Here is a 131,445-nt window from a genome sequence, read left to right on the forward strand (position 1 = left end):
AATACAAAAAGAGAAAAAAAAAAAACAGTAATTTTATCAAGTATTGATTGATTTGAGTTGGCCCTTATTGTATTTCTATCCAAACACTACTCACTCAGCACTTACTTGAGTACGGGGGCCTTTATTTTCAGCTTGTTGTATCCTCTTGTGTATTGGCTTTCATTATCTGACCACAGTCCTCAAATAAATATGGCAATTTCAACATTTTGTAACTTAAAACAAACAAAAGCTGCAACTATTTTTAAAACTGTTTTACCTTGATTTAGGCCTCTACCAATTCAGTACTACTTAGCAGATACACTGTAGATAAATAATTCGGTTATCTTAGAAGCACTGTGATATTTACTATAAGTGAATGATTTAATTACAATTCGCAAGAGTTAGATAAACACAGCATAACATAATCAAAACAGCAGCTATGGTATGATGATATAAGATATTATTAGTCATGCATGATTCAGACTGGAGTGTTGTCCTATAATGATATCATAGGCACGAGACAGAATCTATGCTATCGCTTCTGTTGTGCAAACTATGATTTTAAAATAGTATGCCTTGTGAACAATAAAAAAAGTCATTTTATGACATGCCAGTCAGAATTTAGAATCTTGCTTTTATTTTTGTTTTTAAATGCACATCTGCAGTACCTGGATAATATGTTCTGTTGTCTTTCTATGGAGTAAGAAAGAACAATTGAAATATAAACTAGTTTATTAGCTGTTCACAGAACACTTGCTTCCCTCTGCACAGAAGACTCTGTGATGTAAAATAGGTTTAATTAAACCACAGGGTGCTATTCAACTGCTTCTCAATGTGGTTTTATGAAACCTGAATCCTTGAGATGGAGTTAATTACAAGTGTTTACATAATGGGTAGCTACCACAACAAAGACCTGATTACTGGATAACCATCACTCTTCAGAAAACAATTCCACTTGAATAAACACTGATCATGTTCATTAGTTGCTTGCTAATGTTTTCCAAATACTGTATGTGTTCTTAAAGTATTTCTAAATAAGTAAAAAAAACAAAAAAAAACAGGGATTTAAGTTATGAGGATATATTTAATAATCTTTAAATAATTCCTGGTAACACTTTACATTGTGTCTCTAATTACTGTATGTTTACATATTAGTTACTTAGTAAAGACAGGTGTACTTACACATAATTACAATGCTATTATACATAGTTTCAGTGTGCGTAATGTGTAAAAACATTTCTACGTTAAGTAACCATGTATAAGTGCACGTCTAATAACTACTATGTACATGCACAGTAATTAGAGACACTTGATGTCAAGTTTTACAGAATTTCCTAACTAAAGCTAAGTGTAACATGTGTGTATCTTAGATTGTATCATACTATGGGGGTGTGTACTACAGTGTATTGGTTCAGGCGAGACAGAAGAAATAACTGTCTTCCTCATCTACTTGCATTGAGCTTTTCTAGTCTTGAGCGCAGGGCTGCGCTCTCATTTCTAATAGAGGAATGTGTGCAATGTCATTGCTGAAACTTTGTGCTGCAAGAGGACTCTTTTTCAATGCATTGTGACAGACGTTTACTCTCAGGATCCATTCTCATCTGTCATCAGGGCTGAGTGGAATGTGATTCAATATGCCTCTTTTCCACTTGATTCCCATTCGTTATTTACCTGATAGGAATCATTTAAGAATTGAGTATATATTGTTATTAGTTTATTAGGTTATTGGTAATTGGATCAGGGGGGAAAAAAAAAAGCTTTTTAGTGGTGCTGTGTAAATCGTGTGCTGCACCCTGTAAAACCTGACTACTTACCAATTCCTTTTACTAATTGCCTTTCAGTTCCTAAGTAAGAAAATGTTGCCCATATGTTTTTTTTGTTTTTTGTTTAATTAAAATTCCTATCCAGCTTAACATTCATAGCACTTAAATTAAATGCTGCTTAGAGTCCCTTTAAAAAGTTCTATTTTTAGTCTATGTACCATAGCAACCACCACAGTTCTCAAGCAGACATTCAGTGAAATGTTATAGGGGCTACAATAAGTATCTTATCTCCCCAGGAGAGAAAACAGAAATGCATCTATAGCCCTGATCTCTTCAAGTCTTGGAACACAGGTTACTTTAATTCTTATTAATTACTTTAAAAAACTTAGTTAATAAAATATTTAGTAATTACTGTACGTGGCTGCATATTAAAACAGATGAATATCAATTGGGTATCATCCATTCTCTGGATCAGCAATATATTGCATGGGAGGTTGAAATGCATTGAGGGGCTGATTTTGAAAAATGAGGACCACTAAGGACCCCCTTGATGAAATGCCAGTTTTGTTTTACAGTACATTCTCCCTGCAGCCTTAGAGATGGCTTATTTAGTGAGTCTATCTTTTTTTTTTTTTTTTTTGCCGTATTTGCTGCCTTAACAACCATATTAACAAAGGCTTGGACCCTTGATAATTTGTCTGTATGTCTCAATCAGAATTCCTTTATGAAATATGAATACATTATTGACCTGAGAAGTGTAGTGAAAGTCATTAGAGAGAAGCCCCTTGTAGTTCGGAATGTGGTGCTGCTCTTTCTGCATGGCGCTACATTCTCAATACACAAAATATTTTGTTCATTCTTATTCAAAGCATTATTTTTCTGCTGACAGTTTTAGACTATGTTTTAGCCAACAATGATTACAATTCCTAACTGACACGTACTCACTTCATTAGCAATGAACTACTGGGTAACATTTGATTAAAACGGCAGTGTTAAAATGTCATCCCAAGTCTAATTGAAAAACTGAAATGCCAGGTGCGCTGTGTTCACTGATGTAACTGCTTTTTATTCTTGTTGAAATATTGAAAGATTATATTGTGTTGCTGAATATATGGCACGTGTGTATTTATCTCTATATTATTATGCACATACAGTAATATATCACACCCTTGGAGTCAGACTTTCTTTGGGTGCAACATTAAAGGTGCCAGTGCCTTCATGGAGGTTTTTGAGTCCGCTGATGGCTCATGAGGTATGGCTGTTTTTTTTTTCTGTCAACAGGGCTCATTGTTTTAAGTAGCTTCACTGACCTAGAATTAGGTTACCAGATTTCTTTTCATGGTTTTTTTCACTAGCATTTTTTTTTAACATTTTTTTACACTACAATACAAAATATAATGTGCATTAGGAGGTATGATTCCATATGCATACTAAAAAACTAAACATCCTTTCAACGGTGGTAATCAATGAGGTGATCAATATGGCATGTGATTTTCCAGCTGTTATTAAACTTTTTAATACCTCGTGGGAATTGTAGAGGGAGCTTTCAGTTTTGACATGGCCCGTCATTTGTCTTTTTTAGCTGACCATAGCACTTGAAGGTTTTCTTATTACTATATTCATTCGGTAACTAGCAGCTATACTTTGTCATTGCTTTGAAAATCAATTGTGTCGTATTATGATGCCACTGAAAATACCATATGATGTTTCAGTGTTGACCTGTGTCGCTTGATTTATAACCCAAGGCTATTTATCTGTCAGCCTAGCATTGTTCTTGTGTCCTCGACCATCTTACTGCTATTGTTCAGCACTGAAATCAAGCCTTTCCCTGTCTGCCTAGGTCACTCACATTGTTATCAGTGAGACAAGATCCCTCATGTCCTTTGTATCTGACTTGCAAGGGCAGTGAGCAAAAGCGATACAGCGCTGCAGTTTAATTACTGAAATATATTGACTTGTAACGTTTGAACAAATATGACCCTCATAATACACCTTTGAATTATAGTGCAACACATTTATAACAGAGTGGCTACAATGTATTTCCAGATGTGTAACAAAAAAGATGTACACATTGAGTACATTGTAACTGTGCATAAAAACATTGTAATTATGTGTAAGTGCTCATGTATTTACTAAGTAACTACTATGTAAATACATAGTAATTACAGATACTTAATGTAAAATGTGATTGAAATTGTTTAAGGTTGGTATCTGTGAGATTAATGTGATTGATTTTCTGCCAGTTTTTTTGGAATGTCCAGTTATTATTCAACCTGGCTCACTGATGCAACTAACTCGGGGGAGACAAAGACGAGCACTTGCGTCCTCCGAAACATGCGCCATCAGCAGTCCAATTTTTTTTACTCTGCAAGTCTGCCATCCAGCCATATCCAGAACTTACAGCGTTGGAGCATTACGCAGTTCTGAATTGCAGGCACCCGGCCAGCCACAGGGGTGACTGTTACTCAATGAGTCGATAGTGTTACTCAATGATCTGCACGAAGTACATTAGTGAGATGAGAGGAGACATCATGAAAGAGCTCTCAGCTCTCGAATCTGCTGCGTTCTCCCGAAGTAGACAAATTATTTGTGGCATTTGATTAACACACTCTCTGGACTCTTTCTCTCTGTTGTGCATGGATCACATGAGGAGAGATGTTTCTATTTGTATCACCCTGGAGATCAAGCCTTTGAGAGGCATGCAGGGCCCATGGTACTTTTCATTTCTTCAAAATAAATTCTTATTTATTTTAAAATAATGTAACGCTTCATATCCAAAAATAAAAACACAGTTAATTTTTTCAATACCTCTAAAGTCTATTCATATCTATCTCCCTGGCGACCATCTTAGGTATCTTCAAATTAATCTCCAGCTGTGTTAAATGAGCAAAATGAAAGAAAAAAATGATCTTGAGATCATGGAAAAAAACCCACAAATGCCAGCAAATCCCTGAGGTCATACTAAAAACAGGTACACCCTTGTAAGAACGTAACCTGAGTGGTGCATACTGTTATTCCCAGAAATGATTCCAAGAAAAAAAAACCTGAACAACTGACTTTCAAAAGAAAAAAAATGCATAATCCTAACTTCAAGCCCTTCAAACTAGAATAACTCAGGAAAATGCCTTAATCTAAGATTAATAACATTCACTGTTGGGCAACAATTCATTAAAGAAGCAGAGGACAAATGATTCTGTATAGTAACTATCGCAGGATGCTGTGCTTTCTTCATCCTCAGTCAGAGAGGTCCTGACGCTCACAGTGTCCATGCATGACGGTGCACCACAATACATCAGCAGACCTGTGAAGACACTATTAATAGCCGCTTTCCATCTGCAGTTAAAGTCATGAGTTACAGGATGCCATTGCAAAAACTAATTGTGTTCATTTGGCCACCCATTGACATTCTACAACACCTTACTCTCTGCTGTTGCTACTTACTGTACCAAGTTCCTTTGCCTTGTCTTGTGCTTTCTCCCCAGCGTATTTATGAATTGATCTTTTGAACCACCTTATAGCAAGTAAAAACAAATGCAGTTCATTGTCTTTGTGAATCACTGGTCTGTCTTATAACCCCCCTGTGAGATGATTCCCTTCTCCATCGATCTGCTAAGACACATAAACACACAATGCAAGGTCTGGGAGGGTTTAGGTCTCTTAGAGATATACCCCATTGAAAATAGAGCACAAATCTAAATCACAGCATTTGTAACCAACCAGCTGAAGTCTATCATCTCAGCAAATAATACAGACAAGATGTTAAGGCAAGGATCTGTTTTTTTCACTACAAAAATGACTCAACTCAAAACAGCACATTAGAAAATGTATCTATGGATAAATATGGCAGTGTTTATTTATTTTATAGAATAATACAACTATTTAATAAGTTATCCTAGGGCACTCTTCTGTGACTTACTTAGCAGTGAAAGAGTTAACTTGTTTTTGAAGACTACATCAGTCTTCAGTGAATTAATATTTACTTTCCCTGTGACAACAGCTGTTTCAGTCAGATTCATAAACACAGCTTTGCATATTATGTAAGATTTGTTTGCCTTTTCTGCATAATCATCATTAATCTTTGTTTATTATGCAGGGCTGACATGATCACTGTGCATAAGATAAGAACAAACGCTTTGCTAGATATTTAAAGGCTTCTTGACACATACATCCTGAGTCCTGTCCACTGTTATAGCTGTCTGTCAACAGCAAGAGAAATACAGTAGAATGAGCATGAGTGTGCCACAGCAAGCCTGTTAGTGTGCTGTGAGCTATGAAGTCTATTGCAATGTCTCAAAGGCTGCAGCTGGCTGAAGGAAACAGAAATCAAGACACACTGCCTTGAAGTGGAATTGTTGTTGGGTTTATAAAACAATTGTTTTTTTTTTCTTTAATCTGGAAAGAAATAAGAAAAGAAAAAAAAAGCTTTCATTTATAAAGGACTGCTGTTTTTGGAAGCCACGCTATCACGTCACCATAAAAGAAACATGCAAATGCCAGCATTGTCTTTTACAGTGTCTCAAATAGGCTTAACAGAAAAGTCTTTCCTCTGCGTTTGAGCTCAAATATAACATTTACATGAAAATATCATTGTTGAATAACTTATGCCTCTTAAAAACGCTTAAGGCGCAGATTGAAATTACAACACAAACCGATGGATACAATAATTGGGGAAAGCAAATGCTAAGAATTTCAGATTATAAATAATAATATCTTTATTTTTATATAATACTTTTCATAGTGAACCATACTGGATCACACTCCCTCCTTATGGTCTGAAATGCAAACTCAGTAATAGATGGGGAATATTAAATATTACCTGCAGAAAGTGCTGTTTAAGTGGAGAACAATTAAGAAGCAGCAGCAGCAGGCTTGCCAAGGATACACAGTTTGAATGGAGTTAAGATTTCTATATTGCAATGGCATGTCTTCAGATTCAAATACTTTATCTGGAATTCAAAGGAGAGCTGACCTAATTAAAAGCCAGTCCTCAATATGATGCTGCCCTGTGTTTAGTTGCTTAATGAAATGATTTTGTTTGAACTCTTATAAATAAATATAACTAATCTAAAGGGGTGTGCATGCGTTCTCTGTGGAGACATTATGAGCTCCATAGGGAATACTAAGTAAAACAGAAAGCATATTACAAATTTTAAAGCATCCTACACAGATACAATAATCTTATTACGAACATACAGTAGCTGTGAAATTAATTCAGATTCGCAATATTAAAATACAATGTGCTTATCACTTGTTAATTAACATTTCTGTGGCCTTTTTTTATGAAGTTTAGCAATCCAAAAAATGCACTTAATGCATTTTTTTTTAATTAAATGAGGTACACACATGGTATATAAACACCATAGAATACTATTGGACATAAAGATTGAAGATGCATCATACTGCTTAACTAAAGCCCAATAAAGATTGAGTTCCATACTGTAACTACAGAGTCACAGCTGGAATCCTTGAAAGCTCCCATGCAGTTTTATTCACTATGCTTGCCTCAGATTCTTGGGAATGAAAGAATTGCATTTCATGGGAAGTCCCTGTCACCTTTAAGATACCGTAATGTGATTCTGCAATGGCTCAAGCAACAGGAAACCACACTGTCTCATATAGAAATCCTCTTACTGTCATTGCCCCCAAAATATTATTTTCAAAAATCGAACTCACGTTTCCCTTATATATCAAAGTGGGTAATTAATAACTTATTAGCAATCAGTGTTAAGTAGCTTTGTTATTAGTTCAGTAAGAACTGGTACAGTGACTACAATCATCTTAAAACTGTAAAAGGACAAACAGTGCATCGTATGCCACACTTGACAAACAAACTATTAGTTTGTTAATTTAGGAGCTGTCAAGCCCAACTAGAAAGAAATAAGTTCCCAATTCACCACTTATCCTGAATTGCTTTTCTCTGTCCTCTGTGTCACTGTTATTATTACAGAGTGATTGAAAAACCCAGGCATTGTACTGAGATGATCACCATAGCATGAGAGGTGCTGGAGTCGCATGCACACGAATACAATGATCTCTATCACAGAGAGGTAAAAAGCACAAATGTATCTTCTGGCCTTCGACCTGTGCTTGAACAGCATTTAGAAAGGGAGCATGCCAAAATAATATTTCCTAAGTGGTCATGATAGCCATTTTACTGGTTTGCTGCCAGCTTGTGAAGGTATTCTGATCGATGTCATTCTTATTCATTGCACCCTTAGGCATTGGCATCCATTATGCACCCCGTGCGTTGGTTGGCTGTACTGCTAATAGCGTTTTTTTTTTTTTTTCATTTGATTTGGTATTGCTCCTTACCTTCAGAAAGTTCTCAGAATCTGTGCCTTGGCCACAGTGTGTGAATTATGCATTGACTGTCGCAGCCAGTATCTGAGTGACTGGTCTGTAGCTGGAACAGCAGCAGCAGTGTTTGGCCTTGTACAGCCTACTCTGCTGCTGTGAGCACTTCCATGCATCTCCAGTGAGAGCTGACAGCATCAGTGTTAACTGCACCATAGAACCATGGTCTCGAGTTCTCTATTGTCTGTTGACATTGAGAAAGCTTACTGATCTATTCTTTTGTGAAAAACTATCTCAGTCAGGGATTAGATATGCACGCCCTAGGGAAAAGCACTCCTAAGGCAGCAAAAAGGGCTCAGACAGTTCATTACTCTGTCAATGTCATTTTACTGACAATGGTGTTGTGAACAATTATTTTAAGTTTCTTATTTTAATGTGAGCTCATGAAATAAGCTTGAGGTTTTTTTTTTTTTTCAAATATAAATGATGGCAACTTCTTCTTCTCCCTCATGTAACTGTTCAGTCCTTCAGCTGTGAAAGCATTCTCCATGTTCTGACCCGTTCTTTCTGCTTCACTCGCGTCTTCACATGTTCATCGAAGTAGAGTAGCCCTTTTTGATACATTGAAGCATATCACATGGCTTTGTGATGTAAGTGCATGACAGAGCAAGGTGCAGCTGTACAATAGGCAAATGAGGCAGCAAAGGCTGGGTGTGACAAGTGGTTACTCGACCCATAGAATCATGTCAGAAAAACCTTCCCTCCTTTGTTCCAACCCTGTTCTAAGTTGTTTAATTGAACCAATAAAACCTCCATAAAGACCCTGAAGTCATTAAACCTGGGGTGGAATGATTGGCCACCCCTGCATTACATTGCAATGATTGTTTGTGCTTTGTGTTATGACTTTGTTATGAATATCACTATCTTCAGGTGTAAACGTATTAGCACAGGGTGCAATGTACTCCACTGACACAGCTGTAATTCCTCATAAATATGAACTGTTTCTCTCTCATCAATGCAAGGCTTACAAATTTCTTCCTGTGGGTTCGATGAAACCTGAGGAAAGTGATCTCTAGGATGATCTATTGCATGAGTTTAATGGTCCTCTTCTCTGCATTCACAGTCACAGGATGAAGCTGTGTGTTGTGTTTAATTGTGCATGTTTTGTTTTTCATCAATACTATTCAACACTGTGAAAGAACCATCACGACACGACATCCTGGATATAATTATACTTCATTTGCAGTAAACGACTGGCGTCCTGTTCCTTTGCAAAATGTCCTAAAGCACTTTGTCAATGGGTTACCGGGAAAATCAAAACATGAATGGCATATGCCAGTGTAGAGGCAAAATAACGGGTCTTTGGTATACAATGCCTTAAATAATGGTAAACAAACAAGCTGCACATCTGCTGGTTTACACTTAATTATCAAATTCCGCTGATTCCTTCATGTGTGTACACTTCTGCCAATATTTTAAAGAAATACTGGATCCCTTCAAACACTGAGCACTGGTTTTACTGCACAGCTCAGTAAGGGCAAAAAGGGAAGTGAAAATTCCTTTGGGTGATACATCAGCACTGTGTGCTGCTGCTGGTAAGCAATAAATGTAATTGTCCCTGTAGGCCCCCAATTAACACTGCACAGCTGAAACGCTTAATGTCCTATCAACCAAAAATAGGTACTAAAAGGTGGGATGCGTATATTAACCATTGTGCTGAATCACTGGAGGAAAGTTCCAGTGCCTCATTTCTATGATGAAAAAGTCATGCTCTCGTGGTGATAACCACTCATCTAAACTTAACTGCTGCAGCTATCCCATAATTCCTAGCTCTTGTGATGTTTAAGAGGCATTCTATAAATAAAACTGCTTATAGCAGCAATAAACAAGCTTTAAAAAAAAAAGTAATTCTTTATTAATATCTCCTTGTCACAGACACGTGATTCATAAAGGTACTGCAATGAATCCACGATTTATTGGGCAGGGCTTGGTACTTAATGTCATTATCATCATGCTTAGCTTGTGGTGCCATCTTTCTATCCTTTCTGATTGTCCTCTATCCTTGTGTATATATCATGCGCAGTATATAAAAGATATATAGAGTATAATGCAAATAATTGATTTACTAGATAAAAAATGTTTTTTTGGTGCCAAACTCTGACATAATTTTCTCAAGCTACTATTATTTACAGTAGGGTTCAACTAGCACTGCTTTATTGCATACTGTAAACGAACGTTATACTGCCTGCACTGTGTGTGTGTGTGTGTGTGTGTGTGTGTGTGTGTGTGTGTGTGTGTGTGTGTGTGTGTGTATATATATCTTACAAAGTCATCTTTTCTGGCCTCTCCTCCGAAGGGGTTAAATGTGAAATAGGTTCAATGTTGTTGTTGTATTTTATGAGAATACATTTACTCTGAAGATTAATGTTTAAAATCACTTACGGAAGTGCAATATACTTTTCCATGACAAGAATTATTAGTGTCTGTATGACATGCCTTTAAAATTAATTTTTTGTATAAGCCTCTTCTCTTCATACATTCTGCTTTCAGTGACTGTAATCCAATGGGATTGGTGAAAGACCTTTGGCTCAAGATATATTGGCTCAAGGAAGATTGATTATTTTACAGTGTGTGTGCATGTGTCTGTGTGTGCGTGTGTGCTTTTGTGTGTGTGTGTGTGTGCCTGTATATGTGTGTGTGTGTGTGCGCGTGCATGTGTGTGTATGTGTGTGTGCGTGCCTGCGTGTGTGTGTATGTGCGTGCATGCGTGTGTGTGTGTGTGTGTGTGTGTGTGTGTGTGTGTGTGTGTGTGTGTGTGTGTGTGTGTGTGTGTGTGTGTGTGTGTGTGTGTGTGTGTGTGTGTGTGTGTGTGTGATGGGTATAATAAACAATATGGTGCAGTCACACTTTCCATCACTTCTAGTCTGCTAACTATGAAAACACTTTACATTAAGTGTCACCAATTACTGTGTATTTACATTGTAGTTACTTATTAAATACATGTGCACTTACACATAATTACATTATTTTTATGCACAGTCACAATGTAGTAAATTTGTAAATCTTTTTGCACAGTATACGTAAGGGTTAAGGTTTTAGAGTTAGGGGGTTAGACTTTGGGTTAGGTTTAGACTTAAGATTAGGGTTAGGGTTATATCATGAAAAAAGATGTACTCATTAAATACATTGTAACTATGCATAATAACATCGTAATTATACACAAGTACACATGTATTTACTAGCTACTATAAATACACAGTAATTAGAGATACAGTGTAAAGTGCTACGCTAACTACTTACGATGGCTACCCAGGGCACCTTGAAATGTTATGCTGAGCTGGTCAGCATTGCAATGATTCTGCTCTGTCATATATCAGCACAGAGCTCTTCACTTCACTTCATGCATTTTTTGATTGCTATGAACGAGGGATCAAAACTGGGATAAGTACAGGTGACTCATCTGAAGTACTGAGCAGCCATCAGATTGCTTGACTGCAGAAAATGACTTTTTTTAATGACAGTACTGTATGAAAATCATGCACGATAAAATATCAAAAGATGATCTTATTTCAACAAGTTACCAGCTGTTATAGAAGTTTGAACACTTTTGACCTACAGAAATTTAATATTTAAGGATGTTTTTTTTTTTTCTAGTTTTTGTTTGAGGGCACTTACAGGAACATATTTCGTCAACAATAATTCCGTGGGTGATTTTATCACACTTCAGCAGGGTGACTGGTACTCACTGATAACATACAACAAAGAGACATATTTACATATATGTAGGCGTGAAATTTAAATATAAATTTGCTCTCTTAACTACAAAAAAAACCACATCAGTGCATAAAAACAGGGCAAGATTATTGCTGTGCCTCGTTAGACAGATAGCTGTATAATCTCACTGCTACTTCAGATGACAGTAAAATTGCTGCAGTTATATTACATTTATTTCCAGTTAAGTTGTATTCTAGCTGAAGCATAATTAAACTGAACTCAAACAGCACTACACAGCTATTCATATAGGAATGTGCAGTACATGTACATCCTTACAGATACATTTTAATGCATGACAAAAAGCTATTGTTCATATAGGATCCTGAATAAATGCTCATTTCAGTATATACATACCTTGAGTTTATATATACTCTAGCCACACTGCCTGAACACTGCACAATAAAGAGGTGCTGGAAAGAGGATTGTTACATCACGTTTAATATATGTGGAGGGTGTAGCTAGTTAGTGTATATTAAGCTGATAATAAAGGTTTGGAACAGCAGTACAATGCAATGGACTCTTATTGCCATCCTGTATTTGTAATGGATGAGTAAATTGGAGTGCTGGTACGATCCTGTATTTGTAATGGATGAGTAAATTGGAGTGCTGGTACGATGACACCTCTGAAAGGTTTGTGTTCTGGTTTTGAAATGCTATGAGCTGAGAGGGATGCTGGGTTCAAATGATCAGATTTGTTTCAGTGCTGCTCAGCATCACTCTGCTTGATGAGTGTGTGAGCGGTGGTGCACTGGGGAGCTGAGGGGGAGGAGTGACGAACTGATCATAGATCCTGCTTCTCAAAGTGTACCAGTCAGGGGACACTAGCATGGAGCTTATACACACCACCTAGCCTATTTCAGACAGCAGGGCTAGAAGCAGGGTAAGGAGTCAACAAATGGGACAGGGTATTAGAAGAGGAGCTTGCACCTTTGCAAATACATAATTTTGCTTCTAATCAAATCATTGGATGATATCTACAGAATAAAGTATATGTTGACTGTTGTATAAGCATTGTGGTTAAAGCTGTGTGCTGCATTTACAGTAAAAAAAAAGTGATTCAAGTTTTGTATATTCTCATACCATATAGTCTGTGTATCTTTAATAACTTATAGCTTTAATAATACCCATTGGTTGAAATGCATGATTTACCAGTCAATGCTATGAATATTTAATGTAAGTTTATTGGATGTGCTAAAAGCCATGCATATTTAATCAATATTCAGTAGCAGTGTGGCGGGGGTGGGGATAAAACAAAAAACAAATATAATATATATATATATATATATATATATATATATATATATATATATATATATATATATATATATATATATATATATATATATATATAAACACACAAAATAAATATACACACACACAAATATATATATATATATATATATTTTCACACACACAAAATATATATACACACATACTGTATGTGTGAGTGCATGCGTGTGTGCATTCTTGCTTTAACCTCTTGCCAATTTAGAGGCTGATAGCAGCAGCACAGATATAATTGTTGTCTGCTTTTATAACGGTATAAGTTCATATGGGACAGAAGCTTTTTCCTCCTAACGGTTGCCAGTACACTCTTTAACAAAAAAGAAACAGTGTTTTATAATGAGTATAATTGGAGGAACCCTTTTAAAATGTGCATGTTCACCGAGTCACCCACAAAACAATGAGATCACGTGACTGTGAGGGCACCGAGTCACCCACGAAACAATGAGAGCACGTGACTGTGAGGGCACCGAGTCACCCACGAAACAATGAGAGCACGTGACTGTGAGGGCACCCAGTCACGCACGAAACAATGAGAGCACGTGACTGTGAGGGCACCGAGTCACCCACGAAACAATGAGAGCACGTGACTGTGACTGTGAGGGCACCGAGGGTGGCTTTTTAACAAGTGGATGGTAGAGCTTCTTATACAGTCAGTCTGTTACTGGCAGAGGAGTCCTCCTTCACACACTTGACCCTTTTTGTGTATTAGTTTGTTTTTCAAATCTCATCAATAATCTCACAAATCTTCATGAAGGTTTAAGGTGAGAGGGATGATTGCACATCAGTAACACAAAAACAGAGCATGGCACAAATGCTTCAGCTTTAGCGAGTGGAATCTCCTTTGGATCTAATTAGCCTGATGCCCTCCAGCAATGTCATTATTACAACAGAGAACTCCCTCCTCTTACCACCTCAACTCATTCTCATTTCATTCAAGTGTTTACCCTATTGTAGACATACGTTTGTTGTATTACCTTTGGTATTTATACTAAATTGAAAAATAAACTATATTTTAAATACATGTTCTTAGTTTTCTATTCAAAGTACAGGAAACCATTGCAGATGTCCTCCCATTTCATTCATGAGAACAATTATCAGTACCCTATCAATACCCTGGCTAATATATGAATCAATACTATACAGAATAAAGAATAAGGAGAAAAAGAACCATATCCTTGTTTACCAATGCAAAATAGTAGATGTGTCCCTAGATAGTGAAGTACAATACATCACATACTGTTGAATTCAGAATCAAGCATATCAAATATGAATCAATCAATCAACTGATCAATAATAAAAAAAAAAAGTAATGAAATAAAAACTCAATTCCAGAACTCTTTCACCTGCAATTGCCGGCATTTCCTAACACTAATGCCTCGAGCGACTCATATTGCAGAAAGACAGAGCCAGAGTTGCAGCGAGGTAAGGTAACACCACCGGGGTCAACAGCAAGCGGTCTCTTCCACTGTGTGAAGTTGTTCGGCTCTGACTTTGCTCCCTTTCCATCTGTGAAACATCCAATTAATCCGTCCCTGAGGAGAGCAGGTCCCCTGTCGAGCGCAATTGAGATCTGGAAATCTCCTCGTCCCAAACAAACTGGCTCTAGTGGGATGTGAATATTGCACACTGTGTCCCCATATCAATACATCAGGAATATATCATTCCCAACAGTTTTATAGTATGACTGTATAAAGTATGAATAATTATTTTGGCATCTCACATCATCTGCAACAGACACATGTGGTTATACAGTAATTATGGTTCTTACTGTACACAGTACAAATACATTATGTTGTAAACTCTATCTGTGCATTGTGGCCCATTCAAGAATAAATTCTTAATTTATTTATTTTTTTCTCATATTTTATTTCATAAATCACACTGTTTCATTATCTGCTGCAAGGGTGATTGAGAAGCCTGGGCCTCATTAAGTATTATTTGTTATATTTTAAAATCACAGATCACTATCTGGCTCAATAAGAAAAGTGTTTACGACGAGCACACATTGCCCTACTATCCTTCATCCTCATTAAAATCCATAGTCACTTCTTCCTGCCCTAGAGATCATTTATTAGTAATGTTCATTTTTTGTGTTTTTGTTTTAATATTGGCTTGGTAAATAGCGCCTTAAGTGATAGACTTTAAAAAGCCTTGAAGCCAGCTCAAAACACTTAAAAAATCAAAATCTCCTTCCAAACCGGTTTCAAGCATCATAAGAAATTGTCTGTTATCATATCATCTGAAGCTTCCAGTACTTACAGCATTGCTGCTGCGGACTGTAATACACAGGTCATGTTGCTCTGCCCAGTAAGGACCCCTTTCCCCCTTTGATCTCAGTGTCCATTTGTTTATTTCAAAGGCAACATGTAATTTCCAGTGAACCCTCACATGCTGCTTCTCAAGTTTACAGCTGGGTGGGGCTGGGGTCAAGATGTCCTTGCTCTTAGTCCAGTGCTCTAATTAACAGGCCATACTGTCTCCAATGGGATTGCTGTCCTTCAAACAGAAAAGGTCCAGTGACCAAATTGTCTTCAGTTCTCACCCCTGGGTTCTGTATCCTGGTTAAATAAAGCTTTCAAAATATAACAGGGACAGGCATTCAAGTGTTTGCATCCAGATCATTTCAGAGTGAAGGTATATTCAGGAATGACAAGAGTAGATATTGTTGTTACATGGGCAGAATTTATGAGCATAAATGAGCTTTATTACAAATGTGGCTGACTTTGTTTTTCTTTTGTACTTGGAAATGTAAAATGGTCACAAAGTAAATTATACAGAAATACCAGGTTCAGATTAATTAATTGTGATTTGCCAATGAGTAGCATGGTAACAAAGAGAGACAGCCCTTGTAAAGATTTTCACATGTATACATGATTCTTACAATCCATTAGTGCTTCTGAACATCAGAGTATTGTAGAATTTAAATAACACTATCCTCATTATATTTATTAGTGCAACATATTTCATTGAATTGAATACGATTCCTATTGACAACATGGACATCCCAATATTTTCTATTTAATATAGCCACACCAGATTAATTCTATCAAAAACCTCTAGCTAAACTTCAAAAGGCATCAAAATATTTACATATTAATAATGCAATGAATTTGCCCTTTTCAGAGGAGTCGGCACTCATCTTTCAACTGGGATCCTGGTTGCTATGAGATTAGCGAAACAGATTAGGTCACTTGCCTTATTTAGCCAAAAATAATAATGTCTAAATCAGGAGACTGTTTTATTGGGTTGGTAAAATGAATGAACTGTCTCATCACTTTCACTTTTCAGACTGTCTCTAGCAGCCCGGTGTGTGAGCAGCGTCTCCACTCATGTGTGGTAGGTACTGTGTCATTTTCTGACAGTTTTAAAAAAAAATAACAGTTGCTTAGGGTATTGAGTAGGACTGAATTAGGTCTAGGAATTGGCAACCAGGAACAAGCAATTTGAGCATCGCAACCCTGAAACCGAGTGCGTGTCAGTGGGGTTATGTGATTCACTGCAAACCACACTTCCAAAGATGCTTTCAACTACTTCATGCTGGGGGGGCAACATATATTTGTATTTCCCTTAATGCAGAATTCCCTTTTCATACTGTGTAAAGACCTATTACATTTACACAATATAAATGTGTAATGAGGGAAGTAAGGCTTCAGCTCATAAATGCACCCTTGCCTGGTAAATGTGCTGATTTTTAAAGTGATTGAATATGGATGCCCCTTCATGTCATCCAGGGTATACCAGACTGTGAAGCCTGCTAAAAACTTTAATTTTATTTATTGATTTTAAATTTCTACATTATACGCATCCCTTTCTAAAGTTATCAAACCCCTGCAAAAAATGATAACTGTGGTCAGCACTGGTGTCCAAGCGGATCAGAAATGGTTGTGTGGATTTTTATGATGGTTTAAACCCCTTTTCACTGCGACATCTTTGCATTCATTTATTTACCAAAAAAAACTAGTAAAAATAAATCAAGGTCATTGTCAATGTCAGTTAAGAAATCTTGGTACCACTTTAGAGTATGTTTAATGGATAGCCATGTAATTGCATAATTACATTGTAACAACGTATGTTTTTGAACATCTCTAATTACTGTGTATTTGCTTAGTAGTTACTTAGTAAATTCAGGTGTACTGACACATCATTATAATGTTATTATGCATAGTTACAATGCACTTAATGTGTAAATATTTTTGCAGAATATAACCTTAACCTTATCCCTAACCCCATCTCTAACTCTAACCCTATCCCCCCTAACCTTAACCCTAATCCTTTTCTGATACAATTGTGTACTTACATATATCATGCAAAAATATTTACACGTATATTACACTTAAACGCTAAGTAACTACTATGTAAATGCACAGTAATTAGTGACACAATGTAAAGTGTCACTAAACTTTCTGTGCTACCATTGATCTCTGGACTGTGTCTACACTTCCATATATATTTTTTTCCATCTTTAAATAGATGTCTCGGCCCAAGACTCCATTTGAAATGCATCAACTAGAAACTGCAGATTTTTTTATTTTTATTTTTTATTATTATAATTTTTTTCTCAAGAAGAAATATTTGCTCCAAAGCCAGCCTTAGGCAATGCAGTACAACATCTCTCCCTATCACCCTCAATGCACAAACTGAACGGGTTTTCTCTCCTTTATCAGCAAGCACATGTTGTCTCCATTGTCTGAGAAATAGCTTGATTTAATGCAATCAGCACAGTTGTTTTAGGAGGACTGCAACACACAGAAACTGCATTGACTGTGGTAGCCATGAAGGAATAGGGCCAAGAAAGTGTAGGTGAGGTACATGATAGATCATCTTCACAAAGTTACGATACTACAGTTCAGACTGAAAAAAAATCTTGATAGCCCACATCTAGGGAGTATTTATGTGGTTCACAAACTGATAGATGGAGTTTAAGATGTATATATTGTTCTTGTAGGGCCCAATTGAAAGAATGATTAAAGGAACCAGAGAGGCGTTCAGGATATAGGAATCCCCAAACTGTTTTCTGCTTACTTATACGTGTGATTACAGCTACGATGCTGGTACAGTATAGCATCTATTAAAATTAAATAAATAAATAAATAAATATGCTCAAGCAGACACTGTGGTATGAATGTAGTAGCTAGTGCTTGCTGACCAGTCTTAACCACCTTACAAAAGAGTCATTTGCATGAGCCTTGTGAAGTATGGCCTTATGTGCACTACTTCCTTTCCCACACCAGAGCCATGCAGTTTCCATATACCTTCTGACACTTTCATTTACAATACATACAATCTACAGTAGGTTCTGCTTTGCAAAACCGTAATATCACTGAGCTAGTGCTGCAGAATAGCACAATGGGTCCTTGTGATAAACATAGAGCCCAGTAGATAGTTATCAAGGTCAGGCATAGTATAGTATTGCATGACTGAAACGCTCTCTCTCTCTCTCTCTCTCTCTCTCTCTGTCCTCTAAATGAACTTCAAACCCCATTGTGAGCAGCAGAGAGCCACTTAGGGGTAGTTGCTTGCATGTCGACTGTCTAAAACTTGTTAATTTAACCTAACCCTATGGCACATTCATCTGATTGATTGCTCCAGTGCATTTCAGCTTATTGCAGGATTTATACTTGCAATTCAGAGTCTCATAAGCCAACACTTAAAACTACAGTTACTATTTATTTTTAAATTGTTTAGGCTTTCTTTTTTAATTATTGTAACTGTCATATCTGATCGAATTGTATCTGTAGCCCATTGCAGAGCCTCCTGATATATTTACCACACTAAAGCATGTTATACCAGTGAAGGGCATGATTATATTTTAAACAGGACATCCCCACTTCTCACTGAATTAGCTTCCAACCAACGTTCTTTCTGTAAAGCAATTTATTAATAGCTATGTGTCTTGTTAAACTTGCAGACTGTCAGTAATGATTGTCACTTTTGAACTCATGTACCTTTTTGAAGACATTGAGCAGGTCTGACTGCAGCAATGCAGCCCAAACCTTGTTTAATGTTATCTAACGTGGGCACCATCTGCAGTATCATATGGAACAGTCTTGAGGTTCGATGACGTTAATATAATGCTGGGATAACGTTAGGGTGTATAGGCTTGTTACTATGTGGATAGAGATAAGAAAGGATATGGAGACACAGAGACAGAAATAAGTTATACTGTGTGACTCACTTAAGCTTTAAAATGCAATGCAAACTTTTTTGCAGAATATAATTTGCTCTTGAGAAAATGAAGATTTAAAGTGGCTTGACTAACTAACTGGAAAAAGCATCCTGTAAGCCCTGATGTTACTGTAATATTTTGATAAGGTCACTAATTACAGAAGTTGTTAATCCCTCCAGGATTTCTCAAATCAATTAGCCTGTGTTCCGTATTGATGAATTTAATCTATGCACTTTTTCTCACGATCATTAGGCTCTTAAACATCCTTGTTTTGTTCATTTCTTCTGTGGCTTATTCTTCTGAGTGACTTCATAACCTACATGTCTTAAGCATGTGTCAAAAGGGGCATAAATCACCCTCTGAAAAATAGAAAAAAACCCTTTAATAAGAGTCTGAGTTGAAGCTTATTAAAATACTGACCTTCATATCCAGGCCAGAACATGACTTACATTACACCTGAATTGCAAACTATTGTTCCCAAAGGTCAACTCTTGTAGAATGACTCTTTCTTTGTGCCTTTAAATGACCATGTAACATGTATTTCTGTTTGTTTTTAGCCTCTGTTTGAGTTCCAGTTTTAAATGAGCTACAGGTGTAACTTAAAACAAAGAACTGCAATGCATTTAATTTGCTAAGGACCAGGACAATTGAAATCCAGGAGGAAGTCTAGTTTAAAAAGTCTGTTAGTCTGATATTAAATCAAAGCTTAAAACACATCTTCACACAGAGGCCTTTTCTTTTTTTAAATTTTATATTGTATTATTGTATAGTATATTTATTTGTAATGTGAAGTACTTTGGGATGTCTTGGCATGAAGGGCGCCATACAAAATAAATTTGATTGATTGATTGAGTGATGGTGTAAACCATTAGGGAGTTCTGCTGTACATCTGTGTAAGTTATGAGAATACAGCTGCAAGATTATAATAATGAGGCATCATAAAAGCACCTGAAGAGCTATATTTGCGGAATTAACAGTTACATCTAGACTTAACCTTTGCGGTTAACAAAATTAGAGTAAGTTATCATAACAATATAGATAAAGAGAAAATTCAAATATCAGGTAGATACCAGTTAAAAATACTCCATTGCAAAGTAGTCTGTCCTCAAGTGAGGACAATGGAGCTTAATGGGTTAATATTGTACCACGGCTTTAACTAAAACTTTTTTTTTTATCACTGATATTATGTCATTTGTCTATGTTGTGTTTTTTTTTTTTTTTGTTTTGCAACTGCTTGCGAGGAGTTCTGTTTCAATCTTCATAAATGAACATCTGCTGTGTCTGGATCAACCTTGACTAACAGTAACCCGAGAGGCCTTTCCTCACTGCTCCTGGCTGCAGCAGACAGAGTTAAGGTGGGAGAAAACTGTGTCTCTTTCTTCTTCTTCTTCTTCTTCTTCTTCTTCTTCTTCTTCTTGCTTTCGTGTGCAGAAAGGGGATCACTGCAGCAGATGTTTGAGCTTCTGCCAGTTCCAATGAGTCCCTGGGCCCCTGCTGTGTGAAAAACACTATGCAGGCATTTACATAACATCACAAACTCCTTTATTGTGAAAGAAAAGTACAAGAAAGGGATCCGATCTCAATCTAGCTTTATTTTTGAGCAGTAAGTGGGAGAAGAGGTACTGTACAGCAGAGCTAAACAAGAGACTTGGACTGCTTTGAATAAAGTCCTACGAGTGTCTCTGTTTTGAGGGCGGCGCTGCTTATATTTTCCACCTCTGCAAATGAACAAGGACAGCAAAAAAAAAAAAAGTTTGAACACAAACAAGATGGTGTTCAAAGTGCTCTTACACAAATAGGACAGCAACAACAGTCGCAGCTAAGCTATTTCTGGAATTGTGCATTGTGTTTTTTTTGATAATATTTTCAGCATTTGCTCATTTCTCAGTGAGTCATAAGCGGATGTTTAGGCAGCTTTTTTTTCTTTTTCTTTAAAGAGCCAATTGTTGGAATTGATGAACAGGAACTGTAATTACATTGATTAGCAGGGGCTTTAATTATGCCTCTTGATTAAGCTCGGCTGAGCTCTTACCAACTTATTAACCTTTTCTTGTTTGTTTAATCTAAACGTTTGCACAGCAGACAGATACAGCCTTCTTTCTACTAAGAGACAGAAAACACAGATTTGAAATTGTTCCTTCAGACTCAGAACCACATGAATGAGAATCAGATGCAGATGCAGAGGCTAAGACCAGTTTAAAGACAAGCTGGAGGCACACAGACAGAGCACTGCACTGCACTAGCGAGGTGCCAGAGCACTGCACTCCACCAGCGAGGTGACGGAGCACTGCACTCCACCAGCGAGATGACAGAGCACTGCATTCCACCAGCGAGATGACAGAGCACTGCATTCCACTAGCGAGGTCCCAGTTAGCCAGTCGGCACTATGGCTCAGCACTCCTGCACACAACAGTTCTGAGCCTGTGCGTTTGAAGCCTGTTTGTTTGAATCACAAGCAGGGGTGCATATGCGCTTCTCCCAGAGCTACCTTGAGTTTCCAGATGGCAGTCATGCATGGCAGAGGCCAGGCTGGGGGAGGCTTCTCTTAGAGTTATTGATCTCTTGATAGCTGTGTTTGTTTCCTTCTGATAACTTAATGCAAAGGTGCAAGTGGCGCCTTGAAATCTTTAATAGCTGTTGCTACAGAGCAGTGACATAAAAATAGCCACCGCCTTCCTTTCCCCTACTTTCCTTCCAACCTGGAGCTTTCAGTGCCACGGCAACGAACAACAAAGTCACAAAATGCAAAGGTGCCAATGTGATCTCCGTAATACAGTTCATTTCATCTGACTGAACAGAGGGAGGCTCTCCCAAGGAGTAATGTGGTAGTGACCGGAGTAAGACAAATACAAGCTTAGAACAGACATCAAAGCAAACTGTGATTTACTCCGAATGAAATAAAGACTGAGGAACAATGGAAATTGAGTAACGAGCAGTAGGAAGATAAACATGTCATCAGAAAATACTGAAATAAATAAATAAAACAAAGGGCATAAGAGGGTTCAGTTTTAATGGGCAGACTACAGGATGGGACCATTGTTAAGTTCCTGAATCCATCCTACACACATTAACTCCTTCATTATAATCTGTAGTTTAATATAATCTTCAATCATCCCTCTTTGGAATTCCAGCAATGGACAGTACACAGTGTTAAGCTGGTCATAGCTGGTTTTGTGAGTTTTTTAGATGTCACCAGTTTGTTGAGTTAGAAACCAGTAAACATGTAATACAATTCCCAGCTTTTGCTGATCAGCTTTAAACTTTGGTTCTCTTGCAATATACTTACTGCAGCAAACAAAACTACTCTTCAGGTCATCTATTTACAGACGCCATTTAACGTTGACACTAATTGTTGCTTTTTTTGTGATAACCTTCATTATAGGTTGTTACGCCTCCTCATGTCAAAAGCTGAGTTAGTGAGGCATGCAGTACAGTAATCTAAGGGTAATGCCAGCTTTATCATTTAGCTTTGCAATAAGTAGAACCAGCAATTACAAAGCGTCACTGATTTTTTTTAACCTTTTAGTTTAGCTATCTGCTAGTACCGGCATGATCAGTTGAAGATTGATAAACAACAAAATGTTAATCTGCTAATGTGTTTTATTCGAGATATTGCTCCTTGCCAATCACTGATGTTCCTCAGCTGGGGATGTCATTTAGTGTGTGCCACAGCAGGACTGTGCAAGGAAAGACACCTTGGGAATTACCTTCACCAGTGTGGAAAAGCTCAGGCAGCAACACTGATGCAGCTTGCTCTCCAGTTCCTCCACTGTTGTTAAAACTGCAACAGATGGCATGAAGCAAATGTGTTTACTTCCTCACAGTTCCTCACAAAATGAGCAGATGTCTGAATTACAATCTGTGGAATAATGCTTGATCTAATATGGCAACCAGTAAAGGTATGCAAGTCTCTATTAAAATGACATCCTGTAAAGACTTTCTAAAAAAACGCTGAAGAATCGGATTTTGTTAATTACGGTTTTCCTTATTTGTTAATTCAGCATTTTAAAGAAAAATGCAGACTGCAGACAGTCTCTGCTTAGCGTTGCCTTCTAGAAACCACAAAGGAACTATCATTACAATACAGGAGGCCTGATCATTCACTTCTGTGAGCTTTCTTGAGGGTTAAAACATATATTTCAAAACATGAGAATAAATGTTCCAAACAAGACATTTAAAAAAAAGCTAATAAATAAAAGTAGTAACTTGTACCATAAAAAAAAGTGATAAGCATTAGCATGCAACTTCATCTCCCAGCACCTTTTGCTGGAAGATGAAGATTTATCTCTTGACCTCGCTCAAGAGATAAATCAGTCTTGCAGATTTCAATCACAGTAAGGTCACTTACCTCTGTCACAGGTGAGTGATTGCCCTTGGAGGCTGAGGGAAAACAAACTGGGAAATCTGATGAGCATAAGCCTGAATCAATAGTTAAGGCTCTTTGGATATTAAATTCACCTTCTCATAAAGCTAATACCCAGAAAACTGTGTTCTCAAAATAAGCTAGCAGAGTTTCAGCAGAAGGTGCAATGACCTTAAATAAGTGAACACTGGACTCATTATGCGTTTAGCAAATCCTAGATTTCAGTATGTGTATCGTAGCCAGATTGAGATCATTAGAAGCTCATAATATATACAGTGTATATACTGTACTACATACTTCAACCCCAGTTCATTGTAAGACATTTATTTATTTGTCTAAATTAGTGATGCAAAAAAATGGAGTGAGGTTTTAAATACTCCATTGAAATGGACTGTTAAAAAAGAATCTCACACAATATACAGCATGGTGTAATTATCTGTGCTGGCATATTCACATACTGTAGTTCCCTGGTTGTATTAGAAATGCAGTTAAATATTATTATTAACAGACAGAAATGAAATGATTCTGAGTTGCCAGTTTGTAAGCCAAAAAGAAAATCAGTCGATTGTATATCTCGTTTGCAATGACCAGGTGTTGCATTTTTATGAATGATCTGGGAAAAAGGAAGCTTGGAACTTAACAAATCAGAATGTTATGGGAAACATCCCATGGCAGAGATTTGTACACAGAAGTTTTAAAAGTCCTGCCAACTTCACGGAGGCGAATTACACTTCCCATCTGCTGTGTTTCTCTGACAAAATAATTGCAATAGAACTTTGTTTGAAGGAATGTAGTCACTAGCATTTTCGTAATTCAGTGTAGACGTCAAGTGCTTTCCTCTAGAAACTTAGAACAGAGGCAGAGAAGTGGGTAATGCCCTTGCTTTTCACCTTGAGGCATTTTTTTTTTATTATTTTTTGTTGCTTTTCAATATGATGTGTTTAAATAAAATGTACACATTTGTCAGAATGTGTGTTTCTGTTAAACCCAACAATACGAGATCAACACGGCCACCAAACAAAAGCATAGTAGCCTCTTTTTGCTGAAAATAGTCTTCATCTTCTCCTGAGCAGAAGATCTGAGGAACAAGGCAAACCCTCCCCCCTCTACATTGGCCACAATAATGAATGAGCAGCCTGCACCAAATGCGTTCATCTGAGGCTATTGAAAAGACTGAATCCACTATTGGCAACACTTTAGTTGTCATTATGTACACTGTATTACACACGTATCATGTAGTTATAATGTACATGTGATAGTATTTGAAAGCTGAAGTATCAGTATGAATTCACAAGTATTGTACTTGTTTTTTGACAACACGTTATAAAAGGAGCCACTGACATATGTAGAGCAGACTCTTTGCTATGCTCTGTTTTAATAAAAAAAAAAACTCAAAAGAACCAAAGAGAGCAGATATCCTGCAAATTTAAAGAGAGGGCATCGTCGGATTGCTGAGGTTTCCAATCAATGGATTTTCATTGCAGTAGAGTTGATAACCCGAAGATCTACTGCTTTTTTTAGATGCAGTATGGCATGTGTCGCAGTGTCTGTTTTTAAGAGAGACGAAAGTAAATGTTTCAGCACGTGAAAACAGAGGGTCATAATTATATATATCTTTTTGTGGTTGTAAGAGCTTATGACAGAAAAAGGGATTTCTTTCATAAAAGTATCGCTTTCTTTCAGTTCTGAACATTTATGAAGTGTGCAATCCTTTTGATTGGCCTCAAGGGAGCCTGTGTACCATCTGTGCTTCCTGAGTATTGAGGTTAGTCTTACATAACCTCAGATGTTCTTCTCATCTGCCTATTTGTAGTCATTTCTGAACAGTGTTAACCCTTTTATATAGGGTGACAGCCTAAACAAAATATTGCCGAGATCAGGTTACACACTTTTTTGTCATTTAATGGATGCTGAAAAGATTTTTTTTACAGAATTGTCAATATTATGTACAAGAAACTCAACAATTAATGATAAGCAGGTCCCAGTTATTAAATTGTAATTTTGTATATATTGATCTAAACAGTGTATCACATTCAAAGATGTTTCCAATGCAACTTTAGGCAGCACAAAGAAGTGTCTGCAAAGAAACAGCTCAACTACCATTAGTTTTCTGGTAACTAAAAAGAGTCCAGAATTTATTTTAATGGGCTCCAGTGGCCACACCACGCGTTGTTAAAACCAAAAGCACAGTTTTTTAATGAGCCTTGAATAGTACACCACCGGGTGCCCAGCTAAGCTGTAAAAAAAACAAAAATGGGAGCTAGGGTAAAGAAGCAACATATTGGAAGCATATCTGTGAGTGAGGCAAAGATTAAAAATTGATCGATATGTACATTTTTAATAACATTGGTATTGCTTGAGGGTGTGTTGTTCCTAACACTAGTTCTTATCACATGACTTGACAGGTAATCCAGTCAAAAATATGGGACCAAGGTAAAGTAGAATGTAGAATACACACGTCACAGGATCACAGTTACAATGCCGTGAAACAGCACATTATTTCCAACAGGATCAGGTTTAGGAAAGCTGCCATAACCTTTATGTCCTTGCTTCTCATGATGACAGTGGGATACAGGATGTAGATTGACTGTCTTCAGCTTTTTAACACATCATGTTTTTTATTTTGTGTGCAGTGTAGCTGACAAATCTTTTTTTTAACAAATGATCTGTCACTTCATCTAAGATACTGGTACTTGATAAATCTTTGCCTTCTTGAAAGCAGGGAGAACAAATGCTCCATGTGGTCCTGTGTTTATCTATTTGCTTAACAATAGCATGTACGTGTCTACAGTAGAGATCTGATTTTAGTCACAAACATATTTCATGAATAGGCACTTACCCACTTATTAAACTTCAGCTACATAATATCACAAAGTCAATAGATATGGAATAGGAGAATATACAATAGCCATGTGTAAATAACAAGACATCAGGAGTATTCCAAAAATGAATAACCAATGAGTAAATAGATTAGCAATGGCGCACCTCTAATTTCTGTTTGTCAATCCAGAAGCTGTATCTCATGTCCGTATTTCATATCCGCAACCCATACATCTGCTTTGCACACCGAAAAGCAAGCCATATGGCACAATATGAACCAGGCTTTACCAGGATGGTTAATGTAAGTTCTCAAGATACAGAACTGTGCAACAGTACTGAACCAGTATTGCAGAGCAAAGTGTGGTTTATTCTATCCTAGAGCCATGGAGAGCAAGCGCTGTCACATTGCCAAGGGGGTTGCAGTATTCTGAACCGAGCTCTATCCCTTCTATAGCAGGGATCCAGAGCAGTAATGACATTCTTGGATTGGTAAAGGGTATTATTCTGAACCGAGCTCTATCCCTTCTATAGCAGGGATCCAGAGCAGTAATGACATTCTTGGATTGGTAAAGGGTATTATTCTGAACCGAGCTCTATCCCTTCTATAGCAGGGATCCAGAGCAGTAATGACATTCTTGGATTGGTAAAGGGTATTATTCTGAACCGAGCTCTATCCCTTCTATAGCAGGGATCCAGCGCAGTAATGACATTCTTGGATTGATAAAGGGTATTATTCTGCTGAGCTTGCATGGTTGTTAAGTAAGTAAGTTGTGGCCGTGCCTGATCTGCCGTGTTTGTATCAGTAGAAATCCTAGTAAAAACAAAAGTCTAGTTGCTATTATGGTAATACTTCAGTTTAAGGATACGCAATAAACAAGCAATAATGCATAGATGACTCTGTTATAAAATAGGTCATAAACAATATTAGACAGGTTTTTATAATAACAGTCTATAGTGTTATAGGAACATGTAACTAATGCATTTATAAAAAGAAAAATACATACTTAAAAAAACGATGTGGTAATACTTTACATGATTACTGCGTATTCACATAATGGCTACTTATTAAATTCATGTGTACTTACAATGTTATTATGCATAGTTAAAATGTACTTAATGATCTAACCCTAATTCCAACCCTAACCCTAACTCTAAACCTACCCCTAACACTTTTCTGATTCAATTCTGTACTTACATATATCTTCCAAAAATATTTTACACATTAAATATATTGTAACTATGGATAATAACATTATAATCTTGATGACCTCTGTCTTTTAGATAGAAGTTTGTGTATTCTTACAGTAAGTATGCATATCATTATGGCTCCAGAAATGTGCATACAGATTTCAATATTCCTGCTGTTGCAAACTTAATATAGGTGCATTACAGTGCACAAGCATCTGCAGATATAATCTAATATTGCTGGCTGCCACTGCACTATATGCACTGTTATAGAAATGGTTTTATCTTTATTAGGGTTATGACCAGATTTCAAAAAGCAAAAAAAATTGTCATATCGAGAAACAGTGAAACGAAAAGGAGCTGAAAAACTTGAGCTGATATATTCTCACACAATATGCACCACCGCATGCCCTGGGAGATTAGTAACTCTCAAAATAGCCTGAGGTTATTACAGTAAAATGATCTCCAAACAGCTATCTCCAACAAGGGGTGAAAAGCACCTTATAAATTTGCTGTAGTATGTTAAAAGAGAGCTGAGGAAATGCTAAATTGACTGCAGCACCTATTTTTAGGTGAACCGAGCACTTAGTCAGAGAAAATAAAAATCTGTAACCGAGTCATGGGGACCATAGCTCTCAAGCTCTTACAAAATAATTACCCAGAGATCCTGCATGTTCTTTCATTCTTGGGTTCTGGAAATGCAGCGCTGTACTCTACAAACACTCTTTAATTAGGTCAGGCACTGAATACCCATTACTTGAGGCTAAACTTTTCAGAAACAGTTTCTCTGGTTTGGGGAATTATCAGCTGATGTAAATGTGTGATCCTCAGGAGCTGAAAAAAAAACAGTGGCTCATGGTTAAATGACTCATGTAAATTGCAAAACAGACATTTCACAGAATAACTAACATGCACAAGAAATGCCAGGTATATACATATTTATTAAAGTGGGGAAACATGGAACCCACTGGATCAAATCTCTTCCGAATTACAGTTGAGTCAGAACTTTGTAGATGCAATTAGGAACAATAAGGAACAAAGACCAATAGTCTTTTTTCTGAAGCAGTGAAATAGCAGGACTACAGATAGCTGCTCAGCGACAATTCGATATCATTACTCCTCAAGGACATGCATTACTTTGGATTGGACTCCTATTCTTTGCATTTGGTTCTTTAAGCAGAAATCACAGTAAATTAAACAACTGCAAATCTCTCTCTCTCTCTCTCCCCTCTCTCTCTCTCTCTCTCTCTCTCTTTTCCAGATGGGATACTAGTAGCACCTATTAAACAACAGAGGACATCAAGTAAACAATACGAGTGTGGACCCCCACCTTCTCCTCATCCAGCAGTGTATAGAGACAGAACTGTCCTGAAAACACTGCAATCCCCCCCACCCCTCCCCCTCCAGCAGGATCTGGGCCCCTGGTTTGAGAAGCCCTGCCCTTGTCTATCTACTCCCTGCATCGTATAGCACAGCGCCTGTGTGTGGGTAGATAGAGTGCATGTCTGGCTGGTAGAAGGAGCAGCTTCAGCTAAACCTAAGGGAGGAATTGAACCGCTGACCTTCAGGCTCAAGCTGTGTGTGCTTCCTGCTGAGCCCTGAGGTATAAAAAAATAATACATCACATAAATATCTTGTCTGGCTCTTGTCTAAAGAATATGCATGTGTGTGTGTGTATATATATATATATATATATATATATATATATATATATATATATATACACACACACACACACACACACACACACACACACACACTTACTCATTCAATCATGTTTCATCATATGATTTGATCAATCATTACAAAATATATTCAGTGTTTGCAAAATATGATTATTGAAGAGCTGATTAATTGAAAATAGACAGTTTTTTAAGAAGTTGAACTCTGGGATTGTATGTGTTGCAGGGGATCAAAGCATCACGACCTCCACATTGACTCAAACTGTTCCTTGATTAATGGCAGTGTTCAATGTGCAGTACTTCAGATTTGTACACTTTGTACATCTGATGAACAATACGACAGTAAGATTGTAATTTTAAAAGTATTTTTTGTATATAAACAGTGTTCAATGAAAAATGATAAGGCAAGTTAACAAATAATAATATAATAATAATAATAATAATAATAATAATAATAATAATAATAATAATAATAATAATAAAACAATTTTATAAATATTCTGTTATACTGAAATCCCTCTGCATTGGGCAGATAACAAACAGTGAATAAACAGCATCAATTGCAGCATGTGTAAAGTATGTATTAATAATAAGTAAAGCCTATATATCTTTGTACTCCTACCAGGGCTGTAAACATACAGATTGTTTTTAGGTAGTAGGTAACAATGCAGTGTCTTGCTAGAAATGTCCTTTTTCCTTTTGTAATTAAACAGATTGAATTGGGAAAGCAGTGGCCAGATCACAGGAGGCAGATTCGGTCAAAATTAAAAGGTTGTTGCCTGTCAGGCACCCATCTGGACAGTTGTCTGGAAGGAGGTATCTTCCCCTTGTTCATGACAGCCTTGTAACAATTAGTGGCAAGAAAAAGATGACCCAGATGCCGAAGAGCTGCAGAACAAGACGAGCGTTCCTTTCATCAGCAGCTCTTGATTGACAGTAATACAGGGGTCCGGCTCAGTGCAGCTAAACGTGCAACGCGCCAATGATCACGCGAGCTGTGACACCACACTTTTAATCCAATCACTCGTATGTGCAGGAAGGGAGGTGTACGCTACATTAGTCCTTGCAGCCTGCCATCTGTAGTCTAACAGTGTAAGGCTTATCAATTAAAGAGGTCACTTGCATATTCGTTACACTGGAGAGTCACATTGTGGCTCAGGTTATGGTTAGGGTTAGGGTTAGGGTTAGGGTTAGGGTTAGGGTTAAGGTTGAGTTAAGGCTAGGGGTAAGGAAGTAGATGGATATGATTATGGGTTATTTACTGTTTGTAACAAAGCCTTGGTTTGCAGTATGTTGTAGTTTGTTTACATTTCTACAATGATACTGCAACATGTGACTCCCAGATTGACAATTTCTAAAGTGCTAACATTACAATGCCTACAAGCCTTTGTGAAGTGATTGATGAATGATGCCACTTTCTTTGTCTTCTTTTCTAATTGTTTGAGTAATAAAAGCTACATTAGTGTCTGTTTGATGTTTGTGATGTGCCTTAACCTGCTGTCATTCAGGGCCCTCCTGATAATAAGAGATTAGTCTTAGTTCTATCTTGTAAACGTCGTTTCCAAATAACTAGTGGTATACAGTAGCTAGCTGGAGTTCAGGCACGTGCATTATCACACGTAGCGAAGGCCTCTGTGCTCTAATCAACATGATCACAGAGGCTCCTTGTTTCCGAACACTGTAACTGCTTATGTTAGTTCTGCCGTAGCAGAAAAGAGTCTCAAACACTGCTTTACAGACTCAGTGTCCTTATCTTCAGGTCTACCATGAGCATTTTCAGAACTCAAATGGAAATGGCTTTGTTTTTTAAATGACACGGTGCTACTGTGCTAAAAATTATAGAGTTCTGGTTTACTCAGTGACTTTAAGATATCACTCTAATATACCACCGTAGACGAAATACAATATATAATGCATGTGTGTACCCAATGCAATATATAATGCATGTGTGTGCCCAATGCAATATATAATGCATGTGTGTACCTAATACAATATATAATGAATGTGTGTGCCCAATGCAATATATAATGCACGTGTGTGCCCAATGCAATATATAATGCATGTGTGTACCTAATACAATATATAATGAATGTGTGTGCCCAATGCAATATATAATGCATGTGTGTGCCCAATACAATATATAATGCATGTTTGTACCCAACTGTCACAGTATAACGCATAGTCATTATTAAAACCATTAAAACCAGTTTCAAACAATACAATATCAACCCAGTTGCCCTACACACAGCTATAGTCTTATTACTATAGTCTTTTTTTTCTGGAGACAATAACTAGATCTGACTCGCCATTTCATTCTGTTTCTCAATTTAGACCTCAAGGATACAAAAAAAAATGACCATCGTCGCAGACATGTCTGGCTGATTCCTGCTAATAGAGGAAAAAACTAAAGGTTGTTATTAACAGGTTCAGTGTGTAACTATAGACAGCATACAGAAAAAACCCTGTAGAATGATTGTGTTTAAACAGTGTCCATACAGACATCACAAACGCACACAGGTACACAGTAATTCCATGTTGTATTTGATGTGGTAGGTGTAGATCACGCAATTGCCTTTGAAATCCAAACTCTGAGGATTAAAGCCAATCCCCAACCCTGTTGAAATGTGAGACCAAAACCCCTGTACAAACTGATTTTTTTACAATGTGAGACCAAAATCACTGTGCCCTAATTTTTTATATATATATATTATATAAATATATATATATATATAATATATATATATATTATATATATATATCTGTACTTACGTCAGAAGGGCATACTTGTCAAATCTCACAATGTAGGAGTGACAAGCAGCAAGAAAGTTGTACAAATACTTTCTAAAAAAAAAAAAAAAAACTTTTCTTGTCTTCTGGTGCATTGAGAAAGATACTCCCATAATTAGAGCACGCTGTAACAGCTCCTAACATGTATCTCAACCAAAGCTAAGAGAGTTGCACATTAATTAAGTTTAACTCTGAGACAGAGTTACACCATGCTATTTAGTTGTGCTCTGGGTAAGCACATCCTATCATTGTATGTTTATTTTCTGTGACGTTACCAAGGCCTCACTTCTCCTCCCTTCCTACTAGAAGCTGCTGGTTCTCACTCCAGCAGATGCTTTTTACAGCTTAAATATCAGCTTTATTTTCATGTAATTATACCCATCTGCCCAGGGGCGGAGGACTAGCCAGTGCAGCCAGGGGAACTGCTCAACGGCCCACGCACTCAGAAAGTTTGGAGAAAAAAAAACTTAACAGTGATAAGATCCTTCACATTTATAACTGCAGTTTCATATGCATATCACTGTAGCTACAAGTGCCAGTAATTAAGTAGTTATTCTCATTCGTTTCAACAGGTATTGCTATTCTCTTCTGTTTAAAAAAAATACGGTTGAATTAAAATTAGCTTACTAACTTTTTTTCTTCCCTTGTAAGCGTCTTTGCATGGAGGTTGGTGAAAGGGACTGTTTTATGTTTCGCTGGCGTCTCTTTTTTTATCTCAGTGACCAATCGTACTTTAGCCTAGTGGTCCCTCAATATTGCAAAACAGTTTCCTATTGTCTTCATGGGAGGTTTTGGGGTGCAGTTCAGCAGTCTTTTGCAGTTAATAATTCATCCTGCAGTTTAGGTGGAAGCTGTCAACGGGTGCAAAACAAGTTCTGTGAATTTCTGCAGAATCCTTACTGCATGTAGTCATGTACTGTTTCATACATGATAACATTCTGAGAATAAAATATTGTTAAACGTTGAACACATGGCTTGGCATGTTTTGTGTTTATAAAAGAAAGGTCCTGCACCATGGCCCATCTATCACCTCCTCCGCATTGAATCTGCCTACAGATTCCCCTGAGAGACATTCTAGAGCGCAACACTGTAATGTGGCCTGTGTTTGGCAATTACAGAATGTTAATTAAAAAAGCCAATTTACTTTAGACACCTTGTACTGTGAATACAAGCTGCGAGTGGCTTCTTAAATACTCTTGTTTTCCAAGGCACACATGACATTAAGTCACATTCTTTGGTCTTTTGAGGTGCCTGCCCATAAATTAACTTGCTGATAAGTGGAGAGGCTGACGCTGACCAGAGGGAAGCCATGGGCAGGGGAGCAGAATAGTTGCCCTCCCCATTAGATGAAGCCAAACAGCTGTTGGAGACTCTGTAGTCTACTGTTACTATTTGATTGTCACTTTGAGATATGATATAGTGCAGCATTGTACTGGCTCACAATAGATGGAAGTGCTGAATAGATTAAAGGGGTTATCTTTATTCTGTTGGAAAAAAACCCACCAACTGTAGGAAGGTCCTGTTCATTATTAGTTCCAGCCAATTGAGGTTTTTTTCTAATGCGATGGAGACGTTATTAGCAACACCTTTTACTTCTCTTTTAGAACACTGCCCCTGTTTATCTCATTATCATCTGTTCTTTGATTTCATCATTATCTAATTCAGTGACCTCTTGCAAGATAAATTAACGATCACTTCTCAGCAAAGACATCCCCAGCAGCTCTCATTATCGGTCTCTGCTCTGAATTTATAAAACACTCTCTCAAAGGATTGCTATGCACTCTTATGAAAACCCGATAATATAAAAGTTGTGGGAAGCCATTCCCAGTCATGATGGCACATGCAGATCTGACCAGCTTTGCTTGGCTTCCATATGCATGACCAGTGAGTCTTCAGGAGCAGTCTCAAAGGTAAGACTCCAAGGTCCATTCTGGAGAGCAGACAGACCCTGAAATAAGGAGAGAAGGTAATCAGGAATTGGCTGGCCATGTACCCCCCTGCCCCTGGTGTTACGACAGTTTCTCTAATTGAATGTCAAAACCCTGGATGTTAGTTACCTAATCTGCAGATGTCACCAGGGGTTTGATTCATCTTTTAAGATTAAAAATATCTCAAATGAATATCTCAAATCTGACCCCGATCATTAAGACTGATTGTGACTGCCAGCTGCATTAAGCTCAAGTGGTGAACCCCATATAACAAGATGTGTGTCTATAATTAGTGATAAACAGCGCTCAGCCATGTGCACATTGTATGTGGGCAGTGCTGACAATGAGGGAGAGCGTCTTTGCTACTGTGTTGCTAGTTCATGCCCCATGTGCTTCATCTATAACCAATTCTGTTCAGGCAGTACAACAGTCAATACCAATTATTTCTGGATTCTATAGAGTGATTGAGGAAGATAAAATATGGAAGCTAGAATGCTACTAGCAGTGCTGTAGACTGTCAGTTCATAGGGTTAGCACAACACTACCGAAGGCATTAAGAAGCTGGTAAACAGATAGGACAAGTGTGTCGAGCTGCATGGCGCTTGCGTTGAAAGGATCAGCTTGCATGTAACATCAAAGCAATGCTTTCATTTATTTGCAAATCTGATCCTGTGTCAGTGTAGCCAGTGATAATGGAACAGTGCAGTTAACTGCGCCTTGAAGACAGTGTCCAACAAACAATAGAACAGGTGCGTCAATCTCACATATAACATGAATCACAAGCCTCACACAGATCCGCACACTGAAGAAAAGAAAGCGCTCCAATGCCAAAGTCGAGGGAAAACCAACAGGTCACTTTTATTTACCTAACAGGCTAAGACAGTTGACAAACTGTGCAGAAAGAACAAAGTGCAAACGTTTTGGTCAGTGTTTGACCATCATCAGTGCTAGCAGAATCAAAAAACATCCAGATATTTAAGCAATTAGCTTAATTACTTTAATCAATTAATGTGGCATAAACCATGTGCAAAATAAACAATTAAAAAAACATTAAAAATACAGGTGTTAGCTGCATCAACATTTATGCACCATAAATCATTTAAATTTGCTTGAATTTTATAATTAATAGTGACTAGGGACAGATATACAATATGTGTACACATTCAATAATAGGACAATCCCATTGTAATAAAATATATGTCTAGATAATCTGTTATCAAAATAATTTCAACACATTGCCCATTTCAATAAACTGTATAAACATCAGATATATTGCAATACACAAGACAATGTCATAATTGCATCATTATCTACATACACTTAATACATTTTATCTCTCAATACACTACAGAAATATAGAAATAGATTTATCAAATTAAGTTCATCAAAAAACTACAAAGGCATTACATAAATGTTACATGCATATGTCATGCACAGAACAATAGTAACATAATTGAGTGCATTTCTTAAACGGTCTGCTACTAACAGTCATAATCTCAATGCGCTATAATTTATTTTCAGCTCTTATGAAAGGCAAGTACCCTTGCGCATTACATCACAGAAAATAGGATAATCCTAGCTCTTCATTTAATCCCGCGGGTTCTACAGTATGAAGATAGAAGATCCGTTTTGATTCACATTGTAAATGTATTCTGTGTTGTGTTGTATTTTTATAACCAATCCATACAATTCTGGACAAACACCTCTATATTTAACATGCAATACTAAATGTTTTACACCTGGCTAAAGTTGATAGTAAGACATAAAAACACACACACACAGAACAAAACAAAACAAAACAAAGTGTTGCCCAACAAGATGGAAAGCAGCCACACCCTGCTAGATTCACAGGGATAATGATTTCCTTTCTTAGCAATAGCTGGCTGTCATCGTGTCATGTGACCAGACCTCTTAATTAAACATGTCGTTGCTGTTGTGTGTTAATTGTGTCTCTTTGTGGGCCGGCTGGCAGACCCAGCAAAGCATCACAAAATAATGTGCCCAGAGCCTGATTCAAGTCCACTTTGCTCTCAAGGGTTATATATAGTAGGGTGGCCTTTGAGTCTGAGCTTCGAGTCAATGAGAAAATGCAATAGACTTTTTCAGCTGGCTGCACTGCCTCTTGGATTAGGCCTTGCAGTAATCTCAAGGTCTTTAAGCCCCTCTGCATTTTATTATATACCATTTCTGCTCTTTGCTGAAGCCAAGGAAAAAAAAAAAAGTCATGTCTTAGGGAGCAATATCGCTTGCAATGAAATGAAATTTGACACCATTTTAATGGAAGTTAATGGCGTGAAGTGACCCTTTCAGCTGAAACACTATCCATCGTTGCCTTTGCCTCAAAAGCCACATAAAAGCACAACACAATTTCAATTGGCTTTTATTTGTTGAGCTGTTTTTTTAGTTTCTTTGTTTTTTCATTTGGATTTGTATTCATTTTTGCTACCATATCTATGGGAGTCCTTCACAATTCACAATGAAATGCAATGACGGAGATATAGTACAACAGACACTCATCTTGATCGCAGTAGCGGTGAAGGCTATCACCCAAAGCCAAAAGCTAACTTTTGTAATCATTATCAGAAATGTACACAGTATTTCAATACTGCATAGTGAATACGGTATAAATAGTGAATACTGCATATAACACGATGATACTAGAAAAAAAAGGGGGCTATATTAACCTTTTAAAGAATGTCATTAATATCTGTCATATACTGTACTTTCTGTATGTACCAGATTACTCCACTAGGGGGCTGGTTACTCAACTAGGCTTTGCAGGTAATTTGAACACATGTTTAAAAGCTTGATGAGATATGTGTTTAACTAGTACCACCGTAGAAAAGTCAATACTTTTATTCAGTTATAAATCTGCATCTGGTTCCAATGGTCTCTGTAACTTGAAGGTGACAAGGTTGTAAAGAGCTGTGTGGTTATGACAGATGTTTGAATAACCATTTATAGATCATTCCAGCTGACTGATCAGACAGATAAAACAATAGAGCAGCAGAATAGCCAAAAGCATATTGATTTTCATGCTAAGGTGTACATTTTTTTCAATCTGTTTCTTTCATTATTGCAAGACTTCAGGTTAGCAGTTGAGCATTCTCATAAACACACAGTGGTAATGATGGCTTGCAATGCAGAGTAGATCAAAGTGCAGACTTAATTTCAAAGCATCAAAGTGGTTAATAATGCAGAATGTGAAGGATTATGGAAAAGAGCTTGTCTTGTTCCTGGTAATTACGAGAAGAAAAGGGTGCTAGGAGACAGAACCCAGGAGATAGAAATGTACTAAAATACCATCAATAATAATAATAATAATAATAATAATAATAATAATAATAATAATAATAATAACTGCTGTTAGCCAAACACATTATACCCTGTATAAAAAAAAAATACAATAAATGACATGCTTTCAATATGTGACGGTGATGACGATGTTGATTGATGATGATGATATGTATTTAATCTCTAAACATAAACTAGCTGCACTGTTGTAAAACTTGTGTGGGCTTGTAACTGTTGATAAGCACACGTTGGGGTAAGAGTACAATGAAGAGTAATAGGCCAGCCTACTAGGATACAAGGCTGTTTATCAAGCGATTACAGTGTAATGCACATAACAAACTGACAGTCAGGAGAATGAATTGCTTTATAAAGATGTGCGGCAGTCTGCCTGCCCCGTGTGTATTTTATGTTTATATGTTGGTGTATATGTATTGGTGCACGGGATGTAAAGTGATCTAATACAGCACAAGTGTTATAAAATGTATATCCCATGTAGAAATACATATACACCAACATTAACATGCCACACGCAAGAAATAAACATAAAATACACACAGGGGTGGGCACACTGCCACACAGCTGTAATATGTATTTATTCTATATGGTTCCTGATCTATTCACGGTAGCTTTATGACCATAATTTACAGTGAGCATATGAGCTCCACAGATCTATTGTTCCAATCAGTAACAATGCTTGAGTAAGAAAAAGTTGTTTATGTTTATTGTTTATGTAAGACAGAAAAGGATCTCTTGCCTTTAACATCTTGGTGGCAACCTGTGTGCTGGACTTACCTGTGTCTTGCAATGTGATTCTTTTAAACAAAACTAGCAAGGAGTGTTTTTGTGAACCAAACCAAAGCATCCCCAAGGGAATATCAGATCAGATCAGCTTGAGCAGTTTGTAAACATGGATAAGTGAAAAAGATGTGTATCATTGATACTGCAGAGTAGCAATGGCATGACTACTAGACACCACCTGCGATAGAACTGTATTGAGAGAATCACACAATACACACGTGTATATACAGAACCATAAACCCTAATGTCAAGTGTGGTGTGCATCATTTTATAAGTGACAAAGTGTCATTAAAATAGTTATATTTTACTGGACAATACCAGTAAGGAAACTCAACTAAGAAACACAAAGAATACCACAGCATACAGTACAACACATTATGTCAATAACACAAAGTGTACTGTTTCTATGCAGAAGAAACTTTAAAAAGTCCTCACTATGTCATATGGTAAAAAAACTGACATGAATGGGTTATTTTTTTTCTTGTACAATGCTGATGAGACAATCCCAGAATGCAGTGGTGTAGCGAACAGGAATCCAACATCTTGAAGAATTAGGTCTTTTTATCTGGAAATCAAAAAGTGACCTGCCCTCACTGGGCATCCACCTTAGGTCACAGGTCACAAGTGTACGGGTTAGATTTCACCTAGTAAGTTCCCATAACACTGATAATAGTGCATGAAGTCGACATCTGCGATGGGCTGTGATATATCAGCAGTGGAAACAAAAGTGGCTCTGGTGGATTTCCAGTCATACAATCTCCCCTCACGGAATGCTTAATGATTATGAGACCGAGATAAAATAAGAGCCTACAACTAAAAACAAAATTAATGAAGCAGCTGGACTGAATCCAGTGCTGCGCTGGTGTTCATCTTTGTCTTGTGTAACAGTATCTCATCACCCAGGCGTGTGTACAGCCATGTTATGATAGCCTTTTTCTATGTTTATCTGGCATCCCAATCCTATGTTTTACATCATCAAGATGCAAAAGGTCCTGAACTCATCTTGAACTCTTTCCCCATTGGGAGTGATTATTCCAGGACACAAGATTTATTAGCCAGCTCCACAGAGAACACTGTTTCCCAAGTCATTAAGAGCAAGCTTCCTATGTGATGGTATATCCTCTGTCTATATAGTCTTATCTTGCCAGTCTGCACGTATTGTGTCAGGTACCCTTAGTGTAGTGAGAGGATTTCAATGGGCAACAATAGATCCATAGTCTAAAGGCCCATATGCATCTTTATAGAGTGTGGACAAAGGTACAGTAAAGAATTGCAGTACATAAGTGGTTCTAATTACTGTGTATTTACATGGTAGTTACACAGTAAACACAGGTGTACTTAAACATAATTACAATGTTATTATGCATAGTGACAATCTACTGAAAATATAAATCTTTATGCATGATATCTGTAGGTACACAATTGTATCAGAAAAGGTTTAGTGTTAGGTTCACGGTTAGGATTATGGTTCAATCATGCAAAAATAATTACACATTAAGTACATTGTAACTATGCATAATAACTTTGTAATTATGTGTGAGTACACATTTATTTAGTAAGTAACTACTAAGTAAATACACAGTAATTAGAGACACATGTAAAGTGTTCCCAGAATTGCTGAATAATGAAAATAAGTTCAAGACAACCTAGTTGCTATCTGGTAACTATGAAGGCTCATTTTTCACAGCTTGCTAATAAGGGCTCTGACTTCTTTATAAACTTTATAAATCACCAAGACTCAATTTAATTGCATCTTTAGGTGCTCAAGTGGCTTTTTTTCCCATGTAAAATGGAGACATGTTAAAGCTGACTTCCCGACCTGGAAAAGCATCCTTTGTGTGAAGCAGTACGTCCCCACTCTATTTAACCACGGCACATGTGGAGTAGAGATGATTCTGCACAGTCTGAAGAATAACAGGTACCATCATCTGCTGCTGTCTAATCATTTAGTAGAATCAGGGGAACTGATTCACAGCTTGACTTTTTTAATTCCATCTTAAGCAGTGTGTAGCATCCATGATTGCCTCATTAGCACAGGGGTGTCCTTGGGTAGCCATCCTAACAGGAAGGTGCATTTCTGTTACAATGCTTTGCTTGGGGTCCTTCCTCAATAGCAGTGCAACCTGCAGCTGTCAAGTTGAATGCTACCAGACAGTATACAGTACATACATTCAGTGGTATTGTTATATAAGTAGCAGTTTGGAATTACATTTTCTGCTTGGTTGTCAAAAGGAAGAAATACTTAACATGTTCTAGCGGTCAGCATTTGTCATGGCTTTATATTGCCAGAAAATCTTTGGGAGGCAGTACTTCATCACTGCATTAGAAGTCCACTTAAATATTACTAACATACTATGTAGAAACTATTGGCCTCATAGTGATTTTTAGTGGTATTAAGTAGTAACAGAAGCAGTATATTTAGGTTCCCCTGGTAATGTGTGTTTTATATTATTATTTTGATGTGTTTGTGAACAAATGTGATACAGAAGGTGGCAGGCATACGCAGGAGGAAACATATTATATATCTTCAGATCACAACTTGCAACCCTATTGGCAGTACATGGTCATCATGGAACCAAAAATAGCTTGTGCTTTTTCCCCACAAACTGGCCTTTAGTCACTCAGCGGGCAACAGTAAAAAAAAAAATATATATATATATATATATATATATATATATATATATATATATATATATATATATATATATATCTGACATCAAAGCACCCCTGTAAGGGGAATGGTTTGTAAACACGAAGCAAAACAGAAAGGCAAAAAACATCGGCTTCATCCAGAAACCAGAGTCACATGACCCCAATATGGCAGCCATCTTAGGTCGCAGTTCAAAGCTGGTGACATATTGGAAGTAGAAGTGGCAGTGGCACGTGTAAGCTCACCTCACTGAGGTGCTTAATAAAACAGACCGAGACTGCAGCAGTTTCTCTACTCCAGTCACTATCTGTATAGTACTGAGTGTGTTCTTGATGGCTCATTGCTCTCCTGGCCTGCTAAAGAGGCAGGACAGGGAGATGACAGCTATTGCCGGTGCACAGTCTGTTCTACTTCAGCAAATTCCAGCTGATGGAAAGGTGTTTGCTACATCTTTCTGCTCCACCGTACAAGTTCTCAAAAATAAGCAGAGGTATACAAAAACTTCTTCAGATGTTGCTTTGATGCATTACATTTGTACCTGTTGTATTTTGTGTAGTTTATGTGATCACAGAAGAAATCCAGTTACCATAGAGAGACTAGGATGCTTTATTCATACTATTTTGTGTAGCCAAAGATAACTCAAAAGTATTATCAAGCACCCTTACAAAACACATATGTTATCTATCAACAGCTCCAAGTAATGCTTGACTGTAGAAATCAGCCAGGATGGAAACAATCCAACTTGCTCCATTGCTTTAATGCTGAAACAGGTTTTCATGTTTCATGTGAATATGTGTAGGCAGATCTAAGACAGTAACCTTGGCCACTCGCCTCATATAAACTATTCATCCCAAGAGATATAATACAGACACGAACGCTCTGGCCCTTAGTTAAGCATGTCTGCCATGTACTGAACACAATTACTGCGAACCTGCCCTGGGATTATGAGCACGGAAAACCAAGCCATGCCAGGCATTCGTTTAGTAGAATTGGGGCTTAATTGTAAAACGACCAGTGGGCATCTCTATTATGAAGACTGGCTTGTGAATTTAAAGAGGCTATTAACAAAATATACAAGATTCACAATCTGTGTTTGCATGTGTCCCTCCTGTATTATTCAATGCATTTTTAATAATAATGCTGTTTCACGACCGTTTAGTAAAAATGACAAGGGGATCAAACTAAAGTCCCCAGCCGCCCTCCATGCATTCTCATCAACTCAGTAACCTGCTCTCTCATACTCACAAGACACTGTGTTGAGTGGTTAGTGGCTCAGATTGGCTTCAGTGATCAGACAGAGCTCATTTTAAGATTCCAAATGGTAAAATGGTGTGAATTTTCATTTGTTTGGGTGGGGCGATGTAACTTAGCACTGGGAAAAAATGTTTTGTGAATATATACATTTAAAATGTAAACCAAAAGTCTGTAGGTGATCATGTGTAACATATAGATATATATATATATATATATATATATATATATATATATATATATATATATATAATGAGGTAAGAAGGTTTCATCTAAGTATACACAGAAGTATATACAGTAAATTGCTTGTGCTGGTTTGAAAACTAAGCCTCGTGTTTGAGAAGTTCCTCTGTAGTCTTGGAGTCCAGTGAGGCATTAATAACATCACATTGCAAAACATTTGACCTTTTCACATGAGCAATTTGTTCAACCTCTTATTACATATTAACATAAAGCATATCACAGCAGACGATATAAAAAGCGATTACTGGATAGTGTTGAATTCAGAAGGAGCTGGAAGTGTGCAGTTTTATGACTGGCTACTAAAACGAGTGTAATATTATTCTGCGTGTTTTTGCATTGAAGTTGTAAAACTGAATGAAAGAGTTTACTGTTACATGCAAGTGATTTAGACTGCTTCAAAGGATCCATTCCCGTTCAGGTTTGGTTGTGATGCATCCTTATGATAGGAAGTGTTTTTCTTTTTTTACTATTCCATGCACTCAGGCATAAGATGACTAATCAATACTTCAGCTGTACTTAACTCAGTGGTTTGTCTCAATGTATGACATTATTAAAGCATGAAAAGCTTACTCTAAACATGAACCTTTTTAGATTTGTGTTTCTTCTTTGCTTGATGGAATCCCATTATACAAGATGGCCAATTTGCTAATGTGCAAAAAGGGTTTTAGTAAAGCCTGTGTGAAAAACACCTGCAGTAAATTGGTACTAACAGCACCAGAGTCGAGGTAGAATGCAAGTTTAGCTGCACTTTAGCTGCATCGTAACTCCAGATCAAACAGAGACAACATTATTCTTATCTGTGCAAAAAAATATTAGCCAAAACTACATGGATCATTTTCTTATACAGTATATTATTTAGTCCTGAGCCTCTGATGGGTGCAAATGTCTGCTGGTGGCTCGGCTGAAATAAGACATGCATTTCTAGTGTTAAAACCCACTGTTCCATCTATCCCACCTGCAAGAGTAGCTTTTTTTTTTTTTTTTTTTTTAGTGCAGTAAGACTAAGACAAACATCTTATTCACAACGGTTTCCCTGCTGTATTTTCAGCATAAGTTAGTTTCAGTCTTAAACAGCCAAAATACTTCACTGTAAAAGCCATTTATTTAAATTAGTTAAAACATTTTCCACAGTATGTACATTGGGTAACTATACAGATTGTAGTACAGCTTGGTGTTTTCCACTGTTATTTAACTGTATGAATGATGTGTCAACCTTTGGGAATATCACGATTATAAAGAAATAACTATTTTGACACCCCTGTCCATTAGAAATGACAAATGGAAGAAATACATGGAATTTAAATGCTTTTAACATTCCATTATCAGAACGTCAGTGATGCTTCAGTAAAAATGGTCCCACAGGAAAGATAATAATGCAATTTTTTCCTCTCCAGATTATCTATAATGATGTTCTGCTAGGCTGTACATTACATTCTCCATTAGCATTCCTACCTGCTCACTGCCTCACTGCCACCCTCTGAAGTCAACATGATCTGCGGGACATTTGTAATTACGTGTCGGTTTCTATCAAAGATTTAGCATGCAAAGGTTTTTTTTTTTTTTTTACGGTCAAATATAGACACACTTAATTATTTTGACAGCAGCGGTGGAGTAAATTTGATTTTCAAAATGACAACACAGATATTTTGTCAGCTGTTCAGGGAATTTACTTCAGAAATCATCACAGAGCACCCAGTCTATTTGAAGGTGGCACTGGAATCAATAGATTTGCGGATTTTAATTATGCATCAAATGGGAACACGATTTAACTTTTATCCACAGCACACAAATCAAAATCCTCTTGGCAATTGATCTGGATCAAGCTACTCATTGATCAACAGTAACGATGTAAGCAATAACGCTCAATATGGTCTGTGTGTGTGTGTGTGTGTGTGTGTGTAGTACTTTACCTCAGTTGTCCAAGGCAAAGCTGAGCAATGTCTACGTAGGTTACACCTCGATACACAACGTAACTACAGCAGCACCACCCCCCTATGATGCATGCTTCCCCACAACTACTGTAGCTAATGTTTCTGCATGGTGGCTTCTATTCCACATACATACATGTGTATTATGGGCCCTTACCTCTGTGTTATGGTTATTTTTAATTAAAAGTGTGTACCCTGGAAGATTGATTCATTGGTATCCTAGGTATCTAAAGGAGTGCTTACAGATGATTACACTTGAAGCAGCAAGAGCCGAACAAAAATAAGCTGGTTTGTGTTTGCAGTTCAAACTCAGCAGACTGTTGGCAGATCTTTAGCAAGGGTCTTGTGTCTGCAAACTCAAAAGATAATGAACTCTGTAATGTGAGTGTAAGATGAACTAAGCAAATGGGAAGATACAGTCATGATTATATGAAAGATGGGGCAGCCTCTGCCTCTCTGCTCCAAGCCTTAGAGAATGCAATGCACACAACAATAGGTGCCAGTAATGGTGCAGGTGCCACCTACCTACATTACAACAGTTGGCAACTGCAGGATAAAAGCCAAGAGGCGTATCCAAGCTGGTGAAGCATAACCTGCTGCAATAGCAGTAAATCTGTATTAATGGCTCTAATGGTTCTAGTAATGCCAGAAGGATTAGTCTATGTAACACTGCAATTAAAGAATTGATGAGGCTCACCTGGCAGGGACTACTGAAGACGACTAGCTGTATCCCAGGATTTTCATACTGACTCTCTCCAGGGAGAAAACATGATTTATAAAATGGTATATATAAAAGATATATATAATTTTGTATGACTTCTTATTCTCATCGTGTATCCTGGTTGCTCCTGCTGTTATAGCTATTAAGAAAAGGTTCACAAAAAAATATTTTTAGACACCCTTAGCTCTTCTATTGATTCATCCTAATTTTAAATTCAAAATCTTAACGAATGCTTCACCGTTCTCAAGGTGGCTCAGTCATGTATATTATACACTGTATTAAAAAAATAACTGTACAGTAGTTGTCATGAAATATTGATTTGTACTGTAGTACTGAATGTGTTGAAATCCCACATTAAACAAGGGTCTAATATATTTAACAGATTAAACCGGTTCCCAGCTAAAACAAATGATCTTTCTAAAGCAGGACAACCAAGTTGAATTAGTTAATTGTTTTTTATTGCACTAATTGTAGTTGTGCTCTTTTTAATCCTAGTTTAATTCATTGATTTGAAGTGTTCGATAACATATAATAAATAATAATAAAATAACACAATTACAAAATAATATGCCAGGTAGTGTAAGAAACAGTTCACTAAGGTGTCCCACTTTTCTGGGATTTACTCGAGAGAGCACTGCTATACAGAGTTAAACACAGACTTTTACAGATAAATGAAATTGCTACAGCCAAATAGTAATCAGCATTACAAAAAAAAGTAAGTATTGTATTAAAAAAAAAAAAAAAAAAAAAATTAAAAAATTAAAAAAAAATCTGACCCATTTTCTGGGTCCAAGATGACACTTCTTACTTTAGACTACACAATAACAAATCTGATGTGTTAATGTTTTTTACTTTACTTACCTTTATTTAAATTATATATATATATATATATATATATATATATATATATATATATATAAAAACCACACTACACTCCATCCTCATAAAGAGCTTTTCTTTTACTCATCTGATACAAGGCTGTTATATTTCCCAAATAACTAAACAGATGGAACCTTCATTTATAAATCATGTTTCGCTACATCACACAAATAAATTCCCTGCAAAGGCTTAAAATAAAAAAAGGAATTATGCGACATCATTTTAGGGGACAAAAGCTTTTACAGGTAAGACCTGCAGTGCTTGAATGTATTGTTCCTTTCCTTCACTGCAGCTCCTGCAAATAATAAAACCCAGCGCACACTGTGATTCTTCGTCCTTGTGAATCACCAATCCACGTAGCGCTGATCTTTAACTCAGAAAAGTAAAATCCTACATACCACAGACATTTACTCACAGATCATACAATAGGTTTTCAATAACAGGTTTCCAATTACCTCATTCGAACCAAGCTTTTATTTATGGACACTAATTAGGCATGGCTATATTTTGTCCCTATCCTGATTAAACCTGTATGCATACAGGTGGTAAGCTAATGCTTTGATTAGGGTCTTATGCCTGTTTGTACTTTTACTTTAGCAAGATCTCCCCAAGGCACACACTTCCTTTGCATTGGGAACTGTGAGATGTGACATTTAATTCAACATCAGCAAGACAGTTTATTTCAAGTACTACAATGGAACGTTCATATGCAGCCTCAGGGTAATTGTCTTTGCCTTTTAAGTCCCAAGTGATATAATCATAAAATTACCTTAAAAACACAGAAAGGCAATAAATCTATTGTGTTTCACATGAAGGGTCCCATCAGCTTGTCAGTGCTTATTCTTTAAAGGTCAGGATACACCTTTTGACAGGCAGCGGCATATTTTATCAGTCCACGGTAAACTAATAGATGCTAATATCCATCGTCGTCATCCACATCGCAGCCATAATCTGAAAACGAAAACAACAAGCAGTTGATATACGGGTTGAATAAAACTGCAATTACGGCATCATTCTGTTTCTTAAGAGCTGTCAGGAGCTGCCATTCTGGATTGCGACCTTGTCACGTCAACCGAGAGGCTGAGGAAAGCGGTACATTCAAGAAGTCTCTTTTTCTTCACCCATGATCAATCACTCGTGGCACTTCGCTACATTATGAATCAGTGTATTTCTTATTTCTGTTTCTAGAGTAGACAGATTTTTTGTTTACCAAAAAAGAAAAAAAAAGAGATACAGGTTTAATGGCCAAATATGCAAGTGCAATACTGCACAGAACTAGTTGCTCCACAAGTGCAGCAGTCAGATGGTTGGAACTGCTATGCACAAGCTAAGTAGGAGCCATGTGCTTAAAAGGATGAGACTAAGTACATTCAAAACAATTGCAAGCCGGTCAGGCTTTCACAAATGGGACTGTTCTGATTATATTCATCCAGTCCGACACCTACCGTTTCCTCCAATGAGCAGCATGGCACTAACGCAGGGCTCTTCCTCCTCCTCCTCTTCCTCCTCAGCATCATCCTCGTTGTTGTAGAAGACAGGGCCGCTTTCTACCACCACAGGCTTGGAGGAGTCTGAAGGTTCAGATGAAGAAGTGGAGCCAAATCCCTGAAAGCATATCGCATTTGGCGTTGTTTAATTCACACGGACAGTGATTAAATAAAAAGATTATAGAAACAAAAGATAAAAAAGTAGAATCAGACTAATCTTTATTTTTTCGAAAAAGTCCCAACACTAATAGAATGATCTCCTAATTATCAGGAGTACTTCCAGACTGTCACAGCTGGACAAATGAGAGAAGTGTGAATAATAAGCAATCATGAAGCACTGAAAAACAAGCTATCCAACTGTTTTTAAAAAGCAATGGTGTAGTGTATTACGGTTTTGCAGAAGTGCATCTAAAGCCATTTGGAAGAAGCATTTAGAAAATGTAAAGCCTGATGAAACAAGAGCAGCTGCACAGAAACGTACACTACCTAATATTCATATAATTTATATACAATGTCCCATAAGATATCATAGGCATAATTGTTAATATGCCTTGGCTCTCTAGTTTACGCAGGTGTGAAATATCTTTAAACAAAGAGGTTCAAATTCACATCATTTTGATGTACAGTGCAGATGGTCAATGAGGTCTGGCTGTATGATTTAACAGAGAGCATTTGGTTTGGCTATCCACATGGGATATACAACCATTTTCTTTTGAATCAATATCTAAATATAATTAACAAGCAACTATTTATTTTAAATGTTATTATGGAAGTCTCCATCTGTTCAAATTAGTTACCTTTTCTTTTTTAGGATTGAAAATTATCTAAATGTCATGTCAGACGGACGGAAAAAGCAGCCCGATTAATTTGCCAGTAAGGGGCCAGACTGAGTCACATGCCAAAGACTTATAAGTCTTTGTCGGCTCTAGCCAATTATACACCAGCAGGAGATGGTTAGGTGGCCTAGCGACCAACTGCTTGACCTCACAAACGTGTCAAAAATCATAATCTCAAGTCTCTGTTAATAATCAAACACAAATGATTTCAGAAGAATATTTTATTTCCAAAACACCACACCCTTACTCATGGTCCCAGGAAGTAGTGGCTACCTTTTTATTAACTTAAAATCCTGGCAATTAGTTTTTGTAACTGATTTTGGCAAAACAATGAATTAATAAACTTCAAAAAGATGCCAAGATAAAAGTACAATTCAGGGGGGAAAAAAAATCATTTTAACAGCCTACTGCTTAACATCTTACAGCCTACTTTTTCAAGATATATCCAATGTAAAATGTACATCTTAATAATACAGCCTGTCAGATTCAATTGACTGCCAAGAATAAAGCTGGCATTAAAAGCACTGTGCCATGACATTATTGCAAAGCCTTTGTTTTTTAAATAAGCAGAAAATCAAGTAATAAACTCACATCACTGTCTTGCCCAAAATGAACCATAACTTTGGTTCTTACAATTTCAACTCCACTCTGCATGAAGCAGGCACTGAAATGCAGTAGTTTGTAGTAAAATGTATCTTTAGTACAACCTCTGTTACTGTATGTTTAAAACTGGTTTACAGCAGGAGGCTTAGAATTGAAATTTTGAAGCCATAAGTTGTCTAGCCCTATGTTAATAGAGAACAGAGATATCAAACTGCTGTTTCAATTAACTCAATGCTAGAGCAAAATGGCAATTAAGAGCAGGCTGAAGAGTTGGGTTACCTGTTCAGATGCAAGCTTCTTGGCGGGTTGAGTCGAAATTAATGGCCGTAACCTAGAAAAAAAAAAAAAAGGTTTTAAAAAAGACGACCACTTCATTTTAGACTTTTCAGATCCAGAATAGTTTAACCGTCAATAACAAATATTAGGCAAAATACATTTAACCAACTGAAGATTTTGCGTTCTTTCTCTCTCTCTCTCTCTCTCTCTCTCTCTCTCTCTCTCTCTCTCTCTCTCTACCGATCCTGTTTTATCTGCAGATACACTTGATAGAGAAGCGATTTTCAGTTCAAAACGCAGCAGAGTTAAAAACTAATTTAACGGTCAATCAGGCTTAAGCGGAACATTTTCAAATTAAAAACGGCCCAATTTTCAAGAACATTTTCTGTGTTTATTTTTGCAGCGATCATGCTTCATAAATGACTGATGACGCTAATTGTTCTCCGAAGCCAGGCGGTCCAGTTGTGCGTTTTTGCGGGAAAACCAAATAAAAATTTTGAAAAAGGCCAATACCAATAAAGACATATAAAAAAATACTCAAACAGTCAGTGCTTTGAGTAGCATTACAGTGTCAGAGGTTATGAGAATTACTATAGATTTTTTATTTTTTTTTTAATTGAAGGTACACAATATAAATAAGTGCCCTATCATTGTCTTTAGAACTGGGCAGTGCCTCTGGATATTTCAGAATGGCATGAATTAGCTTCCAGCCTCTTGGGTGAATCCTTCTTACAGCTGCAAAACTGGCACTTCCCAGCCAGCAGTCTGACTCCACCGGTGCCCTGCTGCCCCTGCCTCCATTAAGAGAGCAGCTGCTGCCACTGCAGCCATATGGAACATTAACAGCAGCACAACCTCCATGCCCATTCCGCTGTCTGGCTAATGAAAGACAGAACATCTCGCCAAACCATCATTAGGGTCACAGCTGTTGTCCTATGGGCTGGGGTGTGTCTGCGTGTTCATGCACAAGTGAGCAGTGTGACAAAGGGAGGATGTACCAGCCCTCCTTATATCTGTCTTCAACTTTACAGACACATTCTGGTGAATGGAAAAAAAAAAAAAAACAACAAAGACTCCTGGGATAAAAAGCAGCGTGCTACACAGTACTGTGGCCTTAACAAAACTGTGTGCACCCTCTGTGTACAAAATCTTTTTCATGTTAAAACAGATGTTTAATTCTATTAACTGCCTCTCTCATATTAGTGGTACACTTTTTTTATTATTAAACCAGTAAAGAAATGTGTTTCTGATCGTCGTTCTTCATGCAAATGAGTGCTTTTATTTCTTCACTTGCTGTAGAGTCTCTATAGTAGAGCTACATATTCAAATGAGTATCTGCACAGCAAATAAAACAGAAACAGTACAGTTGTGCTAATACATTTTGACACAAAGGAACTAGATTCTCAAAAGCTATTTACTTCAAACCATCATTAGCGCTATTTTATTCTGAAAGGAAAAAAAAATACAATTCTAATAGAGTAGGAAACAGACTCTGATGGCTTACAAGCCCCTGAATGAAATGTCATTTTATTCTGGTTTGGTAACTTTACTGGATGGATTTTCACTTTCTAAAGAACATTTGCCGATGATGATTTGGACTAAATAGCTTTGAAAATCTAGCCCAAAGTCTTAAATCAATGTTACACGTTGATAGAGACTCTCACATTCATTTAATCCACTTATAAAGCAATCCCTGGTTTTTGTTATGAACCCCAAAAACAAACAAAAACATGTGACTGACTTATTAAATCATGATTGCAGAATGTCAAATTACAAGTGTTCTGTATTTAACATTGTCATATAAAACCACCTCTCTACACTATAATTGGTGGAATGTTCCGAAAACGTTTATTTCTATTAAAGTGTTTCAACCTCCAGCAGCGGCATGACAGAGGGTTGCGTATGAGGGATCTTTCAATGCATTTTTTACCAATGCAAAATTCAGTAGAATAATTGATTTACCAGGGCGTATTCTTTTCATTGCACTGATATTTTTTGATAGAAGCAATGCCTTTTAAACATTTTGGAGTTTTTCATAATTTATATATTAGGAGTCAATTTTAAATTATATTTTAAACTTTCTCGTCATGCAGTTGCTCGGCAGCTCTGGTTTTCATGCTGTGTTTCAATGGGTTTATTTTGCAGCCGGCTCCTGTCTCATCGGCAGATGTATTTATGGGATTAATTATGCACTTTAAACCAACGCCTCATCTTTCTCTAACCCCTGCTCAGAATCAAACCAGTGATCTCACCACACTAAAAGCACCTGCAATGACCACCTCCCCCAAGTGGGCTGGTCAGTTTCGGGTTGCACTATACCACACAGCTACACAGTTGCTGCAGGTCTATCTGGTCTTTTCTTCAGTGCTGAAGCTGGGCAATCTGAAAAGAAGGCTGAAGAACGTAATCAATTCAGTTAACAAGGTGGATATCTCGGGAAGTAACATCTTCTTATATAACTTCTGGTTAAACACTTGTATGGGTTGCTCCAAGGGAACATGCCAAAGATTAAAATACCATTATTTATTTATTTAATAATTTATTGTTTACCAGGAAATGTATCAATTGAGACCAAGGCCTCATTCACGGGCAAGGGGGACGACAGTTTGGTTTTAAATGTCCGAGTCATCAATATGAAGAGACTCCTGTTTATAGTAACCTCAACATTATTAGTTGTTAGTCCTCATATTGTATCAAGTTTATACCCAGTTTAAGACAAGGATAATCTATGTTTCAGTCATGCTGTACAGTGCTATAGGATTCTAAATGGAGAAACGGAAAGTAAAAGCAGCAATTGGTGTGTGATCTGACGCTACACTCTGCATTCAAATTAGCCATGTGTTATGCACTGTACATGATTTGAGTTTATCATTGAAACCCTTGATACTTAAAACACAGACGCACACAAAACATATATAACTGCACTGTAGAGGACGGTCAGAAGCCAGCTGTAGTCTGAAACTCTCCTGCTTTGGTTTAACTGTGAAGAGTCTCTTACTCTTAAAAGAGCATGCACTTTAGCTATCTACTATCTCCAAATCAGCACTCGAGGAAAACCTGACAGTAAGCAGAAATTGAATAAACTACATCTGCCAAAGCCAAACACCTGCCAAACACCTTGGCATGATTGCCTGACAAAAAATGTCACAAATAGCCAACATAACAGAAACACCAGTGAGTGTGAAGGTCTAGGGGGCATCCCGCAGACAGATGACAGCTACATGTCATGTGGGAATCCCATCTCCAGGGTCCAGGCATGAATATGCTTGAGCAAACCAAGCCAGCAACAACATATGTAAATTTTACAAGCAGCTACAATGTATTTATATGTATTTTATTTTTTTTTTAAATGGTCAACCTCTATCACAGTAGGTTAAATAGAGATTTTTGCATCCAGGCTAAATGTCTCGTCTGCAAGTAGCTCCTCAACCTCGCTTAATGTCAACCTTCTAATGTGCTCACTTAGCCAGAGTTACACATTTCCACAGCAGTTTGCTTTAACGCGGTGCATCAAGTTGCTCTTGAAATTCACATTTCTGTCCACAAATAAACGCTTTCTTTGGGGGAGTAGATCATTATGAATTGCTGCCATTTCTACTGCCTAAACCCCCACCCCCCAAAGTTTAATAGAAGTGAAAGAACAACACGTCTAGACTAACTAAGTGAAGGGGGTTTTCAAGGTCACAATCAGTCTTCTTGCACTAGTTTTCAATCCAGCCAAGGCAACAGTGTCTTGTTAAAAGCACGGCCTCTTGCAAGGGTGATAAACTTAGACATCGAACATGAACTCTGCCTGTCACTCTTCTTGAGTGAGCTTTGGACTATAAAAATCCAATAAATGACAGCCTCAAACAAAAATTATGGAAGATGTTCAGCAACAGCAACACTGCAAATAAGAAAATAATTCAGGACAAGCACACTGATAAATCAGCACGTGTATGTGCTTCATGTGAAATCATCTGTAAAGACCAGTCTATAGACAACGCATATGGTCATTATAAAGAGGTCTGCCTATATAATAAGTAAAATACAATACTGTAGCTACAGTATTCAGCAACAGCAGCATTGCACATATACAGCACCTTTCAAGACCACGTCCTCTCAAAGCGTGGAACACATTTTAGAAGACAAAATATAATTAAAAACAAATAGTTTGAACTACAGCCTATATCTGTTAATAAACGAACTGCTCAAATCTTACTTTAAGATCTATGGCTGATCTGTTTATATGGACGGAGACATTTAAGCTTAAAACATTTCATGACTAAATCGCATTTGTTTTCTACCTCAAACTGCCATGTCTAGAAAGCAGTTACGTGAATAACTGAAGTGAAGAACGATTCCAGGAGTGATGTCAATAATTTCACAGTACAGTAAACCAGGCAGGGTACTGAAACCAACAATTTTCTGACTCATCTGGGCAGTGGAAAGAAGCCCTAAGAAGTCTTGTAATTCTTTAACGAGTTCCCTGTCCATCTAGCACTGCACGTGTCTGTGCCAGATGGTCGATGGAACTGCTAATGGAAATAGTTCATGCCGAAATAAATCTGCCACTTCCAATCAAAATCACAGGCACTGTTGTCATCAAGAACTTTGGGATCCCTGAGAAACAGAGCATTTTTCTGCTTCCTAAGATTGCTCCTCACAGAAACGAATAAATGCGATAACTATGGATTATTTACTCATTACCCAGATCATTCAGTATTACCATGAAGCAAATTGCAGTTCAAGGAAACTCAGGCTTAAAATCGGGCAGGAAAGCCATGTTAGTGCCACACAAAACAATTCTGTCTTATCCAACAAGCCATCTAAACCACTTTGACATTAAGATCAAACCAACTAAACATGTAAATATGTACAAGCACGGCTGCCTTGTTCAGATGAAACATGCTATATCATTAGATTAATGTTATTCCAGAACACACACACTCCTTGTTTCCTCAGTCACTTGTACTTTCGATACAGGACAATCCCTTTCTTTAGGAACCTCCCTAGGCTATATTTTACAAAACATCTATAAGCTTAACAGCTGACCAGTGGTTGCTTATAGACGAGCCATACTGAAATGTTCTTTCAGAAAGGGGACAGTATGGTGCAAGTGTTTCACTTGCAGAACTCCTTCCATGCTAAGATGCTGCTGTACTCAACAGCTGTAGTTCTGTTGCTAGACAGAGACCATGTGAAACTTGATTAACACACGTAATTGAGAATGCACTAATTGGTTTTGCAACTCATGTTAAGGGTATGTACTGTAACAGTAGTTTAAGACAGCTGAGTTTCCCATTTATGTAACGAATCTCAACTTGGCAGAAAGCCCAAATTCTGTTTCTCCAGTGCCCTGTGAATACTTGTATTAGTGTGCCACCAATACTAGGTTGAGAACAGTTTCAGAAAGGGCCACTCAAAAAGCGCTACTAATTTTAGCTGATTTACCTTAAACTATCTCCGCATATGATGAACACCAACCACTCCTCATATGTTTTTTTTTGTGTAGACTTTCAAGCTTGAAGCGTGATAAGAAATTATGTCATTAATAGGTGCCTAATATTTGATAATGAAGCAATTAAAATGTATTAAAGTGAAATGCTCCTTGTTCAACATCAAAAGATTCTGGCGTCAAGGCTTTGGAGCTTGCTTTTCCATGGACCCCCATAAACCCCAAAAGATTATGAAGACAGAAGCTCTCTGATGTTAATAGGATATCCTCAGTCTGTGACCGATCAGCCAGGTGACAGAAAGAGAAGGCAGCATTGAAATTACGACTATAACGAAGACTACTGCTGGTAATGAAGCCAGCCCTAGCGCATGTTTTAAAGCGTCTCTCTCATTTTTTAGAACAGTGTTATGACCATGCAGAAATATTACACCCAGTCTGTAATGTTTACATTTTGTATTACTTCAGTGAAAATGTAAATCCAAGTCATCAGTATCAGACTACTGTAACCCTGCATCGCCAAGACATGCACCCACCCAATTTCAAAAAGCAGGGAACACTTTACATGAAATGCCTCCAATTACTGTGGATTTGCATAGTAGTTATTGAGTAAATCCATGTGTACTTCAACATAATTACAATGTTAATCTGCATTGCTACAATGCACATAAATGTGTAAATCTTTACAGGATGTATGCAAGCACACATTTCAGAAAAGGGCTAGGTTGTGCAAAAAGAGTTAAACATTATGTACAATGTAACTTAATTACCATGTCATTATGTCCAAGTACATATGCATTTACAAAGAAACTGCTATGTAAACACACAGTAATTGGAGCCGCAATGTAAAAAGTTACCAAAAAGTATCTAAATATTTAAACTAAATTCCAATTAAGATTCCTTCAATGGCATCCCATTCACATATTTCCCACGGTAGATTTTTTTTTTTTTTTTTCTGTAAACAGTAGGGAAGTTGTGCTGATGGTTCAGATGGAAGCACTTTCTGCTCTGTGTGCAAATACAACCAGCAATATTTTAAAAGCCATTTTTTTGTTACAGCAGCAATGCCAGTATTATCACTGGACCCTGTTGCTTTGCAGTACCTAAATGTCATGCACTGTGGTTGTAACTCCCTCGACCTACAGCAAAGGTACCAGGATGCAGTGTTTATCCAATGTGTGTTTGAAATGCTTTCCTACTATATAAAAAGCAGGAGGGTTAAACTGGGCATCCAGACTAAATAAACAAATACAAGCAAAACAGTTATTAACCTTAGGAATAAATCAGTCCACAAGTTAAAAATTGTGGAGCTGCAGTATTTAAGCCTACATTTTCATTTTCATTTCTTGATAAATGGCAACAGTTTTTTCCACATTTCAGTGCCTGTTTTCTCAACAACCTAACTAGAGAAATGAAGCATATTCCTTGATTAATTTCAATCACACAGTGAGGCCAGGGTAAGGGCACTGACTCTGCAGTCAGTCTTTCAAATTGCCCCCCCCCCCCCATTTCCTCTAATGTTACATAGCTGACAGGTTTGGAAAGCTTCACAATTCCAATGCAAATTTAATTTTTTTTAAATTCACATTACTTGGTAGCAACTACCATTCCAGAGCCTGTCTTATCCCAAGCCCCTTCTAGCTCGCTGATGCATAACCAGTTTTATAAAATACAAAACCAAGAAGCAGTAAACCTTTCTAAGCTTCTTTCAAAGCTCGAAGAAATCAGCAAGCACTCACGAAATTAGCCGTTTCCAACAGCCTTGGCTCACAATAGGAAAACTTGGAACAAATTTGCTTTTAATGAAAAGTCTTTTTTAGGATATAAAATAAAAACTTCATATATTGTTCTCTTAAGAAATGCTTTAAATTTTGAATAATAAAAAAAATACATATTTATATTTTGGTGTTCAAAAGAGCTTGTAGAATCTAACATTAAACTGCAAATTTATCATTAAAAAATACAGCCTGGTACTTCATAGCATGCCAGAGCCATGTCCGGGACTCTGCGGTTTTAGCCTGTGTCTTCTTCAAAGTGCTCTCTTCTTAAGTGCTGCAGCCAAGCAGTCTGACCTACATGAGATTACATAGAAGCCCCTGTATTGTTTGCGTCAGCAGGGGCAGGCTCCTGATTAGCCAGACAAGGGTGGTCCTGAAGAGAGGCTGGCAACAGTGACCTGATAAATCACTACAAAACAATAGAGTTTTGGGGGGGGGGGGGGGTTGGCTGTTTCCCTCCCATTTCACTTTCTTAACTCTGTTTAAGGACAGGCTTGAGTAGAATGCTGAAAGGATGCAAAATAAACCACGTTAAAGTCGGGCTATAGCACAAGCCACTGAAAAGCTGTGCTGATTCAGGGATGAACTAGAAGTGCTGCAAAGAAATAGGACACATTCACCGTTCCTGCAAAACCTTTAAAATGAACTTGTGAAGGGCACCCTTTGCTTAGCTCTGGGACACTGCAGCTGTCAGCTACATCTGTAGGACTGCTGGCTCAACAACCCATAGAAGATCAGAGATAACTTCTTTATGCAATAGATGACTGCCCTGTTATAATGTCTTTAAATTACAGCCTAGAACAGAACATTTTCTGTGTAGCACCGCTGGCAAATTCTTAAGCTGTTTAGCAGCTCATACACATACACACACATTACCCAGACACACCTAGATGCCCTTATCACCAGTTTTCAGATACAAAGCGCCTCTCTTCAATGTTACAATTTATCTGAATATCAGTCACAGCCTGCGTTTCTTTCTTTTCTTTTTTTTTTTTTTTTTTAATTCTCTCTAATGCCAAATCAGTCTGTCTTATATTGTACAGTTACACAGCGCTGCCTCCAGTTTCACCTGACGAAAATGCAGCTAAAACAAAGTGAACGAGACAAGCTAGGGTCATGTAACAGTTAATCATTAAACAGTTTGCGATACTGTGATGTATTTTTAATTTTCTTATTTGTGATCTTTTGTTGCTTTTGTGCATTTTCATTTGCAAGTGAACTGTGACATTATCTACTCCTTGCATCCCTTCAGGTGCCCGTACTGATCGGGACCCCGATGCGCCCCCTCCAGTCGCCCCCCCCCCAACAAATCCCCCCCTGCCCCCAGCCTCCGCCGCCAACCCCCCCCGTAATAGGCCCTCCCGCTGTTATCGACGCTTAAAACCCTCCGTTATTACGACCCCTATGATCAGACAAAATTCACCAAGAGGGGCCTTATCGAGCACAATAGTCTGCAATTTTGAATACTGACTTGGGATACTGTTTTAATTCTGGAAAAAGTTTTTTTTTTTTTTTTTTTATCTTTTGGTTTTGCTAAATTGCATTGCATTTTACAGTTATGTGCATGGATAACATTTTGATGTTATTTTATGGTTAGGTTGTTAATGGGAAATTTTACATACAGTTACAATACGTACTAGAGTTAAAAGTATGTACTGCATTAAGGTTAACGTGTTCGCTCTAGTTTTGACAAGTGACATTTTCAGAATCATATCGTTCTGAATTAAAAATACTACTTCTATTGAAAATATAGTACTGTACCAACTGGAAGCCTACTTATTTAAAAAACACAGTCATTTCAGATATGTATTTTTACTGTTGTATTTTTTTTGTGTTCCCTGAAAACGGACATGGGTTGGAACGGGCCAAAATGAAATGATCAGATCTGCATCAGACGCATTTAACTGTCACTGAAGTCAACATTTTATAGGGTTGGAGGGTTTTGTAGGAGTGCTGACTGTATACATGTTTGTTGATGTTTACTAAAATTGACTTTAAAGTACTGTACAAGCTAGTTTCCCAAAGCATGTCCAGTCAAATGTATATATTAACACAAGTATGTGTAAAATGAGAGGAATACCTGTGCTCTCCCTGGAACAAGCTCATCAGATTTTATACTGTCCACAAAGAATACAAGGCCACTGTTCAGAAGCTCATTTGGAGTAAAGTATAAGATCTTCAAGCCCAAAAGCCAGAGCTTTATACAGCAAGGCACCAGCACCCATTGTGTTATACTGCTTATAAGAACCCCAACACGTTCTAAAGCCAAATAACTCACAAAGCCTAATGGAATAGGGATTCAAAGTTAAAACACTCTTGAAAGCCCCTTGTTTCATTTTAAATGGTGAAATGTGATTACATAAGCAACTTATCTGAACCTTGCATGAACAGAAAGGTTTTGAACAGTGCTGTAAAACAAAAGCTTTATCACATCAAAGAAATAAAAAGTGCCAGATCATACTCATGAATATGCAACTGCTCGCCTCCATTCAGTAAGAGCAGTACTTGTATGTATTATTGAGAGCTGTTCAGTAACCTAGCAGGTGCAGCAATGATTTAGATTTATAAATGGATTTCAAAACTTAAAAAAATAAAATTAAAAGCACATCAACCTTCTATGCACCAAGTTCAAAGATGTATTTATATAGGTTAAGAGATCCACATGTCTTGAGACACAAATATGCAGCCATGAATTATACAAAATGTGTGCAGATAGCTTTACAAGGGTTTTTCCAGAAAGGTATTGCAACAGTTCACTGCACAATGAAATTGGTATGTTAAGGAGCTGATATGTACATGTTAAATTCCAGTCATTTATTTTACAATATTCAGGCAGTTTCCCACACTCACACATGCTGATGATTGAGGGTCTGTTGCTATTTTCACTCACTGTAACTAAATATAATGTTTGTTGTCTAATTTGTTCCACATTGTCTCTAATTTCCAACCTAAATTTACTTTAAAAGGTTATTTTAAGTTAGTGCTACAAGGTCAAAGCCGATTGGCCACAGTCAAAAGCGTCACAAGGGGTCACAGCAAATTACAACCAGATGCCCAGCATGCACTGGCAGCCTATTCCCTTTACCAGGGAGCTGCAAGTTAGCTTTAATGTTTAGGAGTCCAGCAAAACATACTATAAAATGACATCACTAAGATGTTGTAAAAAGGTGTTGTCAAAAAATAATATAGTTTTTAGCATAATGTATATATTTATTCTAAGTCTAACTCCTCCCAACCTCTGCTAAATCACATACCAGCATTAAAATATGTGTTGTTATTCCCAGAACAGTTTTTCCTGGAAGGGTGTAACTGTCTAAACTATACAATGTATAAAAAACTTACACATACATCAAAAGTCAATGCTGTCGTGTTACCAGGAGGACAGTCAACCAGGTGATGAAAAGGTGAAATTCAGCTATTAGCTCTAGGATGACCTGCTGAGTGAGATGATAATGTCTTACCATCGCATCCTCCAGCATCCCACACAAAGTGACCCTGGGTTTGAAAATGCAGGGTGTTCTCGGTCTTGCCCTTCTCCTCTGGAGGTTTTCCTGCCTGTCGCCGCATCAGGAAGTGTACCACAGCAGCCATCCTGAGGCTAATCACAGCTCTCTGAAGGTGTGTGGTTTTATACAGCTCTTAATTACCTGCTTCTACAATGGTTTGCACCTTGTAAGAGGAGGTGCAAAGTTTTTGGAGGGTCAGCAATTGCCCAAGTGCAAGGCAAAATCCTTGCATCTCATTAAAATGTTTGCACCCGCTTAGTATTCCAGATCCCCACCCAATTCCATGCTCTTTTCTTCAGCTGAATACATTTCAAAATCATCTAAATGGATTACATGATGGCAAAGTGCTGACTTGATAGCTGGTGCGGAACGGCAGGTGAAAACCATTCCGTACATGCTCCGCATTTTCTGGCATGCAAAATGACGATTTTTCCCGTAGTGTGGGTGTTTTGCTGCAGCAAATCACTTTGCATGTATCCTTACATCAGCCCCAAGTGTGGCTCAATGACATGGCTTCAAAAGTAAAAAGTAAAGACACAGTACTGCCTTATTGCAAATTCTACATGTTGCTTATAAGCTGAAAAGAAACCATAAACCTTAAAAGCACTTTACTCCTTTTCACTGCGTTTAAACTTGACAAAGTAATTCACAAAGCCATCTGGATAGGTCTGCTGTATAAATGCACAGAAGACTGCATCTTAAACTTGGATACACATTGATCTTGCTTACGAAAAATGTTTTTTTTTTTTTTTTTTTTTTTTTATATAAAAGCACAACAAGTGGCTTGCAATCTAAATAAAATAAATTCCACAAATATCGAACACAATACAAATCATGATTTTAAAAATCACACACACAGCAGATGGAAGCTCTGCGTGATTGTTTTTCTGGCAATCATCATCTTTCATATTAAATGGAGATGGTGAAATTAAAAGGGAGATGCACTTGCAGAAAATAACACTTCCAGGAGGAAGCAGTCTGAGATCTTAAAACACAATTGGTGCTAATTGGCGCTGTTGTTAAAAGATGATAATTGGATGTGCGTAAAAACAGAGCTACCCTCAAGTGAAGAGCTTGTCAGCAGTGGTGCTGCATTAAACAAGCCCTCTGATGTGCCACCCCAGTGGAGTATCACAAGCAGTGCATTTAAAAATTGGAACAGCAGGGCTCCTTTTTTCCATTCGGTGTACAATACCTATTTTTCTGTGGTTCCGATTACATGAAAACGACGTATCTAAAATACAATCAAGCACCTACACCAAGAACAGGAGGTCTTGATATGCAGAACATTATTTCAAATAATAGCAGCACAGAATCAACAGTAAAAAACAAAAAAAAAAACATCAGTATCAAAAAAGAAATGTATTGTTTGCATTTTGTGCTTCCACTATATTGATTGCAGCAGCATTGCTGACATTTAGGGTTATGTGCCACTGCTCCTGGGATATCTTTGCAAACTCAATTTGTATTCAACTGCTGAGGTACAGGAAGGTTTGGGGTGGAGGGAGAGGGTGTCATAGCAGGGTTAAGCAGGCAGTATAAGCCCCTTCTCAAATCACAGGGAAGGATGGCTACAGCTTAGAAAAAGATGGACTAAAAAGTAAACTGGCAAGTTATTAACTGGAACCACAACCAAAGATAAGGGAAGTTTCGATGCCACTTTTGTGCAAACACAGGATTACCAAGACATTCTGACAAACAGCCATGTGAACCGAGGCAGTACACAGTAATGGAGGGCTGCTGTACCACGACCAGCAACACCACCAAAACCCATTTATTTTGTAAACGTAAAACCCACAACACTTTTGGCTCCAACACACACAAACACACTGCAATAGTGAGTGTTGGATCTACCTTTATATTATGATTACTGTCACATTTAGTTGATGGTGTGTAAAATTGAAAATCAAGAAATACTACACTTTTTGCATTGTCGTGAATTTACTTAAGATTTCATCAATGAAAGTCTAAGAGGCTTTAGAATACTTTAGTATATTTTATTTCACTACAACATTTCCTAGAAAGAGAAATTGTAGTTCTACAAGGCCAAGCCTTAGATGTAGGAAATACTACATCAAATACAGCAATATCATATTTATTTATTATAATTATTTCTGTGGGGGCGGTGCATTATTACATTACCCTACTAAGCATTTTCTTAAGCAGCTCTGTAATTGCAAGCCACTCAAGAACAGGAGAAGCAATTGGTAGAGTGCCCATTTTTATTTCCAACAGTTTTTGATCATTGGTTCATCTAATCGCTGTCTACTTTCCAATGATAGTTTTGGTAGCGTTAGCTTTTCAAAAAAAGAAAATCATTAAAATGTTTGTACCGTAGGAGATGTTTCCAAAGAATATAACTCTAATAGTTTTTTCTACTTGTTTGTCCATCTTTTGGTCCTTTTCTCCCTGCAGCGTAGCAAAATAATTCTGTTTCTTATAAAAACCTTAAGGGAATCCAATAAAGTCATAGAATTATCAACTGATTTTTCATTTATTTCCAAATATTCCTTAACTTCTTTGTCAATAAATGTTTAAAAATTCAAAATCGTTCAAAAGCATTGGATCAAACCTCCACCTAAGATTCCTATGTGCAGTTATATCGATATTTATTTGGAGTGAGTTTTCGATCATTTTGGTTGCTTGTTTCAGAGTAAAGAGCTCATTTTCTCATTACGGTCTCATTATTTTTACAGTGGTAATTCAGGTCACTTCTGTTTCTGATGCTTAAGTACCAAAAGGAGCCATCACAGAAATGTCATATTATCATAACCCCGCCTAACAACATGTAGAAAACGATGTGAGGTTACAAGTGTCTTATCTTTTGCTCAGACTTACATGGCTTGTGATAAATATTAATGTTGTGAAAACGTGGGCCAGTAATGACAACCTTTCAGAAAAAGAGACTTCAGTAGCCTTATATTTTCAGACTAATGAGTAGAGGTAACAAGTTCAGGGGCATCATCTTAAAATCATAGGGAAAATCGAATGGCCTTCAGGTGGTAAAAACACACAAAAAAAATCTCAGTGTAAATTAGAACCATTTATCTACTGTGTAAGTCAATCATGGTTCAATTATTCAATGTGTATTTACTGCAAAAACAAACTCATCCTGTACTGGAAATGAAAACAAGTAACAATGGCACCCCCATCCCACTCCCCCCTTGTGAAATGTTTCCAGTCTGATCACCAGTACAGTACTGTACCTCTTCCCCATGTTGCTGACAGGAGCAGACAGGCTCCTGCTGTTTGCTGATTTTCTGCTGGTTGACAGTTTCTTCGCACTGCCGCCCTCCTCGCTGCCTTCCTCGTCCTGCGTCGGAGAGCTGCTTCCTTTGCTGTTCAGGTCCCGCAGCACATCATAATTAATCTTACTGGAGATCTTCTTCTGTTCCAGCATCTTCTCAATGGCCTCCCCTGCTGTGCTAGCCCGGATAGGCTCTCGCTTTTTAGACGACTTTTTAGGCTTAAAAAAAGAAAAAAAGAAAAAAGAAAAAAGCAATATGTTTTGTTATTGTATACATATATGATACAATACTGGTATTCCTAAACATTTCTTATGTGAATTTTCTTGCCAGTTGGCTAGATACAGTAGCTTATTGGATTTCCCTAGGGATATCAAGCACAGTATTTCTGGGTTATGGATTTCAGGTCAAGCCTAAAATTGCCAATGGTCTATATGTGATGCCAATATCATTTGGGCTTACACTCTAAATTTACAGCATTGATGGAATAAAGAATCTTTAGGAAAATTAAACCATGGCTTCAGTGTTCATGTATTTATCCAATAGTGCAACAGGCTTGTTGAGGACAAACACATGAGACTGCTGCATCTCACAATGCACAGCCCCCTGCTAGCACACTGCAACAACATATATGCAAGGCGCGCATTTTGTACTTGGGACGTGCGAGGTTCCAATTATGTCATGCACAGCCTATATTGTTGGCTGCCATATGGAACCTAATTGTTAAGTGGAACTTGGACTTTTTGGATAAATATACCTTTTGCTCCTTATAGATCCCAAGTTCTTTTTCTTTTGCTATCCTTTCCTCTTTTTCTGTGAAATGGAGAACACAATTTAGCATTTAAATGCTACCCACAGGGATTCTGCAATAATAATTAGTGCACGCTATACTACTTGATTGGGATTCCCCCACACACAGCTTACCCTTCTGATCCTTCAAGTAATCAGCATTTTCTTTCATCCACATCTGTGTTTTAATTTTGACTTCTTTTTCATTTAAGATATACTAGGGAAGAAAAAGAAAAACAGTAATTATATACAATGCTCCAACTGCTGGATATTCTATAAAAAAAAAAAAAAAGCTACAGTCATAATTCATGTGCCCATAGTCTGAAAGAAACTCTGCCAAAGGAGTGGTAACATTTTAGAGGGCTGGTCTAAAATCGGTGCTTGCAAAAATATGACATGTTCCTTATTGTAGCTGTTACTATTAGAACGGCAGTCTTCTCTCATTCGGAAACTTGATGTTCCTAATATGTTCTAAGCTTTAGAGATGGTGTCTCTTGTTCCTGTGGGTAAATGTACATTCTGACAGTAAAGTGTAAAATCATACTGTAAAATGCACTAGTAAAATAAAATAAAATAAAAATCTTACCCTCTCAATTTCACTGTCATCAATTCCATTCAGATCCAATTCCCCATTTTCAGAATTTTTTTCTTTTGGAAAAAAAAAAATATATATATATATATAGTTTGGCAAGTCAGGTAGTAGATAGTAAAGCTTGCAGTACCCTTGCTTACATTACATATCCACACAAAAGAGAATGCAATAAATAACGCCTTTCATTAAAAAGAAAAGGTATGAAAATAATGTATTTGTAGGATAAAAGCAAGTATTTACAGCCATTACACTTTGAGCAACTGCTTGACGTGGCTTAATTGCATTTTTTGCATATACCTTTACTTAAAAGGCTCTGCAGGCTTAATAAAAGCTCTAAAATGACTTTTCTTCAAGATTTAGACTTGAGGCAATAGCTAATCAATTTTGAGTTAAGTGGCTACGGTTTACAGTGCATAGCAAAATCTAAAGGGGTCTATTCATGAAACATTAATACCGATAAAACCTGAAAATAATGAAAAGTCTTTATGGGAAAGCAGACACTAAATAGCTTGGTGATTAAAGATATTCAGTAATACAACTTTCAATTGATCATTCATGAGCAACTCCAATAACCACAAGCTACAGAGAACGGTGGGGTTAGTTCAGGGTTATGCTTTTAACTGCACTGGGCTATGGTGCTGATTTGATCAACTTAATGTATACCCTGCTGGGATAAACCAGTTTTTTTTTGTTTGTTTTTTATAAAAGCATTTTGTGGTACCGGATTACCAGGCATCTCTCTGCATATAGGTCAAGAAGAGAAATATTTTACTATTTGTATCCCTTTGTGAAAGTGTGGTGCTACAGAATACTCTAGTAAAAGTCCCATCTCATCTGACATGGTTTTATGGGTGAAATGATTTACCAACCAATCAGCGAGTCAATTAATAAATCAAATCACGCAGGAAAACAACATCCCAAAGAACTGTTAAAAGAATTTAGATCGGAAATCTTAATTTAACATTCAGCGCTCAACCCCAAGCGTTCAGCTCTTTAAATTCGAAGTTTGAAACTTCTTTCTAAATCTGAAAATTGCTCTCCCACACTCGATATATCTTGTGTTCAAACCAGGGAACGACGTCAAAGGAAACATCTACATGCTGGGGCAAAGGAGCGTCGCAGGTAATTCATTCTGCACAGCTTCGTCAAAGCTACAACTGGTCATGTTATTGCTTTAGGGGACAGAGATTGCAGTGATGTAATGCAGCTATTCCTGATCGGCCACTAAACAGATGTTTGTTATTGGACTGTTGACATCTAAGCTGTTTGAAAAGGCTCTTCTATTGTCTGACTGTAGTCCTGCCATCATAGCTATAAATGTTTTAGATGGAGGATATACCTTGAGGCATTTAAACAAAAGGATTTATATTTCTTGATGATAATAAATAAATAAATAAACAAACAAACAAACAAACAAACAAACTGATCAACCACTAAGGCTTTCCCCAGGTCAATATATATAAAATAGCATGGATTATGAAGCATGGCTTACGAAGTGCAAGACACTTTATATTTCTCTGCTCTTTGTTTTAATTCCAGGTAACATTTAGTTTAAACTGGTGCAGATTATCACACCCCAGTGTGACTTCTTCATCCACCTATGAAGGTTCTGAATCACCCTCATTCTCAAGCTCAGAAACATCTATCAAATGTAACCTTCTATGAAACGATGCTTTGTATCTTTACCAAGGATGACATCTTTGACAAGTATCTGTCAAAAAGAGGTGTCAGATAAAAATGCCCCCAGGTTGTTTATTTATTTATTTATTTTTTAATTCTATGAATCTAACAATCTAAAAACATACATTCCCTACAAGTATACACATGCGTTAATGTTCCTTTTTTAAATGGTTCTGCAAGTCTGCTCTTTGTAAAGCACCAGAACTTGACAGGTATGGGAAAGACCTCTTGGGACCTGCATGTAAATAAGTCAGAGTTGAAGAATGGTCAACGCAAGAACATACTACTGTAAGTGCTCAATGTCACTGCAACACAGAAGAAGTCACAGTACATGGGCTACAACCAGAGCTTCAAATCATGCTAATCCACAAGCAGTTTGTACAGGCACACTCTGTTGAAGCCAGAAATAATGCACAACACAACACACAATTTCCTGCACAATAGGTCTTTAAGTGTCGTGTCAGACAGGGCCTGAGAAATGGGATTGTAATTCAGAAACAAACAGAGATAAACGTGCGACAAGAAAGTTTAAAGCCTTTCTCAGCTACGGGAAAGTCAAAATCTGTTCCAGCTGGACAGAGCACATACAAATAATTTAAGTATAACATTCTCATGCTAGTTCACATTTTACAGAACTGAAAGGCACGTTACATGATTCCCTTATCACTGTTCGGTTCTCTGTAACTGTTATATACAGCAGGCTGTAACCCGACAAAGCGTGGAGCACTTATTTATATTTATTACCACCGCGTTCAGTTCGCTCCAGTGAAAATGCAGCTTTGTTACTGCACCCGAGGTACTGTATGTAATCCACCCAGTTTGGAATACACAGACGGCTTATACATGAATAGATTGTTCTGCATCCATGTGATCCAGTTCACTACACACAACCTGTGCAGCCAAGCGGATCACTAGGATTTTTGCCAGTACTGGTATAATGCTGGCTTCTACTGGAAAATAAAACAATCATAAATATACAGTATTTCTACATTAACAAGCATCTCTGGTCAAGTACATCTATTTCCTACTGGCTGTTATGTCTCATTAAAGTTTTACCGGTCAGCAGTTTTCGAGTTCTGCCCTGGGCGCTGTGCAGAAGGTTAAGCAGGGGCCGCTGTCATAGACGGGGGGAATTCTTTTAAGGGAATGAATTATCAATGTAGAGTGCGCATTTAGTCAAGGACGTACCTGGCTCTAAAAAGAAGAACTTCATGGAATGGCATAAACCCAGACTTTATTGGCAGAAAAACCCAATACGTCTGTGAGACACTCAGCACAGCTGCCTTAATGGGTTTGGATAAACATCAACAGTAATTCATTGGTGCTGTTCCTGCATTGAGAATGAAATCTAAAATCGCAGAATATTTTTTTGTGGAAGAAATGGCCAGTTCCTTTAGCACTTTCCTCTAACTGACACCCTTCTTCAGATGTCTGAGGTTTGCTTTTCTCACAACCCATATTAGGAGCTGTTGAAATCCTACGACACAACCTGTAAACAAGGCCTACGAGCTAATAACTCAGCCCTCACAGACTGCCTGCTGTGGTGCCTGTGTAACAAAGGGGGACTGAAACACGCTCACAGGGCACGTGAACTGGCAAAAGCCTGAATAATCAATCTGGTGACCTTTGAGCTCTCTTAGCAGAAGATGCATTTCCTGAATGTAAACTCCCGTCAAAAACATGCCGGATGTTATCCCCATATTACACAATCTTCCCAATTCCAATGAAACATCACTTTAAGGGTGTCCGCTTGACTTTTTAAAAGTGCAGTAAAAAATAAATAAATATAATACTATATAGTTAGACTGTACAGCAAATAAATAACACAAATCAGTAACACCCTTTCTATAGGTTTACCTTCTAATCACAATATAGAAAAAGAAGAAGAATCTTCACCTTAAACCTAGTCACAAAACCAATTCATTGTAAGGTTATTATGGACCACGTTCTGACAAGCCTTGTCAACATGAAAGCAAGAGAAACCTGCTCCAGTCACTGCTCCAGTATTTCACACTTTAATACAATTATTATCAAGTTTCACTTCTAAATAAGTGCTTGTCAGTACTACAACACCTCCAACAATTACTGCTTAACAAATTAGCAGAACGGAGCAAACACATACCAATAAAACTAAAATTGCATGATGGCATATGGCTTGTGAGATTTCAGAAGCTCCTGAATAGAAAAGCCTGATCTGTTTTTGATGTGGTCCCCATCAGGTGTTGTGTTTCAAAGCCACAGAAAGATGAAGGAGGAAACTTTTTTTTTTTTTACGCTGCAGGGTGCAGGTGAATCAGTTAAAACTTCAAAACCAAGCGGGCGTCTTTGGTTTAGCGCACTCTTTACATCTCTGTCCAAAAAATTTGCTTTTAAAGCAAACAAAGAGCCTCTACCTTTTCCCCCTCCTAGTCAAGTCTTGTAACTAGGGGGCCTAACCAAAATACCCCAGTAGCCTTCTAATGGTGTTTAGTGTCACTAAAGTCTCGTCACTCAATACCCCCCAACCACTTCAAGAGTTTTAAAGATAAAAAGGGATTTACTGACTTACTTCAGTTCTCGCTGACCTGGCTTTATGTAAGAAGCAGAGTCAAATGATTCAGATCTGGGGCTTTCATTGAGTAAATGTATTACTGATATCTATCCAGATATTAAATTGAGAAGTGCATCTCTTGAAATTCCTCCTTTGCGTTGCATAGTTTCATGGTGAACTAGCTGGAAAGTTATGTGCATTCCAGTGGTTTTCAACTACAATCCTCAGATGCTGCAATTCTTACATGCTGCTTCTGATGCATAAAAATACTTCACTCACAGCCTCTGATCTCCAAGTCGGCTATCAGCAGCAGGTTAGCGCTTTGCTTACTTAGAAAAGCAAAACAGTCACCTTATCTATGCCTCGACGGATGCTCAGCTTTCTTCAGTTCAATCTCAACTCGTCACTCAACTTTCTTAATTGATTTTTCTGTCTCTCTACCACACTGTTAAAAGCTAAACATTCTTCTTCCAAATATCTCTTAAGCAAATCTTGCAGAATCCAATAGCCCTTGCTAAATATACTGCAGGTAGGGTGTTTTAAATCTATTAATATGTGTTGTTTTTTTTTGTTTTTTTTAAACGTTATGGTGTGGATCATTTAAAATTACCCCTGGAGAAAATATGATTTAGTTTAGCTAACCAAGTTTAATTTTAATTTATAAACATTATCTAAATTGTTTTTTCAAACATTTATGATTCCTGGTATTGAAGATGCTGCACATACAGTAATTGCTCTTTACAGGTCCTTGCCTTAAACAATAGAGCCCAATTTAAAAGCAACTAATGTCATTCAGAGCTGCTTCAAATTGGTCCTCAAATGGCTCCACAAGCATTCTTAAGTTTTCTAGTAATGATGCTTTATGCACTGCACTAAAAGACCTACATGGAAAGACATTTCAACTCGTCAGGACGCAGTACGAGTCAGGGATGGAAATAAGACTCCTATTGCACAGCCCAGTTTCACCCATTCCAGGCTTTACTACAAGCTTGATTAGCCATAATGAATAGGCAACAAGCTTGTGTGTGTCTTAAACTCATTGTAAAACCGGGAGTCATGTTTCTATCCTCCTGAGTGCTAATGAAAGTAAGTGTAACCTGAAACTTGCTAGTTGGTTTCCATTGTACTATACTGAAAACAACAGTGTTACATTTATTAAAAACAACTTGTACTTGAATTGCATTCTCATTCTTATTATTACAGAATTCCCACACTAACTGCAAATTCAAGACTTGGATGCAAAAAAGAAACCCTATGTGAACTGGGTGCCAGCGGGCCAAGGGAGTTCCTGGCTTGGTTCTAATAAACAAGAGAGAAAACTGAAAAAAAAAGGCACACAGTTCCTGCAACAAAGGCAAAGCTGGAAAGGCGTTCATGTCAGTTTTTAGTGCAAGTTTAGTACGTACCTCATCTGTTCTGCATAACCACAGAACTGGTTAATCTGTTGCACTGTTTAACTATTTGCCCATGTTCCTCTCTCAGACCCTTTACCTACTAAATATCTTGATATCCCTGAACAGATAATGATCTCCTCTTTTAAAATATGTTGCATATTTTAAATGAGCAAGACCTGGTACTCTGAAAATGTTCTCCTTTTTCTAGGAAAGCAGCACAGCCAGGGACGGGGAGTTTGTTGCTGGATAATTTCACCCGGGCTGCTTGCTCACTAAACATCTTGGCAGTATCCCTGAATAGATAATTGTCTCCTCTTTAAAAATATACTAAAGAGATATTAAAACCGTAAAAATCCATAACATTTACATCATGCCAGAATAACAGGATGGCGATGCCCAGGGTGGGGTTCACAGTGCTCTTAACGAGTCCAAGTGCTCCACATCATCATGCCAAGCTCTGCCCTCTGAAATCTCTACAATAACTGTATACAGCAAATAAAATAACAGTTTGAGGATGTAAACTAGCTAGGAGGCAATCTTCATGACTTATCAAAATGAAACAGAAGAGAGGGCTTCTTCTGTTGCGATAAAACTGCCTGTGCAGATTTCTATTGCTCAGGGTCACAGCGGTACAGCAATAACCGAATCTCTATTTCCATAAAGCTCTCATAAGCACAAAATACACACTGTAGGTCATTTTACTGGAGAAGGACAAATGGTTTTGGTGCAAGCCTGCCTTGTCTCTCTGTGTTCTGTGTGGAGAGGGACGAATAAGATGTCTTAAACATAAATAAAGTCACATTTCATGTGTGCTGAAGAGATAAACAAACATTTCTCTTTTATTTCAGTCACTTGGTACAAGCCTCCAAATGTCACCCTGGTGTTGCCTTGCTGTGAAGACTTTTGTAGAAATGTTGTTATGTTGAGGCTGGACCTCTTTCCTGATATGATTAGGAGCCTATGTTCTCATCCATTATAAAATTAAGCACATGGAAATGAACAATACATGAGAGAAAGATGTCTACTAAATTCGATTTCCAAAATACCCTTGCCTGAAATAAAAAAAAAATAATAATAAAATTGTACTTAAAACATGCTTATAATTTATTATGTCTGCATAATTATAAAGTTTTTCTAATAGATAATTGTATGATTTTTTGAATGATTTGAAGAGATCTACATTTGAAATCAACCCTTGCATGAATAAATCACAACTGACTTGTACAAAACATGTTTAATGTTCCTTTGCTTGGGGATTATTAGTTTGTTTTTTGTTTGTTTGTTTGTTTGTAAATCAAACTAACCCATCCATCTGCAAATGTTTCTATTTCCAACATTTATTTTACATTTCTACTGTTAAACATTTCTCTCTGTAATCAGTAGTTTTTATTACATTTACTGCATCTATAGCAACACAGCTGTTGACATAATTGCTACAGCCAGACTGCGCTGCACACTGTTCATGTATAAACACTGATCTTCTGAGAACAAAGGGTGTAGAAGCAAACTTCAAGAGCTTAAATATTACAATGTGCCATTAAAAAAATGGAGGCACTAAGCAAACAAACAAGCCTTTCTCTTACCATAAACAGCAATTTGGAGCATTGCTATTAACTTAAAAGGGTAACAGAATACTTCTTATTGGTAGTGCACTTTGCAGATACGGTTTTCCGACAAATAAATGTGTTTCTGGCACTGTATACCCATAAACAACATCTTCAGAGCAAAGCTGACATTCCCTGGGCATTCATGACTTGCACTCAGTAACCATCTGACAGCATGAAGTGCCTAGGCAATGCTGTGCATCCACGAGTGTCCTGATCGCCTATAGTCACAAAATTGGTTCTGGCCTAAGACACCTGTTCCTAAAATACTCCTACTTACTAAGCTACTTGAATGTGGTGAAGCCCCTGCTTCATCTCTAGAGCAGGCTTGGCTGTAGGGCACAAACTGCAGGGCACAATAATTTCTCTAGCTTTTTTTTTTTTTTTTTTTTTTTTTTAATTGCTCTACTGCTCCAGGTGTTCAAGAGTTCAGGAAGCACTTGGCACGTCTTCCTGATTTCCTGCGACTAACAATCTGTAACTTCACATCTTATTTCTTTATTTTTATATTACAACTTTATGCATTTGTAAATCAAGAGGAAACAATTTGTATGCCTGTTTTCAACGACAGGCTCATTACCAGGCTTAAATAATGTGTACAGTTTCCTCTCCACAGAACACAATTCAGTCTTAAAATAACATAGTTTTCACTGCTCTCGATTACTAAACAATAAACATTTTAGCAGTAGCCTTTTAACCAAAACAGACCCCCCCCCCCTCAAAAAAAAAATGTGCAGATGGCAATCCCTTTTACTTCCTGTTATGGAACAATGGCTGTAGAACTGTAGGAAACAGCTAGATTTGGAAACTGATATAAACAGATATGAGTGTTTTTACAACGAGTCCTATCTCACGCCCAGCTCGGTGACACAGTGCACAAGAAGCACCAGCTTGCTGACCTGCTGCTTCGAGGGTCATGAGGCTAAATCTCCTCTCTGCCCGTCTGCCTGGGGATCCAAACTGACAAAGTGCAGAGTTTCCAGATCTAGGGTTTCTTGTGGCTAGTGGATTGATTTCCTCAGTGACATGGGTTAGTTTTTCTTCTCTAGGGGCAGACTGACCTAGAAATAACTTTAGATCTTTCACTGCCTACTGTGCAGCTGGCTGTCAAGCAGGAGCTGGCAATGAGAAAACGCCAGTTTGTGTGGAACCTGTAAAGCATCGAGCTCCTTAAAAGAAGCAAAATCCATCTGTAGTACTTGCTCAAAGTCTTAAACTTTGTCAACAATAGCAAGGCTATTGTAATGTATCATTTAAGAATGTACAGTATTTGTGCATAATTGGAAACTGCTGCTGGGATGGCACTGCTGACAAGTTAAGAGATAAAGTCATGATTTCAGGGACCAGAATTAAAGAGTAATTGGGTAAAAGCCAGAGAGAAGCCAATCCAACATTATGAACACACAGTACTGAGTAATACAAGTGCCATTACTCTGCTTGTGGGTGCTGAAAAGCAAATGGGGTCCACAACGTGGACTCCTAAATTCTGTGCAGTTTGTTTCAAGCACTGCTTGGACAGCGAACATCGTCTTTTCACAAGACGGCCAGATTGGCATGTTTTTTGAATTTTTTTTTTTTTTTTTTACTGTGATCTTATATAGTGTTTTAAATAGCATAATAACTAACTATACAAACTAAATCTAGTATTCTCTACACTTTTTTCTCAAGTGTTTTTTCTCTGCCTTTCCGTTTAACCAAGTAGCTGTTACTTTTGCTCCATCAGTAAACTTTGCAGTTGTTTACAGAATACCCAGGGTGCTTAGCAGGCCAATTTCTTATATAGAAATCATCTCAGAATAGTATGAAACAAACAGATACTACTACAGTTAAAGGGAAACAAAACACTGGCAGATGGCTGTGGTCCAATTATGATGTCATAGTAGCAAAGCAATTGTAATTACATCATGAAGAGGTTTTTAAAAAAAAAAAAAAATAATACATTGCACTTGCTTAACTAAACATGGAAACTTAAAAACATTCATGTGTTCTTAGCCCCTGTTTTATATATCAAACAGTTTGTAAAAAAATTAAATAAATAAAACTTTAGCATTGAAATTTACAATCTAATAATGGAAAGAGTTAAACATGTACTTTCTTTTAACTAAAGCCAGACGAAAAAAGTGTCACACTGAAAATTATGGTTAAAATATATGCGGACTGTGCCCTTGTAGGTAAATCGAAGAGCTTTTACGTGTGTGTGTGTGTGTGTGACTCTGCATCCACATCAAAGACCGATTTTGAATACAATTTATCTTTGGTTTCAAGTACAGAGTTCTTTTGATGTTTAAAGCAGTAATTTAAAAGGAATAGAAGGGCTACATTAACTCTAAGCAGTACCACCAAACTGGCATAACAGCTCCCCCCAAATATACTGTAACTGCTATTCTGCACCTTAATGAACATTCCAAGTTTGGGGTTGTGAGCGATCGATTCAAATTGCGTAATTATAACGTTATGGAATTGTAGCAATAGTCTACCCCCAAGAAATGTACCAAATGAAAACATTTACACTACAATTAAGCTCTATTATGCCAGGGGAAGAAACAGACGGTAAATGCAGCCTTCATTTTAAACCGATTGAAGTTCAAAGTCTTTTTTTACATTTAGTATTAACTTGTATTATTGCTACAGTATTTAAACTATGTACCTAGTTAGTTGTATCTTTTAACACACATTCTAATTACTTAAAGGCATGTGAATAATCAGTTAATCTTTAATTGAATAAAACACCTCTCTCAGAATGATCAGTTAGCATGACAAATTTATAAAGGTGTCAAATTAGGACCGGAAGAAAAGCACGATACCGTAATGGTCCAATAATGCCAGCCCTTGTAAAAGTTTAAATTACAAAGTCATTCAATACACCAGCCTTTCACTGGTTTTGCACTTCTCATTCTTTAAACCAATCAGTGCCAATAGACTGATCAATAAGTGTCAGGCCATATTACACTTTACACAGTAAAGACAGCGAGTCAAACTGTCCAGATATTAGCCTGTGGGTTATTCGCACACTCCGAACACAGCCAAACCCATGGGTCTCCCACACTGCTCATCCTCAGAGTGGGTTTTTCCTGCAGTGCAGGGGAGGTCTGGCAGTTCATTTCATATTGCCAGCAAGTGGTTCACAGTGCCTCAGATGGTGCTTGATACAGAAGGGCCTGCCTAAATCTTAAGGGTTTATGAACACAAGCGGAGCACAAGAAGATCTCCTCTAAACTGATCTCTCGGGGGTTCCCAAGCCTGTTTAGAGCTTCTGACCATTTTGCTCTGCTCTTGTACAAAACGGTCCACTTCTTGTTTTTGTTTCCCTGTTTTAACACTTTCTCTTTTCTTCATTCTGCTATTCTTTTGCGTCCACTTGATCCCACTTGCTTGTTAAGACTGGTGCCGAAGCCACATTCATGATGTGCAAAAATATAAAGTACAAAATGACTTGCTGGTAATAAAAAGAATTTGACTAGTGCCGTTATTCAAATATTAACTATACACCTTTATTAGTCATCATGGAACACTGTGGCGGCATTATTTTTAAAGTAAGGAGGCAGCACTGTCACTTTCAAAAAGGTTTCTCTGGGAATTAAGATTCCTTAAATAGACCCCAGATATGACAGGGGCTGACCGTTCCTGCAGTTTTTGTTTTTTTTTTTCCTATTCAGGGCAAATGCATGTAGGACTACATTCCTCGTGAACAGCAGTAACACTGAGAACAATTTTATCATTCAACAGCATGAAGTGACCTATAAAACCTCACTGGAAGTATGTCAGCTCGTTAAAGAGCTCTGACGCCTCGCCGGGCACCAAACACTAACTCCACGGGGCTGACCCATAATCAATACGAATTCCATTGTGTCATCACAGACAGCAAAATGTCATAACAAATACATGTGTGGGGGACTACAATGATCACAGTGTTCTTTTACAAGAATTCAAGCCATGAAACATGAAAAAAAAAAAAAAAAAAAACTATTAAAAAGCAAGACACCTTAAAATCACTGTCTAAGGGCCACGTAGGTTTGTGCATGTCAAGACGAAGACTATTTTTGCTTGGAGGTCAACTGCAGCATCTCCTGCAAAGATAAATCCCCCCAAAAAGTATGTAACAGCAGGAGGGTTGGGGCTGGTTTTCTTTTTATAGCTGGTATATTTGAGACAGTCCTGATGCATTATGTTTTTTTAGGTCACCCACTTGCAAAAAAAGTTTGTCATTCCCTCCTACATAAAATGCCTAAAAGTATATAGATGTTCCATTTAACACCCAGCACCCCTTCACATTATAAAACCATCACTTAAAAACAGGCATCTGAAGTTATTACTTCATAAACACAGAGCAGGAAGGCTACAGTACATGGGTGTGCTGCTAAAGACAAACACCCTCCTCGCTTTCTCTCCGTCCTCATCTGTCCTAATGCTCTAGGTATACTTTTCTCTTGAACTCAATGAAACTGTAGGGCTGCACAGTACAAAATCACAGAAAAAGGGGGCAATCATCAACATAAAAAACAAAACAAAAACAACAACAACATTTTGAAAGTTATTAGGTTTACCGCGACATAACGCCACGGAAAGGAATAACTTGTTAGACAAAGTTTTGCAGTTGAAGTTATTCCTCTCACCTCCCGAATCCAAGGCAGACTGCAGACCTTAGCCAATACACTTTTATTGACATTGCTTATATATGTGAAAATGACAGCAAAACACTAAAAAAAGAGGCTAACCAGCTGTAACATCAGCACTTTCATGTGAAGCCTTGAATTGAAAATCTACTAACTAATCTCCAGGCACTCTGTTTTCCAATACAATCCAGATTGACGGATGGTGCCCCTGACATTTTATAGCCCCCAACCAGCTTAAGAAATCCCTGCGAATTTGAGTTCCTTTTATTCCTGCCCTACCGTTATAGAAACTAAGTTTTATCTTAATGAATTATGTTTTTCAAAGCATTTTATTACCGAAACAGTACATTTAAAATAACATGGAATGGACAATATATTTCTACATAGGTTTTTTTTTTTTTTTTGCTTTGCAATGTACAGCAGTGAGGGCTCGAACTGGCTTGAGGAGGAAGAAACATTCTGCAAATTATTTTCCAGAAAACATTTTTTTTGGCGGAATGGTCCTACACAATCCATTCAATTTTGCAGCCTTTCACGAGGGATGATTCAGTCATTTAATAAATATAAAATAGGTATCCTCTAAAGACATCATTATAAAAAGAAATTTCACTAATGAAACCAAAATTTAAAAAAAGCATGCAATATTCTGGTATTGTAAAAGTTATTTCAGCCCAAATCTCAGTGTGATTTTTACTTGATAAGCCTGGAATCTGTGTGCTGCAGCATACGCATAGCTTGGTAGCCCTGGTGCTTACACACTACATCGGATTTTATTGCATTTCCCCTTGGGAGTCCTGTTTATGTGACCAGAGTTAATAAAGCTTCATTTGCAATAACATTGGAGACCCAGAGAGCTCCCATGACTCAATCGCCGTCAGGGTAAGGTGTTAGGGTCAGATTTACTGGTACCACAGGTCTCAATATTGGCTGTTTATGATAATTTCCCCTTGGTTGGCTTCCCTTGTGCTAACACTGTGCATTAGCCAGCTGTTCTCCCATAAACTGCCCACATAAAGCACAGTAATGAAGGTGCAAAATGTGGCTCCTTTTTACTTTGAAGCATTTGTGATATGACTGGATTTTTTTTTTTCTTTCAGTTATGTATTAAGAATAAAAGCGGTCACTTTCCCTTCATTGAATCCAATGCCTTATGCACTCATTTTTCACTATTTGTTTCTCTCTGGTGGGAATATACCTGAAGAGGTCCAAATATTCATGAGTAAAACTATTCTGAAAAACCTTGAAGCATTTATGATGTCTCAATTTTCATGATTTTTTTTCCCTTACCATTCAAATTAAAAATTACCTTCAAATTGAGAACTAAACTACAAAGGGATGGACATATTACTGATCCCTAACCTACAGTAAGATCTGTCTCCACCTGGGTTAACAGACTTTGCTGAATGCCCCTTGAGTTCCAATTAGCATGTAAATGACACACCCCACATGCATGAAAAGAAGCCTTATCAAAAAGAAAGGAAAATGTATTCAAATTAGAAACCACATGCTTTTTTAAAAATAATTAATTTTAATAAGTCTCATTCTAGAATGCACTGATCATGCGCCTGAAAATCTACAAGCAGAGCCCAAACTCAATCTGTATCGTGGATACAACACATAAGCTACTTCATATAATAACGCATCAAGAGACCCACACCAAAGTGATGCAATCGTGCATAAAAGACATATCCCAGAATAAAGGAGAAATGTTCAAGCTATACTAAAAATATTCCTGCTTGACTTTCAAACAACACGCGACCACTGTTTACGCTAATGTGGGCTATATTTCATTAGAAACCAGATCTTGTTAGTTTCCCAGTTTATTCCTAAAAGGTAGTTTTAGCAACTGGCATGCAAGGTTTTCCTCTCTTCCAATGCTTTCACTGAATTCATTTAACAAACGTGTTTCTGCTACTACCTGCAGCAGCAGTAGGTTATACGTGTCAGCTGGCAGTGCAGCTGTAGCTCCGAGAGGCAAAAGAAATGTAAACTAAGGGGGGGGGGGAGGAATCATCTTTTCCCTCCAAAGGTTGTTAGTTCAACATTTAATTGAGAGAGTTTGATTGCTCAACATGACCTTTAAAAAATATCAGCCTTCTCAAATCTCACTAAACCTTCAATTACAATAAAACAAAATGTATATCACAGTCAGCCCAAAAGGCCTAGTGATGTTGGTATACCAGTCACGCAGGTTAATCCCATGTTATCTCCAATTCTTACTTCTCGTATAGAGTAAAAAACAAAACTAATGAGATCTGTTACTAATATAGACCCCAGCTTCAAAATGTAACGCCGGGCGAAGCCTGTAATGGCCAAACAGACACTTCTCTGAAAAAGAAATCTTCACCTTATTAACAGTGCTGTGTTGGCTTAATCTCTAGGTCATACAAGCAGCGTAAAAATATGTTGTTTTTTTTTGTTACAGAATTCCCATGAAATAAGTCCCTATTAAAACTGTGATTTATTAGTACTGCCCTTCAACAACATATTGTAGTAGAGTGATGTGAAATTCTAGTGTGAACCAAATCATGCTTGTCAGGCAGTTTGCACACTAGCTTAGACATACAGGAAGTATGCTTTGTAAAAGAAGGGCATTGTTGATATTGTATGTCATTGCTACTCTGCTGGATATCTCTGCCGAAACTAAAATTAAATTCTTAAATTATATTGCCCTTTAATGAGTAATGCAATCCCATAGGCTGATCAACTGTAAAACATGAAGATCAATAAACAGTGATGCCACATGCTGATGATAACCTCAAACATCTCAGCCAGGGCTTAAGTTGTAAACAAAAAGATACCAGATCTTATAATTGAGGAAGACCTAATGCACTGACCTTGACTTACATTAGCTTCCATGAATGCTCAACTGCTTCTGGATCGGGGTTTCGTTCCTTATAGTTGCTGTCGGTAGCTGTATGCCAACCTTTGCCTCGCCACGTTTTAACATAATCTTTAGGTGGGAACAATATCGGTGGCGGGCCAACATTTCATCATTTGCAAACTGTATAATTCTCGCCATCAGATTAAAAGGTACAGAGTGGCGCATCCAATAAAGGCGCTCCGCATGGAGTGCAGAATGCGCTCTATTGCCTGGAGATCGCAGGTTCGAATCCAGGTTATGTAATTCAGAGAGCACGTGTTTCAGCCTCTGTTCCGAGTCGCCGAGGGGTTGCAGCGGTGAACCGGGATAAAAACAATAACTGGGCATTCCAAATTGGGGAGAAAAAAAAAAAAGGTACCGGTCCGAGATCCTGCACAAATTAACTCCTGATTTCATATTGATTGTGTACACTCTAACTACGTTCTTATACACAAAAATTAAATGTATTACAGACCAATTGGGACACGCATGTAAAGTCCCTATATTATACAAACAGCTTGGATAAGCAGACACCATTCTGGCAGAATATGCATTCAGCTTTAAAAACCACACCCAATGATTTAGTCTGTAACAACTTTGCCCAAGTGACCCTGGATCTTGTGTCTATCTTCTGCTTAGGAGGGCGCAACAACAAGTATGTCTTGTCCTTCCAAACAGATTATTTCAGAGGCAGAAAGCCAAAACCTAAATTATGTGGCATCTCTTCTGCCTTCAATTTAAGCTTTGTGTTACATTTGCACTGCACTGTGTGCACTTATAGGAGACTATGAGAACAAACGGTATAGATTACCCACTGCATGATAATAGGATACATGCACTAGCAAAAAGGGGGGTGGTGTTGCCACTGAGAGAGCTGCACACACAGATAATGATAATGTAGAGTAAAAATAAGCCCCATCACTGGGGACCTGCAATGTCAGAGCAGGATTAAACAAACTAGAATCCAAGCGATGATAGAGTGCATTGCTAATGTATGGGTACAATTTGGAGAGACGGAGGGGGGGGGAGGGAATTTTGAACATCAACTGCTAAAGTCTTCTACAATTATCAGAGCCACTGAAACGCTAAGGCAGCAATCTGAAATGAGTTACAGATTTTTATTCTGACTGCAAGAACATGCAGTAGTAGAGCGCTGCGGTCATAGAGTAGAATATGCTACCACACCCATCAAACAACTTGAGCATAGTACCCCCAAAGGGTTGATCGAGAGAGAGAGATAGAGAGAGAGAGAAACATTTTGTAACTTAATCCACCCTAAAACCTCCTGACAAACGGCTGCCAAATGAGATTGTGCCAAAACATCTATCACTGTTTTACCGCTGTAGTGAAGGGACTCAGCTGGATTCAAACACAGGCTTCCCAAGGCAGATGACAGTTTTGCTGGCCACTTTTCTGTGCTTTTACAGGGTGAAGGAAGTAACAGCACAGTAGTAAGCAGTGAGTAAAAACCCTCCTTACAACCCGACAACAGCAGCTGCAGCTGTTTTCTGCAGGGACTTCAAAGATTCACTACAAGGAAGGAAAACCAGAAAAAAAACCTGGCAAACATGGAAATGTGTGTGGAGGTTGTACAGTAGCAGTGCAGTTTTCTTTGCTTTCGCTCGGCACTACTAGCTTTGTGTTAGGTAGGGGGGAAAATGGGCAATTACCTCGAGCAGCTCCAATATCGTTCTCCAATAGACATTTTTATAACATCAACCCAACAAAGGTCACCATTGAAATACAGTACCAAAAAGAAGAGTAAAAACCAAAAGGAACGATTTTCCAAATGGTTTGGACCAATAACCCAATCTTAAATCTGTGGCTTGTAAATTGTTTCCTGCTGTACACCACTGTCTGAGGTCATGCGGTTAAACTTTAAAAATAAATCTGCATCTGACTTATAATGGGTGAAAAATCCAGTTCGGACATGTAACATTTCAACGAAAAAATTTGGGCTTCCATTTATTACCCTCCCCCGGAAACCAGTTGTTGATCACAGCAGTCCCAGTTTTACTATTTTTTGTTTAACACAGGACAGAAGCAGCTGAAAGCATTTTCATTTCAGCAAAAGAGAAGATTATTCTCGTTTTCATCTACACGTTCAAGAAATACCAAGGCATTTTCTTTCCACACTTTTAACCGGTACGACTCAATACCTTGCACTACAGTTGCCTTGCAGAGTAATTCCCTCCCGATGTATCTGACAGCTGTGTACAATGTGCCCTACGTCCACACCATGCTGATCAGCTGAACCCAAACACCTGCTAAGAATAGAATGCACTCTTGCTACCAGGCTAGCTGAACAAGCTGGGAGAAATTATGAGCCCTGATCCATGTCAATTTAAACATATATACTCAATAAACTGTATACATCTGAATGGAAATACAGTACATTGTGAAAGAGCTACAGAAGCACATTTGAAAAACACTCACCGTCATCCTTTTTGGCTGCTATGCATTCCTTAATGGAGTCTGTAAGGCCAAGGCTGGCAGCTGTAGGGAGCGGCCCCAGTAACGAGGCAAGGGGAAGACGTTTAACAGGGGACATGTCTTTTTCTGTTGCTGTCCTTTCCTCCTCATCATCCTCTTTTTCGTCAAGAATTTCGCAATAAAAATTATTGTTGAGGTGATTCGCTGCTACCTCCAATTCCAAATCATCCAATTCCTCTTCCCCGGGAGCACCAGAAGCAACTGAGATACTGTCGTCCATCATAGAGTCTGAAACAGAGCAAATGCAATCATTAGGTTTGCAGAAAACAAGGATTCCCCATAAGGCACACATTAAAACGAACGTTAGAAGCACCATTAGTTAAACAAGAACCCAGTGATCTTAGACACACACACACACAATTATTACTTGTTTACTTAGCACACCCAATCATAAAAGCATCTATACCTTCATATTCAGGGATGGAAATAAGACTCCCATTGCATAGTAGCTTGTCTCATTCCTGGTTTTACTATTATTATTATTATTATTATTATTATTATTATTATTATTATTATTATTATTATTATTATTATTATTATTATTTTCTTTGCAGACGCCTTTAACCAGGGACGACTTACAGTTGTTACAAAATATCACAATACAAAGTATCACATTCCAAAACATTACAGTACAGAAAATTAAAAAGAAAAAAAAGTTAACAGATGTACAAAAATGTGAATTAACAGTAACGAAACCATTTCTAGTTCCATACTGCAACTTTAGTAATTACAGCAGCGCTAATCACATCTCACAATCAGCTGATTACATGGCTTTCTGAGGGATCATTTAAACAACGAGCAGCTGCTCAACTAACAGCTAAAACTGTAGACTCCTCCATACCTTCCACTGCGTAAGATGCATATGGTCCTTTCAGCTTTGGTCGACTGTTCTCCAGTTCAGTCTCTATTTCATCCTGGTAGCATGTTATTTCAACTACAAAGCAAAATTACAAGAACATAAATAAAACATTATAAACTACAACATTCCCCCATTACAATGTACCTGTAGATTCACCACAAACCATATAATAATAATAATAATATACCTGCAACTTCATCAAGCTTCTTAGCTAACTCTTGCTCGAGCTTTTAAAAAAAAAAAGAAAAAAAAAAAGTTAAATCTGTCAAAGATTAGCAGTCACAACGAGAACAGAAAATCTCTGAACAAAACCATAACTAGTCAGGTTACTGCATGTACTGTAATACAACTGGTTATGGCAATCGCATTTTATTTTGAAGGCCTTAAATCTGAAAAGAAAATGTTACGTTGTCTCAACTTAGCCCTCAGTGCACAGTCGTCTAAAACCCCCTGCATCAAAAAGAGAGCCAGCAGATTGGCTTGAGACTGAAGTTCTGTTTCACTCACTATTACAGTGTGAGGCAACTCGCAGGGCAATGCAAGGAATCCCCACTGCCTGCTATCCCTGCTACTGGCACCTGGATTTTTGAACAGGAATTAGATTTACCTGTTTGAATTTCTCTTTGTTCTGTCCTGCTGTGAATGACGGAGGATCACATTCCTCTGTCAAGTCTACTTTCATGAACTCGTCAATTGTTAGGCTGCTTGTTGGAGTATCTTCAAATTCTGTTAGTCTGCAATAATTGTATATCACAAAAGTTAGATTACATACTGTAAAGCATTAAAATTAAGCCATCTGAACCAAATGAATAGAACAGACCCTCAAATCTTCAACACAATCTTTTTTTTTTTTAATTTAGTAAATCGTAAATTGATTTTTTTCTCCCAATTTGAAACAGCCAATAATTTTAGGCTCAGATCACCACTACCACCACCCAAGCACTGACTCGGGAGTGGCAAAGACGAACACAGGCTGTCCACCGAAGCACTTGCCGTCAGCCAACCACTTCTTTTCACTCTATAGGCCCATCATGCAGCTACCTCAGAGCTACAGGGTCGGAGGACAACGCAGCTCTGGGCAGCTTACAGGCAAGCCCACAAGTGCCCAGTCAGTCCACAGGGGACGTTGGTAGTGAGCCGAGGACACCCTGGCCGATGCAAGCCCTCCCCACCCGGGCGACGTTCGGCCAGTTGTGCGCCAATCCCTTGGGAGCTCTTGTCCACTGTCAGTAGTGGAATAGCCTGGACTCAAACCGGCGACCTCCAGGCTATAGGGCACGATCTGCACTCCACGTGGCCTTTGCCGGATGTGCCACTTTGGAGCCCTCAACACAATCCTTTTAGCAGCCATATGTGCGTCCCTGTAAACCTGCATGCATTGTCTTCGATCTTTTATATAACGTTTACTTCTGCAACACTAACTTGTCTTACATACGTGCACGTTGATAATGAGACCACACCATTTATTAACTTACAGAAGTAAATATATACATAACTGACTAATTAACTCCACAGTAAAGGTAACTGCACTCACACAGACATGTCTTGTTAACCTGACCTCCTTCAGGGCAATGAGGCTGATTTATTAAAACATGTAGTGATCATGTTAAAAAGCAGCGACATCCTCGAGGCGTCGTCGTTCTACATGGTACATGCTGTCATACTTGCAAAGAAACATTTAATTTTATGACAACTTATGTCCTGATCTAAAGGTCTTCATTCTTACACAGTTGTATAAAATAGTTATTAGAGTATTTTTATAACCAGCTATGCAAATGTTCTGTGTAAAAACACCAGAAGTTGAAATGTCCTGTGACAGCCAAATAGTAGAGGTGAGGCCCGTGCCCCTGCCCACCCAGCTAACTTCACAAAACAAGTTCATTTTGCTACTGTTGAGAGTGAGAATATAGGAAAGAAAAAAAAAAAAAAAAAAAAAAAGACCAATGCTATGAGCAAACTTTTTGGTAATATACCGCATGATCTGCTGAACATGAATTTTACAAACTTGTTGCCTTATGAAACTCCTTGTGCTGGCATGTTACAATGTAGTAATTGTAAAAAATATTCAGATGCCAACAGAAACTTGGAACTGTATGTAACCACATGCTTTTCATCAGTCATTTACAGCCTTTTAATAAACCTGGATCAAAGGCATCTAGTTATTTCGTGTGTATTGTTAAAAATCTAAACTTCATAAACTGGCAATGGACAACAAGCGGTCATATAATACACAGTATGCGTGTTTATCACAAAGGGGTTTAAAACCCCACGCAAAAGGGTTCACTTGGGACCCACTTTACAAACTCTAACTTAACTACTTCTGATTCAGTAATGATCCAGTCAAAAACAGGGTTTTTTTTTTTTTGTTCTCTCACAGCAAGCGATTCAGCTGTTTCATTCGGTTTCTGCCAGTGTGAATAATCAATGCTGTCACTTTATCTGAAATGTGTTCCGTCAACCTTTCAATTCAAGAGCATAAAAGCAGAAATAACAGCTCTTCAGTCAAACAGGTACAAAAACAAAACTGCATTTGCAGCTCATTTTACCTCGGCTTGCAGCCTTTCACAAAGGCTTTTTTATTTTTTGATCTGAAGAATTTTAAAAATGTATCTTTCATAAATAAACATATTGGTGTTTCTCCAAAGGCTTTATACTTGAAAGAAATAAAATATTCTGTACAGCTAGTACACAACTAATTACAAATTGCACTGGGATGGATTTTTCGTGCACATGAATGGTGCTGGATTGGCGACCCCTCTTCAATCCAAGGAGCAGGGAAAGCACTGACATGGCAATGTGACTTTGTCAATCTGACCTGCAGCCATGCCTCAAGTCTGCCTTGAAGGGACTAGTCTCTTAGCTGGCGAGAGGCACATCAGTCAATCCAATCCAATCCCATTTTTAATAGCGAAAGCAGAGGTGCTTTTAAAAGATATGTTTAGGACAGTCTACATGTATCTAAACGGATACTGAAATCCCTGCAATGATGAAGCAGGCACATTAAGCTTAATTTGATGTAGTCTTACTATGGAGCAAATGCATGATTTGGTAGGTCTCTTATATAAATTGCATACCCGTAATGCAAATATATTTCTAATTCTTCAATAGCTCATTGTAAAAGTATACAATATCGTGCAGTAATTAGATTTACGAGGAAATAAATATTACAAAGACACATTACTGATTTCTGTTAAGAAAAGCCACAGATCACGTTTTACTACAGCATGGAATTATAACATGTTAGGTTAAAAACATCAGTCCCTGTCAAATGTAGGACTGGCTCTCTGAAACATTGTCTTGGACAGTTTGTAAATCTACTGCTAAAAAAATTGGGATTTTTTTTCTTGCCAGATGACAGCAATCAAATTTGGCCTAAAGAACCATAGAACAAAGCTGTGTTCCTAACATGAAGCCAGTCTCTCTGTGTTAGCACTTTATCACCCAGGCACCCAAGCTTCATGACCACAGTATGGCTGCAATGTCAGGTCATATGTAAAAGTAAAGGGTATCACTACACAGACAAATACTGTAACTTTAACATTGAAAATAAGAAGTCATCGGAATCTGATCTATCTACATATGCACTTAGTTGTAAAGTTAGTAATACGTATACACGGCTTCAAAATGAGGACACTGTCAGTAGCAAACAAAATCAATTGCAGAATGATCTCCAAGTGTTCACTTGCAACCAAGATGACGTCAGAAAAATCTTTAATGAAAAACCCACCTATAGCTTGTATTTTATCTAAGAATCTGATCAGATGTATAGGATTTTCAAAAACATACAAGCTCCTTTTAAAGGGATGGTTAATTAGCGCAACCAGTATCATTAAAAAAAATCTCCACCATTACAAACATCCACTGTGCGTACAGTACAGGTAAAACTGCACGTGCACAGAGAGACTGCACAGAATATGACACTCTGCTTAACATGAAGCAAAGAATGTCACAGTAGAGTTTTATCACCACTGGATAAGTAAAACAAAAAAAAAATGAAGACTGAAATACTGCCAACAAATAAAATAAATCAGCACAATTGTATCTTTAAAGCAAGAAATACGCTCCCACCATATCCCCATCTCCAGGGGGGGCATAAAAAGAAGGCGGTTGCATTCTGAATAAGGCAGCGATTGTTTCAGCAACTATTGCCTGATGTTATGAGATATGGGTTGAAACAGTTTCAACTCGCCATATTGGGGGTGCTAACAGCTGCTTATCCACCTCTGGTAAACTGAAATCAGTTATTCTCTCTAGCTGGGAAGCTTCAGGCTGTGCTTGGCCCGAGAAAGAACTACTGCTGCCTGCCAGAGTGTCCTCTAGGCTCTTACTGAAGGAGTTGCTTACAGAAGCCCAATGAAAGCCAGAACATCATCACTACGGTAATAGTTTATTCATAGTGTTGCACAAATCAATAGAAATTAATAAAGGTCATAAATAACTAGCCCAAAAACCTTCTGAAACAATTTGCATTTACAAGACTGCTGGCTATAGTTAATGAAGCGGTGAAGAGGCTGAAAAACTAGTATGTCCCAGTATTGTGATCTGCTTGAGTTGAGCTTCCAAAATGTACCAGGGGCAGACGGACAGTCATTTGTTATTCCAACAGCACTCCATATCCTATCTAGTCAATAAGTGGCTTATCTAGCCAATGGCACAGCAGCACCATGTGCATTCTATTAAACCCTGTAGAAATATCTATATGCGTAGCCCTGTAGCATTTAATCTTAAAGGGATCCCATGTAAATCTGTCTGCAGTGGACTTAAGGTTTTGAAATACTGTTCTTTGCTTATTAGCTGGAACTGCTATTACATAATAACAAACAAAGATTGAGTGATTTAAACTCATATCAGAGAAAAAAAATTAAAAACTAAATCTGGTTATAATTAGGAAGGGTTGGGAGGTTAGTATTTTTATGGAAAATGTTTTTGTGGTTTTTTTTGTTTTTGCACTAATGTTAAAGACCTTACAGGAATACAGAGAGGAATGAACCACACCCACCTTTTCCTTAGAGTAGACTCGCAAACCTTGACCACTCGAATAATTTCTTTCACAGTGCGACGAAATTCATGCATCCTAGCGGCTACAAGGAGGGCTGAGGCAAACAATTAAAAAAAAAAAAAAAAAAAAAAACACTTTAAAAAGAATCGGTTAAAACAATGAGGGGGAAAAAAAAAGACAATCTTAATATGTATTGCTTTGTTATGAACAACCTGGAAATCAAAATATTTTTAAATTCTTTGATGACATGACTCCCCACAGAATCTAGATATCCTCATAAGGCTGACTTTGGGGAAGTGTGGTGGGGAAGCACATTAGCATTGCACTCAAGACAGAATTGATCCATTGTGCATTCAAGCCTGTGCAACACTGATATGCTTCCCTAGTTCATATCCTCACAATTAGCATAGAGGATGACAAATAAGGAACTAAGCAGCAACAACAATAGATATTGTAACCGAGCGAGAGCCCTGCCTATATATGCACTGGGTATTCACAGTGTCTTATAATTTTGTAGTCTACAAAAGGGGCATGATGGCCGAAGGCCTAATATACTACGTCAAAAGGCCAAGACCCAAGCCATTGTATGTATATATGTATGTATGTATGTATGTTTGTATGTGCACATTATCCCACTTCCACTGGGCATTCAGGTTTAACAAGAGATTTCAGCATTACATGCAAGACAAAAAGAACAGTTCCTTTTGGATAGAATGGTAAAGTGATAAATACTCCTCGACTGCTAAATTCTCACTCTTCACTGTTGCTGGCTTTGGTAGAGCGAATAACAAAAAGAACAGCTGTAAGAACAATTCACATTACAATTTACAATAGCAGTAATCCACAGACCACACACCCACACACCAGTTGTGTTTGCTTTTAAAGCATTCTTATGTATGATTTTTGGATAGGCTGCTAGCAGTATTCCCATCTCCCGAGACAAGATTACTGACACAAGGAAATACTTCCCCATCCAAATTCTAGTGAAAGTCTGGCAAGAGAACACAAAGCAGGATATTAAGCCAGTTCACAGGGAATGACTGCTATTATATAACTGTACTTCCGAATAGCCCTTAGAAACACACGTAAAGCAAAACCACATACTGTACCACATAAAGACATTTATACAACACATACGATGAAGCTTTAAGAAACTTTGACAGGAAACTTTGTGCAAGTGCGCAACTAAAGCATAGGACTATAACTGGAAATCTATTGAGAAAACATAAGCATAACTGGATATGGGCATAACTGGATATGGGCCGACAAGGGCATCATGGTAAAATGTCAAAAATGTTATTTCACCCATCATAATACTGTACTTCTACAGTTTAAAAAATGAAGAACTTATGTGTCATGTATCTAAAATATAGATTAGGCTTCAGTAAGAGATTCAGGAATCCCTTTCAGAAAACCCCATTCCTGGTGTGCAAAGGTTAAAGGCTTCAGTAATGACCCCTCTTTAGGATACCTGCTCCACAGAGTCCCGATGGCCTGCGTCCTGTGTGCATCCAATCTCTCTTCATCCTCTGCAATAACCTCAGAGCAGTCATTGACACCTCGTGGTTCTTATCACCAAACTCCAGCATGTGTGCAAAGCGAGGGATATAGAGACATGGGTCTACAGGCACAAACAAGGGAGGAGAAAGAGACAAATCTAAACATTTGTATTGTGGGAATTCAACTGAAAGAAGGTTTCACATATGCAGGGTAAAGATTCATGCAAACATCTGAAAGACCATACGAATAATGAAAGCCTAGTTCTACATTCGGGACATGGCTAAACTTGTACAAAGGAAATGCTGAAAACAGCAGTCATGAGGATGAATACTAATCAGAACTAAAACAAAAACTATGCAGGAGACTTTAAAGAAATATGAAATACTTGTTATCCAGCTCTGATGTTTCAGATTGTCACAGCTCAACCCTAAAACATGTATTCTAGTTCAAAGACAACACTGGGGGGGAATAAAAATAAATAACTAATAGATACAGAGATACAAAAACACTACAAATCCAATTTTAATTTCCATTTACAAAACATATGTATACAAATAACCAAGTCCAATAACCCAACTACAGAACTGGGAACTGGGGAAAAAATTATTGTCATTAAGAATGTTGTGTTCTTTGTCAACTATCTGGACAGCACACTAATACCAACTATTAACATTTCATGTGAAAATGGCATACAAGTTGCTGGGGGGGGGCAGTAAAATAAGACATCTATGTGTTCATATTTTAAATGTCTTGTTATTAAAGTATTAACACAACTAAAACTAGTGACACTCATTTAAAGTTGCTTTTTAACATCGTTCTGAAAAATGTGTGTTTTGCAAGCCACAGAATAATCTGAAACCACCGAAACACACATCTGGATGATTAGTTTCCATATTAACAACTTCTCTGTTTGCTCAGCATCATGAATAATAAAGCAATCTAGAAAAGCAGCCCTCAGAGCAGAGCCCCATCCTCTCGTCCTCATTTTCAGAGCTTCCTCTGAGTTCTTTATCACTTAACCGAGGATGTGCAAGAACAGGTTCCTTAGGCTCAAGTCAATTTCCTTGGCCAGCTCACAATGTTTGGAAGGGTTTCCTGTTCAAACTACTATTCAAATTAATACCCAGATGGTCCCAGCTGCACAACAAAAGCCAGTACTCTCTATCTTGATAAACAAGATGAAAGGATCCTAACGGAGGACAACACTCATTCCCCTCCTCTAAAGCACCACACAAAAGATACATTATTCTAGCTGGTAAATTTCATTAAGTTTGAATGCGTCACTGTACATTTATTTGGGATTTTAAAAAAAAACTATAGGATCATTGACTCATGCTTAAGGAAATAGGTTCAGCTTTTTCTGTTATAAATAGTTTTCTTATAGGATAAAACCAAATTGGACGCAATACCTCTTTTGCATTTGTGATTCTGCACCCAGTATGACAGCTACTTGGAACAAGGCAAACGCAATAGACTCACAAGCACATAGTGCGTGGGTGCCTGGACAGGGGTGCCAAACTAGAACCTCTCATCCTCTGCCCTCTGCTTTAAACAGCACGCTGCACTAAGCGCTGGCCGTCTCTTACTCAATGCATTTACTGTGCTGCCAAGATTCAACTGGTGCACTGGCTCAGCTTGCTGATGCGCAAATTGTAATCCTCTGTTGAGGTCATGAGATACAATTCCAAATCTGGCCACAAGCCTGGGAACTGGAACTCTACAAAGAGATGCGACAGAGATTCAGATCATAGTTGAAGCAAAGATTCCCCCTCCCTACTGATTCTTTCGGGTGGAGAACGGAAAAACTTTATCGGCATTTTTTCACGCAGCTGTTCGGAAGGAAACTTTTGGGAGCTTCAATTGCAAGCCCCCAGGCTTTCTCTCAGCTACACACCAGCCTGTCCTTCCTGGACAATCAGGAGAATTAGGGGTCACCGAAATGGGACACTTACTACAAAACCTCCTGCGCATGAACACAGCATTTCTTATTAGCTACTAGTTACTTACACCCTGAATTACAATACAGGGCAGCAGTATTTTACCGTATGTTTTACTTCTTGTTAAAAATGGTTCATTCCATTCTGTCATTTGAAATTTAAAATCAGAATAATTGAATGTAGTGCTATAATGTGAACTGTCATAGTCCCGCACTGGGCGGTTAACGACATTAACTTTTGACCCATGAACCCAAAATGTCAGTAGCACTACACTGTGGTTTGAGATAGCGCTTGCCTTTCACCACAGTTAGCTGTGCTTAGAAGTGGACCAGTATAGAAATACTATATTTTAAATAGATCAGTTCAGTAGGTTTTAAGGATTAGCTAAAACAAAAGACAGTGTAAAAATATTGGTTATGTGCTAGTATAGACCAAATCAAATACAAGGCAATATAGACCAAATCAAATACAAGGCAGTATAGACCAAATCATATATGACCATATGGCTCAGTGTTCAGCTGGACAGTTTGGGATAGTTCAGGCTTTTCAGCTCACAACCCAATGCATTCTGGTACGTTTTACCTGTCTCATGTACCACTTACCTTTAAGAGAAGCAGGACTACACCTTACCAGAATGCTAACTATCCCCAGCTGCCCCTCTGAACACAGAGCCATATGGTCACCTTACAATTAAAAGCAATGCAAAATACTGATAAATATGGCCTTCCATGTAGTTTGTACTTAATGAGACTGCCAATGAGGAGGGGTATTATTTATGCCTTTCTTTCAGAACTTATATTAATGTTTATTTCTACTTGCCTGAATCCTAGATGTATCTGGTCCTGAATAAATACAACATATACATCTAATCTCGGTGTACCTCCGTTGGAAAGCACTGAGCAGCTTAAACGGTGTACGATGCCTTTAAACCTAGGCAAACACTTCAGTTTGTAGCACCGGGGCCCTCTGTTGGAAAGCAAGAAATTCAGCATTGAAACATGATGTGTGTGTCAGCCCCACCCCCTCCGTGTCTCATTCCCAGTTCCACTTGTGTCATGGCTTCTGGCTCCGCGGAGGATTTTCAAATGCAAACTTTAACGTCTATATTTCTGTAAAAGGACGCCTATTAAAGCAAACAGGTACAACATTACATCAATTGGAGGTTTATCGTGCGTTTATTTATTTTTAATTAATATCCGATTGAATGAAACGGCGATGTTGGTGTGTTAACCCGACCACAGCAGGAAGTCCGGATATAAGCGTTGTGTTGATGTGTACTATAACAATACACTTGGTCTCGTTAACTGTTTTTTTTATTGTAATTTGTTACTTTTGCTGTATTTTTTTTTTTTTTTTTTAAAAAAACGTTATGCATAGTAAACGAATGTATTTAATAAAAACACACATTATTATTAGTAAGATTTAAAGAAGCGTGCAGGGATTACGTCTCTGGTTCACAGATGATGTTTACTTCATGAAATCTAATTAAAACCGCGTCTGTTTATCGAGGCATTCAGAGCAAAAACCTGGAGTAATGCTGATAAACAGTAAAGGGATAATACAAAAAAATAAAATAAATAAATAAATGTAAGGCATTAATACTGGAAATCGTCAGGACTCTGAGACAGACTTGAAACTGGTGTAAAAGTTGTTTGCTTCTGGGGGGGGCAATTTTTTGATTTTGTAAGCACGGGAATTTAACTATATGCTGTTTAACCTTTAAAAAAAAAAAAAAAAAAAACGCTAGAACAAACGGAAGTTGATTTATTTATTTATTTATTTCATATGGGAGTGGGGGTGACAGATTTACGTGCAAATTAGACCTCCGCTACGATTTTAACTAACATTTAAAACTAGCTGTGCTTTTGTCATTGGCGGGTGCAGATGCCATGACGTACAAACCATTGCATTTAAAAAAAAAAAAAACACACACACAACTACAAAGGGTTTGTTTTGAGATCCCTTGCAACGTATTGTGTTTGTGAAAAGAGCAGCGAGAGGAGGTGGGAGGATTCAGGCTTCTGACGTACAGGCAGTTTCAAGCTGATTTGTTAACAAAAAGCTGCACGTCCTCGCAGATTAAACAGAAATAACCGAGCAGCAGCAGCAGCCCCCGATGAGAAACGAAGCAGGGTTGCTCGCATGTTATTGTGACTTCAGCCATTTCTTCAGGACGCTAACTGGAGTGAAACGGATTATTTCTTGGGCACACAGCCTTTAGGAGAACCACTAGCAATTAAACAACGCGAGCTACCCGTGCTGGGATTCGTATTTAGTCAGAAATCAAGGACATTTGTTACCGATATCAGTGAGATTTCTTTCGCTGAGGAAAATGCGATATTTACGTTCTTCAGTTAGCAGTTCTTAAAAATCGCTGCGCAGTTTCGGAAGGATATATTAATGCTGCTGTTCAGATTCATGCAGGGTTGGTAAATACTTATCTTTTCTCCACAATTCTTTAAAATAAATTAAAAAAAAAAAACAGCACTGCTCTGAGAAAGGGATTTTAACCACGCTCTTCTAAATGTTGCTTCTATTGAAATGATGTAAAGGAGTTCTTTAAGTAGTTTTTTTTTTTTTTTTTTTTTTTTTTTTTTTTTGTTTTTTTAACAGCCTACTAACACGTCTGTATTTTGGGTTTCACGGAGTTGTTGCTGATGTCAGTGCCTCCACATTGCCTTCATGACAGGATCATGAAGTGTTTGACTTTTTTCCTTCTACTTCCAGAAACCTTGAAAAAGTCCAAAAAGGGTGTTAAACACAACAGCAAGCTGCCAGTATGCTATGAGATTGTAACTCTGTCCTTGAAGAAGAAGATGGCTGCAGAACTGTACCCTGCTAGCACAAACACCAACCTCCCCATCAGCAACGGCACTACAGTGACTGCAAACACCAAGAAAAGCATCGTCCCGGTTAACCAGACTGTTACACCCTGCACCACAGCTGCGGCTCAGCAAAACATCAACAACAACAACGTAGAGACTGCCAACTGGCAATCTTCCCACCCCACCTTAAGGGAAAGGTAGGCTGGGATCAATGCTGTTTAATACAGTAAACTATCGCCCCGCTAACTCGGAGAAATCCCAAAGTAGTGCGTGCATTGCCCCCTAAACGCTAGTCTCTCCTTGTTGTTTATTTTTTGCTCTGAATTTTTATAACTGCTGTAACAAAAGTTTCTAAAGTATAAATACTTAAAAGCAAAATATTTTCAAATTTATTATTTTGCAATTAATGTTAATTACATTAAGGATTAGGGAAAAAAAATCCCCTCATCTCACTGTACTTTGATTTATTTTGTCAACCAACACGTTCTGCAATCCAATTTAATCGCGTTAGTGGTACGTTGTTTAGCATTACAGGTTTCTATGTGTAGCAAACCTAAAGCATGTTTACAAATGCATGATCTTGAGGTACTGTTTTATTCTGATTTCTAGGAATGCCTTAATGTTCAATAACGAACTCATGGCCGATATACATTTTATTGTGGGTCCGCCCGGTAGCTCCGAGAAAGTGCCAGCACACAAGGTACGTTTTGTGAGAAATAACGTTGTGTCCTTGCAGATCTTACCGTTACAGCTAGAAACCATACTCCTAATGAGCGGTTACTTGTTATTTATTGATCTAGCTCTACATGTAATTTGTGGCAGATGTAGTTGTCCAGATGTGCTGAAAACACATTGTGCTGAAGGAAAGTTCCTTCTTGTATGTATAATGTGCTTCTCTTTACCTTGCAGTATGTTCTGGCAGTGGGCAGCTCAGTTTTCTGTGCCATGTTTTATGGGGATCTTGCGGAAGATAAATCTGAAATCCATATTCCAGATGTGGAACATGCTGCTTTCCTGATACTTTTGAAGTAAGTGTGCATTTTAAAGCTGACTTGCATTATTTTATTTATTTATTGACAATGATATAGCAGTGACTTTTTGGACTGTAAAATGCACAACGGTTATTCAGTCTGTTCAAAAGTTTTTTTTTTTTTTTTTTTTTTTTTTTTTTACCCCCTTATTTGTTTTTCAGGTATATGTACAGCGATGAAATTGATCTGGAAGCGGACACAGTTCTGGCCACTTTGTATGCTGCCAAAAAATATATTGTGCCTGCTTTGGCAAAAGCTTGCGTGAATTTCCTGGAGACCAGCCTGGAGGCAAAGAACGCCTGTGTGTTGCTGTCTCAGAGCAGGCTCTTTGAGGAGCCGGAGCTGAGCCAGCGTTGCTGGGAGGTGATCGATGCCCAGGCAGAGCTCTCTCTCAAATCAGAGGGCTTTTGCGAGATAGACCAACAGACTCTGGAGATCATCCTGATGCGGGAAACTCTCAACACTAGAGAGGTGGTCGTGTTCGACGCAGTTTTGAACTGGGCCGTGGCGGAATGCAAAAGGCAAGGCCTGGTGGTCACGACCAGGAACAAGCGCAGTGTTCTGGGGAAAGCCCTGTACCTGGTTAGAATACCAACCATGACACTGGAGGAGTTTGCAAACGGAGCAGCGCAATCGGACATCCTGACTCTTGAAGAAACGCACAATATTTTCTTATGGTACACTGCCTCAAATAAGCCCACACTGGAGTTTCCCCTGGCACAGAGGAAAGGGCTGGCACCTCAGAAGTGCCACAGGTTCCAGTCATCGGCATACCGCAGCAATCAGTGGAGATACCGGGGCCGCTGCGACAGCATCCAGTTTGCTGTTGACAAGCGGATCTTTATCGCAGGACTCGGACTGTATGGGTCGAGTGGTGGCAAGGCGGAGTACAGCGTCAGAATTGAACTGAAACGCCAAGGGACAGTCCTTGCCCAAAATTTGACTACATTTATTTCCGATGGCTCTAGCAGCACTTTCTCAGTGTGGTTTGAGCACCCAGTGCAGGTGGAGCAAGACACCTTTTACACAGTGAGTGCCATCCTGGATGGGAATGAACTCAGTTACTTTGGTCAGGAAGGGATGACCGAAGTTCAGTGTGGAAAAGTGACATTTCAGTTCCAGTGCTCGTCGGACAGTACCAATGGGACCGGTGTACAAGGGGGGCAAATACCTGAACTCATTTTCTATGCATGATTTTGGACAATTGCATACAACTCCTGCTGCATTCCATTGCTGCTAGTAAAAGCACATAAAGGAAAAAAAAAAAGCCTTCTGAATATTGTAGCAGTAAGAGGATGTCACACTGCAAGCCTGTTACCATCTCAAAATAACGGCTATCAAAACTAAGTGAAGGAATGCTCTTGAATTTAATCTTATTTTATTTATTTAAAAAAGAATGTAATGTTATTTGATTTAATTATTAAAAACCACAGTAAGATGTAAAAAGCTGTATTGCACTTCTAGTGGGAGATTCCCTGTAGTGTTTTGTATATAAAATAGTGCTTATTTGTTTACAGTTTAAGGCTGATTGACAAAACAGAATGTTCTGTGTTAGAGGGCAGCTTATGAACCTGCAAATTATAAACGTTTTCATGTGACTAAACGCTGGAGTGTACTTTCTTACAATCATTTTTAGACAAAACCTTTCAAAAAAGAAAAGACTGCATATGCAAATGCACTGGTAAGATTGGACTGCACTATGCCTTCCAATTACCTATATTGTAGGTTGGCATTTGATATCCAATAATTAATTAGAAAAACAATGAAAGAATGGATTTACTATTATCATTTTTTTTGTGTGTAAGGCTAATTTATAGAATTTTGAATGTTTAGAACTGTAGTGGCCAATACATATATTTTTCATGCAACACTAACAGCCCTCACAAATCTAAACAGTAGCTGACTATGCTAAACAGGAAAACAGTCATGTATAAAGTTTAGTAGCACAGTGCCCTCTAGGCGTTTTGAAGTGAACTACAGTTCAGTGTCGGAGGAATAATGCATATAACATTCTGCCCCAGGATTATTTTTTCATTCTGTCTTCAAGGTAAGGTAAAACGGTAGGGCAGTCACATTTACTGATTTAACCCCAATATCCATACTGTTTAAACTATGTATGTGGTGTTTATTTAACATGAATATCAAAGCAAGGTTACTGCAGTGTTTATTAAAATTGTACATTCTTGGGGTTAAACTACTGGGCAAGAAATTAAACTTGGAGCTTGAACTTATTTTTTCAAATGGTCATCGAGAGATGAAATGGTAGCCATATTAGTCACTGAAATACATTCCCATAAACAGATTCGTACAATTGCAGTACTGTTCCCCCCACCCCCCAAAACAAACTGAAATCATACAATCACAAGTCAGAGATAATGTAACACAGGTTATTTAATCTATCATATTCCAACAGCACACTTTACCCTGGCAAAAGCTAGAAATCAGATACTTGTGAACCCACACTGAAAAACAAAACTTGGTAGAAATGTCAGAAATGCAATATTACCTATTGCAGGAGCATTAATGCAGAGCTCTCTAGCCAAAAGAAGAAATGTTTTTCCCAAAACGTACACATTCACCTGTGAAAAGGAAGTAAGGACAGCATGTTAGAATGCAAGCACAGTGGCAGCTGTGTGTTCTTGCACGATGCACAGCAGTGAGCTGCTCAGAAGCTGGAAGGTTCACGTATCAGGTTAATATTTCACTCTGGGAAAGGAGCTGTTGCCACATGAAGATTTGTGTTGCATATGTACGAAGCAAGGGAGCATGGGGACATATTTATACACGGTTTCTTTATGTATACAAACAAAAAGTAAATGGGTATTTAAATTTTTTTTCAAAACTTTATTATGCAAAAACAACTTTTTTTTTCCTGGCAAGGCATTCCTCTGACTAATTTAAGTGCAAGAGGTCTTATGTTCAGTGATTGTTCCCACCATATCATCATCAAGAGAGAACTCTTTTCTGGTAACGCCAAGGCAGGGGAATCTAGAGGTTTAGGGGATCTAACATTCTAACCTGACAGGGCTTCACAGCCATCTCATGACCTTTGGGTGCAGAAGACCACAACCCAAGCATACCAAGGTCTTCAAGCCACCATGCCAGAAACTGGACAACAGCCCATCTGGCTGATGCACTGCTACTTACTAGGGATTCATGAAATATTTGGTAGTCTATTAAATGTGGTCTGCGCTCTTAGGTTAAGCCCAAGTATGTGGCTCAAATCAAATACCAAAATTAGAAGGGCGTTGCTCTCAAAGGGGCAGCTGGGAGTATAAAAATAAACTGCACCAGCTGCATTGAAAAAAAATATCCCAATGCTTAATTATTAAGACCAAAAACTGCAGACAAATGCAAAGTTAATTTTGTCCAGCCACAGCTGTTCTAAACAGATAAATAATAAAAATAAAAAAGACACTGCAAATCTCACCATCTTAGGAAAAGAAGCGTTCTTTGGCCTTTAACTTTTCACTCATTTTCATGACCCAAATCTTCATAACATGCATAGAAAAGAAAGGGCTGAGTGCTAGAAATATGGAAACTTGGGATTTCAGTGCAAGAGCGGGCTGAGCATTACACTTTACCTGTTACATTATATTCAACCTGGCTTGTACCAATAGTTAACTTTCAGGACTGACTTCACACACAGAGACTAATTTAGCTATGAAATGCATTTCCATATTTATTTGTTAAATTCAGTATAATATGCATCGAATGTGTTTCACATTAAAATCAAGGTTTATACCATTAAAGTTTATAACAAAAAGTAAATTTTGATAGCATTTCCCCATATTTTACTCTATCTTGTTACTCAAAACTGTCATCAACTCTACTGGCAATTTCTTCAACGACAGGCAGAAACTCTTCCTTTCTGCCACTTGTTAATTCCTACAGAATGAATGGTTCTGCAGCAGGCGCTGGCTTAACCAGAGCAAAATATCTTTTTACCCCAAGGGGCCTACACCCATCTTTATCACAAAGGCCATCGAAATCCTGGAACTGTAGAAGTATGACATTTACAGTTTGCTGAGTGGTAAAAAAAAAAAAAAAAAAAAAAAAAGTATATATAATATATAAGGGATATTTTAGAAACAATGAATATAAACAAAAACACATCTACCTGTAAAAGGTCACTCAGATCAAGCAGCATATCTGTGCACTGGTTAAAGAAAGCTGCATTTATTACCCCACTATTACAGCCATTTTCCTAAGAACTGAGTGAGTATCAGCTCCTGGTGCATTAAGATTTGACCTGTTATTCAGCACTATTAAAAGTAACTTTACAGAACAGCTACACTACTAGAAAATCTCAGTGTATTAAAATGTAATACACTGATACTTTCTTATAAAGCGAAACAACCCTCAGCTTGCATGAACGTGTAAAGGATTGTAAATGCAGTTTCGAATGAGCTGCCATGTTCATGGTTTTTAAAAGTGAGAAAATAGGTGCCCTCAATTTCAAAAAAGTCATACCCATTCTGAAACCCTAATAGTGTCCCTTCAACAGACGTTCTTTACACACGGTATTCCCCCTCCAATCTAAACTCTAATGAAAGTGGCATACAGCTACAGAAAGCATATCAGGGACTTAAATTATATAGTGAAGCAGCACCCTGTTGTGTGCTTGCTGATATCTTGAACAGTTTGCCCCAGTTTTGAAAGTCTAGTGCAGTTTTTCATTAAAACAAGATGTGTGTGTCAAGATGAAAAATAATACTCCAAACCCATCACTAATTAATCTTTATCCAGCTGGCCCAAACTCCTTATAAAAAAGTGTACCATGGTTTGGTATGGTAAAGCATTTTAATAAACATGGCAAACAAGGGTAAATTATGGTAAATGTACAGTATAACACCATGCAAAATACCAGGGTACACTTTTATAAGGGTAAGCATTGTAAATGCAGTTGACCTATCTTACAGTATGAGAAGCACGATGCACTTTAATATCCTGTTCTTATTTCTATAAAACTAGCTTTATATTTTAAACACTTAATAACAACCCTGCTTGATGAGGTAGTAGAGCATGTGACCAAGAACAGGGTTCGTTCTACTGTGCGGATCAAAAATTCCACTGGTCCCATTTCCACCGCCTAATTTATCAGTTTGCAAAGCCATCTGACTTTTATATTTCAGCCTATTTATCATGTTAATTTATACAAATCACATCTTTCTTTCCACATTTTCTATTACCACAAAACACCTTTTCACAACTCTACAACAGGATGACAGCCACATTATTTAAGCGTGTTCATACGTTAATGAAAGCTCAGACCTAACAATAGTTGAGGCATTAGAGGTGCTCTGAATACATTCAAAAACAGCACAACGCAAGGTCATAGTCAACATTAATCCCAGTGTATCATTAGAACCATTAGAACAGAGCCCTTTCTAGAAATAAAGGGCCAGATACAGTACACTGAGTCATGGCAATGTCTTTCCAGCAATGAACTTGCCTATTGCATCATTCCTTCCATGTGTCTCAAATCCTACTGTACGCTATGTAGCCCCACTTATGCAATTCTGATCATTTTAAGGTCATTCATACTACTTTGTGTCAACTGTTTTGAGTGAGCACCATCTTTAAAACAGCTTCAGTGTGTTATTTTGCATTATGACATGCAATAACAATAAATGATAATATCGATTAATGTTGGTGCTCACATTAATCACATTAAAATGGATGCAAAGTAGGAAAATTACCTTAAACCGAGTAGAAATGCGCAAATGGGATTACACAGGATTCGGTACACATGGGGGAAAAAAAGAATTGCCAAGCAAGGATAGCTCCCCCCCCCTCCAAGGGACAACGACGTGAGATCTTCAACCCAGAGAGGCAATGCACTCATCCCCCAATCGGGCAAGTTATTAACACATTAGGAAAGGTCAAAATGTGCCCCCAGCAATAACACTACATAAAAAAGCATGCCCTGTAAATTTGCAATTAACAAAACCTAATAGCTCAGCTTCAGAAATACGGATTCAGATTTGCTCAGCAAAACCTAAATCCTATTGGAAATGCTGTCAGATTCTGCTAACCCAGCCTAATATTTAGCTAGACACCTACCTTTTCTCCTTAAAAAGTTGTTAAAAAGGAATCATGCATCACAGGTTACATTAAAGCATAGCGTACTGTAGCTGTAATGTAGTTATCCGTTACTGGTAAGGAACTCAACTGACACATTAGTTACTTTAGTACTGTTTGCAAATAATTAGAAATCAGTCACATCACACACTTATTATAAGCTGCCTTTCATGCAAAATGTTACTTAGCATTACAGAATTAGAAAATGTTTTCACTCCACTAAGTAACAGAATGCACTAAAGCCAGGTTACAATGAGGAGGATATTTTTTAAATCAATGATTGTTCTGCACTTTAGACATGGAAGGAAAAAAAAACCAAAAGTAACTTCTTCTGAATCTCCCCGATCTGCCTAAGGAACCTCCTTTAATTAGATCATGTGAACTTTAGCATTTCAATCAAAAAAAAGGGGGGGGGGATCTCCATAGGCACAATACTGTTAAAGGTGACCTTACTTTATAAACCAGTGTACACGGCTGGCTATCTACACATGAAATCCCTCTTAACACAAGAGTATTGTCCTGCAGTGTGTTTCATACCACAACACATTTATTAGGTCCGTCTGTGAAGGGACAGAACCAGCCTTTTAATCTCATGTTTTGATGCAAGTTGAGGAGTGTTGTTAATGCCCACCACACACCATGACTCCCCTTCAATCAGCCCTTATTTTACTTTGTGCATTAATCATTATATCCACCCTCCCCAGGGATTTTTCACTTGAACAGCTGCAGCTTATAGTTATATTCTACCTTTACTGAAATATGAATTGAGTAATGACCCAAACACTACTTTTTGACGGACTGAACACTTCTATATACAATTTTTTAAATAAACACTTAGATTTTTGTAAATCTCTTCTATTCATTCAGTTACTTGTCGTTTTGGTTTAATTCCCAGTACTACCCCCCCATGACTTTTGTTTTGGAAGAGTGAGATGTTAACGCTGCTTCCGGACGGATTACAAACATGCCAGCGGTATTTGGTACTGTATGAATGTTTTAAAATATTCTCTGCTTGAAGTTATGACCTCTGTGATACTATAAATTTTCCCCAGCTTGAGGCTTCCTCAGTGAGAAAGGCAATGAAGAGACGAATATAAATATAGATACATAACATAATCTGCCTGGAGGGAATCAAGGCCAGCTTACCATGTGGTTACTTCCACCCTTTCCCCCCCCCCATACAATATTCCTTCAGTTTGTTCCATGATGCTCAGTAGTCGAGTAATATATAATTTTGCAAAAGAAATGCTCAGAACACAGTGTGCATGTTCAGAATGAGCTGTATAATTAAGTAGTCACATCCGTCAATGGGAAATGAAGCTGGTTTAAAAAGATAATGGTTATTTAAAAGAAAATGTTTTTCGCCAATAGAACAACCAATTACTGGATGTTTATATATCAGGGATAAATCTATAGCTATTTAATGGTCATGAGCAGAGATAGCTCATTTGCTGAACAACCACATTATGGGATCATCATGCACCGAAGAAGCAACGAGTGACATCATTAAAATGCATTTAGATTTGCCGTAATATTTTGCCTATTACCTCAACAAATAAAGTAAAATCTTCTTGGGGGAAATTGTTGTGCAGAAGAGAAAATAGAGTTTAAAATAACGCATACCAAGTAACTCAGACTTAACTGCAGATTAAGGTTTCAGCGGAAAATACTGCAGCCCTACTGTAATGACCTGCTTAAATATAATTTAAGGGGACCTCTAGTTCAGCAGACTTCAGAAGAGCAATATGCATGTTTAAAGAAAAAGAATTGTTTTCTATAACCCGTAACCATTTCCCTCCACAAACAGAACCCCTCAAACAAATAAACAAACAAACAAACAAACAAACTGGGGTTCATTTTAAAACTCAACAGCATAAAGGCTGGGATCCTACAATGTTCTTTCTTCTTGTTAAAAAGCTGAAAGGTCAGTGAACATAATTTTCCATAGTAGCTTAACCATCAAGTAAAAAGGCTGGCACAATCATTAGCAAAGTTTATAACTAAACTCTTGGCAAACGGCTGTATTGAGCAAAGCTATCAAATAATCTTTACTATTTACCAGAAGTACAAAAACAAACAAACAACCAAACAAACAAACCAGTAAGGTGCACATGACTTCTTACACAGATAACATCTGGCTAAAACATCCATGACTACTTGCTTAACAGCTGCATTCTGATTTTTATAATTAAAACACTTATAAATACAATATAGATATGAATCTTGCCCCTTTCCAAGTCCTCAGAGTAATTGATAAATCACGGTGTTTGCAAATCTTGCATAAACTCTTTTTTTGTTGTGGTTTACAAATTCTGACTGACTGCCATTGCCCACAATATAAACCCTTGTGAGAATAAACGCAGTGCCAGTGAAGGGCCAGAGTCAGTATCAATAATACACACTTTATTCTTCCATGTCTCAGCTTCTTGAGAGCAGAAACAACTGCAAATGAGTGCCTTTGTTCCTCCCTCTCGTCAGAAGTAGAGGGTAGAAGAGAGCTCTTAAAAACAACACTAAAAACGATGAGAAAAGGGCCTGTTCCACTCGTGGACATTAAAGAAGCAGTTAACCACAAAGACTAGTACTGTAAATGCAGGCTGGCACAAATACACACCTTTGCAGAGTAATAGCAGGATAAAGCTGTCAACTGCAAAAAAAAAAAAAAACTGCACTGCAAATCATTTTCTTAAGGGCCAGCTGAAACAGGTCTTAAATTAAAAAAAAGAAACGGTCTATTCCCTTTTTTCTAACTTTTTTTTAAAAATCATATTCTGATACATTGTTTCCATCTGCCTAGCTCTGGCACATCTGAATGGGGAAAAGCTCAAAATGAATAAGCCAGTAATACTACACCAATATGAGGCAAGTACCTTACGGCAGATTTTAAATCCTGTAATAGGTGGAACACCAGGGCAATGATTTTGGGGGGGGTCACACAAACAAATCTGACGCCCTGATAAAATCCCAGCAACATAAGTGTGTTGCAAATCTTGACTTCAAAACATCCATATACAAAGCCATGTCATATACAGGAATATTACTCCTTCGTTCTTTAGAACACTTTCTATGCATTTGAAAAGAGGCAGAATCTAAATGAAGGAGAAATTCACGTAATGTATTTAATTCATTTGGACACCTCATAGACTTTGGCAAGTATGTTCCACAAAATTTCCAGGTGCAGGCTTTTACATAACTCTGTCGTTGCACCATTTAAAAAAAAGCTGCATACATTATTTATAGTTTAAGTGGTGAACATGTGTCGCTTAACATGTTAACAGCAAAACCTTTTCTAAAAATGTACGGTATGAATTCATCAGCTTCCTAGAATGCATTGTGCATAATATTTTTATCCAATGTAAAAATAATTTAATTGCACTTTTTACTTAGTAAGTAAACAGAAAACCTATACACACCAAATCCTGCCTTTTGTGGTCATTTCTAAAACCTGAACATAAGAGTCTTTTCAGGACTGGCCCAGGTGGATGAAAAAAGTTACATTCATTAGTAAGCCTGGTAAACAACAATCCCACATGAAAAGGGATATTAAACAGGTAAAGTTAAATGCAATTCAAGAGCACAGCTTCAGCAAATGATTTGCCTGACTGGTTAAAAGAATGTGCTGCATCCTGTTTCACTGCGTTTGTATTTCTTTAGAATAAAAGTGCCAGTGTTTAAATTGCCAGTGTCAGCATGTACCCACACCCCCTGCACTGTTCCTCACAATGCAGCAGGACACGAAGCACTTCACAAAGCCTGTAGTGTACTTTTCGATTTTACAATGAGCTTCGGACCTCCAACTGCCCTCAATTTGTCTGTTCGACAAGTCATTATTAGCAGCCTGCATGAACAACAATCTACAGAGCTTATATGAACCCCTATTGTCTATTGACGAGATGGTTGCCAAGCAATTGTATTGTGATTGACACTGCAGCTTAATTCATAAGCAACAAAATGTACTTTTCCTCAAACATTAAAAGAAACCGCATTTCCTGAATGCAAATGTAACTATTTGAAACCACTTCACACAGGTCTGAATATTTAATCTGTTATGTGTTTGTAGGGAAACAAGATTTCCAGGAACCCAATTAGCCCTGCTAAGGGATTAGTGGCAGAGCGGTCTCCATCCCATTATTTCACCTTCAGAACCCAGGCTTAAATCCTGCAGTGTGGTGAGGGAGGGCAAGTGGACCTTTCAGCATCTCTCAGTTAATCAGGGCAGTCTGCTCAAGAGAGCTCCAGTCAAAAAAGCACAGTCTGGAGACTGAACTACACTTTCACAATGTCAGAATGTGCCCTCTACGTGTCATATGTATTTAACAGTGAGGGACAAGAACACTTCTACATGCAAGCAAAACCAAATGTTTACTATCCGATGTCTGTACGTTGTATACTGCTTGGCTAAACAGCTTACAAGCAACCAACAAGGGCACTTAAAGGAGTGAAACACATGCCCAAGTTGTTTGTAACTAGCTTTGTAAGTTTGATTTCAAATTTTTACTTTCCTTTCAAATGTTTGTTTCTGAACAGTACAGTACAGTACAGGGATGCCTCTGTCGGTTTAATTTAATAATGTTGGTTTCATTCCATTAGGTATACAGTAGAAGGGACCGGTGACTGGTTAAAAAATAAAAGCTTAAGAGAATTAATTTCCCATCTGAGGAGTCATCTGATGCTACTACTGTAAGAAGTTCATGTAGATTTTCAAATGTAAACATTTTCAGAAACAATCCTTAATGTGCTAAAATCACCTCATGCAAAGCATGGCTTGCAACATCTAGGCCAAAAGCATCACTGAGCAGCCTTCCAGTAAGAGCCCAGACTGGGGCAGAATACTGTGTCAGAGGCTGCTAAGTCTACTCTCATACACACCTTTTTAGAGACTAAGGCATTTAGTATCTGTTTCCACTGAGAAGAACAAAACAAAAATGAATGTGCTGGGAACTCTTCCAGGATGCACCAGAGACTGCTGATAGGTGATGTCATTTCTGGGAAGGTTTCCATCTACCATAAAGACGTGCTGGAAAGATAGCGGAGCAGACACAGCAGAATACAGGGAATAAAAAGGGTACATTCTCTCTGTAACTGACTGGGGAGAATATTAGGAAGAAACTGAAAACATACTGGCTACTGTAGGCTTGTGTTTAATACATGAGAACACACAACTATTTTAATAGAAATAAAGTAGAGCAGTAACCCTGAAAGTAATAATGCAGTGTTAACTAGAGGGCATCTCCTCCAATTTGAAGATGAAGAACATTCCATGTGACTCCTCTCCTAGTATTTTGTGTTATTTTAAATGGGAAAACTGTCAATCAAGTGCCTGCAGCCCTCATTCAAAGTCCTTCAGATCTGATTTACCTGACATGCATCTTGTATTAATTACAGAACGTAGGACAGGGATGCCAATACAAAACAAAGATTGATCAGTCACGTGAGGGACAGCCCGTTAACAAAAAAAAAAGCACGTGCCACTTTCGGCAGAAGTTTCCACTTGCTTTCTCCATTCTCTGTATTTCGCTGCACAACTGCATAAAGTCTTATTTAATTATTTGGTAATGAATCTATACTGCAGCAGATCTACTGTTGCCGGGTCCTTATAAATATCACTGACTTAAGAAGAATTACGATTCAAACTGCATGTTTCTTAGGAGGATGTTTACAGCTCCTAATCCTACCAATTAAGATTTCTGCGTGCGATTACTGGTCATCTCTCAAAGCGCAGAGCCAGCTCTTGCATACTCAGTATCCCAGCGGGAGCGCAGATACCAATCTCAGCTTTTAACTTTCTGCTCTCTAGTAAAGAACAAGGTTACAGTAGCGTCAGGAGCCACAGAAACACAGCCTTGCAATTTACCACAAGGATGTGGAGTCATTTGTCCAAACACAGATTAGACAAATATTACCAAGAGATAAGTATCCTCACTCCCTGGAAACTCCTTCTTAACCTTGGTCTGGTTTCTTCCCCCCTCCTCCCCCGAGAAACTATTTTAGTACTTGGTACAGTGCAATAAGCAGCTATTTATCTTAGCATGTACTGTAGGAATGGAACCAAAATTAATAGCAAGATAAAAGTAACTACGAGACCCAGCAGTTGCTCAAACCATTTTGTGGTAAAGCTTCAGGGATGTTTTGGTTTGCAAGAACATAAATGCAGTTTGATCTCCAGCGTAAGTCAAAGAAAATCACTCTGCAAGTGGGGGGGGTTCAACAATATTTAAACATCAGAAATGTGAAGTACTCGAAAACATGCCCCTCCAAATCCTCAAAGCACTGCAGCAAGAAGCTTGGGAAACTGTAGAATTATCCAGGACTTACTTTAAACTTAAAAACCCAGCATGAAATTACTGAGATAAGACAATAAACCACTTATCAAAAACATTTAGATTTACAAAAATAATTCAAATGACTATGCATGAAAATTGCAATTAGGATCACTCCAGACCAAGGCGTGCATGGAGTTTGATGAGTTTGTTGCTAGTTTTCTACTGGAACAATACTTGAATATACTGAAGCATTGCTGATAAATGCACTGAACACCATTGCTGACTAGCCCAGAAAAGGTGGCACAATGATTTACAGATTTCATTATATGGGTCTTGAATTTAGCGTTTCAGTTTTTTTCTTTTTACAAATACATTGAGGTCCACTACATACTGCACTGCCCCCTCCTGGCATCTAATGTTATACCAAATCCGTTCCAATAAAAGAAATGCCTAAAAAACGTAATTTTTGCATTATTTCACATTGTAAACTTCCAAAACTGGTTGGTGTTTTTCCAGATGGAAGGTGGCCATGTACTGCAAGTGCATTTTAAATCAATTCTAGAAAAAAAAAAGGACACCGTGGTATGCTTCCAAAAAAGAAAAGATTATAGGGCCAGTGTTGAATGAAGATATTGTAAAAGTACTAAATGGAAGACAGACCATCAGACTGCCACCCACACATGCATATGTACTACACTACTCCCATTGAGAACCTTCACAGACAAAATAAACTTTTGTTTTCAGTGAACAGAAAGAAAAAAAAAAGAAAAACTGCATGCCTGTTTTGTTGTGTCTTTGAAATGAAAAGCAATTCAAAGTTGATAAATCTGTTTTTTTTATGTAAATATTGGCCTAGTTTGGGGGGGGGGGGGGGGGGGGGGGGGGGGGGATGACGACTTTGACTTGACTTAAAACAGGTGCAAGTCAGACTGAATGCCTCCTTTCTGAAAGCATTCATCCCAGTCGCAACACAGCTCTTCAAAGGCCTTACATAATTATCCAGCAGCTTGAACTCACATGTCGTGTAACACACATCGGGTATTAAAGCTATAAGCCTTCAAGCTGCTTATCACAACACAGCCATCTATACATAACTGTTAACATTTTCTTCAAAACGTTAAAAAAATAAAAAAAATAAATCATTGAAAGCTAATGTTCCGGTTCTGCCCTTTCACAATAAACTGATAATTAAGCAGCAAAGCAAAGCGGTTACCTGCATTGGTTTGTTTAACACTTTGCCCTTTAAAAACACAACAGCAACTAAACTAAAGCCAAACCGCTGACAGCTCCACAACGTGTACAGCTGACATGCAAGGTTCGGCGTGGAAACTTTGTAATTCCTGGTTCACTACCAAGACTTTTTTTTCATTCATTTTTGGCAAACAAAGCAATAAGCACTCAGCAGCAAAACCCCTCATCCCTTCCAATCTCGCAAGCATAAAGAAAGGAATGCTATTCAGTCAGGAAGGTGTAGAAAAGTACCACACCTCACTTTAAGTTAGGTGATGGATCAGTGATAAACAACCAATGCAGGGTTAGACCACAAAATAGAGGGCTTTAAACATGACTAAACCAAAATAAATACATAAATAAATGAGAACGAAATCTAGAGTAACAAGGCAAAGAACTATAAGGTGGCTTTTGAAAGGATTTCGCAAAAATCAAGTGTACTGTACCTTATCTTGAAAAGCATATTTACTGACAGCTGTACAGACAGTCTTTTTTAGTCAATTTCTAGGTATCCCCCCCCCCCCCCCCAAAAAAAAGGTGGATTTGCTGCTGAAAAGGAGTAGCTGGGGGGCCCGTTCTGTCCTCAACAACTTCTGAAGATCAGTAATATAATCGGATTCAGGGCCACACACACACACACACACACACACACACACACACACACGCACGCACTGAATGGAAAATTACTCATCTACTTTGCTTTTAAAGCCCCTTGCTCAGACCAATATACGTAGTTTAGAGACACTTGTAAAGTAAGCATCGGGTAAGATGAAAGGAAATGCTGAATACAATAAAGGAGGAGACGGCAGACATTGCACAGTCAGAATTACTTAACTTTACTGAAATTCTCTCGAGTCCAGACTATCCTTCTCTTTAAAACCAATTACTCACTAGTATAATAAATATAAGTTGCTCACATCGGGCCAAAGGCTTGTTCATTAAACACAATAAAAGGCCTGGAAGGATTCAAACAGAAAGATGACACATTAATTCAAGTTGTAACAAACTGTGCAATCTGTGTGGACCTCGCCTTCGTCCTGTCGATGTGCCGTCAACCCTTGCTCACCAGGCAGGGTTTACATTTCCTACACACTTACTGCATTAACCCGTGAAAAGGATACGAGGTGTCCCCTCTGTTCTGCAGACAAGGTAGAGGCAGGCTGCAATAACGTGACTCATCTTCCTGCCCCGAGTCAGCTGTTTGCTCACCGCCATTTTAAAGAAGTTGAAGGCTGTATCCAGGCAATGCTTATTCAGCTGCAGCTGGTGGCCCAGGTGGTTTACTTGACGTTTCCCTAAAACAAAGACATTAAAACATTTCCACACAAAGCCAGTAGAATCAGTGACTGGAACAGCACAGCAAAGCCTTTGAAATGTTACCAACACAGCTTTTTCAATTTTTCTGGCCACAAGGAAAGGGTGATCCGTTGTTTCTTAATGTATTTTCAACAAGGTGGTGCAAGGAAAAGTGAAATTGGCAGAAAACAGTTAATGAACTAGAACATAAGGAATAAACATTGTACTAAAACAAAAATGATAGCAATAAAACAAACACAGCACTACTGGAATACTTATTTCTGACTGACCGACTCCAGTGAACCCAATATGGTCAAATCAGGGTACCAGGTCACAGGTCAAAGCAAAGGGTACAGTTAGAGTCCCCTCCCCACCCAAGGATTTTCCATAAAATTAGAAATACGAAGACGGAATCAGAAACGACATACAAGATACTGCATGCAGTTTGAGTAGCAGATGATTTACAATTGCATACAAGCTCCCTTCATGGGAATGATGCTCAGTTATCTGCATTCACTTATTAATAATTGGTTTCACTCACACTGCATCTTCATCGAGTTGCAATTAAGAGAGAATCAGGAGTACAAGATGATAGATTTAAGAAGCACAGGTTTAATGTCTCAGCTAGTGCATGCAGACACACCATGTGTACAGTGTGGCACAATAGGGAGATCTCAGCTTGGAACTGATAGCGGAGAGACATCTGCAGTAAAGCACAGGCACCTGTGTGGAACACACAGGAACAGCTTTGAGCTAAAGGAAGAGTCTGGCAGTGTTTACTGCAAGAGGAGACCAGCGACAGCCCAAGAAAAAAACAGACGAGCACAATGAATCTGTCTGCAAGTTCAGCTTGCACTGCTTCCTAAAATTGCTTTTATTTAAAAATAACTGAAACATGGAATGTTAAATGTGGCTAGAGTTCTTTCCCCAAGCAATCTAGTGTACACTGTGCAAAGCACTGGTCAAGTTAAGCGCAAAAACTTTCAGTAATATAAACTGAACAAGCAAAAGGAATATTCAAAGTTAAAGGCAGAAGTTAGGCAGACGATGAAAGAAAACAGAACCTCTAAGGAACGTTTGTACTTGCACTATGGCCTTTACAATACTCAGGGCACATTATTATTTTACCTGTGGACAATAAGTCATTTCTATACAGGCACAGCGAATGGCTTTTGCAGATGGACATATATTATTGGGGAGCTGGTACACAAAGACTTCAAAAGAAACTGATCTCTACGAGAAGGGCCAGGTAACCACACATAATTACAGTAACAAGACAGATAACTTACTGCTTATTTTGGGAAAACCACAAAACCAGACTGTGGGTGTAAACTAGCCATTACATCACCCCATTCAACCAAAGAACAGGCATTTATATTCTCTCACCCTCAGACTCTAAAATCCAACTGCAAATTACACGTATCCATTGCACTCCGTAATGCAAGATCTCACTTCATCACTTGTTCTCGATAGTAGTAACAAAAACAAAAAAAAAAAATTCATTTAATAGAAACGTTGTGAGTCACACTGTCGGCCAGTATCAAGCAGTCACACTTTCTGACCAAGAATTTTTCACTTTGTTTTGCTGGACTGTGTTTTGTACACAAAACTGAATCGATTTATATTAATAAAGCAGCATTTCTCATTTCAAAATTGCTTGCTGAGACCATCCAAAACATTTGATTTCTTGCCCCCGCTATTTAATTTTAGGATCTCGTGTTTATTATGCCTCCCAATGTCAATTCTGTGGTGAAGATTTATTGGTCTCAAACTTCCTTTCTCTCTATATCAGTTTTCTAACCTATCTCCCTACAAAGCCCTGAGGCGCTCAGTTTATACCTCAAAGTTCTGCCTTATCTTAGCACCACATGTTAACACATGCCATCGGAAATCACTAGGTCCCAGTCTGAGGTAGTGTAGAAATATGATATATTATATATATTACACACACGTTTGCCCTGTTCTCATGTATACTCAGTAAAGGAGAGTTTATTCTTTAGCTTGACAAAAATGATTCAGGACGGAAACGGTTACATATAGGCATCGCAAAACAATATCTGAATCCCTATTGATATCCGACTGCAACAAATCACCTCAGTTCTGTAAGACGACGCTGTAAAGAGTGCCCCAGTCTATTGAGAGGTGCTGTACATTATGTTAATAGACAAGAGAAAGGAACAGCTTTGTTTCCAGGTTTAACCACAAAGGATTTTTTCCCCCCAGTGTAGTTGGTTTCTGTAACAGTATCCTATTTCATTGCAGCACTTTCACACTGCTTTAGGGGCGAGGGGGTAAACCATGTTCAAGATGTAGTCTGTATTTTTCCATCTACTAAACTGGAACTCAACACTATAAAAAGATGAAGAAAAATCCTAAAGAAAGCTCTGAAATCTGTAGGCTACCTACAATAGGTCTTACTGCAGACATATACTGAAAGAAATATATATGAAACGCATCGCCGTCATGATACCGCATATTCTAACAATCAACCACAGGGACTGAAATGAAGAGCGCAACTAAAAGTCATTAAATAGACGATTCCTGGCAATATCGCTCTCTGACAATTCTAGGGATCAGAGGGAAAATAATTCATTGACCCACTTAAAAGAAGCAATACGCACCATTACATTTTTTTAAAATAAATTATTAATAACAAACCACTTAGAACAACGTGACCTGACTGGGCACTTCAGATACTGCAAATGACAAGAATCCAGCACACTGACTTTCATCACGGATGGATTAATGGACAAGCTGGCGAAAGTCTCAGCAAAGTACCCAGATAAACGCAATTTATCTCACTTGTTAATCGTGTCGTGTGCCAGCTCCATACAAGTGGAAAAACAAGCATAGCCACTGAATAAGTCCAAAGAGTTGGTCAATCTTCCTGAAAGCTCAGACACTCAGCGGAGGGAAACCAAAGAAATGACTGAAGCGCTGGCAGAAACTGCAAGCACACAGTACTGTATCACTGTCTAACAGTCAGAAGTCACCTCCATCACTACACTATCAGAGCAGAACTGTTGGACTAAAGCCTCTTCTCACCTGATGCAAATGCTTAAGGGATGAAAGAGTGTGCAACACAAATGCTGTTAGTTTAAGATGATGGTTCTGCCAGTTCTGAAATGGTTAATTACTGTAGATCACCAACATGAATCCATAGAAAATATCTGGTGTATGGCATGGACAGCAGGTGCCCATCTCTGTCGTACTGCAGTCCTAAAGAAGCAAAACATATTCGTCAAGAATATATACAGTATTACCTCTAACCCACCGTCCTGTACATCATAAACAGCAACTGCTTGCACTAGAGAAAAGGTGGAGTCACACATTGCTAATGGATGCTGCCTTGCCTTCTCTGATACTAGTGAGAACAGTGAGATACCAGTGAACAGCAATGATTGCTAGGAAGTTACTTTGACACTGGGATAACTAAATGAGAAATGTATTTCCATTAATGCTCCTGTAATTACCTATTAGTCCCTTCGTTCTTCACAATCTAACAGCTCATTGCGATGTGTATAGAAAGACACTTCAGTAATATATCACAGAGATTATTTACGAACGTCTGCAACACTTGAATAACTCTACACTTTATCACAAAGATCATTAAAAAGGAGCTTCATTAATTTGACCTGTAAACATTTCCGTTCAACGCTATGTCCTTGAGCTGTTGCAAGGATAAACTGGTATTTGAGAAATACAGTCAAGCCAGGCCACTACCAAACAACAAAAGAGATCATTGTTTTGTCTAAATCGTATGGCCAATTGGCTCGTTTAGCAGCAAAACCAAATCTTACATATTTCTTGTTCAAAACGAAGACTCCCCCCCCCCCCCCCCCCCCCCCCCCTTTTTTTTTTTCACATATAAACAATGCACGGTTAATAGCACTGTACTGTAATAAAACTGCATGCAAATCCAATGCATTATTTTATGTTATGGTGAGGTGTCAGTTTGCAAAAGAAACAGATTGCTCTACACGGCAATGGAAATTAGTTACCAGTTGAGAAGTCGTACAGCTTTTTCAAGTGCATGATCCAAGGGGTTCATGATTAAATGCTGAACTTCTTAATACATTCAGTTTCATACACAGCCAGTTACCCATGCATATTGATACATTTCATACCTAATTTACCACTGCATGATAACTGTAATACTCACAAGTACTACTACTAATTTACAGTTCATTCTTATTTATAAAGAAAAAGCATATCTGATTATGACAATCTTGTTGTCATGGTAAATCATCCATTTTTAACTTAATAAACCTAGCTTGGTGGCATTTTTAATCCCAATAGTAAAGTCAGAACCAATATCTCCCTGAAAAATCCTGTACACGTATGGGGGGAAAAAAGCTTAAACAAATAATCACTTTCTGTTCACAAAACTCCAAAAATCTACTTTTAAAACAACTGCCTGTCTGATAGATTGCAGATTGGACAGACCAGGCACAAGAACCACCCCTACCCTTTGTGTCCAGCTATGTTTAAACAGGATGCATTCATTCAGACTAGCCATTCCCTACCCACCCACGCATTCTTGTTTCCTAGACAAGACATGCCACTTACAAGGCTCGACAGATGGCCTAGAATTCCCCTTATTTATTATGCAAGTATTTATTTAGTCTGGACACGTTGGCATGCAATACCTAACTTATAGTGCACAATGCTGTTATGCATTGCATTCAATTAGAAAAAAGCCTGTATACAATATTGTACTTCCCTGCTTAAGCGCTAAGAGTTAATGGTTAAAACTTAAACCGAACGCAAAAGGACATCAGATATCATCACTCTGCATCCGATAGTTGGTTGCAATAACGTGTTGTGTAGAGTAAGCAATAAACATGGATGAATACAAGATGGTAACAATACAAATAATGAAATGAAAAAAAGTTAACACTCACCATTCAGTAAAGTCTGTGCTCGGGATTCCTTCCCTAAACTGGTATGAAATCCTGTTCCCAGCACTGGCCCTTTTCCCGAACCTGCCACAAGAAGAGGCGTGTGGAAAGTACTGTTAAACTTATGGCATTGTCATCCATGTTTCCATTCATTGTGGTTTCACAACTACTTGTTTGCTGAAAATACTTTTTTTCGCTTTCAATTTTATTCATTTTAGAAACTAAATGAATATCTTCGGACTTCAAAACTGTGTCCGCCAGTGAAAGGTGATGCTGTTTAAATGGTTAAAAAGCTTGGATTTCATCTCATCAGAACTACTCAATATCTTCTGATAATTCATTAAGCTGCTTAGTGGAGCATATTCATTTCAGAATAATTTTACTTGAGTGCAGAACCATAAACTCACTTAAGCCCAGAAAAAGAGAGACTGTGTTTCACCACTATGTACAGAACCTTCATAATTTCTTTGGTTATACAGTAATTTGTTTAATGTTATACATTTTTGGGTGGATCTGAACGCACAATGAATGGGCCATGTGCGTCACCTGGAAAATGCAGGGGCAGGACACGACAGTATGGCGGAAAACATATGTAACAATTTAATAAGAATGAAGGGTTGAACTTTCAAGTAGTTGAAATGTGAAACAGAGGTGTACTGTACAGTGTTTAACAAACCCAGCAGCTGTGAGTACTGTACATACCCGACTGAAATCTTTGGGTAACAGTGTATGACACTAGATACAACTGTTAAAAACTGCTTTCTTTACTGCTTTACATGTCTTTTTCTGTAATTGCTGCCTTCAGCTGTTTCATGCATTTATGTGGCTGTTAGCACCTCATTAGAAGACCTCATTCTGTATATAATCTTTGTTGATTCTGTTTTTTTTTACATTTGCAAAGTCATCCATCTGCCACATTAATAGGTTTGAATTTGTAACACACCAACAACCAGTGCAAAAAATGTCTTGATTACCCATATCCTTCCATGACAAAGCCACAAGGGAGGGGTCATTAAAATCAGCTCTGTTCATCCATTTTCCACTTCTAATGTATCTGTGCATAATTTACTATTTTAATAATTACATATAAATTATGTATGATCTGAAAAAACCTGGTGGTCATAATAAAACATAAAAAAAAAAAAGCTTTTTCTTTTAAGTAATAATTGTTTGCTTTCTTAAAATTATGACTTTCAGAAGGGCAGGAACTACCTAATTTTTCATCCATTATATTAGTTTTTAAAATAAAAATAGCCCTAGTTCTTACACAGTGTTAAAACTTCCTAGTACTATCTGTTTCATAAGTGGTAGTGTGCCGTACAGTCTCTCATGTTTTCTGCTTACAGAATTAGGACTGAAGAGGGTTGTGTATGTGTGCATTCTTTATGAAGTCCCAAAAGTTGCATTCTACTTGAAATACATGTTAAAGGAATGCAGACAAGCAGTTGCAAAAATTACAGAAACTAGAAAAAAAAATAAACAGAAAGTGATAGTGAAGGAGAGGAGTAACTCGAACACAAATCACTGAAAGCAAGGCAATACGGCTAGAACTCTGCTTTCTATCCATCCCATCACTGAACTATAGTTTCAATTTTACCTGCAGCATCTTTATGGCAACCGTGATCAATACCTGATCAGCTGCAGTAATTTCCCCAAGGACTATTAGATAAGTTTAACTTCACTAATCATCAAAACACTCAGGTTAAACTCATTCACTGACTCTTATCAAGAGAAGTAGAGCTACCCAAGTGAATCTCAGAGCCTCAATATAATTATTTTTGTGCAGAAAAGCCTCTGGGCTATACTAATTGAAATGAAACTAGCCGGGATCCTGACAATGCAGTGATATACGGTTTCACATTGCGTCACTTCAGCCTCCCACTAGTTATAAGAAAATCGTTATCCACTTTGTAACAACCTTGTTGAAAAAAAAAATGCACGGAGATTAATCTGCAGGCAGGGTTAAAAAATAAGAGATAGGTTTGATGTGGTGCTGTGAGTCATTTCCGTCTGATATCCACAATGATATTCCCATGGCTGTCTCCACACTAACAAGGAATCAGCATTTTAGATGCAAGTATAATTTAATCCTCATCTAGGGCGATGGCTTCTAAGTACTTAAATCAAATGATACGATTCTCTGTGTTAGTCGCACTGTAAATGTTTTTATTAATATAGAGTACTTGTCACCTTTATTAAAAACGTTACGTACAAATCTAAAAGCATTCCCCAGATACAGGATATGAATGCACACAGACTGCATGTCAGAAAGCTGATCATGAATCTGAATCACCTATCAGCCAACACACTTCAGACCTACTAAATCCCAGCACAGACTAATAAAACATAAGCCACTAATTGACAAAAAAATATAGGTCCACTGAACCAATTAATAATACGCCATTCTAAAAATAGCATATTCTCGTAAACAAAAACTTTGACGTCTATGAGGTGCACGTAACTGAACCTTTGCATGTATTTACTTATGTATTTATGGAATTGGAAGCAATTTCAAGGCAATGGAAATTCATTCTTTCTTTTACTTTGAAGAAGTGCGCATTCAATCTGTTCCAGAATGAAGAGAGCAGATACAGGCAGACTAAATTTTGCTGTATCCTCCACAGTTTCATAGCGTTACATTTAAAGTCCTTCTCTGAACATATCCCAAATTGTTTCGTGCCTTCAGCCTGTTCCTCCCACGGGATACGCAGACAGATTGTCAGAGCTTCCCTTCTCAATCTGACCACAGCATCTCTTCTCAAGTGCAGGAGAAGCACAACACTGCATGCCTGACTGTTTGTCATGTCTCATTCCAAGAAGATTATTTCCTTTTCTCATGCTATGTTTATCCTCCGTTTGCAGCCTTGCACCAATTCAAAACTAAATAAAGCATTAGCACCAGCAATTCATATTTACATTGCCTTGGCTTGAATGTGAAAAGTGGCGTGAAAAACTGGAACAGAACAGAAAGGAAGGGGAAAACCACCCCAATCACATCTGATAGGAAGGGCTCCACCTCAACAGACAGATGCACAAGATTTACATCCCATCTGCATGGCAGAAGGGTTTGCAAACTGCATACATAGCTCTCTCAAACAAAGTGGCCTTTAGCTTTATAAAAAGAATGAAGCTGAACCCTACTGGAGCAAAGTAATTATATTTAATCCATAACTTTAAAACACACGTGGCTGGTTTTACACGCCCAGATTAGCAACAATACACTGGACTAACTAATGTTACCTTTGGCAAAGTAATCCAAGTTTGGTGCTAATCAGGTATTTTGTAGTCTATCAAACAATAAAAAAGCAGTTTGTTTGACAGCTTATCAAGAATAGGAAATTGATGTAGGGCTGGAGAGTGCCTGATGTATCTTTGGTTTTGCTAAATCGCTCATACAGTAGTCGCCTTTTAAAATAAATATATAAACAGTAACTAGGTGGATTGTAATCTGCTCACCACTTACACATATTATACAAAGCTTTTAATTGGCATACGATTCATTTTAAGTAGATGCCAGTTATTAACAACCCTCATAAGACAACTTTCGTTTATTAACAACATTTTCCCAGGAACCAATCTCGTCCCACAGATTTTAATGTTAATGGAATTCTGATATTAGCAACTGCACACTGCTTATTGACAGCTTTATTACTAGTTGCCAGTGCTGCAGAGCGCACTTGCACGATTTATGCGCATACTTCATGCAGCTTTCAACACACTGACTTCGCAACTGCGTGTTTCTGGTGGACTGAGGCAGAATCGCAAAATTGAGATGGATTTACAGCAGGAGATGGTACATTGTAAAAAGCAGACAACACTGGACAATTTCTTACTTTAAAAAAGGGTGTTTTTTTAGAATTGATTACAAGTACAAAACATTTTTTATGTTCGTTTCACTGCAAGGATAATTGTAGTAGATCTTTGTGTAGTACTATTTAAGCCTACTCCTTTTTTTTGTTTGTTTTTTTTACACACGTGAAGTAAACAGTTCTGTTTGGGTATTTCGGGTTTCTCATGTTCATTTTTCAACACTAACAATTAAAACATGTATTTCAGTGCCATATTTGTACAGCTTCAGTATATATTGTTCCACATAAACTTGAAAATGGGGGCTTTTCGCTTATTGGCAACTTTCAGTTAATGACAACTTTTTGTGGCATCTACTGTATATACATTCCTCTGACAAATGTGAAAAACAATGATTTCCACCTACTTTTGGATTCCTTTGAAAAAAAGAAGTGCTAGACTGACATTATCTGCTTACTGCAAACAAATGTATGTTTAATAACTGACTTCTAGAATTGTAGCTATGGTAGTTTCCACTGTTACCAATTTGAAAACCCAAAAGATCCAGATTCGTTGATACAGTAACTCGTAAAAAAGTACACAAACAAAAGCGTAAACTATTACTGTAACATTATTTTTTCTATTTTGTTTCCAGGGGGCGTGGGAAGGGGTGTTTTGCAATATACAGAGTGACAGGTTTTAACAGTGTACCTGCATCATACTGTTCAATGGAGGGATGGGCATGCAACTATATTAAATAAACAGTGCCTCAGTGCCAAGTCTCTTTTGGTCAAAAAAAATCACATCGACAACTAATCGCTCAGCTCGTTTTAGGCATTAAATAAATAAATAAATAAATAAATAAATAAATAATCTCACTTTGACCCCCACCCTACCACGTAACACAGAGCATCCTACTAAAGCAGCGGTGGGCACCCTTGATCCTGGGGTCCGGTGTCCCTCCTGGTTTTTGTTCCAGCTGTACCCTAAATTAATTAATTGGACCAAGTAAGCTTCTAATAAGCACTAAATTGGTAAAGTTAAATAATTTAGGGTACAGTTGGGAAAAAAAAAGACCAGGAGGGACACTGGCCCCCCAGGACCAGGACTGGACACCCCTGTCTAAAGTATGCACGGCCACTTGATTCTTTAAACAGAAAGACGCAATCCAACTTGAAGCTTTGAATTTTGATGATCCCACCACTCCTTTATTTTTTTATTTTTTTTTAATTCTACTACAGCACTGCTCCTCTCTAATCCTGCTGCTAATGGGTTCCCAGTGTTCCTAATAGATCTGGCTCCAGCCACCCCACCACATTCTGCACTCTTAATAACATAACTCAGAAGCATCTCGCTTTCATTACAATTCCACATGACTTGCATTCTCTAAACACTGTGCTGTATAATTCAGTTTTGTTCAGCGTAATGTGCATGCATATTGTGTGCAGCCCATTGTTTGAAGAGACAACTCAGTGGTGCCAGGAAGTACACCCACCCCCCTAACAGGGCCAGTTCACTGCAGGTTCACAGCATAAAGGCCAATTTAATTCAGTTGTAACAACACAGTGTCAGTCAGCACTTTTAATGGACTGAGGCCATTTTGTTTAAGCATTAAAGTAACGTTAAACTCGACATCTAAATGGGCCATTGTACTTTTAAAATGATCCCCTGCCTGCCTATTTTAAAATAAAGTGAGACAACACAGCAAAACAGCGCCCTCTTGTGTATCACTCCCAGAATCAGTTACCCAAAAGCAACAAAAAAGTATTTGATTGAAAAAAGGTATACACTGGGTCTAATCAAGCTCCTATTAAAACCTGGAGCTGGTGAAACTGGGCTATGCAGTAGGAGTCTTATTTCCATCCCTGAATTGTGTATTGTATCCTGACTCATTACAATGACTTTCCATCCAAGTCTTTTAATGCAGTGCATAAAGCATCATTAGCAGAAGACTTACGAATGCCTGTGGAGCCATTTGAAGCAGCTCTGAACGACATTAATTGCTTTGCATTGAGCTCTGTGCTTTAAGGCAAGGAGATACAAAGGGCAATGACTATGTTCAGATCTTCCATCCCTGCGATAATGTATTGTAGGAACATACATGACTATTTCTTTTTTGTCCTCAAAACTCTTGTAATCAACTTACAATCCGAGGAGATGAACTGGCCCACAGCTGAGGATCCTCCGCCCCCATTATCCACGAACTGAACCTCGGAGACGATGATGTTATCCTCCAGCACAGAGCCACAGCCCGTACACACGGCATCCCCTCGCGCCGGGTCCACATCGATGTCTGTGCCCCCACAGTTCTTACACACCCGGGAACTCATCTTCACAAGCTGCTACACCTCCCTGCCACTGAGAACCAGGCTCCTTTTACAAGGGGCACAAAAAAAAAACACGGTCACTGTAAAGAAAGACAATTAGACTTTATTCTTTTTAACACTCATGTTACAAAGACACTGTCCTAAACTTTTAAATAACCAAAGAGAGAAATTTGATTTAAAAGTCTCTTGCAAACTTAATGTATGGTTTAGTAAATTACGTTTTATTGAGCGACAAACATTTTTTAGGTATAATATTGACTTTTTTTAAGCAATTGACTTGCTTAAGAAACTGCCTGACTAAATGAACTGGCAAAATAAATAAATAAATAAAAAATACTGTTTTTGTAATATTGGTAGTTACAGTCATGTGACACTGACACCAAGTGTTTCTGTACATATGATGTTACAGTTCCTACAAAATATCCATCCGACATTGCATTTGCTCTTTTAAGTTGAACATCAAGACTAAGGTATAGCCCCAAAGCCACAGCAATTGTGCAGGCAGGTCAGCTGGAAAAAAACACCAGAGCACACTGAACCTCTTCTTATTCACTGCAATATCAGTGATCAGTACATTACACTAACTGGATACACGTTAACAATAAAAAAAACCTTGTCTAAATTACTAATTACGGCTGCTAGTATTGATACTTTCTAAAGACTGATTTTGATGTTGATGTAAACACGATCATCACCAGGCCCACAAACTCACGTGTTTCAAACGCTATATCACTAGCTATTTGAATACCAATCACATACACATTTTCGTATATAATGCTATTGTTGGTTTAATTGTTTGCCCTAGTCACACACATGTCAACACAATAGGAATTAATAAGAACTTACCGTGCAGGCACGCCAAATCTATACCAGCACTGTCTCCTACTGTTACTGACAGTATTACTGTGTTATCAGTAGGAAACTCTCAGGCTTTAAAGCCGTGGAAGGCCTTAACCGAGTGTACCGTTTATGTGTGTTTCCAAATATTAGTTGTAATAGATTTATTTTAAATGTTACTAAACTCCCTTGAAGACGTTTCTCAATAAATGCACAGTAATTCCTTTATCAAAAGCTGTAACACATGAAACCCGTTTTCTGCTATTCATATGGACCTAACACAGAATACCAGGACCTTCTCATCACACAGCACTACGGGGGGAACGACGTGCACGCTATGGAAATATAACTTTAAATCTAAGGCACGTAAAGCATGCATGTTAATAAAAATAAAACTACTGTGCATTAAGTTTCTTATGTTTTTATCTTTATTATGTTAAAAATTGCAGGTGTGTTGTGTTTTTATAGATACTTTTAACAGCCTCCCCTGTCGTACACGTGTGTTTACTTTATCAAAGACTCCTGCGATCAGTTGAACCTGGAGGGTGGACAGTGTTGCAGGTGCGCGGCTTTCCGCGGAACTGGGCTACTTCAAAAACACAGCCGCTGGAAATATTAAGGAGTCGCGGGTTGGTAATGTAATTGGATTAGTGGTGTAACTTTAAAAGACTGAACTGTTTTGTAATACTGCTTGGGGTACAGTACCAGCATGAGTATTTCAATAAAGGAATCACGCTGTAATTCGGTTGCTGGTCTGGTATGAATGTGGGTTTGTCCCTTCAGAGGTTCCGTACGAGTTTGTTGATAGTGAAGTGTAGATGAGCTGTACTGGGGCTTGTAGTTTTTATCGTATTTATACCAGGTATCTTTTCTTACGAAAGCTTTTGATTGTTTTTTTTTATGCATAGGACTACATGTTAATAATAAGATTGCTTTCAGTTTAAAGAAATAATTGGGCTATTTTTAAGTGACTTTGGGCTATAAACTCTGCAGAAATCTGTCAAACCTGAGGTTGGAGGAGGTGGCTGTTAATATTATCTGAAAGTGTATTATTTATAACGCGCGATATATTTCGAGTCAACGTGTTATTTGTTTTCCCGGTTTGATAAGTTTCTAATTAGTTCTATTCTAATTTCCATGTAAAGTATATATTCTTAATAATTGGTTTTGTTCGTTCCAGTCACAAGCTGTATCTGAACCCAAGGTCCTGGCGCATGACCTATTATACATGAAATAAATGACGTGTTTGTAGGCTATGTTAGGAATATCTTCACGTGTCTGGCACATTGCACTGCTGCGGTACATATTAGGCACCAACAATGGTAGCGCTTATAAAAGTTTACCACGGTTTGTTTACACTACATGTACCATGGATGGTTTACTATGTGTTTTGTTTTTTTAAATGTACTTTACTATACTTCTCTGCTTTGCAGTGGTTATCTGTGCCATACCAAGCACTCGCTGAGCTTTATTACACGTTGCTATAGTTTTACTGTGGGACATTTTTACATTGGTTAGTTTGCCGTGTTTTTTTTTTTTTTTTTTTTTTTTTTTTTTATATATGGCTTGCCATACCTCTGTGCTTTATAGTGCCCCTCTATGCTTTATTACACGTTGCTGTGCTTTTAGGATACTTGTATAAGGGAGTACTGTGCCACAGGGCAGTACTCCTAAACAGTATCTCGCTGTATGCTCGTTTCCCTTTTTGTTCCTGTCTTGCATACAAATGTTAATACCATCTTCCAATGAGGAGTCATGCAGGTTACCAGAGCTACAGTTTTAAAACCTTTGATATAGAAATTCTGAATGCTGACACCGCATGATTCATTCAAGATGCTTGTGGGTTACTTAATAAATCACAGGATAAGTAGCCCTGATGATCACACTCAGCGAGGATTCTAATTCGAGTACATATGAAACACCTCTTCCACCTTCTCTATGTAGCATTATAGAAGTATGCAGGCAGTTATTCAGTCCATCTCATTTTAGTAAGTGTACATATATACATACATACAGCTTTAATACTTAATTTGATAGCATGCAGTTATTTCAGACACAAAAATCTAAGATACCATCATTCAATGTCAAATATGAGAAGCTCAATAGCTTAACATGTCACCATTGCTTTAGTTTAAATACACAGTATTCGAGGACATGTTCTTATTTGCACTCGCTTTTGTTTGATACACATGTTTTAGCTGCTATAAATAGGCTATACCTTCTTGAGCAGGACAACTGCATTCGATTGCACTGTAAATTCAGTGCTCTGAGTAGCACAGCGTATACTAAAGAATGAATGTAATTATCATTGTTAATAAATAAAGACATTTGAGGCAGGATAGAGAGTAGGGATGTTTTATTTATTCAGTGTCAGAACAGAGCCCCTCTGTAGTTGTTCTTGACACAACAGTACATGGTCGGCTCAGGTTTCCCATCGACTCGTTTTGAGAAGACGATAAGCCCCGGGATCCCAGCGACATTTTGCTTGTTAGTTTGCTTTCCTGCTCGTTCTCTTCTTCATCTTCAGGCTCAGCACCACAAGGCACGAGGGTTTGCATGCTGTACTGGCTCAGCGGCTCCCCAATAATCCCAAAGCTTTCCAAAAAGCAGAGACAACAGGTGCTTAGATTTACCCCCATGGAGCATCTTTTTTGACCCCTGACTGATTAAGTTAATTACAGTATGTAGAATTTGGAGACCATTGGGAGACTGGAATTATATGACTTTCTACAAATACTGTATAAATACATAAAAGCAAATACTACATGAATGAATGAATACATAAATAAATAAATAAAAATATAGGTAAAGCACAATGGCTGTAATGATAAATCATGTACTGTATAAGAAATTAACCAATCACTCTTACGAATTCCAATACATCACTACATGTGTACAGATGTGCAGAAGTTAAAACACATTTTGTTTTGCTTAATTGTAGTTCCTGAGTACAATCAATTTTGTTTTATTTATTTTAAATATTCATTGAGATAACATAACATCTCTAAGTTTTAACAAAACCTTTTTGTTTTTTTGCTTTTTTTAAACTTACTTAGATGATAAAGCAGCAGAGAGTTCTTCTACCAGAGCTTTGATGTCACAGCTATCCGTGTTTTTGTCTTGGTCTAGTCGGTGGGATTTGAAGAGATACTGCGATTTCTCTTTTGGGGATGGCAGGAGAGACACAATCACAGGGGACCTTTGGTTAATCATGCTTTTTATTGCTGGTCGTTTTGGATTACGCTTCCTAGAAAACAAATAAGTAAATAGCTTCACATAATTCATATCCATTGCCCTCGATACAGTACTCAGTAGCATAACAGATACTCACAAGTGATTTAGCATGACATTCAGCGATTACAGTTGGATGTTTAGTAGTGCAGTGATTTTTACATATTGAAACGGGTGAGTGATACTGAATGCTAAACTCTGGAACAATGTAGTAAACATTAAACAATGAACTACATTTTAGTGAAAAATGAAGCTTCAAGTGTATTTTAAGTACCTTCTCTCCAGAGGGCAGACCTTTCCTGTTACAGTGGTTTTCTTTTTCGATTGCTCCTCTGAAGCCTGTCTTACTCTGACTGCAGGATTGAAGGTATCCGAACGGAGAAGCCTGCCCACTTCTTCCTGAATCCCTTTCAGATCCTTACGCCTGAATGTCACCCAGACCACGTAAGCGCAGAAGTTGATAAGGCACTAACAAACACAGAGAAATGTGCCGTGTGACAAGCAGAGCTATTGTACCCTAAACTCTATTGGCTAGTTTCACAGACCTCGGTTAGCACTAGCTTTGGACTACCTAAAGTAACATTAGGGAGTCCTAGATTAGTGCTAACCTGGGTCTGTGAAGCTAGCCATATGTGTTTATTGTGCTTTACCATGCTTGCTTATGCATTCACAATTCTTTAACAGACCTATCCAGTAACCTTGTGGTTATCATTTTTATATAAATATATTCGCTCTCTATAGATATATATATATAGATTATATATATATATAGCTATATATAATATATATATATATATATATATATATATATATATAAATTTCAATGAAAACCTATAACCATTAAGTGATATTAGGCTGGGATTTTAACTTCCCATTGTTAAGTTATGTTGATGTATTCTTTAAGGGAAAGAGTGATTATTGCATCATTTTTTAAGTTATAATAACAAATCAAGCGTTAACATTATAGAAAAGTGCCATTACTTAAGTTAAGTACAACAAAGCTTTTTTTACATACCTCAAACAATTGTCTGTCTTTGTAAGTTGATGACACCCTGCTCCTTGACAGACTTGCCTTTATTTAAAAGTAAATATGCCACTCATATATATATATATATATATATATATATATATATATATATATATATATATATATATATATATTATATATTATATTATGTGTATACATACATACATACATATATTATTTAAATAATGAACTTTTATTACTAAACCCAATCAATAAATTTGGTCTAGTTCTTCGGACCTAATCTGGTGCCTAAGAAATTGGAACGGACTCCTTTGATCTGTACATTTGAGGAACTATGAATATAAAGTGATTTACACTTCACTGAGAATACCTTAACTATATATATATATATATATATATATATATATATATATATATATATATATATATATATATATATATATATATAATGTATTGCTTGCTATTGATTGGTAGTTGTACTTACTTCCCACATGCCATATGGTGCTGCTGAGACATCCCAAGTCCAAGGACAAGAATGGAGTACTTCAAGGCAAGCTGTTTTCTTGCTATTTCGACTTTGGCACATGCTTCAGCTACTGCTTTCCTTTCCGTTAAACTTTGTTCACTTAAAGAAATAACATTTTAGAAATATGTTTATCATTATTTCATACACTGCACACATTTTATATATACATATAAGTTAAATTACAGTCAACATATTTAGTCAATTATTTTCCCTGCCTTTAGTCCTAACTCAAGCTAGATGTCAGCATTGTAATGCTACATCGTTCAAGCTAAATCAGTCTTCCTTTTACAGCAAACAACTTTTACATTTCTAGTATTAATCTACTTACGCCATTAGAGGTTTAGGTTTCCTTTCCAACACTTCTTTTTCAAAGTAACAGGATACATACAGCAGTAGGGCAGAGAGAAAGTTATTGAGTTGCTGGCTTCTGTGGAAAATACAGTTTATAATGACTTTGTCAATGTACTGTACAGCCTAAGAGTCAGACGCATATAAATCAGGAATCGGCAAGCAAGATTATTCAGGTATTAAACACATTACTTCAGGGAGCAGGGTTCTAGTAAACTGTTTATGAAAATCATATACTGTGCACGTACCTCATTACAGTGGTAAAACACACAGGTATGGTAAGGGATTCATTTTCCTGGAGCAAATTAAACGCCACACCTGAAGAAGAAAAAAAACAGAAACTACACATTTCTATAGACACACCATAAACAATGCAATTCAGCATTTTATCAAGTTCAGCGTTGCTAGAAATGTAACACAATGAGCCACGGCATACTGACTCTTAACGTCCTCTACAGTGATGCGTTCCCGCTGCCCTTGCTTTAAGCCAGGTCGAGGGGAACCCTGCATTTTCCCCTGGGGTTTCCCCATCATTTTTTTATCCACAGGGATTCTTGCACCTCCAAAGCCTCGTGTGGTAACAGACGGGGATACTGGCAATCTATTAAAGGGAAAGCAAAAATAGGAGGATGATGGGAAATGTAGTTCTGAGGTCCATGCAGGTACATGTGAAGCCATCTTGAGGCAGGGAATGCAATTTAAAAGTTTAAAAAAGTGGTGAAAAGGTAAAAAAAAAAAAAAAAAAAAAATTAACACAGTGCACACACCTTAAATAAACAGTTGTAGCAACACATGGGAACATGCAACAATAAAATAAAAAGGTCCTTATGTACCCATGACTAACTTCTAAGGTTTTGAAAATGACATCTGCTATGCATAGAGATTAGACAGCTCCAGTAATGTGCATGAAAAGTATTAATAAGTGTACTGTACTGGTGTGATTAGAATATGATATGTTTCTTATGAAAGAAACAGCCTTCATGCAAGGTTATATATAGAAACAGCAACATAGTTAAGGGATCTGCCAACAAACTAAATATCTGTGTTTTTATTTTAGTTGTTTATGAATATTATTGTATTTCAAATAAGAAATGAAGTGTGAAAAATATGTCTTTCGTAATCTGCTGAAATCTGCTGGATGAGAAAACTAAAAAATATGTCATTTGTTTTCATTGCATTTAAACTATGACAGTGTGAAGAAGCCTTCAAATTGTATCTTCAATAGACTTCAAGTTACTGTAATTATTGGAATAAATAAATTAATTAATAAACCAGATACCTGTCTGCACGCTTACTGCCAGTTTCCTGAAAATCGATTGCTTTCTTCTTCTTTTTATCTTTCATATCCATGGACTGACTGAAACTAAAAGTGTACAGAAGATCTAGTGAAATAACATTGTTGAAAAGCAAAATAATCAAAATTCAAAACAAATGTTTTCTGGGAATATGCTGACGGTCCTACTCGTACTCGTTTGCCTTTAACACATATTGCCTTCAGGCTGTGTGGTCCCGTGGTTAAAGAAACAGGCTTGTAACTAGGAGGTGCCTCGTTCAAATCCCAGCTCAACCACTGGCTAATTTGTGCTCTGTCTTTAGGACGAGACTGTTTTTGTAAGTGACTGCAGCTTTGAAAAGACTCAATTGCCATTCACTGCTGCTGAGGGCAGGGCAGTGTTCCTGGTTTTAAAATCAATCGATGAACGAATGGATGTATTTAATACCTGCCAATTTACTTCTTAAAGGCGATTATCACATCGCAATAGCGTAGGAGTTTTTTTAGCATTAAGGGTGAGCAATATGACTTCAAAATACGACAATAAACTGGAGGGCTGAGTACTTCTTGCTGCTGTAGTCCCAGTTCAAACTTCATTAATTCCAGTATTAATCTGAAATAGGGTGCTTAAATCTGCTGGCAGTGAAAATAATAGATATAATTTTAAAATGCATACAGCAGTGTCTAAACATTACCATAACCCAAGCCTGCTCATAAATGTGCATTTTCATTTAGTTATGTATTTACTTCGTATTTATGCATGCATGTGTTACCTGAAGAATTGAAGGGTTTGTGTCTCCTCGTCCCACTGCCATCGCCCTGGTACAAGTGCTCCAATCTATCAATAAAAAAAGACACCGCGGGAGCGTGAGCAAGTGAGCCGCTCGGAGCAGCTCAGTGAGAGAGCCCACTTCACCGCATGCTCAGTTCCGCCGGTTAATTAAAATAAATAACTAAACACAAGAGGATTGTATTGCTAACGTGTAATAGTATACTCTTTGCGGGTTTAGCGCTTTTATCTTATTCCGGGAACTGGGTCAGACTTAGACACAGGTCGCACAGCTTGATCTCAGTGTGCAACTTATTCCTCCTTTAGATTTGTTTTTAATTCAAATAGAATTGATTGAGAATAAGCGTGTTTGCTTCGTGGCTCTCTTTCTGCATGCATAGCGCAACACCACGTTTAGTTTATTTTACAATTAACTATTTCATATTCAAGCGTAATACGACATATAAACCCCACACAAAACCCTGATATTTACGCTAGAACACAGCGCATTTCTCGTTTCAGAAAGCTGTACTTACACTTTTCATTGGTAAGCTAGTTGCAGTTTTTACCATGTTTCCGTGTCGACTCGCGATCAGCCCCGTTGTTTATGTGGTGACGCTTCTGGTAGCTAGGCAACGAAAAAAACCAGTTCAGCCGCTGGAGTGTGGAAGTGACGTTGAGTTGTAAATAAATATGTGTAAAATGAACATGTTGTACGACTTGGAAAATGAGTCAATAAAATAATAATATGTTTTGGAAAATACTATGGAATTTAAAAAACAGTCAACAACGTCACATGGCATAGTACTTAAAACAATACATACTGGAGCTGCAACTTGTTAATAATAACGTATGCCCTAGCCAATAGCAATGCATTACATACGCATGCATAGGAACTATAAAAGCCTTGGCTTTGGAAATTTTCTTTTTTCTGCCGTGGGAACTAAATGCTGCAGCTGTTTTTGAACTAGGGGAATTGTTAGAGAGGGCGCTGGCTTGAATTTAACTTGCCTTTATAGTATTTGCATATTTTCCCATCTCTTTTAAGAACGTGTCATTGGCTAATATGCCCATTAGGGGGCACCAGAGCAGAGCCAATATAAATCGACGTCTATTAAATAATGCGCTGTAACCAGTTGAAGAACGACATAGAGCGCAAAACGTCCTGAACTTTGAAAGTAAATCAGTTTATATATACACTGTATCATTTGTATATCTCCGGATAGATTAAAAATAGAAACAGTTCACATTATACATGTTTTTTTTTTTTTTTTTTTTTTTTTTCAGCATGGTCGCCTTTATTTAGGATCTGTGGTATGTGTAGCCAAATGCCTAAAGTTATAAACAAACTCAGAGAGCTGTCGTTCTTTGCTATTCTATTCTATTCTGTACATCTCCTTTTAAAGGTTTCTCATTGTAAATCTGCACATTAGGGTGACAGCTTACTAGGTTTGCACTGTGCATTCATCGTGCTTTACTGAATATTGCTATATTTTACCACAGAGCAGCACTGTAAACATTTATAAAAGCGACCTCCACAAACTTACTGGAGAAAGGTGTTTCACCGTTCCTAACAGTTGTAAAACACACAATAAATAATTGCCTAGATGTATTTTGTCCTAACAGTTCTACAGTGTTTGCATTCCATTCTTGTTGATTGTGTGAATACACATTCCTGTGAGGAGAGTTCCCTCTCCACTCATTGAATCAGCTGAATAAGTGTGCTCCATTGAGGCAAGGAGGAACACCAACAAAACATTTCAGGGAAAAACAAAAAACAGCCACTCCAAATAGAAAAGGGATCTAGTTTGCAATTAAAAACAATGTGTGTGCGTGCGTGCGAGCATGTGTGTGTGTGTGCGTGTGTGAGTGCATGCATGTGTCTGTGTGTGTGTGTCTGTGTGTGTGCATGTGAGTGCGTGTATGGTTACGGTACTGATATTTATTTCCAGAGGCTTGCTATGGACCTGAGAAAAAGACACATGTGAAACCAGTGAATAAAGACATACTGTACCAGCTCATTGGAAACAGGTGTTTGTTCAGCAGCTTTTTGTTCCCTGAGAAACTTGAGAGATACAGCCATCTCACCTTGGATGACCTACACACTGCATCAAAATATTTGGGTACTCTGGCGTGTGACTTTGTAAAAGTTTGCCATTGTAAAAGCATAGCTAAGCACGATAAAGAAAGGTGACATTGTTGAAAAACTTAGGTAAGCATTGTAAAGCCCAGAGAGCTATGGTAAAGCATATTATAAAACATGGCAAACCAGTGTAAACTATGGTAGATGCATGGTATAGCTCAGAGAAAAGCACAGGAAAAAAGCTGAACGACTATGCAAATGTACCTTTATAAGGGTGCACCCTTGGTTCCGCAGAGCAGCAGACTCGCTGCTATTCATGGAAATCCTGGTATACCATACCAAATGATTCAGCAGTGACGAAGTAAGGGCTACTAAGCACCTGCTTTATATTTTGAGACATTTCACAATTGCCTGGTTTCATGATGATAGATCAATTCAGTACCAGGATGAACCAAGGCAACACCTGGAGATTTAAAACAACTCCATCCGGGTGCCTGTTATTACCATCAGGCAGTGCACATACCCAAAGGATCCATGATAGCAGTGCCATGTAGATCCATCAGGGGGGTTGCAACCTGAAATCAGCTTCAGCATTTGGGAAGTGGCTCACAAGAATCGCTCATCTGATTGGAAAACAATTGCATCATTAATTTAGATGAAAAGTCATGGTGCAATTTATAAGAACTGACTGCAATGTGAAACGAAAGAGGAACTTACCCACTCATATTTGCATTCATCAGTCATGGGTGTTTTATATGGTAATAGTTGTTTACTTGCCAAGAGGACATTGAAAAGGGTAAATGCTTTAGCTCATGTTCAAGTTCTGTTATTCTATTT

General features: G+C 37.8%; 3 protein-coding genes across 9 annotated transcripts in view; 1 reads left to right on the forward strand and 2 right to left on the reverse strand.

The window, feature by feature from the left end:
• Positions 1-45,832: 45,832 nt before the first annotated feature.
• Positions 45,833-121,695, reverse strand: LOC121329654 (transcription factor IIIB 90 kDa subunit-like). 4 transcript variants are annotated; one of them, XM_041275357.1, is made up of 19 exons: positions 121,400-121,695; positions 120,373-120,599; positions 114,444-114,524; positions 109,365-109,538; positions 98,787-98,818; positions 97,173-97,245; positions 88,845-88,994; positions 87,374-87,467; positions 82,982-83,108; positions 82,562-82,601; positions 82,357-82,449; positions 81,459-81,743; positions 64,333-64,394; positions 63,882-63,963; positions 63,715-63,770; positions 62,919-63,178; positions 48,998-49,049; positions 47,238-47,397; positions 45,833-46,743 (listed from the first exon to the last, which is right to left on the reverse strand). In XM_041275357.1, the coding sequence occupies exons 2-19, from the start codon at positions 120,554-120,556 to the stop codon at positions 46,706-46,708; spliced, it is 2,043 nt and encodes a 680-aa protein (XP_041131291.1). In that variant the 5' UTR covers positions 120,557-120,599; positions 121,400-121,695; the 3' UTR covers positions 45,833-46,705. The 4 variants fall into 4 exon arrangements, 2 of the variants coding, with proteins under 2 accessions (XP_041131291.1, XP_041131292.1); XR_005951800.1 differs by lacking the exons at positions 45,833-46,743; positions 47,238-47,397 and adding an exon at positions 51,247-51,388 and having other exon boundaries at positions 48,999-49,049; XR_005951801.1 differs by lacking the exons at positions 45,833-46,743; positions 47,238-47,397 and adding an exon at positions 51,261-51,388 and having other exon boundaries at positions 49,006-49,049.
• btbd6b (BTB (POZ) domain containing 6b) lies at positions 91,813-96,880 on the forward strand. Of its 3 annotated transcripts, none has more exons than XM_041275362.1 (5): positions 91,813-91,949; positions 93,538-93,832; positions 94,245-94,335; positions 94,545-94,663; positions 94,828-96,880. In XM_041275362.1, the coding sequence occupies exons 2-5, from the start codon at positions 93,627-93,629 to the stop codon at positions 95,858-95,860; spliced, it is 1,449 nt and encodes a 482-aa protein (XP_041131296.1). In that variant the 5' UTR covers positions 91,813-91,949; positions 93,538-93,626; the 3' UTR covers positions 95,861-96,880. The 3 variants fall into 3 exon arrangements, with proteins under 3 accessions (XP_041131296.1, XP_041131294.1, XP_041131295.1); XM_041275361.1 differs by lacking the exon at positions 91,813-91,949 and adding an exon at positions 92,202-93,235; XM_041275360.1 differs by lacking the exon at positions 91,813-91,949 and having other exon boundaries at positions 92,201-93,832.
• A 2,036-nt stretch (positions 121,696-123,731) lies between the features above and the next one.
• LOC121330395 (protein phosphatase 1 regulatory subunit 36-like) overlaps positions 123,732-131,445 on the reverse strand; it is a 7,897-nt gene continuing 183 nt past the window's right edge. The window contains exons 1-12 of one of the 2 annotated variants that reach the window (XM_041276885.1): positions 131,132-131,445; positions 129,062-129,153; positions 128,530-128,594; positions 127,763-127,846; positions 126,924-127,084; positions 126,732-126,801; positions 126,464-126,562; positions 126,094-126,234; positions 125,637-125,679; positions 124,896-125,089; positions 124,443-124,637; positions 123,732-123,985 (exon numbers count right to left, since the gene is read on the reverse strand). The exon at positions 131,132-131,445 is cut by the window's right edge and continues 183 nt beyond it. In XM_041276885.1, coding sequence (XP_041132819.1) covers positions 123,751-123,985; positions 124,443-124,637; positions 124,896-125,089; positions 125,637-125,679; positions 126,094-126,234; positions 126,464-126,562; positions 126,732-126,801; positions 126,924-127,084; positions 127,763-127,846; positions 128,530-128,594; positions 129,062-129,097 — 1,323 coding nt within the window. In that variant the 5' untranslated portion in view covers positions 129,098-129,153; positions 131,132-131,445 and the 3' untranslated portion in view covers positions 123,732-123,750. Of the gene's footprint in view, positions 123,986-124,442; positions 124,638-124,895; positions 125,090-125,636; positions 125,680-126,093; positions 126,235-126,463; positions 126,563-126,731; positions 126,802-126,923; positions 127,085-127,762; positions 127,847-128,529; positions 128,595-129,061; positions 130,962-131,131 lie in introns of those variants that run through there. The other variant, XM_041276884.1, reaches the window with a different exon arrangement.

Source organism: Polyodon spathula, chromosome 17 (assembly GCF_017654505.1).
Source record: "Polyodon spathula isolate WHYD16114869_AA chromosome 17, ASM1765450v1, whole genome shotgun sequence".
Lineage (NCBI taxonomy): Eukaryota > Metazoa > Chordata > Actinopteri > Acipenseriformes > Polyodontidae > Polyodon > Polyodon spathula.

What these genes read in the sequence shown, in the direction of transcription:
- LOC121329654 (XM_041275357.1), bottom strand. Translation starts at nt 120,556, where the DNA reads ATGAGTTCCCGGGTGTGTAAGAACTGTGGGGGCACAGACATCGATGTG. An exon ending in TTACTTGAAGGATCAGAAGG is followed by an intron (nt 63,771 to 63,881) that starts GTAAGCTGTGTG and finishes TCCATTTCACAG; the next exon opens with AAAAAGAGGAAAGGATAGCA. An exon ending in GGATCTATAAGGAGCAAAAG is followed by an intron (nt 63,179 to 63,714) that starts GTATATTTATCC and finishes TCTTTTTTTAAG; the next exon opens with CCTAAAAAGTCGTCTAAAAA.
- btbd6b (XM_041275360.1), top strand. Translation starts at nt 93,468, where the DNA reads ATGTCAGTGCCTCCACATTGCCTTCATGACAGGATCATGAAGTGTTTG. An exon ending in CACCCCACCTTAAGGGAAAG is followed by an intron (nt 93,833 to 94,244) that starts GTAGGCTGGGAT and finishes TCTGATTTCTAG; the next exon opens with GAATGCCTTAATGTTCAATA. An exon ending in AGAAAGTGCCAGCACACAAG is followed by an intron (nt 94,336 to 94,544) that starts GTACGTTTTGTG and finishes TTTACCTTGCAG; the next exon opens with TATGTTCTGGCAGTGGGCAG.